Genomic DNA, 144,179 nt, shown 5'->3' with positions numbered 1-144,179 from the left:
GTAATCTAAGAATCTGTTGCTGGATTTCATTATCTATCGATAATTCATTAAGTTTCTGTTGTAATTTGGATTTATAACGATTAGCATAATGACCTATCTGTCCACACTTGTAGCATTTAATTGTGGATTTAGATTTCTTTTGGGAATACTTTGGTTTACCTTTAGAATGTATTTGTGGCTGATTTGGATTTTTAACATATTTATGTTTCCTGGATTTTTTGAAATAATACTTTGAAGATTTTCCAATTTTATGTCTTTTCTGCTTATGAGGATACTGTAATTTTGTGTCATATGCGAATTGTTCACAAAACTCATCTAATTCTTTCTTTCCTGTAAGATGTTGGTATTTCATCTGTTGCTATAATTTAAGATCATTGCATAAAGCAAGACCTTCATCAGTAATTAGTCCTAAGAGTTGACCATAGGTATATCTACTGTATGGGATAGCCAATTGGTTATGACGATCTCTTAACTTCTTTCTAACTCTTTCTGCAAAAAGAGTAGGAAGACCATCAATAAATTTGGCTTTCCAATGATCTGAATTGGCATCTGCTCTACGATGTACTTTCATCAGGAATACATCCTTATACCATCTAAAATGGGATAAAGATAGACATCGTAACTTCTGTAATAGTTCTCTACTTCGATCTTCAATGCCTGTGACAGCACCAATAAAATGGAGAACTATAGTGTTTACTAAAGTGTAAACAGCATCTTGTTCAGTAGATTCAGCTCGAGTGTCGGGATCAGTTTTTATACGAGTAGAATTTAAAATTTCATTATTTTGTGCGGTAGTGAGAACATTATCCCACCATCCTTTAAGTAACCCGGTAAAGCCACTGACTATAAATCGGGCAACTTGATGGTCGGTATTTTCATTTTGTTTGCACACAGTAGCAAACATAAGCATATGCTGAAGAACTTCGAATATTTGATATTCTGTAAGGCCATCAATATTCCATTCATAAATGGTTTGATTGTGGTAAGATTTTTGACTATGGAGGAAATCTTCTTCATAAAGAAGATCCATGGGGCTAGGTCTGGAATAATAATATCTGCTTGGTGCAGTATAAGCAGTTCTGTCAATATTTGTCCCATAATGGACTTTATTTATTGAAGAAGGTTCATTTTGAAAATTAACCTGGATTTCAGATATTTGATGAGGATCCAAATTCTGATAATTTTCATCTATCTCCTGAAAATGATTTCTAGATAACATATTAACTTGTGAGGATTCTCCTATATGAAGATCTTTAATCTTGTTTAAAGAGTATCCATAAATTCTGTATTATCTTTTTTGGGTTTTAAATTAAAATTGGTTACTGTAGGAGTAGGCTTAAAAGCTACAAGTTGAATGTCTGGAATCTTAGGTTGGAGATGACAGGTGTCCTTAATATGAACAACTGTTTCTTCAATTCTAGTTAACTGTTTTCCCATAGTTTGACAGAAAAGATTAGTATAATTATTCTGTTTTAAAATAGGAATAATTTCCTTAACTGTCACAACATTAGTGCTTTTTGTAGGAGGTTCTACAAAAGCAGTAATAACTAAGGGTTAGTAATTCTAAAGATTTAGCAGGAGGATGTACTGATGTAATAATATTACCATCAGTAGTTACCCAATCTTTTTGGATATTTTCTAAGACATTTATTTGTGAATTGGATATGTTACCACTTTCCATGAACCATAATGGAAAAGATTGAAGGTTCTGGTAATCTTCCAAATATTTATAATACTGGGTTTTAATTTCTGTTAATTGTTCTGGAGTGTGATTTGCAAAATACTATTCTCTGAATTTTGCATATTTTTTCTGGTAGAAATCCTGATTTAGGATTTTCCTGGTTTCACTTCCTAGACTAAAATCCATTAAACTTCAAAATTCATATCGCTGGAAGTAGGACTATAAGGTCCTTTGCTATCATAAATACCATGAGGGATTCTGTTGGTTGAAAACTGTAATCCTTGTACAACTGGATCCATAGGGTCAATGTGGTCCGGATTACTTGGTGGTCTGGATGGCATACCTTGTATGACAGATTCTACTGGTTCAGCACTAGAGTGTCTGGATAACTCAGGAAAGTCTACCTTATATGCTTCTCTAAAAGAAGGAGTAGATCTGATGCTAGCAGTTGACATACTTCTGGATAATTGCCTTTGAGGTCTTTGGAAACGAAGATAAACATTACCTCCTTCTGTCTGTATAACATCATCCAAATTGTGTCAAACAATTGGTCGAGGAGGAACAACATTAGTTATTTGCCATTTTTCTGGAAAAGTAATTTTTTCCCATTCAATCATTTTAGGCACAGCAACTTGACTACTGTAAAGATTGGTGTCAATAAGCACTGTGTGACCTTGATCACTCTGCTTTCTAATATAAGAATTTAAAGTTGATAAAACCTTTAAATAAATTCTAGATATAACTGTAAAAGGTGGTGATCTTGGAAGATACTCATAACCATGAGATAAGATTCTCAGTTCTAAAACCTTAGATTGGTTTTGATCTGATAGGGCTACACGCAGGTTGGGATATATGTCGAAATATACTGGACCATGAGCTACGCTGGTTTCTATGGCTCCCATGAGCGAAGCTCTCCAATTGGTACACCTACCATCTCGTAGTGTACACTAGATACTAGTATTTTGACCTAAAAGAGTCAGAGGCTTAAAGGCGACCTGGATAAGTCCTATGTGAACATATTTGTATTTTTCGAAGAAAGGATAAAGATCCTGAAGTTGTATTAAATACATAAGTTCATCATTATTCTGGACTGAAGTTGTATGTTCAAAAGTTTTAATGATTCTTCGACTGGAGAAATCATGCTTACCTATCTTGTAGATGGTGTCTAGTTTTACTTTCGGTATGGTCCACTTATCAAGTGCCTCCTTGACATCTTGATAAGCAACTAGTTCTCTGGCTTCTGATGTAGAAGCTACCGTATTGGCCACTGTGTTGGCTACTGTAGATGTAACATCTTCTGTAGGAGCGGTAGACATTATGTCGTATGATGACCATAAAGGTATAATTAAAATAATATAAAATTAACTATAATCAACATTGAACGTGGCTTTGATACCAATAAAGCACGTCTGTCAAAGGGTTACGAGAAGGACCTAACCGCAATTCCTGCTAACGGTCTGACTCTACGCGACTTGGGTGATGTCCCACTAACCCTAGCACTGTACTACCCATCATTAAGCACTAACCTAAGAATAACATTACTTATAGTTTTATTTTATTTTATCCTAATTATGACATCTATGGTCTCATAGTCTACTGTGCTGGAGGGGGAGGCCTAACGGCTGTAGCCAAGAGGTAGATTTGTTCCTGGATTTGCAACTGGACTTGGTCAATCTGGCGATTAGTTTCTTCTAATTGCTGGAGACCCCAAGGGTCATTAGGCCAAATAGATAAAAAATTGTTTAAAAAATTATTTCTTCTTTCAATATGAAAAGCTAATATATCATTTAATATAACAAGAGTATAAACAGACATACATTAAAAGAAGGGTAAGGAATACTTACAACCAGTACTGCAACTATGCTTTTATTATACTTCAAACGGTTGAAAGAAAATTACACAATGAGAGAGAGGAAGAAAATACAGACTTGTAAACTGAAAAACTTAAAAATTCAAAAGCGTGCCATCAACAAGGGTGAGGCATCCCTTATATAATAAAAGAAAAGATAATGGATAAAGATGAGCAAGACAAGTGGCGTGTCCTGGCTGGCTTTGGAGTCGATCATCTTATCTTCTCGGGATTCCCTTATCTCGTGGTGTCGGTAGATAGACAGCAGGAGGATAAGGCAGATGAAGGAATTTGCTTTTAGCCAAAAGTTATTTTGGCATGTTGTTTAAGCTGTAAAGTTGCTAAAGTTGCTACCGAAAGTAATTTTGTCGTAGCATGAGGCTGGATCAGTGGAGGATAAAGAGGCAAATTATTGCTCTTTTCCTTTTCCTTTCTTGTCTTTTTCTTGACTCATCTTGTCGGTAATCAATCCTGTGAGTGAGTCCCAAAAATCTCCAAAATTTGGATCTGCATCTGCTGGCTCTTGTGAGTCACCTGCCAGTACTGTAAACTCATTTTCACCCTCATAGGGATCAGTATGACCTTCATCTGGATCGCCGTGGTTGGTACCAGATTTCATGCTAGTATCATCACGGTTAAATGACTGGAGAAATTGTTCTTTCATGTAGTCCATGCTTTTGATGACTAATTCCTGTTCTGAAAGTGCGGGATATTTCTGTCGCAATTCATTTTGAATTTTGACAAATGGATTCTGGATTGTAGATGCAGCTGGGATAAGCTTAGGAGTAGCATCCCAACAGGCCTAAGTATGACCTTTAATTTTCTGGAGCAATGCTTGATGGGGTTTTGGATCATCTATCTTATTCCACCATTTATAAAAGAAAACTCTTTTTAAACGGGGAATTTTATTCTGAAAATCACATTGAAAATCCCACTTCCAAATCCAAGGGATTCCGAAGCGGATTACAAAATGAACTGTAGATTTGGACATAGATATGTCCTTGTGTCCTGGAAGGTGACTGTATGCAATTTGCCATTCTTTGAAGGCATTGCGAACATCTTCTGGAAAAGCATCAATTTGAATGCCAAACGTATCCCACCAAACGAGAAACCAGTTAGGGAGATCATTTTGTAAAAGTTCTGGAAGGACACGGATGAACCAAGAATGGTTTCGTGGGGGATTCATATAATAAAATGCTTGAGAAAAAGCATTAATATAATCCCAATAGCTATAACAAGATTCCTTATTACGGATCTCAAGGGTACGAGTAACATGAGGATGCATGCCCCAAGCCGGCATGGGCAAGATCTGCTGGATAGTAGCTTTGCTGTAATTAATAGGACTAGCTGTGCGATTTGGCAAATGAGCATGTGCGATAGATATACAAAGTGAAGAGAGTGTGATAGATACACAAAGGTGAACGAAGTGTGATAGATACACTAAGTGAACACAGTGTGTCTATCACACTCTGTTCATATTGTGTATCTATCACACATGTTCATTTTGTGTATCTATCGCACATGCTCACTTTGTGTATCTATCACACGTTCGCTTTGTGTATCTATCACACATGCTTACTTTGTGTATCTATCACATGTTCGCTTTGTGTATCTATCACACATGTTCACTTAGTGTATCTATCATACTTCGTTCACTTAGTGTATCTATCACACATGCTCACTTAGTGTATCTATCACACTTTGCTCACTTAGTGTATCTATCACATTTCGTTCATTTTGTGTATCTATCATACATATTCACTTAGTGTATCTACCACACTTCGTTCACCTTTTGTGTATCTATCACACATGCTCACTTTGGGTATCCATCACACGTTCGCTTTGTGTATCTATCACACATGCTCACTTTGTGTATCTATCACACGTTCGCTTTGCGTATCTATCACACATGCTCACTTTGTGATCTATCGCACGTTCGCTTTGTGTATCTATCACACATACTCACTGTGTTCGCTAAGATTGCATAATTTTCTTACATCCTTTCTGTATGAGAGGTAGTTCGGTTTGTAGTTCTCACGCATAGTGTGTTTGCTTACTTGCTTATGTACGAGTTTGCTGTAGCATTTCTTTGCATAACATTTGTATTTAGATGTTTCATTACAGCTTTCTTTGCATGATCATAAGTTATGTTCTGCATTGTGCATATCATTTACATCTTGCCTCTTCCTGCTGACGCATCTCTTTGTTATCTTGCTTGTTCGTCTAATTCTTTAGCCTTGTCAAAAATGGGTCGTCTCTGGGCTTTGACATTCACTCCTGTCATTTTGGGACTTCCGAGTTCTGTCAAAGACGTACTTTATTCAAGTAGTCGCATAATGTGGCGCGTTCTAGTGGTTCACGTAGACAGAAGAAACCAAGGCTTAATTTTGGTTCGAACATTGCAGGCCTAGTGACAATGGTGTATGTGATTAAGTTAAAGAATGAACACTTGGTGCATATACGGAAAACTCCATTTTGGCTGCTATTCGAAGCGATACTGATAAATTAACTGGACCACACCGAGTTCCGGAAAGGAGACGATTTGGTGGTGAGCATTATACGGTCTTACAGTGTACAAGAGGAAATGTTTGTTATCGGTGGTTGCAGTGTTGATGTTACAAATGAGGATATCAAACTGTTATTTAGGCTGCGATGTGGGAATGTGTTTCTTGATTTGACGCCACGGCCGAAACATGCGTCCAAATTTGTACAACGTAGGTGTAGTGGCGCGACGCGTAGCACTGCAAAACTTATCAGAGATATGTTGGCTGAGGTAACAGTTGCGGATTCACCCCGTGACCACAAGGATATAACGAGGCTCTTATGTCTATATACGTGTGTGAAGTTATTTTTTTCAACTTCCGAGGAGACAATTAGCTGGGCGTTGATACGATACGTTGACAAGCTCAATGCAATGAGTTTATATGATTGGACGGGTGCGATACATAGCACACTAATGTGTTTTGTTAGGGACTTTTATCAGACACCGAAGAAAGTGACTGGGTGTGTAATCGCTTTATTGGTAAGTGTTCTAACCCTATTTTACACATTTTCATTCATTTCTTATAGTCATTGTGTTATTTGCATTTATGTGTAGCACTATTTTGTAATGGTATTGATCGTTTTGTCTGTCTACTTTATCAAATAGTATTGGTTATGCGAGCACACAACAATAGTGAAAATCAAATCTCCACACATGTTCCCTGTGATTTCTGAAATGGAACATTGGTGAGTTGCTCAAATGTTCGCGTGGTGTGAAGTTGTCCGGAACAGTCAGCTTTGAGGTAACTTTCATGATTTACTCCGTGTTTTTTTTTGCCGGCTAGCATTTTTAAATTTTTTCCTACTTAAACATTATGCTTTTGCGGAATATGTTTGTTATATGTAAGTGAGTTCGGGAGAGTTGGTTATTGATGAACACGAATTTGCTATTTAGTGTTGGTAATGTGGACATGGTGGGGGGGCAGTGTTAATGGGAATTGTGACAGTGATGGAGAATTTGACATCAATAGGGATGTAAATAAAATGAATGACTGTAGTGATAGAATTGGTGATGTGCACACCACCCCAAACAAAGGTGATCCAACAAAATAGGTTTTGGGTGAAGAGGATGGTGCTGTAACCTCATTCGACGGGCATGATCGCTTTATGGAACACGATTTAAGGAATCGAATAGGATCGGTCGGATGTGGACAAGGCACGAACACCATTGATGAATCTCGGGGTTAGAACAACGAAAAAGATAAACTTATTTTGAAATTGGAGAAAGAAATTGCTAGTTTGAAGAGGAAAAACGAAGCACAAGCAGTACATTTGGTCGGAGGGTTTGAGAGTGTTGTTAGGGTGAAAGATGAGGAGATCAAGAAGCTTGCGACAGAAAATACTAAATTGAGGAAGACTGTAAGGGTACTTGAAAAGCAATTGGTTGATCAGACGGTGCATAACGTCACGCAACGATTCGTGGGCATTAACGTGATCGATGATAAAATGGGTTTAAAGAACGTCGAAATTGAAAGCGGCAAGGATGTAGGGGGAAGTGGCAGGCTACCAGACAACGGTGAACATGTGGTGGTTGCATCTCCTATGTCATATGTACTAACGGTGACCAACCGTATTGGTGAGGTGGTTGGTGTGAATATTGCCGATGCTGTAGACTAAGTAATAGAGTGTGTTAGTCCGTTAAGGGAAATAGGCGGCCAATCATGCGAACGTGTTAACTCTTTTGTTAGCAACATGAAAGGTAACATGAGGAAAAATACGAAATTACCGAACTTTGAGTATCCTACACTACGTAGAATGACTCGGAACATCAGCATTAACGTGGGCAGTTTGCATTGTGAAAAAGTTAGGGGATATGCTACATAGATTGGGTGTAATGATGTAATTGATGTTGATGCTATGGTGCTGGTGTGAAAACATTTTATGGGTTTGGTGTTAACAACCGTAATGCAGTATGGAAGATGTTGACTGAACGTGAGAAAGACGTAATCACTACGACGTATGACAGCTACAGTGATAGGTAAGTACAATTTTTTCATATTTCTGAATTAAAAAGTTTGTAAATATTTCGCTGGGTTGATGGTTGGGGGTATGTTAATAAGTTATGTAATGCCATACGTACAGTGCTGTTATGTGGGTTGGCCATGTTGACTGTAATTCGATGTACTTCTTGGATGTTAGAGCGCTGGTGCGTCAGACAAGTGTTCGTGGGAATGTAAGTGATAGTGTATGTTGTTAATGTTAGGTTTTTTTTTTTTTTTTTGGTCATTGCATGAATTCAGTTGTGGTTGGAAGTGTGTGGAATTGTGGGATTTTATGTTTGTTATCGTGTGTTATGGCAGGTTATTGATGCATACGTGGAACTGCTGGCTGATGAGCAGACCAGGTTGAATGTGGGCAAGGATTTTCCGGAGAGCTCATACTTTTTCAGCAGTATATGCCTGGTAAGGGTGGACAATTGTTGTTGTATTGTGTTGCGTGAATGTGTTGGAATGTTGGTAAAGTTGTTTTAATGATGTGGTGTTTGCAAGATATGATGAGAAGTGTCAATGTGTCAGCAATGGGTTAATACGTGATGAGCAACTTATCTGCGGCTAGTGATGTGCGATACATACATTTCCCAATTTGCCATCTCTCTCATTGGACTCTCGTGGTGTACGACACAGAGGTAGGGTATTGGAAACATTTCAATTCAATGCGGAATAAGAGCGGTTTGGGGGGTGCACATTTCAATGAGACATCATACCTGGTAAGTTATGTGTCGTTTAGTTAGTTTGTTGACGTGACGACACGTATGTTCGTATGGTGTGTGGTGTTTGTTCAAATAGAAGAACATAGTGATGGAGATACAGCAAGAGTCGTTGGCTTCACGTGGTTTGGAAGACATGGTTGTCACACAAGATTTTGAAATGCTCCTGGAATCTGTTGGCGATTGTCCGCAGCAATGTTCAGAATCGTAAGTCCCATGCACTTGCCAACTATATATGTTCATCAGGAAGAGTAGTTATTATATTAAGTAATGTATCAATACATCATAAAGTAATGCAATTTGACACTGCATTACGGTTATAAAAAATGCAACTGTTGTAATGATGTTCGTGCTGTGGTTTTCTGGTTGGACAGGCTGGACTATGCAATCATTGTGTGCGCTATAATAAAGCAGTATGTACATCATGTTGAGGTAGGGCGGTCTCTACAAGGAGGAAACTGTAGTGTTCTGCAGGCAAATATAGTGAAGATGTTCATTTGTGATATGGTACAAGGGTTAATGGGAAATGCAGGGCAAGCAGTGTAATGGTTTTTTGGCTATGTTTCTAACATTTTTGGGTTACATTCAACTTTCACGAAACGTAATTACGATATATCTAAGTAATTTATGTGGTTAGTTTTTTGGATGGAAATTTGTGTTTGTTGATGTTCTGATATATACGTACATATGAAATGATGTGTGAAATTTTTGTTTCACATTTGAATTATCCGACATATGATATGTGCAATATTTGTAACGACACTAGGTGTTTGTGTGTTACTGTAATATGTACTTTGCTGGTGTGTTACGTGTTTTTTTTTTTTTTTTAACGGAGTGTGATGGTTACAGACATGTTCATGGCAATGTTTAAGTTATCCTAGGTTGGACTGTGTTCCGTGAACGGGTCACGTAGTGTTTGATCCATGCCCCAAGTTGTTCTTTAGTGATAATGCCAGTGTGAATTGTTTCTAAATTGTTGTCATTATTTTTTGGCAGTGGTTACGTTGTACATGTTTTGCGATACGTATAGGTTTGTGAACCCCGAGTTGTTCTTTGGGAATAATGTTAGTGTGAATTGTTTCTAAGTTGTTATCATTTTTTGGTAATGCGTACCCCAAGTGAACCTGAAGTTGTCAATGTTTAAGTTATCCTAGGTTGGATTGTTTTCTGTGAACGCGTCACGTAGTGTTTGCTCCACACCCGTACCGCGTGGTTCAGCATATTCAGTAGCGCTTACGTGTGCAAAAAAAGATGGCGCGGTGAATCAAGCGATCTGTGTTCCAGCCGTTAGTATGTACTTGAGTACTCGTGTTGGTTTGTTTGTTGTGCATATAAACCATGCAGGTGTTAATTGGTACATAATTGTGGCCTATTCACACGTCGATGATGACAGTTGTTGTTTTATGACATGCTGATGCCTTGGAACAGTACGAGGTGGGGATGTTACGTTACACGATGATCTCACACCATGACGTTGAGAAGCTGCATGGGTGTACATTGTGGGTTGTGTGTGTTATTAGTGAAAAAGCAAATGAATTGAAATTAGTAATGGCCTGATGCATGGACTAGCTTGTGAACAGTCGCAAAATTGAAGTGTTATGAACATTTCGGCTTGTTCGTGTTATGACTAAATTTTTTGTTATTTTACACCGACATTTGACGTATGATGCATTTTATGGTGCATGGCATGGATAATTTGTGAATGTCGAATTTTAGGAGAAAATGTAGTGTCAAGAAACGTGTTTCGTCAGATTGTGTGTGGGGATGTGGGATGATATTGAAAAGCAATGCATGGTGGCAGGGAAATTGTGAAATGCCAAACGGTAACACGTGTTGAAGGGTTACAAAAAGTAAGAGTATTCGTAATGGTGGTAAGTGAAATGAAAAACAATCCATGTGATGACATTCAAATGGAACAAACAAGGGTGTGCACCTCTGTGAATTGTGTGTATAGGATACAACGTAATCACTGGTGTATGAAATTATGAATGGTGTAACCTCATATTGTATGTGATGGCATACATTATTAGTATTATAGGAAATGGAAACAGTAGTTTGCATAAACATCGCATATATGTAGTAGCAATGATTTCACGTCTTATATGCGTATAGTAAGTGTAGTCAATATTAGGGATATTATACTAAATTGGTTCCTTGCATGTTTTCCTGCTATGGTTTCTCATGCAGCCACATCTGCCGCAGCGATTTGTTGCACGTGTTTTCCTCTGGAAAGTATTCTCTTCTTCTTAGGCCTGCTAGGTGGACGTTTCATGGCGGAGGGGTTGATGACATACTCATTTGGATTGATGACATACTCGACAGTAGGGATTGGGTATATAGAAAGGGCGTATGCATTACGGTATTCAGACACATGAAAGTAAGGATCGACTAGATCGTTCAAATCCCTACCACTCTTCCAAACTATAACCATAGCATGTGCGCAAGGGAAACCATTAAGTTGCCATTGGAAACAAGAACATATGTGTCGTCTGATGTCAACTGATACAGACAAAAATGAGTGCACCTCATACAATCAACATTAGATTTGCTAACTTTCCACTATCTGCCCTTGTTGAAAGCTTTCTCTAATCGAGACTCCATTTTAGGACAGATTACACCTGTCCAAGTTTGGGATGCCACTCTATGTTTTGACATTTGTCGCATTAACTTGGCTCTAATGATGTCAACCATCCGTGTGATTGGGAGATTGCGTGTCTCACGTATCCATGAGTTAAAAGATTCAGCCGTGTTAGAACACATCTCCCCGTAACGTCTGCCTCTGCAATGATGCACATGTGCATATTAGGTGTGAACATGTTGCAAACAATGTGTTGGTGGTGTGATATATGCAATGGGCATGTGACAAGATTGTTGGTATTCAATGTGCGTACCTAAAAAATGCATTTGCCTAGTGTTGTGGATGTGCAGTCTGTAGGAATTCAGTTACGACTGCCCAGCCCGATTCCTGGAATCTTTGGACTTTTTGGTTGAACGCAATAACTGTTGGTGCGTACGCGCAGTGACGTAACTTGTTTACAAGGATAGCCCGATGCAGATTGTTTGAATATCACATCTTGTCCTTCAAGTTTCTTTGCAAATGCTAAAGGCAAAATGCATGTTCCGCGATAGGGAAAATAACAGGTATTGCTTCAAGTAACCCCGCATTTCGGTCTAAAATAAATGTGAGTGGTTTGTCCTCGTTCACCACTTGTGCGAAGTGTTGCAAGAACCAAGACCAGTTTGTGGTGTTTTCGGAGTCGACAATCGCGTATGCTAAGGAAAATAAACCTATCACGACAATGTGAAAATGGAAATGAGAAACATTAAAGCATAGCATACATTGCATAATGGAAGTTATGTTACTGTTAGAGTGTGACATAAATGATTTGTGACACTAACCTTTGTTCCCGTCCTTTGCAATGGCTGCAAGTAGGAACCCTTTGAACCTTCCTTTTAGAAAAGTGCCATCAAGGAAAAGTAATGGATGACACTAGTTGAATCCATCAATACATGCTTTGAATGATATGAAGTACCTTGTGAATCAGTGGCTATGGTTATCATACTCAAGGTTAATGTAGCTTCTGGGATTATGCTCCATTACAGCATCGTTGTACCAACGCAACTGATCGAATGAAATGGAATGAGCACCAAAAAGTTCTCCTCTTGCTTTTTCAACACCTAGCCACATAACACGGTAAGTAAAGTCCAAATCGTAATCTTCTTTCAAATCCAATATTACTTCGGTAGGTCATGTTAATGGCCTACTACACACGCTTTTCGCGATAACATTAGACACTAGTTCAAACCCTACCAGGGGGTTGCTTGATGTTAGTACAGCTACCCCACATATGTGCTAACTATTCCACCTACGAAGGTAAAAAAAACCCATTTGCCTCCAACTTCCGTGCATGCACAAACCATGTGCAACTTTTTGCTTCTTTCATGGCACATATAGCAGTTATACGAATTGAGTTGTTTTTAATGAGTTTGAACTGGAACCCACACTCGACAGAGTATTTGCGTAGCACAATACGGAACTTAGAAGCTCCGCCTTCAAAATGTTGGCCTATATGAGATAAACCATTGGCCCATGGAGCTGAGAGGAACACCTTTTTCAGTGTGGGCAGAATGTTGGCAATAGATCTAGCTCGTCATCCATATCCAGGCCATTTAGTGAGTTTATCCCATCATGCACTCTGGGATTTGAGGTAATCTGTTCGTTGACAATAGGACTGGACAATTCGGTCCACCGTTGTTCGAGGACGACATCAATCAGCTGTAAACAGAACAGATGAGCAAGACATACCAGATTCTGCATATCGATATCATTCTGCAATGCAAATTTACTGTGCCTTGGGATCTTGTAGAAAAATAGTATTTCCCCCGGAAGTAGCCCATTGAATTTTGAATAGACAAAATCGACAAGTGTGGCAAAATGGTAAGGCGATTGCAGACCGTAAGCTACATTGGTGGATCGGTAACAGCATAGAAGCATGTAACGGCGTCCATTTGTGCACAAACTGAGATTGTTAAACAATAACACACATGTGGTCATTTAAAAACAACTGAGCAGGTAATTAATTAGTAAGTGATAGTGGTCAGAAATGAAACTGGGAAAACACAAAGCAAGACATAGTTCTCAACAATTCGAATCAATAAAATGTTGTGAAAACGATGTAATGTGCACACAAGAATGAACAAACTGAAATTAAATTACTCGCATGTGTTCATATCCTATGTCGGAAAAAGAACTCAACGATTTCAAATATGCCATTAACAATGATTAATGAATGATCGCGAAAGCATTACGAACATAACTAACCCCCCTTTCACATGAGACAGTTTGTGTCAACTGACAAAAATAGCAGAACGAATTGGTACAGTACAAACATGTAACATAACGTAACCCATATGTATGGCGTTTCTCCTATACATGGTTGTAGACGCGCCTGCGTGAGGCCTTCGTGCTACAGTTCGGACTCAATTTGTGTCACGGTTCTTAATCTGAACTAAAGAGTCCAAATCCGGCAAATCGTTTTGAGAAAAAACAGATTTTTAGAAAAGAAGTGCCAAACATGGACTGCTTTGCCAGATACAGAGTCGCCACCTAAATATTTTTTAAGGGGGAATTTAGGAAACCCTGATTCGGTGCCAAAGGCCACATGTCCGTCATCACCAAAGTTACCTTGGCTCGGGAGCTAGGGTACGATTGGGGAAGGTCAGCTATGAGCACCCCCTCTCGCCCGATCCGAAGATCGGCCTCTACTAACCGTGATATCCGTTTTTGAAAACGTTATGTGTTCTTATTCCATTTATTAGCCTAGAATTACTATGTTATGCGCACAGCAAACAAGTATAGGCCAAATCGCCTAAATTGGAGCAAAACATTTCATGCTTGTTTTGAAGATGGTTTGCTACTCGCAAGTAGGCTGAAATGTAGGTTTTGCCACCCTCAAGTGGGCTTTAGAAAAGATGGTTTTGCCACTATCTAGTGGGCTTAAAACTCACAGTTTTAATGCATTATTCCAATTTAGGCAATTCAACCTCCATCCACAGGCATTCAAGCAGTTATATCACATAAGTAGCTAGCCTCATGGTAATCATGCTATCGTGGCAACACTCGCACGCATGCGGTATGCTAAAGCATAAATACTTACAATGTACTCTGTGCCAAAATAATAAACTAGTTAGCAAACATGCGTGATCCTAGTTCATGTTAAAATGGCTAATGCAACGCATACAGAATGCAATTAGGATAGGCTCGGCTAATCCTAAAATGGCATGTAAAGTGCGGCAAGTAGCATGTATTCAAGTCAAATTTGAAATACGATACAGTTAGCATGATGCGCCGAGCCCTGGTGCATGCAATACTGATGAATGATGCACGTATGCATAGCATAAGGTATGCTAAAGTAAACATGTCCTAATATTAGCCATCAAAGCAGGTAAGTAAAAGGGAGAAAGAAGCAGGGGTTAGAAGACATACACACACGCACCCACACTTATTACATAATTGCCCTCGTTCGGAGGGTCTGAAAGAATAATACAGTCCGAATAACAAACCAACTATCCTAGCTAATTAATTATTACAGACTAACTAAATTAGTTAAGCAAATCAACTAATCTAAGAAAGCGATAAACGGCCTCGGGAAAAGAGCCCAATGTAATGCATGCTCGGTCTTGCTCGGAAGTCCACTGCCATGCACAAGCTACCTCTGTTTTCCCTGCCATACTCCTCTGAAAACTGCCAAAGTCTCAGGATATCCTCACTGGATGTTGGGGAATGCCACCGGCTGGAGGGAATCATCATCGGCTGTGATTTGGTGTCGATCGGCCAAAAATGAATCCATCGGCCACCGATGGATTGCCGGTCGGCACTCTGTGCAGTCGATCGGCAAAAAGTTCCTGCAGAATCCGTTTGACAGCAGCAGAGGACAGAGCTTTGCATGGCAATGCAATTCAAGCAATGTATGCACCAACCATATCCCTTATCATGTTTATGACTCAAAGGGACATGATCCTCGATTCTCGAGCCACCAATCACCCATTTCGATGCATGATGGCCCAAAGAATCGAGTGTGCAACTTCAATTTCAAATGTAATGCAATGCAATGCAAATAAACAAGCAAAGGGGCTCAACTCAAGAGGTATAGCATGCATGTTAATGCAATGCAATCCTAAGCATGTGAGCTAGCATGCAACATAGACAATACAATGTGTACATGCAAGTATGCAAGCAAACATACAAGAGGAGGATGCAAACAAGTAAGGAGACGGACTTAAACTAAATTAGGCCACTCTCAAACAAGCCTAAATCAGCGGCCAAAGTGCTCAAACATGAGGGCCAACACACATACACGCATGCACATGTTAAGACCTAAACACTTAAGCATCGAAGGATATCCTTTAAGCACACTTCAAGGGGAATAATCACGGACATATGGCATGCATTGGAAGCTTTAAAATCATGCTAAATATGATACCAAATCAATTAAACATGACAAGCCAAGGAATGCAACCAAGGTCCCAAAACTCAAAGTAATCTAAGGGGCATTAAACTACCCTTGACAAAACCAAACATGGCATGCATTAAACAACTAAAATCAGATTTCTAGCATGTTAAAACAAAGCCAAATGACTACTTAGATGATATCTAAGAGGCCTAAACATGCAAGCGCACCAAAGAGGCTAAACATGAAGCATGGAATGTCGACCTTTCAACACACTTAAGGGACATCAAATGCAACCACACGAGCATGCTAAGTGGGCTGAAATAACATGGCAAACCACTGAAATGAGGCAAGGATGCATGCTACACACTCACACCCTTGAAGCCTACAAGCTAAAATGCAAAAAGGCTATGCAATGCATGCTAAAGTCGACCCAAACAACTAAGGACAGACCTTAAATATGGCAAAATAAACATGAAAGCTTCACAAAGCTAAGCCTAAAGCATGCTAGAACAATGGTTTACAACCTAAGGCATGTTAAGGCAACAAAATGGCATTACAAGGCATGTATGCTAAGCAAGCATGATGTACCAAAACCAACTTAAAACAATGCTATATCATGGCATAATAAGCATAAAAAAACAGCCAAGGCATGGTCAACATGAGCCTAAGCTAGGTGCTCCCTCAAGAGGCAGAAAAATGATCATTTTCAAGGATAAGGAGAAGGGGTGGCCCTCTCCTTCTTGGGACCTCAAGGCACCATCCTCACCTCTGAAATCCCTCAAGATTTCAGTGGTGAGGAGGCCCAAACACCAAGGTCTCGGAGCTCACCCAAAATGGCACAAAATGCAGCCTTACAAGGCTTAAGAGGGGTCAAACAACCCCAAAGCTTGAAGCAACCTTAAACAACTATTTAGAGGGCCTAAAAACAGAACTTTTTTATGTTATACACTAAGCTCAAAAACAAATGCAAGATAGGCTAAAAAGCTATGCAAAAATGGGGTAAAAAGGGACAAAAGTCTTACCCTTGTAGACCCTCTTCACAAATGATGGACCAGCAGTCTCCTTAGGTCCAAACCAGCTTCAAAATTCTGAAAACAATCCCTTAGAACCTCAATAGCCAAGGGAAGGTGTAATGGTAGGTGTTTGTGTGTAATACTATGAACAAACACACCTAGAACACTCAAGAGAGAGAGAGATATAGAGATGGAATATATATATAAGCCTTAACCTAAAAACCAGAGCTTTCTAACCATGTTTCTCTAACCTTAGAAGAGGGAGGAGAGCCCTCATCTTATAGAAGCTCCCTCTTGCAAAGCTTACAAAACAAGCTTGCTAAGAGGGAAATCCCTCCATACACGTGTATGAAGGGGAGCAAAGGTGGGTGCCAGCTATCACAGCTGGCACAAAATATCTACTAAAAGTAGATGAATGGTGATCGACCATCCAAAATTGCCATTTTGACAAAATAAATGGCCGATCGGCAACAAAGAATACCGACCAGCAATATATTGCCGATGGCATAAAATCACTGGCCGGTGGCCTCGAGCCATGGCCGGTGATGTGTGGAGATGCCTCACAAGGCATTCCTTGCCCCTCCAAGGCAAAACACAAGTGTTTGGTGCAAAAACCAGACACAAAACAGTCGAGTCGAAAGATCCTGAGGCAAGGCGCGCAACCGAGACCTCCAGGAACTCAAGACGAACACAATCATGGATGATCACCGAGTGTTCCAACGGTGACGTCCAAGTCTTGAGACCGGTCAAAACCACTAATTATATTTGTTAAAATCATTAAAATTAAAACAGCTACCTTAATAACTAGTTTGATCGAGGTGAATGACTTATTCACTATTTTAGTTAAAAGATGCAAATAATTAGTTTGACAGAGATACTCTAATATCATTTTGATTTATTATTTTCAATTATAAAAATATTTCACTTTTATCCTTTTAGACTACCTCAAAAAAAAATGTATCGATATATTTGTATAATTAAAGAGTCAAAATATATGAATTCATAAATAAAAAGAAAAAAAAAATAACAAAATGTACGAATTCATAAAATAAAAAAAAAAAGAATAAAATAATATTAATTAATAGTTAATGGACTCTTGGTATAATTAAGGGTTAATTACATCAAGATCTTTTCAACTATTAACAAATATCGCTTTAACTCGTCATTTTTAAACTTATATATATTGAACTCCTCAACTATAAAAATGTATCACTTTTTCCTCATACAAGCCACATCCAAAAAAGTATCAATGTGAATTCGTATATTAATCTTTAGCTATGAAAATCATACAAATAATTTTTTTTTTTTTTTTGACATTATATAAGGATCCTATAGGAAATAAATATAATATATTTTTATAATTCATGAAATCAAAATATATAGCATCATAAATGCTAGAAATAAAGTGTAAATAACTACTATTTTTTATTTCTAAAAGAATCATCCGTCCCTACTGTTGAAAAGGAAAAAATGAACTATTCAGATTCGATGTGAATAAAACTATGTTTGATTTTAATTTTAGAATAAATTATAAATATACATCTTGAGATTTCTTTAAAATATAAATTATTCCCTATAATTTGAAAAATTACAAATATCCCTTGTCATAATTTTTTTATTTAGCAGAATTAACAAAACATTTCTAACTGTTCTAACTCATTAGCAAGACTATTTATTAATAAAATAAGGCATTGATTATGAAATTATAAATTTCAAATGATAGAATGTAATTTTCAAAATTATAAGAAGTTATATTTTAAGTAAATCTCAATAGATAAGTTTATAGTTTACCTTTAATTTTATATAAAAAAAATTATATCCACAATTTATAAGTTACGAATAATAAAATATCTCACCATTTTAATTCATAAAAATGTTACTAAAAAGTGTCAAGAAGTTCAAAATTTTACAAAAACAAAAACAAAAAACGAAGTTCAAAGTTTTACAAAAACAAAAACAAAAACAAAAACAACGAAATAAAATAGTTGGATCATTATAGTAAATTGTAACTCGAGCTGTTTTAACTCACCAACTCAGTCACTTAAGGCCTAATAAGCAGATTTCTCAATCGGTGCTGTAAAATCTACTGCATTACGAAAACGCTCTGAAGAAGAAAAATAAGAAAGAAAAGCTCAATCTAAAAAGAAAATAATACTAATAATAACAAATAATAGGGACTTGTTAAAGAGTATTCGGGATACAAGTAAAAGATAAAAAAAAAAAATTAAAAAAATATAAGATATTTTTTACTAAATTCAGGCCAAGTTTGGCAAGTTGCCAAAAAGTCAAAAAGTCAAAAAGCTACTCAAAAAGTTAAAAAGTAATCACTATTTACCAAAAATCAAAAATTACGGCTGCACAATCCTAATTTTTCCCTACACACTAATTTATATAATTTTTTAATACACATTTTTCCATAAAAAGTTAAAAAGTTAACTCAAGCATCCATATTTTTTTCCTTAATTTTTTAGTCCAAAAAGACAAAAAGTGTACTTATTTAGTACACCACAAACAACCCCTCAATACACTTCTATTAAAATCAATACACTTTTTAATATTTTTACATATTCTCAAGACAACTTTTACACACTTCTTAATATTAAATAATGTATAAGGGGCACTCTCTCTATTTTGTTATAACGTGCGTGGAGTCGCGCTATTGTTGATTTAGAATACAATACACTCCAATATATAGTATTATTAAAGTATTTTTAGATAATGTTAGGGTCGTAATATTAATTTAGATCTATTATTATGATTTATAATTGCAAGTACCGTCAAATTTTGTTGAGAACCAACTGTAATTGAAAGCTCACTAACATAATCACACACACACACATATATATATATATATATATATATAAGAAATTGCTAATCTATTCTCGAATTTCGATAAACAAGAGAGTAAGATGCTTTGGTAGTGTTTGGTAGGGTTTACGTTTTTTGTTTATGTTTATAAAATTTTATAAACTAGTTTTTGTTTATTTTTAAAAAAACATAAATTACAAACGCATTTGGTTTGAACAAAATGTTTAAAAAAATTTAAAAACATAAACTAAAAAATATGTTTGTTCAGGCCTAAACTATTTATATTTATTTTTATTATTTATGACAATGGGATCACACACATTATAATTGAAAAAAAAAATTAATTAAAAAAAATAATTGAAAAAAAATTTAATGGGGAAAAAAATAATTGAAAAAAAAATTATTTGAAAAAAAATTAATTTAAAAAATAATTGAGAAAAAAAATTAATTGGGAAAAAAAAAGATTTGAAAAAAAAGATTAATTGAAAAAAAAATTATTTGAAAAAAATTAATTAAAAAAAATTAATTGAAAAAAATAATTGAAGAAAAAATTATTTGAAAAAAAAAATGAAAATAAATTATTTGAAAAAAAATATATTTGAAAAAAAAAATTGAAAACTGAAAATGTAAACTCAAAAAATGAGTTTACGTTTTTTCCTCAAATTTATAAACTGAGACAACCATTATAAACCAAAAAAATTATCAAATAAGTTTTTATGACAATTTTTAAAATTTTTGTAAATATAAACTGAAAATGGAATGGTTTCCAAACAGCCCCTTTGGGTATTTGAGGTACTTGAAAAGATGTTTTAATGCTTCTTGCTCTATTATTAAATACTGAATTGGGTTCTTGTAGCGTGTGTCTCAAAATCATTTACACAAATGTTAAATTTGTGAGTCTCTTTTCATATTAAATATTGAATTGTATTCTTTCGGTTCTTATGTGTTTTGATGTCCCTTTTGACCCGTGAAATTGGGTTCTTCAGTTTCTAGTGCTTAAGCAAGACTAGTTTAGTTGTTTTTTATTGTGAGTTACATTTGATAATTGACATTTCCACTGGTCAATTAGTGTTGATGCTGTGGAATTAGGAAATATTTTTTGTGAAGCTATTAGAAGTAGTGCTTAAAGAATGTGATTTTGGTAGTTATTAGAAGTGATGCCTAAAGAATGTGATTTTGGTATTTTCAAAGTACTATGAAAGGATGGCATGGCAACAAATGACTAGTCTTTAATACGAGGGAAACTAATTGAAGACTATTAAATGAAATTTTTGTGTGGTTTGGTATAATAATTTGATTCATATTGATAGCCCTATGTTATCTTGATTAGATTAACTTGTAGTGGGCTTTTGTTTTCTGCGAAGGATATATTATCTTCATTTAAATTTTTGGTTGTTAGAGTAACAGCCGGGGGGGGGGGGGGGAAATTGAATTGTTGAATTGATGCATATTCAACACTATTATGGGTTATAACCAAATCTTACTATATTTATAGTAAAAAAAATAGCTATTATGAGTCATAATTAAACATTACTATAGATTAATTCATTTTTGATTGATTTTATTAAAAAAAAAATTCCCATGAAAAGCCTCTAGTTAGTGGTGACTTCAAAAATTTTGTTAGTGGTGTCATTCAAAAAAATAAAATTCTTATGATTAATTAGTGTTTTGCTTGTCATTCCTCTTGAGGTATATGTGGAATAGAAAAATTACATGTACTAAAAAAATCAAGAATCTCATGATAACTCTATTAGTGTACCACATTTATATTTCACATATATCATGTTTAGCCCAAGAAAAATTTATCAAAAAAATATGTTTTCTATATCACTTCATACAGTAGTTTTTTTTTTTTTTTTTTTTATAACATTGTACATTATAGTAGGTGTGTGGGTGATTTTCCGATCACACTGCCCAACTCAGTATTCAGCTGGAGAGCACTGGCAGAATAGATGACACCTGGCTGACCTGCAACAGAAAGAGAAGATTTCGGCAGTAGTTCGTCCACTCGGGGCACTCCGACGATCAAGTCAGTATATCTCTCAAAGATAATCAATAGTGCTAAATTCACTGTTCAAAATATAAATTGCGTACCTTAGGCCCATCGGGGGTGCCTCTCTTTTATAGTTAACTCAATCCTTATCCCACTAGAAGCTTAGTTTCAATGGACTCTTGCTCAGTGCTTATCCTAGACTCTCCAAGAGATAAAGATAAACTCCCTAAGAGCTTTATCCTTATCCATGCTAAAGTCCCCTTATCATTCTAGGATTCTTGTCCCCCATCCGCTTATTTCGGATTCCGACATCTTCAAAGATAACCTCGACCTTGCCGAGATCACCTCGGCGTCATAACCTGGACACGTCGGCTGACACGTCGGCGTCACCTTGGCCACGTGTTGGTACTCAAAAAATAATCCCCACAACTGCCCCCTAGGTTCTATTACCTCGGCATTCTGAGGTGATGGAACCTATATCGGTACTTCCTGCCAGTACATCGGCTTCAGCCGAGATCATCATTATAGGCCGACATGTCTCCTTAAGGTTTAAAAGTTTCACAGATCTCCTTCACGCGTATGAGTTGACATGCATCACAATTCAACCGTTTCAGCCACGTGTCCTTCTCTTACTGGATCGTACTTGGTACGTGCTTCTAAATCGTCTTGCGTATGCATGCGCCATCTGATGCACACGTTGTTTTAGGCACATTAATTCTGTTTTGTCGCCATTTCAAGTTTTAACAAAACTTTCTCCCTCTCTTCATCGCTTCACTTTTTGTTCAATCCTTTAGCTTTTTCTCTCTCCAGCTCTTAGCTTTCTTAAACCCTTCATTGTTTAAGCTTTCTTAGTTCTGCAACTCACTCCGTTTACCACTTCCGATGAGTTTTTTACCGATCCTCTGCCTTTACAACCGTTGTCAGACTTCGGCAATCCCCATTCCGACTTCCACTTTCCTGGTAAGCAGCTGTGCCTTCTGGTTTCAGTTTCTTGTTACCTTACTGTACTTTTACTGTTTTACCTGCTGTTTTTGCAATCTTGTTCATATTTTTGATATTTCACCTTGCATTTTGTATCCCACCATATATTTGAACTCGTTCGCTTCATGATTCTGTTTTTACCCAAATCATCTTCTTGAATATACACTCTTCATACTCCTGTTAATTTATGCCACTATTCTTGGCCTGTTACCCTTCGTATTTACAATATTCTTGATAGTCCATCTTTGTTCTTGATTCTGAAGCACGTTCTTGCTTTTTTGTTTTCCAGATTCGTGCCTTCAATTTTCGTTTCCATAGATCTAGGCTTGGGATTTGTTTGTAGAACTCAAAGCAATTGTTAGGGAAAATTGAAACGATTCCCCACAGATTTTGTGTATCTTCTAGCTGTAGCCAAGGTCTATAAAACCTTTTAGAAACACCCTGCCTGGAGTCCAACCTCTTCAGTTTAAGCCGATATCATGGGTATGTGGAAGCATAGGGTAGACACCCTGGCCAAATTAGAGTACTTTAGGTAGGAGTTCGAAATCCCGACCGATGTTCACCTGAGGTTAGCTGGGGTGGATGACTCTATCATGCCCGATGTAAACCTCATGCCTTTCCCAGTAGTAGCGTTTATTGAGTGTGGACTTAGGTTTCCACTTAACCCTTTTTTCCGTGAAATCCTTCATTTCTATAAGTTGAACCCAATGCAGCTTGCCATTAATTCTTATCGAATTATTAATGGTACCATAGCCTTAGCCAAACAAGAGGATGCTAGGATTACTCTTGCCGATTTCCAGTACCGTTATACCATGTGTCGCCTGAAATCGGCAAAAGGCCACATCTATTACCTCAAGCCGAGGTCCACGGAATATAAAATCATTGCCGACCTCCCTGACCCCAACAAGGGAGCGGGGGATAATTACTTCATCGTTTCGGGTAACTGGGAGTTTTAGCCAAACGATGACCTCCATCTTTATCCCCTAAGTCCCTAAGTCGAACAGTTTTCGGGGAAGGAGCTGGTAAGGGCCACCTTTCACAAATCTTCTTGCTTTCTTGCACAAAATTTTCAACATTCTGCTCCAATGTCTACATTTTTTTTCTTTTTTTTTGCAGTTCTTCCTCAGCCACAACAGGGCTTCCGTCAGTCTTTCTTTCCCAGCAAAGACTTGAAGAGGCTACTGAATTTGCCAGTCCACAAGCAGAAGGCCCCTTTGCTTCTCAACTTCATCCCCACTTACAAGTCGGCTCTTCCCAACGTCCCAAAAAAGAAGAAGAAAAGCCTTTCTCCTCCTTCTGCCACAACTCCACAAGTTGCGTCCACATCTCGGATAGACCAAGGATTAACCTTTGATCCAGCTGAGCAGCCATCAACCTCAGCTCCATACCTGATCCCACCATCTCAGCGACAACGTCGGCGACGAACTGTGTTTTCTTCCGAGATGGGCCGCCAGAAAGCTGTTGCAAAAGACCTCTTAGCTAGCATCCCTTCTGACGTTGACACTCAGCCAACGCAAACCCAGCCTCCACCAAAGCAAAAAAGAATAAAAAAGGCTCAACCAAATGCAAAGGTAACTCAGGTTGATACTGAGGACACCCTGCCAATTTCCAAATTCGCTGAGAGCGAGAAGACTGCCTCTGTTCCCGAGAAAAGGTCTGCTGAAACACACCCATCTGAATCCATCAGATCAAAAAGATCGAGGTCATCTTCTGCAACGACCTCGGCGTCTTCAAAGCGCGATGCCCCCTAGGCCTTCCAAATTACTTTGGAAGATAAGTCAGTTATGGCTAGCGACAGTGCCGATGACATTAATGTCGACGTCGCCCTTAGTACCGCTCTGCCCCTTCCCGACGATCTAGACCGAAATACCGAGATGAGAGAGTATGAGAACTATGTTCTGATGCTCCAGCACTCTGTTCAGGTAGGTGTCTTTTTATTGGGAAATTTTCCTTTCTCTTCATTACATACTTACAATATTTTCTAATAACTTCTGTTTACTTTTAAGCCATCTAGCATGCTCATTCTTTCTAAGTATAATCTTTCCAGAACCGGGAGAAGCTTGCCAAGAAAAAGAGGGAGGTCTCCAGTCTGCAAAAGACTAACAAAAACTTGCAGTCGAAGATAAAGACCCTGGAGGATCAGGCTGAGGTTACTATCAAAGAAAAGGACGATATCGAAGAAAAGGTTGGTGTTACTGAGGCGATAAACAGAGTCCTTCAAGCACAGCTGAAAGAGGCCGAGGACAAGATGGCCAAGGCCCAAAAGGAGCTTCAAGATGCCCTGGCCACCAAAGAGGCCGAAGTTAAAGCCGCCGATGAGAAGACATATGCTGAGGGGATGGCCGACGTTATGGCAGACTACGAAAAGCAGGTGAAGCAGGCATACAACAGGGGCATCACCCTTGGCTGGATGACCTTGCTAAAAAGACTTGATGTCCCCGAGGACTCCCCCCTCAAGAATGCCAATGTCCTTCCTCTACTATTCCCCCCAACTCCAAGCCAACCCGCCGACGACTACTCTGAGTCCGAGGAGGAGGTTTTGGTGAGGAAGTCAAAAGACGTTGTTGGGGCTAAGTCTCTTCCTCAACATGAACAAGTTCTAGACTTGACTCAAGATGAGGAGGGTGAGGAGGTCTCCAAGGATATTGTTCCTGAGAAAGCATCATCCGACGTGCCTCTCGCCGACAAGAGCCTTGATCAGACCTTTCAAGAGATCGATGCTGAGCTTGCGGCCGAGAAGGTGGCCGAGATGTCCTCCCAGCAGTCTTCTGAGATCCAGACTCAGCTTGCTAATGATGCTGAGGAATCTTAGTTTTGTTGTCTTTTTCTTTTATCTTTTATACTTTTGTTTTTCTTCTTTTTAGAACAGTTGTAAGCAGTGGCCGACGTGCCTTCTTTTGAATGTTAATACAACTTTCCTTCTCTGAATGCTTGTATCTCTGTCTTCTCTATGCTGCTTTTGCATGATTCTATACTTGGAATATTTTGCATATGTTCTAGTATATACTTCATTTTTTGTGCAACCTTCTCGGGGTGATAAACCTCGGTTATACAAACTAATAATTTACCTCGGCAAGTACAAAAGTACTCTTCTTGGCATCACCTTGTAAATTCTTCATAAAATTTTAACAAGTGTTTAATCTTCATCTTCAACTTGTAAACTTTTCTTAAGTTTCAAAAAATGTTAACGTAATTTTCGGTTTAACTTCAACTTGTAAACTTTCCTCAAGTTTCAACAAGTGTTAAACATCATCTCGGTTTAACTTAAACTTGTAAACTTTTCTCAAGTTTCAACAAGTGTTAAACATACTGTCGGTTTAACTTTAATTTGTAAACTTTTCTTAAGCTTCAACAAGTGTTAAACATCATCTCGGTTTAACTTCAACTTGTAAACTTTTCTCAAGTTTTAACAAGTGTTAAACATCATCTCGGTTTAATTTCAACTTGTAAACTTTTCTCAAGTTTCAACAAGTGTTAAACAGCATCTCGGTTTAGCTTTAACTTGTAAACTTTTCTCAAGTTTCAACAAGTGTTAAATATCATCTCGGTTTAACTTCAACTTGTAAACTTTTCTCAAGTTTCAACAAGTGTTAAACATCATCTCGGTTTAACTTCAACTTATAAACTTTTCTCAAGTTTCAACAAATGTTAAACATCATCTCTTTTTCTCTCTGCCCCCTAATGTGAACCTAAGTTCCACTTGGGTTCTCATTATACATGTATTCCAGAAACAACGTTATGCAAGTATTGAAGAATTCTAAAATTTTATTCATTACGTCGGCAAAAAACAAGGAAAATCTAATGATAGAAAAATTTCAGATTACAAGTATTCCAGGGTCTTGGCAACGTTTTGCCCTCATTGTCTTCAAGCCGATATGCCCCATTGCCTAATGCCGAAGTGATTCTATAGGGTCCTTCCCAGTTTGGGCCAAGCTTGCCCTCCCTGGGATCTTTCTTGTTGCCGACGACTTTCCTCAGGACGAGGTCACCGATTTGAAACTCCCTTGGGTTAACCTTTTTATTATAAGCTCTGGCAAGCTGCTGCTAGTATGCTGCGAGCTGTATTGCAGCTCTCTCCTTTCTTTCTTCTAGTAGATCCAGATCTCGGGCTAATAATATGTCATTGGTCCCATTCTCCACTCCCTGGGTTCTGAACCTTGGGATGCCAACTTCCAAGGGAATGACTGCTTCTGTGCCATAAGCCATGGCAAATGGGGATTCTCCCGTTGATCTTCTCAGCGTAGTTCGCTATGCCCAGAGCACACTTGGTAGTTCATCTACCCACTTTCCCTTTGCTGCCTACAGCCTCTTCTTTATCCCATCTAAGATGACTTTGTTGGATGCTTCTGCTTGCCCATTGCTTTGAGAAAAGCTTGGGGTTGAAAAGTAGTTCTTGATCTTGAACTTTGCGCAGAAGCTCTTGATTAGCTTACTGTCAAATTGTGTTCCATTATTGGCAACTATTGCTCTCGGAATCCCAAATCTGGTGATGATATTCCTCCATATGAAGTTCTTTACGTCCACATCGTGAATCTTGCTAGGGGCTCAGCTTCTATCCACTTGGTGAAGTAATCCGTTGCTACCAGCAGGAACTTCCTTTGTCCAATTGCTTGGGGGAGTTGTCCAACAAGATCCATGCCCCATTGGGCAAACGGCTAAGGGCTGGATACTAGGTATAGGTTTGCTGCTGGTTGGTGTATCAAAGGTGCAAACCTTTGGCATTTTTCACACTTCTTTACGTAGGCTTCTGCATCTTTCTGCATGTAGGGCCACCAATACCCCTGGGTAATGGCCCTATGTGCAAGTGATCTGCCCCTAGTGTGGCTTCCACAAATTCCTTCATGAATTTCATATAAAAAATCTTCAACTTGTGAAGGATGTACACACCTCAAAAGGGGTCTAGTGAAGGATCTTCTGTAGAGATGTCCCTCTGCTGTCAGACTGAATCTTGCTAACTTCAGCCTGATCTTGTGTGCCTATTTGTGGTCATCTGGCAACTTTCCTTCTTTCAGGAATGCAACAATTCCATCCATCCAGCTTGGTCCCATGTTCACCCACATTGCTTCTCGCATTGTGATCAGTGGTTCGATGCTTGGGCCCGACAAATAGTCAACCATTGTTGTCCTTGTTTTTCCAGGTTGTACTGCACTAGCTAGGTTGGCCAATTCGTCGGCGTGACTGTTATCATCTCGGCTAACCTGAATTAGTCGGCAGTTCTGAAATAAGACTGTCAACCTGATGACCTCCTTTGCGTAGGCCAACATCCTTTCATCTCGGGCTGCAAACTCGCATTTTGTCTGGTTAACAAAAGACTATTACCTCATCTGCTTGTACTGTTGCTACCAGCTTTAGTCCTGCAATGAGTGTTTCATATTCTGCTTCATTGTTTGAGGCCTTAAACCCCAAGCGAATCAACTATTATAGTATCTGCCCATCTAACGACACCAGTACTACTCTTGCCCCCGCTCCCTGTCGGTTGGAAGTCTCATAAACAAACAGTCGAAAGGAGTCGCCGATGTAAATGTTGCAGGGTCTGAGTTTTTCTTCTTTGCTTTGTTCTTTTGCCTTTGGCTGGGCTCCTCCTTGCTTGTTCGGACATCGTTCACCTTGGCTCAACGAAGCCCAATGTTCGATGGATTCTGGCATGAACTCCGCCACGAAGTCGGCCAAAACTTGGCCTTTGATTGCTGTCCTGGGTCTATACTCCAGGTCATACTGGCCCAAGGCGACTGCCCATCTAGCTATTCTTCCTGTCAAGTCTCCTTGTTGCAGCAAGGACTTCAAGGGATGTTCAGTTAGCACCACAATTTTATGGGCCTGGAAGTAATGGTTCAGCTTCTTTGAAGCCATTACTAAAGCCAGTGCCAATTTCTCTAAGGGTAGGTACCTTGTTTCTGCATCGGCCAGGGTTTTGCTTACATAGTAGACAGCCTTTTGCTCCCATTTTTCTTCTCAGATTACCACAGCGCTTACTGCGTGTTCTAAAACGGCTAAGTACAGGAACAGTTCCTCTCCAGGTTCTGGATTTGAAAGGACTGGAGCCGTGGTCAGATATTTCTTCAGGTCGACCAAAGCGGCTTCGTACTCCTCGGTCCACAGGAAGTCCGTGGCTTTCTTCACTAAGTTGAAGAAAGGTTTGCACTTGTCTGAGCTTCTACTGATGAACCTGTTCAGGGCTGCGGCCCTTCCAGTTAGCATCTGCACCTGTTTTGCCGACGTTGGGCTCTTCAACTCGAGGATGGCTTTAATCTGATCTGGGCTGGCCTCGATTCCCCTTCTGGTCACCAAATATCCCAAAAACTTACCAGATCTAACTCCAAATGCATATTTCGATGCATTGAGTCGGAGCCAATATGTTTTAAGGATGTCAAAGACCGCTTTCAGGTCAGCCAGATGGCCTTCTGGTTCTTTGGTCTTCACGACCATGTCGTCGATGTAAACTTCCACCGTTCGGCCAATCAAGTGTTTGAACATCTTGGTTACCAACGTTTGGTATGTTGCTCCTGCGTTTTTCAACTCGAAAGGCATCACTCTGTAATAGTACAGCCCCTTGGGAGTGATAAACGCAGTCTTCTTTTCATCTGGGGGGTACATGGCAATCTGATGGTACCCCCTATAAGCATCTAGGAAGCTCATCCTTCCATGCCCTGAAATGGCGTCTACCAGTTGGTCAATCTTGGGTAGAGGGAAGCTGTCTTTGGGACAGGCCTTATTCAGGCTGGTGAAGTCTACGCAGACTCTCCATTTGCCATTCTTCTTCTTCACTACTACTGTGTTTGATAGCCATGTCGGGTAGTTTACTTCACGAATGGCCCTGGCTTCCAGTAGTCTGTCTACTTCCTCCTCCACTGCTTCGACGTGAATCAACGTCGGTCTTCTCGCTCGTTGGATTACAGGTTTGGCCAACCTGTCAATGTTTAGTTTATGGCAAGTGACCTCGGGGTCAATGCTTGGCATTTCGTAAGGCATCCAAGCGAACACCTCAATATTTTCTCTTAGGAAAGCTTCCAGCTCTTTTTCCTCTTCTTTGGCTAAGCCCGAGCCGAGAAGAAAGAAGCATTCTTCATCCCCCTCCTAGACGAGGATTTTCTTCAGTGCTTCTTCACTTTTCTCGGCTGGCTCATTGCCGACATCCTCTAGGACCTCCATGTCCTCGTTTTCGATCTCTGCCTTCTCTGGTTCTCGAATGTTGCAGGTGGATTTCATTGCTGTCACGGAGCAATTCTTTGCCTGCAATTGATCTCCTCTGACCTCTTCAATCCCATGCTCTATTGGGAACTGCAATAGTTGATGCAATATTGAGGGAACTACCCCCATTGCATGTAACCATGGCCTTTCCAAGATGATGTTGTAAGGGGAGGGTGCATCAATTACGGTGAACTCTGTTGTTATCTTCCTAGTGCCTGCTTGCACCTCCAAGCTGGTAGTCCCCAGTGGCCATGTCGGTGTTCCATTGAACCCGACCATTGGGCTATTGGATTGCTCCATATCATCTGGGTGGAGGCCGAGCTCTTTGTAACATCGGATGTAAATGATGTCACAAGAGCTGTCTTGGTCAATCAGGATGCGCTTTACTTGGCATTCCCCGACCTAGAGGGACACTACCAAGGCATCATTATGCGGATGCTGCACCATCTCAAGGTCGGCTTCAGAAAAGGACACTACCGGTCCTTGGCACTCCTCTGCCCGATGTCTCTTCTCCCCGACTTGGTAGACGTGTTGTAAATGCTTCACCTTCTGGGTCTCCCCCCTGATTTCGTTCTCGCTGACTTTCGAGTGAATTACATTAATTACCCGAGGTCCTCCTGCCTGAGGTTGCTGTGCTGGGGGAGACGGAGTAGCTAGTGCCTGAGGCAGTCTTGCCTGTTCTTTTCTTGTTCTAGCCTCATCGACAAGGTCTCTCAGATGGCCTTGCCTCACCAGATCTTTCAAGTGTGCTTTCAGGGCTCTGCAGCCCTAAGTCATATGCCCGTTTTCACTGTGGTAGGCACAATGCCTGCCAAGGTTCCTTCTCATAAATTCTCCTGGTGCCCTTGCTGGTGTTCTGAAATAGGGTTGATTCTGAATTTGTTCTAGGACTTTGTGAATTGGGATTCGGAACACAGTTGTCACTGCCTGTGCAACCTTTAGTTCTGTCTCTTGCTTGCTCGATCCATTGTTACCTACGGGCTCGCTTTGATGAGCCGTTTACTTTCTCTTGCTTTATCTCCTTAGCTCCTGACGTGTCTTCCTCGGCTCTGGCATACTTCTCAATTCTCGCCATGAGCTCTTCCATGTTTTTTGGCAGTGTCTTTGCTAAAGACTTTCGTAGCGGACAGTCGTCTTTTAGGCCATTTTTGAAAGATACGACCGCCACCTCTTGATCACACTCTGGTATTCGGTTGAACACCTCATAGTATCTTTTTGCATAGGCCCTAAGGCCTTCATCCTTACTGATCTTTAGAGCCAATAGTGCGTCCACCCTCAATGGCTACAGTTTGTTTGTCATGAACCTGGCCACCAACATCTCGACCAGGCCTTCCCAAGTCTTCACGCTTCCCTTTTGGTAGTTTGTGAAACTAATCTGATGCAATCTCCCCGAAGGAAGACCGGAATACTTTGCAGAGCAACGACTCATTCAAACGATATAATGCCATTGAGTTCAAGTGTAATCCAACGTGGAAGTTGGGGTCTGACTTACCATCGTATATTTGAAACCTCAGCATACTGAATCTCTTCGGCGCCTCAAACTTGTCCAACTCCACCGAGAATGGTGTCCTCGACTTATCTGGGAGTTTACCTCGGCGTAGGCATTCTGTTGCTTCCTCTTGAGGTAATCTCTTAAGTCCTCCTTCATCCGCCCAGGAGCTCGACTATCTCCTGCTTTAAATCTTTTTGGTGCACTACTTTCAGCTTCGTGGTGAGTCCTTTTCGACTTTTCTCCATTAGTTGAGTCGAAGCACAACGCCTGCCCCTGAACATGCCGATGTTCTTTGGGGTCTGCCTCCTTTGCGCGATGCGTCTTCCGTGATTCTTCCCTTCTTGACTCTCCTCGTTTGACCTCCCCGGAAGGTCGGTGAGAGTGTCTTTCGCTCCTGGTGTGCTGAGGGGCTACAAGGATTGTTTTCTGCCCTCCCTTCTGGGCATTGGCCGCTGGGATCGGCGTGTCCTGCAATGGGAATGGTGGCTGCATGACATTATTTTGCATCATAAAATTAACGACCGATTGCAGGTCTGCCAATTTGTTTGCCATCTCTTTCACTTCTTCATCCCTCCGTAGGCACCTATCCTTCCATACCTGGAGGTCGTCCTCGTTGTAGTACCCACTTCAATCTAGTTTCTTTGGTACGTCGCCAGTCTGGCCGACGTCTTTTACTCCGTGATTCTGGTCATGAGTTTTCGTGTTGCACTTGTCTCCTTCGACGTCAAGGTCAATATGTTTCCTACTCTCAGTAGGGGTGTCGTCCCCAACCTTCTCTTTCTGTCCATCATTGGCTATCTATTCTCCTTTCATTCCCGCAGACGGCGCCAAATTGTGGGTATTGATTTCCAATCACACTACCAAACTAGTACTCAGCTGGAAAACACCAGTAGAATAGATTAAGCCCGAACAACCTACAACAAAAAGATAAGAATCCCGCGGTGGTTCTTCCACCCAGGGACACCCCGACGATCAATTCAGTACTCAATATCTCTCAAAGATAGCAAAAGTGCTTAACTCACTAGACAGAATATCAAAAGCATACCTTAGACCCATGGGGGTGCCTCCCTTTTATAGCCAACACAATCTTAGTCCCAATAGGAGCCTAACTCTAATGGATTTAGGATTACTGCTAATCTTGGACTCCCAGTAGGATTAGAATAAACACTCTAAGAGTCTCATCTTTTCCCAAACTGAAGTCTTCTCCCATTCTAGGACTCTTGTCCCTTATCCGCTTATCTCGGATTCCGATATTCTTGCAGATAACCTCGACCTAGCCGAGATTACCTCGATGTCATGACCAGGACACGTGGCACCTCGGCTGGCACTTCGGTGACACCTCGACCACATGTTGTCATTCAAAAATTATGTCCCCACAACTGCCTCCTAGGTTCTATTACCTCGGCATCCTGAGGTGATGGAACCTATACATGTACTCCTCCGGCCGAGTTCATGGCTTGTCGGTGCCAAGAATTTAGGACTCATATGTCCACTCATCAAGAATTAAGAATCAAGAATCATCATGTTCTTTCTCATCCAGGTTCAGCATCTCAACAGAGATCACACTATCATCAGAGATCATCATCAGATTTGAAACATACCAATCACGCCCCCATTGTGTCGCATCAATTCTGCCCCCCGCTGTCTGACGTCAGCATGGGCACGTCAGGATTTCTAATTCCAACGAAGCCATTTCATTTCTATCTGTGTCCTTAGACTCTCTTTCTTCTTATTCTCCTAAATCTGTCATGTTTCAAGCTCTCAAGCTCTACAACCACTTCCATTCTTCTCCTCCGGTGAAGCTTTTGATGATCCTTTCCAATTGCTGCCATCATCTGACTCTGGTATACTAAATACCGGCTTCATTTTCTTCGGTGAGTTATTCATTTTTTCCTTTCTTTAGTTTCATATCTTGTTGTCTCTGCCTGTTTGCCATGTTTGAACATATCCGTCTGCTCCTGTCTCTAAGGATTCTCCTCTCAAGAATGCTAGCAACCTTGTCCTGTCATTCCCTCCATCTCCAAGCCAGTCCGAAGATGAAGCTGAGTCCGAGGATCAGACTGAAGCCGAGAAGAAATGAAGAAGCTGCTGGGGCCAAGTCTTCAACTCTGAATGAGCAAGTCTTCGACTTGACTCAGGATGAAGGGGATAAGGTCTCAAAGACGCTATCCCTGAGAAGACCACATCTGACACGTCTATCGCCAAGAAGAGCATCGACCAAACTCTACAAGAGACTGACGCCGAGCTCGAGGCCGAGAAGGTTGCCGGGAAGTCTTCCCAACTGTCTTTTTGGGGGTGAGACATAGTCCGTTGCCAACGCCGAGTAGTTGCATTTATGAACTCTTTTTTTTTTTTTTCTTTACACTTGGTACTCTTTTCTTACTTTTGAAACAATGTAAGCTTTAATTTGGCCGACGTGCCACTTTTGTAATCTGAATAATTACTCTTCAATGTCAGGAAGAAGTGTCTTCTCTCCTTATCTGAATGCACCCTCAAATTTCTTCTTTCAATGTGTTTGCATGATTCTATACTTAGAATATTTTGTATATCTTTAATATACACTTCAATCCTTGTACAACTTTCTCGGGGTGACACACCTCAGTTATACAAACTGATGATTTACCTCGGCAAGTACAAAAGTACCTTTCTTGACATAACCTTGGTTTCACCTTGTAAATTTTTTCATAAAAATTTCAACAAGTGTTTAACCTTAGTCGTTAACTTGTAAACTTTTCTCAAGTTTCAACAAGTGCTAAACATTATCTCGGTTTAACTTCAATTTATAAACTTTTCTTAAGTTTCAACAAGTGTTAAACATTATCTTAGTTTTAACTTCAACTTGTACACTTTTCTCAAGTTTCAACAAGTGGTAAACATCATCTCGGTTTAACTTCAACTTGTAAACTTTTCTCAAGTTTCAACAAGTGGTAAACATCATCTCAGTTTAACTTCAACTTGTAAACTTTTCTCAAGTTTCAACAAGTGGTAAACATCATCTCCGTTTAACTTCAACTTGTAAACTTTTCTCAAGTTTCAACAAGTGTTTGTAACAAGCCCGCGGGGGGACCTCGCTACAGCTCGGACTCGACTTTTGTTAGTCACGGTTCTTAGTCTGAACCAAAGAGTCCAAATCCGGCAAATCGTTTTAAGAAAAAACAGATTTTTGAAAGAAGTGCCAAACATGGACTGCTTTGCCAGATACAGAGTCGCCACCTAAATATTTTATTTTGGGAAATTTAAGAAACCCTGACTCGGTGCCAAAAGGCCACGTGTCCGTCATCACCAAAGTTGCCTCGGCTCGGGAACTTGGGTACGATTGGGGAAGGTCACTTCGTGAGCACCCCCGCTCGCCCGGTCATAGACCGGCCTCTACTAACCATGATATCAATGTGAGTTCTTATTCCGGTTTATTAGCCTAGGTTACTATGTGATGCTCATAGCATACAAGTATAGACTGGATCGCCTGAATTGGAACAAAACATTTCATGTTTGTTTTTTAAAATGGTTTGCTACCCGCAGGTAGGCTTTAAAACATTTGATGATTTATTCCAATTTAAGTAACCCAACCTTCACCCACAGGCATTCAGGCAGTTATATCAGATAAGCACATAGCCTCATGGTAAGCATGCTATTCATGGCAGTCACTCACACGCATGCAAGGATGCTAAAGCATAAAGCTTACCGAGTACTCCAAGCCAAAATAGGAATTCATTAGAAATCATGCATGATCCTAACTATACAGAAATGCCTAATGCAACACATGCAAAATGCAATTATAGCAGGCTCGGCTATTCTAAGATGACATATGAAATACTACAACTATCATGTATTGAACTTTGAAATTGAAAGTACAATGCAGTTAGTATGATGCGCCGAGCCCGGTGCATGCAATACAGATGAATGAATGCAAACATGCTGTCATACTGTATGCTAATTTAAATATGCCCTAATCTAACCATCATAAGCGGATAAATAAAATGGAGAAAGACGTGGGGTTGGAAGACATACATCACACTCACGCACACTTATTACAGTTGTGCCCTCGCGCAGAGGGTCCGAATAAATAATACAGTCCCCAATGAAAGAATATTACAGTCCAAATATTACAGCCCAAATAATGTACAAATTCCTAATTAATTAATGAATTAACTAAGAAAGCGGGTAAAACTGGCGTGCAAGCCAGGGACTGCCTTGCTTCTAATGGATGATGCATGTCCGGGTTGTCTTGTGCGGAAATCCACCGGAATGCCCCAATTAGCCTCTGTTTAGCAGTTAACCTTGGAAAGCGCGCCAAGTCCCGAAAAGTTGCTGATTCTTGATTTTGCTGCAACAGAGAGCAGGAAATGGGGCATAGCAATGTATTTTCACAAATATATGCATGCCTCGATCCTCGTGCCACCAATCACGCATACCGAGGCATGATGGCCGAGGAGTCGAAATGCACAACTCAATATAGGATGAATGCACATGAAACTACAGCCAAGACCTAACTCCATCATGGATAATCCGGAGTGTCGGTGACTGGGAATTGAGACACATTCCGTCACTCGGAGTACGAAATGTACCTCGTTTCCCGTGCCCGGGCTAACTCCTATCCCGAACACGATGCAATATGCATGATATGCATGAAATGCGACTAAGATACAATCCTAACATACACCATGCTATGAAAGTGAGATGCCTCGAAGTGCGTGCACACGGGCACGCAAACTGAGAAAATGACAGAATGTGATCTAAGATACAATCTAGTATGCACAATGTTGTGAAAATGAGATGCCTCGAAGTGCGTGCACACGGGCACGCAAATTGAGAAAATGACAGAATGCAATGAAAATGAGATGCCTCGAAGTGCGTGCACACGGGCACGCAAACTGAGAAAATGACAGAATGTAATAAAAATGAGATGCCTCGAAGTGCGTGCACACGGGCACGCAAACTGAGAAAATGACTGAATGCAATGAAAATGAGATGCCTCGAAGTGCGTGCACACGGGCACGCAAACCGAGAAAATGACATACACAATGCGAATGACATGAAAATGTGATATGGGCTTATACCAACATGAGTGAGCCTCAGCCACACTCACATAGGATGCCGGCGGATAAAAATGAAGTGCCTTGAAATTCATGCACACGGGCACGCAAACCGAGGCGATGACAAAATGCGATGCAATGGCATGGGAACGTGATATGGGCTTATACCAACATGAGTGAGCCTCAGCCACACTCACATAGGATGCCGGCGGATAAAAATGAAGTTCCTCAAAATGCGTGCACACGGGCACGCAAACCGAGGTGATGGCGGAATGCGATGCAATGACATGAAAACATGATGTGGGCTTATACCAACATGAGTGAGCCTCAGCCACACTCACATAGGATGTCGGCGGATAAAAATGAAGTGTCTCGAAATGCGTGCACACGGGCACGCAAACCGAGGCGATGACAAAATGCGATGCAATGACATGAAAACATGATATGGACTTATACCAACATGAGCGAGCCTCAGCCACACTCACATAGGATGCCGGCGGATAAAAATGAAGTGCCTCGAAATGCGTGCACACGGGTACGCAAACCGAGGCGATGACAAAATGCGATGCAATGGCATGGAAACGTGATATGGGCTTATACCAACATGAGTGAGCCTCAGCCACACTCACATAGGATGCCGGCGGATAAAAATGAAGTGCCTCGAAATGCGTGCACATGGGCACGCAAACCGAGGAGATGGCGGAATGCGATGCAATGACATGAAAACATGATGTGGGCTTATACCAACATGAGTGAGCCTCAGCCACACTCACATAGGATGCCGGCGGATAAAAATGAAGTGCCTCGAAATGCGTGCACACGGGCACGCAAACCGAGGCGATGACAAAATGCGATGCAATGACATGAAAACATGATATGGACTTATACCAACATGAGCGAGCCTCAGCCACACTCACATAGGATGCCGGCGGATAAAAATGAAGTGCCTCGAAATGCGTGCACACGGGTACGCAAACCGAGGCGATGACAAAATGCGATGCAATGGCATGGAAACGTGATATGGGCTTATACCAACATGAGTGAGCCTCAGCCACACTCACATAGGATGCCGGCAGATAAAAATGAAGTGCCTCGAAATGCGTGCACACGGGCACGCAAACTGAGGCGATGGCGGAATGCGATGTAATGACATGAAAACATGATGTGGGCTTATACCAACATGAGTGAGCCTCAGCCACACTCACATAGGATGCCGGCAGATAAAAATGAAGTGCCTCGAAATGCGTGCACACGGGCACGCAAACTGAGGCGATGACAAAATGCGATGCAATGACATGAAAACATGATATGGACTTATACCAACATGAGCGAGCCTCAGCCACACTCACATAGGATGCCGGCGGATAAAAATGAAGTGTCTCGAAATGCGTGCACACGGGCACGCAAACCGAGGCGATGACAAAATGCGATGCAATGGCATGGAAATGGCATGCAATCATTCTAATGGAATTTCAGCACTAAAATATGGGGGAAAACAGTCCCGAAATGAGGCGAAATGACACCAAATGCATGGAATTGTCCCGAAATGCGAATTTAGGCACCCGAAATGGCCTATAGCTATGCCAAACATGCACAATATGGACATGCAATGCAAAGAAAGAAGCTAGAAAGTCCCAAAAAAGGCACTTTCACAGTTATAAACATGGCCAAACAGCAAGCATAGGTATGGCAAAAATAGCATGCAAGAATAGGGGCCAAGAGAGGGGTAATGAAGCAAGTGATATAAGAAAAATCCAAACTGAAAAATTCCCTTCTACAACATTGAAGAGGGACCAAAAATATGAATATTTACAGTTTATGGCAGCCCCAAAATCAGTATACAAACATGATAGAAATGTGATGCAAAATGAGGCTCAAAAGTGGCTATAACATGAGGTATGCAAAATATTCACCAAACAGCCAAAGACCCTTAATAAAACATGTATAATGGGCCAAAATAGGACTATTTCCAGAACTATAAAATGGCCAAAAACAAAAGCATGATAGGCTAACTAAACATGCAAGAATGGGGAATAAAAGAGAGATATAACATGAAGTGGCATATGGAGGTCCCAAACCATGAAAGGACCTAAATGAAACATGAAGAATGGACCAAAATAAGCACTTTTTCAGAACTGTAAAATGGCCAAAAACAAAAGCATGGTAGGCTGCCATTGCATGCAAGAATGGGGAATAAAAGAGGAGTATAAAGGTAAGTACAACATGGAAGTCACAAATGGTGTTGAGCCCTTCTTCAATGTTGAAGAGGGGCTCAAAATAAGCCTAATATCAGTTTACAACATGCTCAAAAACAGATTACTCATGGGCCAAAAATAGCATGCAAGATTATGACATATAAGAGGATCAATGAAGTAAGTGCATCATGGATGGCTCAAACAGGGTTGAGCCCTTAATGAAAAGTGAAAATGAGCTCAAAAGAAGGCTCCTTTCAGTTAGGGCTGGAGCTTGAAACAAAAAGCATGTGGGGCTTACAAATGGATCAAGAAAAAGGGTCAAAAGAGGAGAAGTGTTACTTACCCTTGAAGACTAAAGCTTTTGTTGCTTCTTGGACCAATTTGCAGCTCCTTTAGCCTTTGAGAAGCCTTCCTTGTTGCTTGAAATGAGGTGGTGATGGTAGAGCTTGGTGGTGTAGAAGAAATGGTGCTTAGGGACTTAGGAATTTTCAAGGAAATGAGAGGTATAGAGATGGCTTTGTGTATGGAAGCTTGAAGACCAAATTTTCTAACCCCAAAAAATGATATAGCTTGCTTGTTATAAGGGCCAAAAAGGGGGTGTAAAGGTGGGGGAAAAGGAGAGCAACTTTCCCCCACAAAATATCCCCCGGATATTGATATTTTCTGGGTGATAAAGCTCCACAGCTGTAAAGTGCACAGTGCAAGGAGCTCGGCTGGCCTATTACTTTTGCTGCAGGTGGCCGGCCGGCCACACCCCCTAGCCGGCCGGCTAGGGGTCAAAAGGGTCAATCAGATTTAGTGGCCGGCCACTAACTGATGGTGTCCTCCTATCTGTATACAACACAACCCTGTGGTTAAAAGTCCAAGAAAATGGGTCCAAGAGGTTCAACATTAGCTCGGAAAGAGGGGTTCAAAAGGGTCAGGTGGAATTACTGGCCGGCCACCAACTTTTAGGGTCCTCTCATGTGTGTACATCACAAATATGTGGTTCAAAGTTCGAGAAAAAGGGTCCAAGGGGTTCAACATTAGCCCGGAATGAGGGGGTCAAAAGGGTCAAGTAACATTAATGGCCGGCCACCTTTTTTTAGGGTCCTCCCATGTGTGTATATCACAAATATGTGGTTCAAAGTTCAAGAAAATGGGCCCAAGGTGTTCAACATTAGCCCGGAAGTGCGAAAAACGGGCGCCGGAGGGCGTCGGAGGATGTATAACTGGTTGCTGCAACAATTGCTGGCCTCCCACCCTTCAGTGACCTCCCTAGTGATAAAACAGAGGTACCTGCCAAAAATGAACGAAAACCGTTGCAAAACGAATGCTCGGGGACCAAAACGCGCAGTTCGAGGTCCCGAAAATGGGCTGTTAAGCACCGAAAGTGGCGTTCAACCACGAAGTCGGTTTCTCAGACCCCAGTGTCCCTCAAAAGGGATTAAATAAGATGTATGTCAAAAATTAGAACAAACGGAGGTGGTTAGGCGGTCCCGAACCGAGGCACACGGCCAACGGTCCCGAAAAATCAGAAACCGGACTCCGAAATGGGCAAAATGGCCTACGGCCACAAAATGCAGCCCACGGCCACTGAGAGATGGTCTACTGGACCTCTCCCTCCCCTCAGGAAAAGAAATAGAGAAAACCGAGTCTGGTTCGCAAACCGAGACAAGGCACAGAAGAGGGTTCGGAAGTCCGGAGGCAGGGCTCACGGCCGCAACTCTGAAACTTCTGAACGAGCACATTATGCAGTATCACCAAGCGCTCAATCAGTGACATCTGAGTCTTAAGGTCGGTCAAAAATGGGGTGTCTACAGTGTTAAATATTATCTCAGTTTAACTTCAACTTGTAAACTTTTCTCAAGTTTCAAAAAGTGTTAAACATCATCTCAGTTTAACTTCAACTTGTAAACTTTTCTCAAGTTTCAACAAGTGGTAAACATCATCTCGGTTTAACTTCAACTTGTAAACTTTTCTCAAGTTTCAACAAGTGTTAAATATCATCTCAGTTTAACTTCAACTTGTAAACTTTTCTCAAGTTTCAACAAGTGTTAAACATCATCTCAGTTTAACTTCAACTTGTAAACTTTTCTTAAGTTTCAACAAGTGGTAAACATCATCTCAGTTTAACTTCAACTTGTAAACTTTTCTCAAGTTTCAACAAGTGTTAAACATCATCTCGGTTTAACTTCAACTTGTAAACTTTTCTCATGTTTCAACAAGTGTTAAATCAATCTGGACTTGAAAATTTCAACTCTCAAGCATCATTCTCCAACCCTCTGCATGGCTTTCACCTACTCCTTTGTGGACCTTATATAAAAAGTCTTTAACTTAGGCTGTGTTTTTCTCTTCTCAGACTTAATCAGCTGGGCTGAGATCTTGCCTTCTGGAATCTCAGATCTGCTCACTTTAGACTGAGCTCTTCTTTTCTTGGACCTAATCATCTAGGCCGAGATCGTGTCTTCTGGGATTTTTCATGGCTGACCTCCCGCGAAGGCTGGTGAGAATGTCCCTTGGTCTCGCCATGCTCAGGGACTGCAGGAACTGTTTTCTGCCCCTTTTTCTGGGCGTCTTTCTTGGCCGCTAGAATCGGCATATCTTGTAGCGAGAACAATGGCTGGAGGTCTCCCTCGTTGTAATACTCGCCTCGGTCGGCCTTCTTTGGGGCGTCTCCCTCTCAGCCGACGTTCTTTTCTCCGTGTTATCACGAGTCTCTTCATTGCAGTTGTCTCCTTCGACATCAAGGTCAATATGTTTTCCACTCTTAGTAGGGGTGTCGTCCCTAACCTTCTCTTTCTGTCCGTCGTTGGCCATCTATTCTCCTTTCGTTCCCACAGACAGCGTCAAAATTGTGGGTATTGATTTCCGACCACACTGCCAAACTAGTACTCAGCTGGAAAACACCGGCAGAATAGATTAAGCCCGAACGACCTGCAACAAAAAGATAAGAATCCCGCGGTGGTTCATCTACCCGGGGGCACTCCGACGATCAAGTCAGTACTCAATATCTCTCAAAGATAGCAAAAGTGCTTAACTCACTAGACAGAATATTAAAAGCATACCTTAGACCCATGGAGGTGTCTCCCATTTATAGCCAACACAATCCTAATCATCTAGGCTGAGATCGTGTCTTCTGGGATTCTCCATGGCCGACCTCCCGCGAAGGCCGGTGAGAATGTCCCTTGGTCTCACCATGATGAGGGTCTACAGGAACTGTTTTCTGCCTTCTTTTCTGGGCGTCTTTCTTGGCCGCTAGAATCGGCATATATTGTAGCAAGAACAGTGACTGGAGGTCTCCCCCGTTGTAATACTCGCCTCGGTCGGCCTTCTTTGGGGCGTCTCCCTCTCGGCCGACGTTCTTTCCTCCGTGATTCTTATCACGAGTCTCTTCATTACAGTTGTCTTCTTCGATGTCAAGGTTAATATGTTTCCCACTCTCAGTAGGGGTGTCGTCCTCAACCTTCTCTTTCTGTCCGTCGTTGGCCATCTATTCTCCTTTCGTTCCTACAGACGGTGCCAAATTGTGTGGGTGATTTTCCGATCACACTGCCCAACTCAGTATTCAGCTGGAGAGCAGTAGCAGAATAGATGACACCTGGCTGACCTGCAATAGAAAGAAAAGATTCTGGCGGTGGTTCATCCATCCGGGGGCACTCCGACGATCAAGTCAGTATATCTCTCAAAGATAATCAATAGTGCTAAATTCACTGTTCAGAATATAAATTGCGTACCTTAGACCCATCGGGGGTGCCTCTCTTTTATAGTTAACTCAATCCTTGTCCCACTAAAAGCCTAACTTCAATGGACTCTTGCTCAGTGCTTATCATGGACTCTCCAAGAGATAAAGATAAACTCCCTAAGAGGTTTATCCTTATCCATGCTAAAGTCCCTTTATCATTCTAGGACTCTTGTCCCCCATCCGCTTATCTCGGATTCCGACATCTTCGGAGAAAACCTCGGCCTTGCCCAGATCACCTCGGCGTCATAACCTGGACATGTGGCACGTCGGCTGACACATCGGTGTCACCTTGGCCACGTGTTGGTACTCAGAAAATATATCCCCACAGTAGGTATATAATGGGGATTTGTTTACAAAAGATAAGAAGAAGAAGAAGAAGAAGTACTTTGTGTTAGTGTGATTATGTATAATGTGTATAGATACATCTTTGTTTTTCTTGATGTATAATATTTTTAATTTTGCGTGGTAAAGTGTTGTCATCGTATTTGAAATTCTCATATTTTCTTTTGATGTGGTTGCATAATGCATCTGCTACAGAGTTGTCTTCTCTACGAATGAAGGTGATTTTACAATCTTTGAAATTCTGTCTTCTTCTTCGGATGTTGCCTGTGAGTTTCCATACGATGCTGCAATAATCTCTTTGTGTATTGTGTAGAATTATTTCAATTAAGAATTTTGCATCACCTTCTGCCCATATCTTTGGCCATTCATTTTCAGCTGCAATTTGTAATCCACGACATAAAGTTAATGCTTCAGCATATTCTGCAGATTTCATTGGTATTGTGTCTCCGAAAGCATAAACGCAAATTCCTTTGTGGTTTCGAAATATTCCTGTGCGAATGGCATCTACTTGTTCTGGAACTTCTTTGCTTGGATAGATTCCATCATCAAAATTTAATTTGAGCCATCCTTCTTTTGGTGGTTGCCAATATACAAGTTGTTGTTGCTCAATGAAGTCGGTTGATGATATGGTGGATTTTTGGTGCGATGAGTAAGTTTGTGGTAATAGTTGGTCATTAGTATTTTGCAATGTAGAGATAGTGATGTTGGGGGAGGTGTAGTAGGCCTCGGGATTGTAATAATAGCGTGGGTTTGAGTATGATGTTGTAGGTATGTTTGAGTAATAGTTATAATTGGTTGGAGATATATAAGTGGTTAGTTGGGTATGTAGGAGATGTGTGTTGGAGAAGTATGTGTACTGATTTTCAGTTTGTAAGATGTAGTAATGATTGTCATATTAGGTAATGTTGAAGGGTGTGTAGTTGGTGTTATCTATGTTGCCTATTTTGTGACGAACTGTGATATGCAGAATTAGGTGAACTATGAAAGAATGACAAAAGTGTTAGTTAAACTATAGAGGAAATAACAGAAGACAATTTGTTAAAAGGTAAGAGTGTTACTAACCTGTTTGCATGTAGGGATTGTAGATGGTGTCACAAGTTTGTTCAGCAATAAAAGTGTGACCTTTTAGTCTCTATACAAAGGGGGGGGAAATCTTTATTAAGGAACTTAACAAAAGAAATAGATGACGGGTAATTTATGGTTAAGCAATTCGATCTTTATTGTTTTGTTATGAGATGATTGGTCCACCATGTGTTTGCAAATATGTTTGACTAAGAGATTGAGATGTTTTGGCTTCCATACATTGTTCACCATGTGTTTGATCAAATCCTAAAAAAAAATTAAGAAAGCTACTGAAAGTGAAAGTTGTATATGACAAGTGTTCTTTTGTGAGCCATAAATTAATTGGTGATTGAAATTTTTAGGGATTAGGACTCATGGTTTGAAGTATATAAACATAGTAATGGCAAGAACAGGCTACCGGCAGTGAAAAATGATTTCTCACATGCACTTTAATTGTCATGAACTTCCTTAATTCATCAATCTAACTTTACAATCAATAATTTCACTGAAGCAAGATTAGTTCAGGTGAACGATTTAAGAACCAAATGTGAACGTGAATGGTTTAAAAAAAAAGAATAGCGTGAAATGCGAATGGTTTAAAAACTAAATATTTGATAGCATAACTGAGAGAAAGATATCCTAAGAACTTCAATTATTCAAACATTTGAAAAGCATCTTCATTCAAGAACAAGTTGAATGAAAAACAAAGGAAAAAAAAAAAAGAGTAGAAAAAAAAAACTTGAAAAACAAGTTATGGACTTACAATCTAAAGCGGCTGAAAAATAAGCCTAAAATCCACCTTAAAAAAAAAACCAGCAAACCAGGAAAAAAGAGCAAGAAAAAAAAAAAAGCAAACAAGGGAAAAAAAAAGGCAGCAAACCATGAAAAAAAAAAAAAAAACCGACAAACCAAGAACAAAATCACATACACTTTCACTTTCATAAACTTCCTTAATTCATCAATCCAACTTTACAATCAAAACAGCTTATCCCAATGTCTAAGTGGCTAATAAATATTTAAGCATAGAAAATTGAGCATAAAACCATATCATGATGTTGGGGCTTAATGAATGTACATGAAATTATCTTACTAATTTGTCAATAACATATTTGTGACAAAATATGTACAAATTTGGAAGCGAAGTGGTTGCACATATTGCCTTCACCTAAATAGCTCTACACTCCATAGTATTTGTAGATATTTGATTCAGACATTGTCTGTTCAACTTCACAGAGTAAATATATTTAAAAAAAATAGAGAGTTAAAATTTAATATAAGAACCTTTTAAAAGCAACCTTAGATTAAGAATGGTTCTTCTCTATTGTAATGATAAAAACCGGAGTTAATGACTTGAAGGTTGGTGAAGACTTGCTTATGGGATTTCATGCTAAACTGTATGAGTCACTGTATGAGTCATGGGATTTCATGCCAATAGATATAAAATCATAGTATGAGTCATGTGAGTTCACATATCAGAGCACCACACACTTGGTTTGGCAAATATAAATCTATAAAATAAATCAATTGCATAACCACACAAGTCTTCAAGTATTCTACATCAGCATAAAAACAGAATTAAACTCTATTGTGTCCCATAGAACGACCATAAATGTTGGGTTAGGTGTGAGACCATGACGGCGTGAAGGCTTGTCGCAGATTTGGAAAATAATTTCACATTCTAAAGGTCTGTCCCTTCATGCTAAATTGTATGACAGATTTGGACCATAAATTTTGACATTCTAATTGTCAATTTATGTGTGTGTTTACTTTTGCCATATGGTTGAACACATGGTGGTCACGCTAGACAAGAGGAAAAGAATGAAAAGCAACAACAACTATAACCATAGATCAAAAAAACAGCAACAGATACACTACCAACAAGAAATATTTTTGAATTGGAAAGGGAAGTAGAGGATACCCCTTCCGTTTCTTTAATAAAACTGATGATGATTTCCAGTAATCAAATTAAACAATTTATATCTCTTAATAGCTGAGGACTTTAGGAACAAACGTGGGTGCGAAGCCATTACCTCAGCAGCCGCGGTACAGGTGACACGAATTGATGAAGAGGTCAGTATAAAGGTTCAGCAAAGCACCGATATGAAGCACCGATGTTGGAAATTTCTAGGAAACCAAATCATAGCTTTTGCGAGATTATACCTGAATATGCTACAAACATTGTACACTGCCTTCACCACTTCACCCATTGAATCCTTGGAACTCTCAAGTATAGCAGCAATATATCTAAAAAGCTTCTGGTGGTACGTTGCAGGTTGTTGTCGATCTGTTTGTAATTGAAGCTTGAAATTCATTATTAAGCCAATCTATCAAATATGGCAATAACTTTGGTATCATTATTAAACCAATCCATTAAATTAAAAAATCTAAAACTAAAAACATTTTATATATTAAATATATTTTATTTATTTTTGTTACTATATTATGTGTTTGGATGATGATCGTGCAATGAGTGGTTGTTTTGATTTTCATTAAATTAGTTTTTATTTTTCCAAAAGTTAAATATGGCAACAATTTTAATATCATTATTAAACCAATCCATTAAATTAAAAAATTCAAAACTAAAAATATCTCATATATTAGAATATCAATTACACATTAAAAGTCTAATAACCACTCATTACATGATTATCATCTAAACACATAATAAAAATTAATTTGGTAAAAAAATAAAATAAATGTCTAAAAGATTTATAAATTTTACATAATTTTATCTTTAATGGGTAGAATTAATTTTTAAAAATTTTAAATTATTTTTTTGACATTTATTTTTATCAAATTAGTTTATATTTTATCAAATTGACGACTTTGCACTTGAAATTGAGCAATGGTATCTTCAATTGTCCTTATTTGAAACAAGATTTAAAATTCAAAATTAAATGTGTCACAATTAAAAAGTTATGGACAAAAGTGACACAATGACCAAATTATAGAAATCATTAGTGTAATTTATTCGTAAATAAATAATAATATTTTATTATAATGTTTCATTATATTTGGATATAGGTGGATTTATTGGGATTTTTTTCCCCTTTTTTTTATAAGTGTTAATATTTTCAGTCTTTGATTTTTGAGAATTTAATCTTTATATTTAAGTTATTTTTTTATTATTTTTTTATTTTTACAAAAATAAAAAAGGAATGTGAATTTTAACGTGTGCTTTACTTTATTATTATTAAATATATTTTGGTAACTATATTATCTAAAAAACAATATTGAACCATAAGAAAACAAAGTTGACTAAATAGAATATAGGTAATTAAAGAAGAGTTTATATAAAAATGGTAGTTTGATGTATATCTTACGTTAATTTGATTGAAATATTTTAGAGAATTACTTTATTATTTCAATTTTTTTTTTTGTTTGGAATTCTTGTTGCAAATTTGGTGTTTAACTCTTTATGAAATTTTACATCACATTTAATTTTTTATTAAATTTATGTTTAATGAATGATTTTATGCATTTTTCAGAAATTATTTGATGGATGAATGACACTTGAAAAATTTACAGTTTGTTCCAATATGAAAGTTTCAATCATATATTATGTTCTGTGATTTTAGAATATTGTTTTGCTGAATTGTGTAAAAATTCTGCTATAAAATTTTATATTATACAAGAGAAAAGGAAATTTTAAAATATTTATATTGTTATAACTATTAATATTTAGAAGTTATAATTTTATAAATTTTTTTTGGGAACAACATTATTGTCAATGATTTGAAAACTGCTAGTTTAAGAAAATTAATGAACAATAGTTGAGAATTACATCAGGAGGATTTTGCCATTTGATTACAAAAAAGATTAAATGAAAATTTTTATTAGAAAACAATGAACTTAAGTATTGAACAGGCATCAGAAATTTAAACCCAATTTGCAAAATGGTAAGTGTTGCTAGCTAATAGCTTTGGATTTACTCCCCAAATCCAGCTCAATAGTTTAATTGTTGTGGAGTTAAATGTTGTGCAGAAGAATAACGATTGATAAAAGCCAAATGGATATTTATATGGTGAACCAAAGTACTTGACTATGGAAAAAAAAATTATTGTACAAAGTTGACCTCAAGAAGAGAAAAAGGAAAAAGCTACAAGTGTAGAATGAATGATCTTTTATATTTCATAGGAGATCTTGGTCCTTTATTTATAGTTCTTGCATTAACCGGTCCGGAATTAGGTGTAGCTATATTAGAAGCTCATGTTTCTACGATCTCAATTTTTAAAAACATGCCATAAAAATTGTTGGAAATGGTTATAAAATTCTGGATAAAACCAGAATTTTTTCCTAAGTTCGGTCTATTTTTTAGGTGGGCCCCGAGTGTCGATTTACTCGGGTCAAAGTGGTAACGCGTTCTATGCCGCGTTGTGATTCACGTGGTATATTTGGTTGCTCAAAACCATTACCGAGTGAATGGGAAATTGAAGCCAAAGTGTGCTCCATGGAAATGGAGTTTTGGTGGAAATTCCTTAAGGTTGTAAATTGGCTTGTCCCACATTGATTTGGTGGGAAGTTTTGAAAGGGTTTATAAGGCTTAGGGTGAGATACTTGGGGTGTGCCCCAAGGGGTACCCAAGTGTTTTAGAGGGAGAGGTTATGGGCAAAATGGGCTAGACCCATTGGACCCAAAAATCACCACACGCGCGCGCCGCCGCCGCCGTCCGTCCGGTCGCCCGGGCGGGCTGGGCCTGGGCGCGGGTGCGTGGTGTGTGGTTGGGCTTCTAATCTTTTTGGGCAAAAAACATTTGAATTTAATTTTATTTTTTATTAAAATAAAATCCAGAATTCAAATTAAATTGGTTTGAATTTTTTGTTCATCCAAACAGGGCCCTTCCCGTTTTCAAAACAGAAATAAATTGTTTTGAAATTAGTGCACACCCAAACAGGGCCCTTCCCGTCTTACTATCTGTTTGAATTAATTCAAATCTGTTTGAATTCAAAATCCAACAGGTATGATACCTGTTCAATTCAAAACCAAGAGCCACATACCTGTTTAATTCAAAACGAAGAGCCACCTTCACATCTATAAATAGGACATCCCTCATTTGGATTTTGTAACTCTAATTTTCGTCCTTCATAATTCTGCAAACTTCCTCTTCATTTTGCTGCATTATTTTCTTGTCAGAGAGAGTATAAACACTTAGTGTGTTCGTAAGGCAAACAATTTGTAGTGCTGCTATTGTTTGTGGTAGATCATTTCATCCTGGGAGATAGACGTCCAAATTCTGAAAGCACCGTGGAGAGGACGAATCTGTCTTAAGGACACAGTGTTAAACACTGGACTTGATCAGAAAAATTATTCATATAAATTAACCAAGTAAGTTGTTTATTTTAATTCTGTTTTTATTTGTTTATTTAATCAGATTTTAATTTTGTTTTTGTAACAAAATAAAATCTGTGGTTTTATTTATTTATTATTATTTCGAATTTGATTTTTGTAATCAAACAAATTCTCTCCTTTTTCTCTATTTCTTTTATTCTTGTTGTTATTTTGTACACAACAGAATTTAATCTTTTGAATACAGTGAAGATTGTCCAACAAAAATTATATTCATAAATTACTAAGATAGTATTGCCATGGGGAACACTGCAATTCTCCAAACAACTAAAAATCAAATTCACACGAAAAAACATCTCAACAAACTGTTTAGTTGGCTGCTACAAGCACTTAATCTTCTGATGCTTGTGGAAAATCATTGTTCAGTCGGCTGCAAGGTTTGTTGTAATACGTTTGCCAGATCAGTAGAATGTCATATATATGTTGCCATTGCATGTTAGAAAATTACAAGCTTCCTGATAATGTATCTCCAATGAAAGAACAAATCAATCAAAGCAAAGAATACAAAAAATGAACCAGTAGCAAAGAACAAATAATAAAAATGAAGGAATACAAAAATAAATTATGGAAAATAAATTATAAAAGATTTCATTTCTGGTTTACTGGTTATGTTAATAACAATAAGAAAAATAAATTATACGGAGAACCAGGAGTAAATTTTTAAATGAAAATATAAAAAATAAAAACTATCAACAAACAATCATTTTAAAACTTGTAGTTTGTAGTAGATTCGCTGCATGTGGGCGCCATTCCATTTGACACTTTAATGGTTTGTAATAGGATCACCATTGCAATGTCACTACAGGTCCAACAAGATAAATGACAACAGAAATAAAAGAATGGAACACTTCCAAACTCCCAGCAGCCACAAATTGTCCCTTCAAGAAAGCATTTTGCATGAGTGTTCTGCTATATTTGCAGCAGCATAAGCATGTTCAAAGCAAAATCGACAATAGCCAAATAGCTCCTATTTCTATTAGCACCCCAAAACAAAACACCAAAATGACAAGGAAATGAGCAACAAGCATATGAATATATAATAACAGCAGTTACTTCTCTCATTCATTAAAGAGAACATGAAGCACACACATATTAGGAGTAGAGTGCTAGTATAGATATACACAAATATGCCTAGTTGTAATATATAATATATATATATATATATATATTATGAGAAGACTCTTAACATATATATGTAGATATGTCTGTATATAAGATATAGTGACAAAATTAGATATCTTCTACTTGTCTGAAAGTCCACTTGTTTGTCCTAGATAAGCTGCTACCTGTGGTTGCTGGAGTAAGCTTAATGTAACATTCTTTTTCTTTGCAGTTGATATTCATTGCAGCTAGTATTTCGATGCGGGCCTGCATATAAAATGTAATTTTATTGTGTTAGTTTACAGTTTACAATATGTTAAAGTATGTGGATAATATTTTCATTCTATTCATATTTGTGGGCCCTCTCATTTTGATGATAAGGATAGTAGAACACTTGCCGTTGTGCTAAATTGGCTTAAATTTTCTACGGAATGGCCTGTTAGTTTTTCTGCGTAAGCACCAAATATAGGGACTTGTAGAGTGCCACTATTGTCTGTTATTTATGTTCTTAATACGCATCTATATCAAATCAAGATATTCGAATGAAATAAGGTGAATAAGAAAATTGGAGCTCAATTTTTAAGAAATTTGAAATCTACAATAGGAATGAAATAAAGTGAACCAAGAAATCAAACCGTTCAAGATTAATCATTCATTGCAAAACCAGTTGGTTGACAAGGTAAGCATGGTTCAAGTAAATTTGATAATGCAATCTAATTAATCAAACCCACATGGGGTCGTGCTATTGTGGGCAAAATGTATATAATGTTTAAAAAATTTAAATCAATTCGGAAATAGATATTTCATTTTTCTATGATAAATTTGATCAATTGAATAGATTACAATTGTCGAATTAACTTAATAATTTTTTTTAATGATATATGCAAAATGCTCTACAAAATAAGAATAAAAAATTTATTATTAATGTGGATGAAATAGTTAGGAAAAATTTGTAGTAAAAGTTATGCTAATGTTAAACTCTATTGAACATGAAGAACGCCTAGTAACATAGGAACAACTAATATTATACATTGGAGGAGCAACATTATATATATATATATATATATATCTTTTTTTTTTTTTTGAGAAGCTAAATATATCATAATAATTATATAGAATGTAAGTAATTATCTCATTGTCTTTCTTGATAAACAATATTTTTTATTTGGTGCAACAAAACTTCGTCATCATATTTGCAGTTGCTATATATTTCTTCTCAAGTTGAATATGTAGTTACTACTGATGAAAGTTTAAGGGATGGCTCATGCGCAAGGGGCTTGGACACCACCTAGTATATATACTCACATTCTTAAATAAATATGCACTTATTGCTTATAAATAACTATAGCATGCCATCATCAGATTGGTTATTAATTGAGCTACATAAGATTTAATGTTTTGGCTTCCATACATTGGGCTTATTTTATTGATGCTGTGTTTGTTTTGTTGTGAGATGATTGGTCCACCATGTGTTTACAAATATGTTTGACTAATAGATTGAGATGTTTTGGCTTCCATACATTGTTCACCATGTGTTTGATCAAATCCTAAGAAAAAATTAACAAAACTACTGGCAGTGAAAGTTGTATATGACAAGTGTTCTTTTGTGACCCACCAAGATTAGTTCAAGAGGAGGTGGAAAAAAATAAGGCATTGAATTTAATGAAATGTGAATGATTAAAAAAAAAATTCAAACACAATTGATTGGAATGTGTAAAAATAAAGGGAATAGAATAATGTGAAATGTGAATGGTTTAAAAAAAAAGAATAACATGAAATGCGAATGGTTTAAAAACTAAATATTTGATAGCATAACTGAGAGAAAGATATCCTAAGAACTACAAGTATTCAAACATTTGAAAAACATCTTCGTTCAAGAACACATAATGTTGAATAGAGCCCAAAAAAAAAAAAAGGTCTGCAAACTCTCTTTAAAAAGAGTCTTGTAAATAAACTAAGAAATAAGCAAAGGATGAAAACCAACTTGAAAAACAAGTTCTGGACTTACAATCTAAAGCGGCTAAAAAATCCACTTAAAATCCACTGTGATGTTGAGAGAGAGAAAAAAAAAAGCAGGAAAAAAAAAACCAACAAACCAGGAAAAAAGAGCAGGAAAAAACAAAAGGCAAACCAGGAGAAAGAAAACAAAAAAACGCAGCAAACAGAGTTCAAACTTGAGAAGCTTTACTTATCTTGTTATGGAATACCATAAAGTTGCACACAAATTTTCATGTAAATATAAATTCTGAGTTGGCATGTTTACATGGCTGTTTAGTTTTGTAGAGCTTATTAATACAGTGACAATTTGATGTCTACACTATAATGTAATGGTTGAGCGAGCCTATATTTGAACTTGTCATTTGAGCCAGTCTTTTTTAATTAATTTTCAGACTACTATATATTAATTTTTTTTGTTCTTCATTGCTCTTAAACGATGTGTCATATGCACGTTATGATAAAAAATCTTAACTATTTGTTTTTTCAAAATCAGTAAAAAAATTCATTACAAATAAGACAAACTATATCAAATTAGACAACTATAATTCGAAACTCATATAATAACAAATTTCAACAATTTTTTTCAAAATCATTTAGAAATTAATCATAAATAAAAGAAATTATATAAAATTAGACAATTGTAAGTCAACAATACATAACAAATTGATTTATATCTTGGTGTTACTATACATGCATCTCCATTGCATTTTTAAGCAGTTGAGTGTTGTTCCTATGTCGTCAATGTTGCTTTGATTGCATTTGTTGCAAGCAATATACCATGGCCGTTGTGTCAACAGATCTACACTGATTTTGCCTTTGATCCAAACATTGCCCTAATTGTCATAAAAATAGTTGTGCATTTAATGTGTATGTGTATGTATATATGTATGTGTATGTGTATATGTATATATATATATATATATTTTTTTTTTGGCAACACATAGACTTGTTTTCAATATTCGATAATGTGAAATGCATTCTGAATATACCTGTATATGTATATGTGTATGTGTATGTGTATATGTATATATATATATATATATATTTTTGGGAGACACAGAGATTTGTTTTCAATATTTGATAATGTGAAATGCATTCTGAATATACCTGTTGTGATGGCAAACTATTGAATCAACTACTTCAAAATTTTCAAAAGATGGTGTTGTGGAGGAAGGAAGTACTTCTTTGTGAGTACAAATTTCTTCAATCTTCAGTTGGCTAGTTTCTTTCCTATATGTATCAAATGGTGTAGGTATCAGTTTATATAGTTTGAAATTGGAAACTTAGAAATATTGTTTTGAATATACCAAATTTGTAGAGCATAGAGTTCTGGAATACTGGTGTCGAAAATGAATTTAGTTGCAGGAGTAGTTGACAGGGAGCAGCCTATAAGTAAGACAATTGTATTTGAAAAAGTAAGTTTTATATAATGTTATGCTATTTAAATAGTAAATAACATAACATTTTTATATTTGTCTAGTTGGGAATAATATAAATATATATTTTTTTAAAAAAAAAAGTAAAAAAGGTTACAAAAGACAAAAATAAACCAAAAAAAATCACTGAAAAACCTGTATCCAAACAATGCCTACAAATTTAGAGGGAAAGTTGGTTGAGATTTGCTAAAATAACAAATAAACCATTAGAGCACCATTGCTATAATTTCAAATTATAGCAATTGTAATAGTATTTTAGCAAACACTATTGAAGATGCTCTTCTAGGTAAGTTTATGGGTGAATAGTAATAATGGCATCTTTTTCCTTTTTTGTTTGAAAAAAGAACTTGGCTATGCATATAGAGAAAAAAAACACAAAATGGAGTGAATAGTAGTGCAAAAGACCAAGAAGATAAAGAAATCAAGGAAAGAGGTTCCAAACCTGCCCACCTAACCTATTTTAATTTAGACAACCGCTCTGACCAGATCACACCAATAATATTAATAAGAGCAGTTATACATTTTTAGGGGAAAATAAAAAGAAGGAAAATTGTAGTTTATGCAAAGTGTTATACTTTATTTTTGTAATTTTAATTATAATGAGAAATTGAAATGTAAATAGAAATGAGAAAACTCCATCACATTTTGTATTTGAACTAATTTTGTCTTATCTTAGTGTGACAATTGGTGGAACATATTATTAATCACAAACTAAGCAAACAATAATGTATACAAAGTTGTTGGGCAGAGAAGAAATGTTAAGTTACCGTTAAACTTTGTTGCTCTTAGCTTGGTTATGATAACAATTGGCTGCTACGTATGCGATTTGCTCACATTCATTGCTAGTAAATTCATCCCATGTTGATAGTTTGATAGGATACAAGCTGAAAAGAAGGAAAAGAAATAGCATAATACAAATATGTTATGCAATGCTTTTGTTTTTTTGTTTTTCCTTTTTATATATTTAGTGGTGTAACAGTATTCATTAAGATTTGGTTAAATTCATTTGAATTTCTATTCACTAACTTGCAATGAGCTTACGAGTCATCAAGGAGTAGCAGATCTCGAACTTGAGCTGAAGTACCATCTATGCACTTTGTCATAGTTCGACCTGGTAGAACATGTATGACAATTGCAACTATATCTATCAAAGTTGAGCATGAGGGATTAGTTTGTTTGCTTTTTTGAATATATAATGAGATGATACCATCTTGCGTAAATCATTTATGCGGACATGTTATCTTTTTCCTACCGAAATGTATGTTTGTCTCCAAAAATCTTGATGTGCTTGATATTTTGGTGAAATTGTATGGTTTCTCAGTTGGTGTTTTGATTGGCTCACTGATCTCCTCAATTGATAATCTCAAATTTAACAAGATCTGGATGTTGTTATCAATAATTCTATGTCGAGGTTCAATATGTTTGATGGTGCCATTTGAAAAGTAATATGATTTATGCACTTGTAATAGTGCACCAAATGTCACAATGTCATCTCCAAAACAAGTTGCTTGGATTCTAAAGCCCTGAGATTGAATAGTTACATAATGAGTAAGGAAATATTTGTATGTAAAATTGTATCTTAAGTAATCCGATTTCATTATAGTATAAAAAATGTACCTTAGTGTCGGCCAGAATGAATCGCTGAATTGTTGTGCCAGATTTGGGAGTATGTGGTTCTTGCTTTTCTACCACATGAAGTTGAGTTTTCCAAGTTCTTGTACGATCTGTTAACTGGTCTATTGTCATCATGTTGTTTGCCATTTCTGTTGGAGAAAGATAATGATTTAGTAATTTCTTTTAAGCTATATTTGTGTGCAATGCAATGTATATACCTGTAATGTTTTTTTAAGAAAATCTTTGTATACAATATTTCTTGTTTGGTTATGTGAATGAATTCTTTGGTTGAAAGATTTGATTAGAACAGTTACGTTGGTACTACGTTGTGCTCGAGAAAGTGAGACATATAATTGGCCACGAGAAAAAACACGTTGAGGAAGATATATGCCTACATTGCCTCATACTTGTTCTTGAGATTTGTTAATTGTCATTATAAAGCAAGATCGCACTGGAAATTATTTGCATTCGAATGGGAATGGAAAGTTGTTTGTTTTTGCTGGTTGTAGTGGGATTTTAAGAATGAAAACAAGGCGGCCTTTGTAATGGCCTATTGCAATTTTTGCATGGATGACATTAGATTTTGGGGCTTTGCATATGAGCCGGATACCATTGCACATTCCAGCAAATGGATCTATGTTTCGAATGAGCATGATTGGGCAATGTTCTTTTAAATGTAACTCATGAGGCAGTATCCTATTTGGGATTAAGGTATGGAGGAATTCTGGTTGACAATTATTTTGGTTGTCTTGTGTTGGCTTGTAGAAGCTAATATATATGCATAACTCGCCTAGAATCTTACCTCCTTGAAACTCACAGGTGAAGCATAACAATCATCAGAAGAAACTTCCACCCCTTCCATGCGCAGGTGTTTTGTTTTTTTGTTGGGTTAGATGCAAAGGACCTGCTTGCTTTCACTCTTTTATATATAGGTTATCGATATCTAAGAGAGAGAGAAAGATAATAGGCGTAAGGTTAGAGACACCAAATTTTCTACCAAATAAATGACCAAATGTCTCACATGGGTGTGTGGTCTACTGCGAGACATTTGATAATTCATTTGGTAGAAAATTTAGAGCCTATAGCATTTTTCATATTATTTTATTTGTATATTTAATATTGTATGTTGAATAATTTATGTAACAATGTATACAAGACTTCTTTATATAGGAGGAAAAAAACCTAAGTATGATAATCTTAAATATAGTAATAAATATAATAGGATATGTATAATAAACAGAATATATAGTTATTATATATTTAACATTATGCATATATTTTCGTAAAAAGTTAAAAGTTACTAAAAATAACATGTTTTGAAATGATGCAATAATAATAATGTATGGTCAAATTCATAAAAATATGAATAATATTATATGTATCAATTAATAGATAATTTACGAATAATGTTATTTACACTAATTAGTGTATCAATTGATAATGTGGCATAATTTAAGAGATTTTTAGTATTTATAATTTGTATAATGAATGAAATCAATAATAATATCATTACTAGTATTAGTACATTAACTAATGCACGTAACACCACCGATAATTTACCGCCCTGCATAAGAATCGTATAATTTACCGCCCTGTAGCACCACCGATAATTCATTGCTCCTTGTTTATTGTTCTAGATATGATTGTTCGTTCATTTACACTTGCAAATAGCTTGCCAGGTGGTCCTCACAATTTGGTTAATACACTGACATAGGCCAAGTTTGGGAAGATTAAAAAAGTGCACTTTTTGTCTTTTTGGACTAAAAAATTGAGGTTTAAAATATGGATGTTTGGGTTAACTTTTTGACTTTTTATTGAAAAATGTGTAATAAAAAATTGTAAAAATTGATTTGTAGGGAAAAATTTGAATTGGAAGTTGTGCAGCCATAATTGTTGACTTTTGGTGAATAGTGTTAACTTTTTAACTTTTTGAGTAACTTTTTGGCTTTTTGACTTTTTTGAATCTTCCCAAACTTGGCCATAATATTCATAAATTTCAAGTGCACAAATATTGATAGGAAAAGAAATATATATATATATATATATATATATATTTTTGTGTATATGTATTCAGATGTTGAGAAAAATATATAAGTTTTATCATAACTATTTTCATGAAGGTAGTGTTTTTTTTTTCCTCAAATAATTTATTGTAAAAAAATATAGGATTGTACATTGCGAATAAGTTTAATTTATTTTTGTGTCTTGTAAATTAAATAATTAATAAGAATTATATTATTTTTATTTTATTTTTGTTAATCCATCTTTTTCATGAAATATTTTTCTGCAGTGCCATATTCTTAACAACTTAAAAGAAATAAATTATGTATATATTTTACTTTTTATGAGTGACTGAATATTTTATTTTATTTTTATTAAAAACATATGCATTCTTTTCTCATTTCCTTTGCTTCTCTTTGTAAATTAAAATAATCTAAATATAACTTGAAAATGGTTAGATAAAAAAAATATATTACAGAATGATGAAAAATCATTAAAATATATATATATATATTCATTTAAAAATAAAATTTCTTACATACTTTTATTCCTTTTTTGTCAATAAGTATTTTTTTGTTTTTGTTTACAATAGTTAAATAAAAAAATAAAATAAAATTTCTCACACACTCTTTATTCTTTTCTCATTTAGAGGTTGTTTGAACAGAAAATAAAATAATCAAAAAGTTTTTTTATAAAAAAAAAAATAGTACGAAAAGTCAATCCATTATTATTATTTTTTTGGCTAATTAAAGAGCCTATAGTTTGGAGTTTTTCTGATTTTTCAATTGTGACACATTTAATCCTGAATTTAGAATCTTATTTTAAATAAGGACAAATGAGTTTACTATTGCTCAATTTCAAGGGTCATGTCATCAATTTGATAAAATATAAATTAATTTGATAAAAATAAATGTCAAAAAATATTTTTAAATTTTTAAAAATTATTTCTACCAACCAATGATAATATTGTGTAAAATTAATAAATCTTTCATACATTTATTTATTTTACCAAATTAAGTTTTGTGTGTTCGTTTGGCATTGGCCTTTTTAGTCAACTTTTTTGTATTGGGACTTTTTTAATTTTTGTGAAAGAAAAAATTAAATTATTATGGGTACAAAGTAATATTTTGTCTTATTGGCTTATATAGACTATTTTTTCTTTTTGTAATTATTTAGCTCCAAAATGCTATGTGCTTAGATGATGATCATGTAATGGGTGATTATTTTTATTTTCTTTAAATTAATTTCTATTTTTCTAAAAGTTAAATATGACTACAACTTTAATATCATTATTAAACCAATCCATTAAATCAAAAAATTCAAAACTAAAAACATTTCATATATTAAATATATCGATTAGACATTAAAAGTCTAACAATCATCCATTATATGATCATTATCCAAACACATAATAAAAATTAATTTGGTAAAAAATAAATAAATGTCTAAAAGATTTATCAATTTTACGTATTTTTTTTTTTGGGTATAAATAATTCTTAAAAATTCAAAAATATTTTTTTGACATTTGTTTTTGTTAAATTAGTTTATATTTGACCAAATTGATGACTTTACCTTTGAAATTGAGTAATGATATCTTCAATTGTCCTTATTTATAACAAAATTTAAAATTCAAAATCAAATGTGTTACAATTAAAACATCATGGACTAAAGTGACACAAATCTCAAACTATAAAGACTGTTAATATAATTTGTATTTTTTTTTAACAAGTGTTTTTCATGAAAAAATCAAAAAAATTATTTTAAAAATCAATTCTCCAAATGATCCTTATTATTTCCCCTCTCTCCTCTTCTTCTTCTTCTTCTTCTTCTTCTTTTTTTTTTTTTTTTCCATCAAAATGGTACTTTGTCTTTGTGAGAGCATCTCCAATCTAGTATAAGATGCTTCATCATTTGATGAAAAGCACTAAATGTTAGGGCTGAGCAAGTAATCCGTGAAATCCGTAATCCGATCCAGTCCAGTCCAATCCGATAGGTTTGGATTGATTTTTTGAATCCGCGGTTCGGTTCCGGATTGAAGAATTAAAAATCCGTAGTCCACGGATTGGTTTCGGATTAAACCCCACGGTTCCGGATTGGAACCGATCCGGACCGTATACAAATAGTCTATATTTTTATTATACATCCTCCCCCATAGTATCTTCTCTTATTCTATATAAAATCTAAACTCAAACCTAAAACCGTATAATATCTTATTTTATTACTTTTGTTTGTATTTTCTTATGATTGTTTAAATTTAAGAACAGTATGTCACTATTATAGAAAAACATGTTGCTATTATGAAACTGATATAGCGCTATGTTTATATTTTTATGAAATTAAAGTGTTATATATATATATATATATATATATTTGTTATTTAATTATGTGAATCCGTGATCCTAAACCGATCCAATCCGTATTTAAATGGATTGGTTCAGATTGGTTCCATGATTTAAACGGATTGGATTGGTTCCAATTTTTCAGGAACCGTAGATAACGGATTGGTCTTGGTTTTACCCCAATCCGGTCCAATCCGGACCATGCTCACCCCTACTAAATGTGGCGCTCCAATCCTTTATCAAAGTCATATCAAATAAAGGCAAATGAAAGAAGTCTTTCATCTTTTATCAAACAACCTTTAAGAAATTCACTCAAACAATTGGAAACCTGAAAAAATCTAACGAAAATTTTAACTTTGACATTAAAATAAATAGTATCAAATCAAATTTTTTATCAAAATTTTATTCAAATTTAATAAAATTTTTAGTTCACCGACGTAGTTTACTTGTAATCATTGGTGAGTCTTCTTTCTAGTTATTAACCATAAAGCCAAACTGATCTGAATTCAAAAGAACTCGGACTATCCATGAACCCGTTTTCAAAACTCCAAAGACTCAAACCTGCTTTCTAGTTATTAACGTAGTTCGTTCGTTACAATGCGAGGACATTTTCAATAACAATACTAAAAGCAAAAACAACACACAAAAAAACAAAATAAAAAATCTCTTTCCTTTCTCTCTCTCTCTCTCTCTCTCTCTAGGAACCGTTTATTTCTCTCTCTTTATCGATCCATCTCTGTTCTATTTGCAGTGATTGATCGAAGATATTGCTTCGTCACATTTTCATAAACAAAATCACAAAAATCAAAATCAAGTTCGTTCACTCTCTCTATCTCTCTCTCTGTGGATCCATTTCTGTTCTGTTGTATATACTGACTCCTATATGTATTGATTGATTGAAGATACAGCTTCGTGATCGGAATCAATGGCTTCCGAGCAGTTGATATCTTTCTCTCTCTCGAAACCGTTTATTTTCTCTCTCTATATGGATCGATTTGTGTTGTGTTGTGTATACTGACACTGCTAGCATCGTGATCGGAATCAATGGCGTCCGAGCAGTTGATGTCCGGTGGTGGACCTCGCTACGTTCAAATGCAGTCGGAGCCATTGCCGTTGCAGTCGTCGACGTCGTCGTTCTTCTTCTCCTCCTTCTCGCATCAATGTCTGGAATCAACTCGAGTTTTCGATGAGTTGCCCAAGGCCACAATCGTGTCTGTTTCTAGACCTGACCCTGCCGATATCAGCCCCATGCTTCTCACCTACACCATTGAATTCCAGTACAAACAGGCATGATCTCTGAATCACTCGCCCTTTCAAATTCATGTAATTGTTTAGGGAATCATATTATATTCTGCATGCTGAAAGCTTATGCAGAGTTTGAATTTTAGGATAAAAGATCATAGCTTTTTGGCAAATTCAATCAGTGATGAGCATAGGAGTTAAAATTTTCAATTCTGATCTCTCTACAATTGTCAGCTGATTACTTTGAATTTTTTTAATGGTTAACTAGAAAGAAGTGAATTCTTTCAGAATCTAGAAAAAAAAACGTTTTTTTTATTTTTATTTGTAGAAAACCAAACCAAACCAAACCAAATCAAGTCACATCAAACAGGATCGGTTACATAAATCCTGATTCTTCACTTGACTTTATCCAGGCTACTTGTTAATCAAATTAAGGAGATTCATTGCTACACTAGTCTACGTCAATCCAGGGCTATCCCTTCCCCTATCCCTTCCATCTACCATCATTGTATTGTATATCTTCACTACTTTCTCTATTAGTCTCCGTTGTATATAATTAAACCATCTTCATCTATTCTCTTGTCACTATATTGTATCTTTTACCACTGTCTTTGTTGGTTTTCATTGTATATAATCAAACCATCTCAATCTATTCTCTCTCAACTTATCTTTTATCCCACCCATTCTCGAATATACTAATTCTTAATTATGTCTTTTCTAGTCTTGCCACACATCCAACTTAGTATCCTCATCTTAGAAATACTCTTCTTATCTATATATTATTTCTTAGTTGCCCAATATTCCGTCGCATACAACATCACTGGTCTAATAGTCGTTCCATAGAACTTTCCTTTTAGTCTACTGAGCACTCATTTATCGCACAGGACCCATACACACTCCTCCAAAAGATGAAAATATTCCTTTTCCTGTTGGCTGGATTTATTTATCAGAGATTAGAGATGAGCTATAGATTTTGAATGAGTGAAGATCATCTGAATTACGAAACTGGAAAGTCAACATCAATTAAGCCAAAATGTATTTTACCTTTCTATACTGGTAACTGGTATATAATTGTTTAGGGAATTACATGCCCACATAAGTAGCTGCTTGTGGGTTGTATATTGACATGTGAATTAATCAATGGAAGTTCTTATGATGCAAGCTGAAATCTTATGTAGAATTTGAATTTCAGGATAAAAGATCATAGGTTTTTGGAAATTTTAATTAGTGACGATGATCAAAAGATTTAATTAGGGATGAGCGAAAGCATTGAGTTTATCTACTTTGAACCCTCTAGAATTGTCAGCTGATTACTTTGAAATTTATTTATATTTCTAGAAACTAGGAAAAATGAATAACTAAGAAATGAAAAAAGAATAAATAAGAAAATTGGCAGAATTTTGATATATTTTCCTCAATTTTAGTGGATACAAAAAAGAGTCACTGGAAAAATTTGACATTTTCATTTTCATACGGGTTGAATTTATTAATTAGAGATTATGAGCTCTAGATATGAGTAGTTTAGCATCAATTAAGCCAGAATGTCCTTTACCTTTCTAGATAGTACTACTACTAAGTACATGGTAGTGCCATCATGTTAGTTATTCTTCTCAGGGATGGATGGTTATACTTTCTTTGCCTCCATAGTTTGGTGACAGTGACTAACATTTCTCTTTAAAATTATTTCACTAGTTCAAATGGCAGTTGGAAATTAATGCCTACATAGTCTGGTGACAGTGGACTATCATTTCTCTTTAAAATTAATTTACTAGTTCAAGTGGCCTTTGGAAATTAAGGCCTACATAGGCTGTGGACAGTGGACTAACATTCCCCTTTCAAATGAATTCACTAGTTCAAGTGGCAGTTGGTGAAGAAAGCTTCACAAGTATTTTATTTGCACTTCGCATTGAAGAGGCGTGCATTTATTGAGGAAATTCATGAAAAGCAAGAACAGGTGTGTTTAATTTGGTTTTTGTCCCCGCATTTTTTACCTTGTAATCTCATGTAATTTGTGTCAATTTTCTAATCTTTGATGTTGTTTTGTTGTGAAAATGCATTTTTTTGGGTCTTCATGTTATCATGTTACATGGTTTTACATTCTTCTTATTGACGGCAAAATCTTTAAGGTTAGAGAATGGCTGCAAAACCTAGGAATAGGTGATCACACAACAGTTGTGCAAGATGATGATGAACATGATGATGAGACTGTTCCTTCACATCACGATGAAAGCACTAGAAGCAGGTGACCATTGATCACATTAGTTGTTTAGATGATTGAGAAAGCACAAAATATATCATTTCCACTATAATTGTAATAGTTCTTACAGGTGGTTTTTTGTTCAGAGATGTTCCATCTAGTGCTGCTCTTCCAATTATTCGACCAGCTCTTGGAAGGCAGCACTCCATATCAGACAGAGCAAAGGTTGCAATGCAAGGATACTTGAATCACTTCCTCAGCAACATCGATATTGTGAACTCTCGAGAGGTATGCTAGGGGTCTTCTATTTCAGAGATGGTTGATGCTTCTTTACAGTAGGTATAGCTTCTAGTAGAAATTCAGATATATGTGAATGATTCTTGGTGTTTTCTTTTTCTATGAAGTTGCAACTGTGTATTTGTTGGTGCTTGTATTAGAGCTGAAGTTTATTTTGCACTGCTGGATGTTGCTTTGTAATGTGTTTTTCAATGTGGGAAGCCTTGTTAACAACTAATGCTATTGTTAGCCAAAGACCATGTTGCTTTAGCTTAATTTAGTCCAGTATGATCCCCCTTGCATTTACTTTATGTTAGTGGGCTGAAGGGTTTTTCCTTGTGAAACTTCCACTTATCAGGCTAAGACACTGACTGCAGATGTTATGCTGCAATTTACATTCGTATGCAATAATTAACATGAATGCAGCTGGAAGACAAACTAAACAAGGCAAGATGTATCGTGGTTGATGGCCTTCTTTCCATCCCAGCACATCTGAGGGTGGATTTTTTCTCACTGATTTTACAGTTCCAATTTCACTGGTTTCTCTCCTTTTGAGCACGTTTTAGCCCGAAAGGAGAGACGATGCAGTGATTGTATGGGTTTTATTTTGGAAACCTTTCAATTGGAGTGTGTTCTGAATAAACCAAACTTAATTTGCCAGTCTTAGTTTAGTTTGCATTGGTTAGTGTCCTCAGTGTTGTGGTGGTTTATCAATGTTATCATGTACTTCCTGTGGCAGCTATTGGTGGGAGTTTTGTGATGATAAATGAGTGATGAGAGAGTGGTTCTGCAACTAGGGTGGATGGCCGTAGAGCTTTTTGATGAGACAATGGATAGTGATGAGGGTTTCACCCCCCTCCATAGAGAAGTAAGAGTTTAAGTTGTTGGATTTGGTTGCATCATGAGGAGTCCGGGGTAGTTGTGTGCGGCCTTCAAGGAGACTTCTTGCTTTAGGGGTGTGCTGTCTCTGCAAAATAGAGGGTTGTGTATTGTTGTGGGTGTAGGCAAGTGGTGCTCAGTTTGTGTTCCAGAGTGGAGAGATCTGCTATGTGTTCCCAGTCAGAAGCCAGGGATTGGGGTTCGGTTTTTGTTTTTTGTTTTTTTTCCCAGGTGGGGGAGATGCATATATATATGATTGGAGGGACCTCTGCAATTGGCATGTGAAAAGAGTAGGGATGATTGTGATGTGGAGGTGGATGTGGAGTTGATGAGGAAGACAATGAAGTATCTGGAGAGATGTTTGGTGGGTCGGGTTGGGAGCTGGTTGAGGAAGATCGCTAGTGTGACAGAGATCCAATTATGGGTAAATCAGAGGTGGGGTTTTCAGCTGAGGTCCAATTTTTTTTTTTAAAAAAATTCAGTGGGGCATTCTGCCTCTTCATATTTCCTTCAAAGAGGAGGCTTCAAGGATTCTCAATTAGTGATAATGGGTCTTTGAATGGAAGCCAGTTTTCCTCGACTGGTGGTCCCATTGTCATTAGAATTGATGTTTCCAGTGGTGTGCTTTCATCTATTTTACTCATCTTTTACTACTATTATTCAATCACTTTGTGATCAATAATACTGTGCTTCTTTCATGCGTATCTTTGTCAGTTTCCTCATTTTGTTGCTTCAGCTAACTGTTGAACAGTAACCCTATCTCCAAGCTCTTTTGTTACATCCTTTTAATAATTGAAGATTTGCAGTCAATTGATTTTTTTATGTTTGATAGGTCATTTTCTTTGTTTTTATATGTAACCCATGAATTATGTGAAATGTATTTCTGTAGCTCATATCTGCATATACATGTCTTCAATTTTGGCAGTAATCCCCAAAGATCACTTGGTCAATTCTCACAACTTCATCGTTTGGACCTTCATTTATGAAATTTGATTCTCCTGGGATTTTTGCTGTATAATTGAACCTCTTGTATTTGTTTTCGTTACTATTCCATTTTTTTATATTAGTCTTTCATGGCGAGCATTTTAATACTGTAGGTTTGCAAGTTTTTGGAGGTATCTAAGTTATCGTTTTCACCGGAGTATGGCCCTAAGCTAAAAGAAGACTATGTAATGGTGAAGCATTTACCAAAAATTCCAAACAATGATGATTATAGAAGATGTTGTGCATGTCCTTGGTTCAGTTGTTGTAATGACAACTGGCAAAAGGTAACACGATCCTTATCTCTGAAAATTACCATGCATATATATATGTCTGTTTCATTAAACTTGTATGTTTTTATGGACGTTGATTCTGGTGCTGCCTAAGTGCTTTTCTTTCCCTTTATATACATTGATAACTGGTTTGAATAATTGGAGAGGACAATTATTATTTCTTCTTAGTGGTATATGTTTCTATGATCAATTTTTTTTCCCCCCAAATCAATTGGGTCAAACTAATGTGAATGTTGCAGGTGGTAATTACTTTGTTGGCCTGGGATGTCTATCTAATTTATATTTAGAAGAAGAATCTCAGTTTTCTGCTGGTGTACCAGACTTTTTTACTGGATGATACTGACATGTGCGTTAATCTTATAGATATCATAAATTCATAGGATACCACTTGGCAAATATTTCAAGGCAGAAGTTGTGTTCTCGGTGATAATAATAACTACTTGTTTTACATTGTTTCTTTTTTTTTTTACCAAAAGCACATGGGTAGTAACTTTCTTGAGATAAGTGGCTTGATTGTAGAATCAGAATGGCACATAGAAATTGTTTGGTGCACAATGTAGAAAAGTCTTCCAGTCATCCATTTGGGCAGCTTGTGAAATTGACAGCTTCCTTAGTTGGGAGCATCAAATTCGCACGCAAGAATAATATGATGGTAGACCATAATTGGGTCTGGCGGACTGTTCTTATACGGTCCATCTGCTAAGTTGGTTCAGATTAAGTAGTTTTGAATTTCAAACATAAACTGACTGATTTTTGTACACACATCACATTTGTGAATAATATCAATTGCAAATGATGGTTTTGCATTCTTTGTCCCAAGTGTGGTTGTATATGTGCATGTTATTTGACTTGAGATCAAAAGAAAAAAAAAAATCTGGGACGTCCCAAATTGGATACTTGTTCCACCCTAGTGAGCCTTTTAAGTCCCCATCATTTCTTCAAGACTTATGACCTTTTGGTGGTGGTGTGTGGGTTCGGACTTCTTTGACCAAAATGTTCTTGTGAGTGTCTTTGATATTTACCTTCAAGATTAAAAGAAAGAATTGTGTCCCTTGTCATGTCGGGTGGTTGTCCTGCCACAGTTAGCATGTGTTTTATTAACTCTCTTTATCACTCCAACAACTAGACCCTTTTGGAGGTAGTGAGTGGGTTTGGAATTCCTTAACCCAGGTATGGTGCTGATTCTGTGTGATGTAACTTTGATCTTTGATGCTTGAAAGAATTTATTTAATTGCTTAATATTTGATGGTGGATAACGCAGATTGCAGACAATTCCGGTTCTTTTAAAATTCACATTATTCATAGTTACATCCCTAGGGATGTGACAAGAGGACTACGTATCAATTTATTGGGTTGGGCAAGTCAAGGGTCCTTATGTAAGTCCTCCAAGAGCACTTCAATTTATCCTGGCCAGATCTCATACTAAGTAATATCTACCTTAAATCCTAGAAGACATGATGAAATTATATTCTCTTTCAATATTTGTGATCTTTTTTATTTTCCAGTTCTTAGAACCTACTTGGCCATTTAAATAGGGGACTCAATTTTATGCAGGCTCTTAGGATGGTAGTTATAAACTAAGTAAACTTTTTGTTTGGGTGAGTACTTTTGGACATTTTAGTATTTGTAACTCAAATTGATTAAAGAGGAATGACACATTGATTAAAGGCCAAGTTGTCAGCTGGATGACTCTTATTCACATTCCACTTGATCAAGGAAGAGAATGGCTGGATTTGAAATTTAAATAATTGTTATTTTTGTTTCCTTTTCTGATCTCTATTGAACAATAGTTTCCAACTTAGTATTTATCTACATGTATCATTGTTAGAATTTACCATCACCTACCACCACTACCACCTCACCTACTCCACTAAACCTAACCCACTCTACCACTACCACCTACCACACTTCTCCTACTCTCCACCTACTCCCAAACACACTCCTATATAATAGGAATCTTTGTAATTGTAATTGACACAATATCAATAAATAATATACATCAATTATTTTTCTACATGGTATCAGAGCTATAAGATTTAGGCCTATCCTCCTTTCGTTCCGGCGGGCAGCCGGCCGGCAACCTTGCCTTCGCTGCCCGCGGGAGTTTTTCAACACATATCACAAACACATACCTTAATCATTTGTGGTGGGAGGTTTAGCTCTCTCAACCTGCTCTCTCTCCATGTTGATGGAAGCTCTCCAAATCCGGCGACAACCACTACCCACAGACCTCCATTTGATGAACTACATTTCCGGCAAATTCAGATCCGGAGCCCCGGAGACTCCTTCACCTTCCCGCGGTCCAATGGGTTTTCCTGGGCTGCCCTGGAACCCCGGCGACTCCTTCGCCGCCGCTTGAATCCCACGCCGCCGCTGCTGAAGACGGTGTCGGAGACCGACGACCTCGTACAGCCGAGGGAGCTCACTCCCCTCTTCCACAGAAACCCTCTTCGACCCAAACGACCTCCTCAGCCTCTTCAAATCCCAGCAACAGTACCTCAATGTCTTCTTCCAAAACCTTTTTCTCTCTCTCGGGTTGGTTCTCCACACACACACCCCATTGCCATACTCACACACAGTTTCACAGACTCACACACAGTTTCTCCATCCAACTCCGTGGTCTATCCCCTAGACCCCTTTTCATTATCTCCCTAATTCTTTTACTTTCCCACTGACCCTCTCTCTCCACAGACACTAGTCATCACCCACATGCTCTCCTTTCTTTTCTTTTCTTTATTTTCCACTTTCTTTTATTTTACTATATTTCTTTCTTTTCATATTACATCTCTACCCGTATCCATCATCACCCACATGATCTCCTTTTTTTGTAACAACACACCAAAACCCCACACCAAGCAAGCCACGTGAATTATTCTTTTTATTCTTATTATTATTATTATTATTATTATTATTATTATTATTATTATTATTATTATTATATATATATTTTTTTTTTTCTTTTTCATCCCCCTGATTCAGAACCCATTCACAGTCTGTTCCCACTCTCACATTTTTTTTATTTTATTCATCATTATATATTCATCATCCCCTTATTTATTTATTTATTTTTTTTTCTCGATTCCCTTCTTTTCACAAAAAAAAAAAAAAAAAAAAACAAACAAACAAACAAACAAACAAACAAACAATTTACCACTTTGCACAACCACCCATTTTTATTCATCTCAGGGATCCACCCCGATCACAATTTTACACCAAAAAAAAAAAAAAAAAAAAAACCCAAACAAATAAAAATAAAAATACACATCAACGGCTTTGTTTTCTTTTCTGCAGACGGCCACACACCGACATCCCTTCTCTACTCTGCCGCCGGTCTTTTCTTCTTGCCTCCGTCTTGCGCGGCCCTTGACGGTGCTGCCTCCGTGTTTTCCACACCGCCGAGCACATTCACTCCCCCATACTCCTCCACTGCAGCATATGGTGGCCCTCCAAATCGGAACATCACGGTGGCCTTCCGCTTCAACTCCTTGTTTTCTGCCTTTAGCACACTTATCTCTGCTCGCGCATCCTTATACATGCGTTGGAGCAGAGCCAGCTGGGAGTTTAACTGTTGCACCTCATTTGTCCTGCTCTGCAGCCGGTTCGACAGGTTTGTGACCGCCGTCATGCTTTCCACACATGCCTTCAAAGTATACTGATTGGCCTCCACATCCGACTGCACTGCCATTCTTTGCTCCACCGACCGCATCGGAAAGTTCAACGGAGCAAACTCCGGGGCGCTTGGTTGAGTTTCCAGTGCCACCGCACCAGTTCTCTCTCTCGTTGACTCGTTGAGGTCGGGAAAGAGGGTGAGCAGCCCGCGGGACGACGATGAAGCCATTTTCTAGGCAACAGAGTGTTATACAGAATCTCTCTCAGAAATCTCTCTCAGAATATCTCTCGCAGGTTTTTTTGCCTCAGCCTCAGCCTCTGTCTTATAGCCGAGGCAGCCACGCGCATCGCGCGCCTCTTGACGCCCGACAAACTGGCACGCCTTTTCATGGCACATCTTTTGATAAAGTGGGCACGCCTTTTGATGGCACGCTTTTTGAAAAATTGGGCACACCTTTTGAGGGTGCGACTTTTTAAGGGTCCGACAAGACTCTGTAAACTGTCCCGACATTGATTCCGGTTAGCTCCATCAAGGGTCCGACAAGACTCTGTAAACTGTCCCGACATTGATTCCGGTTAGCTCCTTTATGGGTCCGACAAGACTCTGTAAACTGTCCCGACATTGATTCCGGTTAGCTCCTTTATGGGTCCGCCAAGACTCCGTAAACTGTCTTCTACAACGGTCCGACATGACCCCGTAAACTGTCTTCTACAACAGTCCGACATGACCCCATAAACTGTCTTCTACAACGGTCCGACATGACCCCATAAACTGTCTTCTACAACGGTCCGACATGACCCCATAAACTGTCTTCTACATCGGTTTGACACCACCATACAGTGTCCTCTACAAAGTTATGACACCCCCATACAGTGTCCTCTACAACGTTATGACACCACCTTTCAGTGTCTTCACCAACGGTCTGACACGACCATACAGTGTCTCCTATCCTTTTTTATTTTTATGTATTTTCTTGTTTTGTTACTCTCTTCAAACTCAAGTTGATTAGTTTCTATCCTCCTTGAGTTTGCGGGGGCTGTTAGAATTTACCATCACCTACCACCACTACCACCTCACCTACTCCACTAAACCTAACCCACTCTACCACTACCACCTACCACACTTCTCCTACTCTCCACCTACTCCCAAACACACTCCTATATAATAGGAATCTTTGTAATTGTAATTGACACAATATCAATAAATAATATACATCAATTATTTTTCTACAATCATTGAAGTTTACCTTAAAGATAATTAAAGGAAGAGAATGGCACAAATAAAATTCATATGCTAAAAATGTCGATAGACCACACCATTGTTCCGACTCTTCAATTTTTATACCCTTCCTTTTTTATCCTGCTCCCCCCCCCCCCGGCGCTTTGATCGGTTAGGTTTTTTCAAAAATGGATTAGAAGCAAGGTTTCGAAAAATGATTGCGGTCACCGTAACGGTTGTGGTGGCGCGATCATGGTTACGGAGTGTAAAGGCCGTAGCGTAACGGTTGCGATAACCGGAATTGTGAATTTTTTTATTTTTTGCAAAATTTGAAAAAACTTACTGATACGCTTTTTTTTTCCAAAATCACATTTATTAGGGTTTAAAATAGATTTTGATCAATTTTTATTAGTTTTTAAGTAAGATCCAATATATTTCATATTTTTAAATCACTATAAAAGGAGTTTTTTACATTTTATTTTAATAGTTAATGACTTTAAAAATAATTGATTTTAAATGTTTACAAATTATTTTTTACCAATACCTGAACTAACTAAATAAAAAATATTTACAATTATTAAATGAAATGATTATAAAAATAAAAATTGTGCCATAAACAAAAATTATTTTTGAGCTACTGATTTTATTTATTTTTTTAAAAGACATTTTTTTGGCAACACATTACCGTAACAAAATAAAAAATATTTACAATTCAATATTAAATGAAATAATTATAAAAATAAATACAACTACTATTTATATTACATGCTAATGTAATGAAATAAAAAAATTTTAAAAATTATAAAGAAAAAAAATATTCATAGAAGATTTTTTCTTTGGGCTTGGATAGTTTAGTACTCGTTCTTCTTTTTTTTTTGTAAATTTTTGTTTTTTGTTTTTTTTTTTTTTGAAAAGGAAGCTATTTAGAATATTGTAAAAGTATGTAACGGTATGTAACGGGCCATTATGGTACCGCTACGGCCATTACGTATCACCGAAACGGCCGTTACACATGCGAATTTCCGTCACACCGCAAAAGCGAATGTAACGTGTAGCGCCTACCACCGCAACCGTTACGTAACACTGCTTTTTGAAACCTTGACTAGAAAGTTGTTCAGAAGAGTACTGTCTTCCTTACAGATATATGGGACAACCAATTATAATGAAGGTTGGACCTGGATGTTAGGGGTGTTCGTGGATCGGTTTGGTTCAGTTTGGCACTAATTTTGGAACAACCCAATCATAATCGGTTCCAAGTTTTTAGATCTAGAACCAAACCAATCATGCACTAGAACCAACCCAAGCCAACCCAATGTAGCTCAGGGTGGTTCGATTTGAAACCACGGTTCCATTATATTAGAAATAATTGAATCAACATTGTCTTATGATTTGTCTACCTTTGATTTTGCATCAACATTTTCTTGTTCTTCCAAGTGCTTTAAAAATTCAGATTGAAGAGATTTCACATGTTCACCACAACTACTATCAATGGGCTTATTAACTTCCGTTTCATTTGAACTTCAACACATCCTATTTAAAGAATAACTTGAAGCAAAGTCTAGAATTTCATAATGCACATACATACGGTTCATGAGTTCTCTTATTCTCCATACTAAACCCTTTACCTTGTTAGTAGGCTAAATCATTTAGCTTGAAAAGCAGAGTCTATTAATCTTAGACTAATGATCCAAAATTTGTTCAATTGCACAAACTTCATGAAAATAGGAATATGAAGTAAAATACAAGACCATGGTAATATAAAGACATATCAATATAAAAAATAACTAAAAATTTTAAAATTATATATACATATATAGGTTCAGTTCTAGGATTGGTTTAGTTTAGACAAAGTCTAAACCAAGAACCAACCCAATCCTATCGGTTTGACAATTTGAAGACTCGGAACCAAACCAATGCACTAAAAAACCAAACCAAACCAAACCAACCCAAAGTGGTCCGTTTGGATCGATTCTTCAGTTCTCTGGGTATTTCAAACTCCCCTACTGGATGTAATTTAACTACTAACATATTCCATTATATTCCCTTATATTCTACGGGATCACAGGCATTTGCCCTAGTGGTCATGGAGAGGGCACTTAGGCTTTAGGTTCGAGTCCATGGAAAGATGTTGGTCTGCATTGTAATTTAACTATTAACATATTAACGTCTATCTTATGCCAAGAAAAAAAGAAAAGAAAAACAAGAAATAATTACCATGATCCTGATCTCTCTCTCTCTCTCCCTCTCAATCTCTTTGATTAAGTCCATAATATTGTTGAACAATCTCCGTTTACATTTTCTGCTTTATTGCTTCATGACTGACAAACCTTGAAATATTTTTAATTTTTCTTTCTTTTCTTTAGTTCCTTTAAATCCATCATATTACAGTGTTTGGATAACAGAAAATTGTGCCCACAAGAATAAGAACTTTTGCATCTGGGTGATATTATATGGCATGGGGCACAAGTGGTCCTATTTTGGCATCCTGTTATTGTTAGTCTTCTAATCCAACTTTTTGCAACTCAGTTTTCAAATTGTAGTTGATGTTTTACTTAGAAAATATGAAGAAGAAGAACTCCGAAAATATGAGGAAGAAGGAATATATTTCTGTTATATTCAAAACTTCTTATCTTACAAGACCAAATGACACTCCTTATATAGGAGATATTACAAACATCATCATAACCCATTATATGCCACTTACATATTATATATTACCACTATCTACCACTATCATATTATATACATGCCACTATCTACCACCAACACCACTATCATATTCTATGCATGCCACTATCTACAACCAACACCACTATCATATTCTATACATACCACTATCTACCACCAATACCACTATCATATTATATGCATGAACACAATTTCCAGCACTCCCCCTCAAGCTGGTTTGAAGATATCTTCCATAGCCAGCTTGCTAGTCAGCTTATCAAATTGCTTCTTGTGTAGTCCCTTCGTTAGCACATCAGCTAATTGTTCACCTGTTGGAAGGTAGGTCATACAGATTATGCCAGCATTGATTTTCTCCTTGATGAAATGTTTATCCACTTCTATATGTTTTGTGCGATCATGTAGAACTGGATTATGAGCTATAGATATAGCTGCTTTGTTGTCACAATAGACCTTCATAGGTGTCGGGTGAGAAAGCTTTAATTCTTCAAGAATTCTTTTAATCCACATTACTTCACAGATTCCATGGGCAACAGCTCTGAACTCTGCTTCTGCACTACTTCTAGCTACCACATTCTGTTTTTTACTCCGCCATGTAACTAGGTTCCCACCTACAAAGGAGCAGTATCCGGATGTTGATCTCCTGTCTGTAACACTTCCTGCCCAGTCTGCATCTGTGTATACTTCAACTTGAAGATGTCCATGTTTCTTGAATAGTAAGCCTCTCCCTGGAGTTCCTTTCAAATATCTTAAGATCTTATAAACGGCCTCAAAGTGCTCTGCCCCTGGTGAGTGCATGAACTGACTTACCATGCTGACTGCAAAGGCAATATCAGGCCGCGTATGAGACAAGTAAATCAATTTCCCTACAAGTCGCTGATATTGTTCTCTCTCTTTGACTTCTTCAGCCTTAGCAGCTTGTAACTTCAAGTTAGGCTCGATCGGAGTCTCCGCCATCTTACAACCAAGCATACCTGTTTCTCCAAGGAGATCAAGAACATATTTTCTCTGATTAACGAATATACCTTCCTTGGATCTTGCAAATTCCATTCCGAGGAAATACTTGAGGGCTCCCAGATCCTTAATGTGAAATTCTTTTGCGAGTTTCTCTTTGAGGGCTGCTAACTCTGCTTCATCATTACCAGTTAAAATGATGTCATCAACATAAACAATCAAAATTGCAATTTTACTGTTTTTTGAATGTTTATAAAATATTGTGTGATCTGCTTGACTCTGCGAGAAGCCACAACTGATAACTGCCTTCCCAAAGCGTTCAAACCACGCTCTTGGTGATTGTTTGAGTCCGTATAATGACTTGTTCAATCTGCATACTCTGTCACTTCCAAGTCTCTGCTCAAATCCCGGCGGTAGGCTCATGAACACCTCCTCTTCAAGATCACCATTGAGAAATGCATTTTTAATGTCAAGTTGATGTAGAGGCCAATCTGAATTTACTGCAAGAGATAACAGTACTCTGATGGAATTTATTTTAGCAACAGGAGCAAACGTCTCCTGATAGTCGATCCCATAAGTTTGAGTGAAGCCTTTAGCTACCAGTCTCGCCTTGTATCTCTCAACGCTTCCATCTGCGTTACATTTTATCGTAAACACCCATTTACACCCAACTGTTTTCTTGTCTTTGGGTAGATCAACTATCTCCCAAGTACCACTTCTCCTTAAAGCATTCATCTCCTCCATGACTGCTAATTTCCAATTCGGATCATCCAATGCTTCCTGTATATTCCTTGGAACAAACAAGTGTGAAATCCTAGATGTGAAAGCTCTATGGTTTTTAGACAGTCTTTGATAGGAGAGGTAATTTGCAATAGGATGTTTAATGCAATTTCGGACACCTTTCCTAATTGCTATAGGTACATCAAGGTCGGAAATAGAAGGAATAGGATTACCTAAAATTTCGATGCCAGAACTCGGGTGGACATTCGGGTCATTAGGATGGACGTTCGGGTCATTATTCCTCAGATGAAATCGCTTCCTAGTATAAACCTGAAGCTCAGGATTTAGATCATTTTGTAGTACTTCTCCCCCTAAACAAGAATCTTCTTGACTAGGCACCATAGAACTTGGTTCTCCTAAGTGATCATTATCAGACAGATGTGGTTTTTGTGTAGGATAAATGACATTGGGGAGCGGGATAGAAATATCCCAAAAACGGTCTTCTACTCCACTTGTCTCCCCCTGAAGAGAAGTGTTGGGGAAATAGGATTTTGTTTCCACAAATGACACATCCATACTCACATGAAATTTCTTGTTTTGAGGATCGAAGCACTTATACCCCTTTTTGTTTGAGGAATAACCCAAAAAAACACATGTTATAGCACGGGGGTCAAGTTTTGAACGAAATTGACTAGGAACATGAACATAGGCAGTACATCCAAAAACTTTGGCGGGTAAATCAGAAAACAACCTCGTGTCAGGAAAAAAAGTTTTGAGACAATCAAAAGGTGTTTTGTATGTTAACACCTTTGTAGGCATCCTGTTTATCAAATAAGAGGCTGTTAAAATTGCTTCACCCCATAAATATTTAGGAACATGCATGTAAAACATTATAGCACGTGCTACTTCAAGTAGATGTTTATTTTTGCGTTCTGCAATGCCATTTTGTTGAGGGGTATCCCGACATGTAGATTGATGAAAAATCCCATTTTTTTCCAAAAACTCACCCAACTGCTCATTGAAAGATTCTGTTCCATTATCAGAATGTAAAATACCAATTTTGGTTTGAAATTGGTTTTCAATCATATTGTAAAAATTTGTGAATAAATTTTTCACGTCAGAGTTCATCAAAGTAGTAAAGACCTTCAAGCATCCTAGCACGCCCAATCATCATCCCCGAGTTCTGGTCCTGAAATTCACAATGGGATTCAAAAAATGTAACACGACAATTAGAATCCTTAGATAGTTTACTGACAGACAAAAGGTTACAGGCTAAGTTGGGGACGTGAAGAACAGCATTGAGATTAATTTTCTCAGTTAGTTTAATAAATCCTTTTCCTGCAATAGGTGAAAAACTACCATCGGCTATTCTGATTTTGTCATGACCAGAACAAGGGAAATAGGTACTAAATAAATGGGAAAAACTAGTCATGTGATCGGAGGCACCGGAATCTATGATCCACGGAGAGAAGTTTAGGCAAGAGAAGGCTTTAGGATTTCTACCTGTTTGTGCCAACAAAACACTAGGAGTACCGGTTGAGGAATTGGATTTTATCAGCTTTAAGAGTTGATCAATCTGCTCTTTGTTGAAGGGACCTGAATCGGCTCCATTAGCGGTAGGAAAGCCACGATTCTTCTCTCCTTGTTTGCTGCTTTTCCAGTTGACAGGTTTGCCATGAATCTTCCAACACGTTTCGCGTGTATGGCGAGGCTTGTTGCAAAAATCACACCAGACCCGTGGCTTATCATCAAACCTGCGCTGGTAATTTGCAGCCTTGTTGGCCGCAGCATCGCTAATGAATGCAGAAATTTCAATTGATTCACCATTACCTTTTTTCTTAAGCATGACGCTCCTTCGGCTCTCTTCCCTTCTGACTTCGGCAAATACTTCGCCAATGGATGGGAGAGGAGGTCTGCCAATAATTCTTCCTCGCACTTCATCGAACTCAATGTTGAGGCCGGCAAGAAACTTGTAAATACGGCTGTCTTCCACAGTTTTCTTGTGGTGGTTGCAGTCGTCAACCGATTTCCAGTCGTATGTGTTGAAGATGTCAAGATCCTGCCACAACCTTTTCAACGAATTGAAATATTTGGTGACGGAATCATCTCCTTGACGAATCTCTCCCAACTTCAAAGTTAATTCGAAAACTTGAGATTGATTTCCTAGGTCAGAATACATCTGACTAACATTATCCCACAATTCTTGTGCAGTAGTATAGCACATGTAATTAGAGCTTATATCCTCCTCCATGGAATTGACCAACCATGTCATAACCATGGAGTTTTCAGCGTCCCAATTGTCGAACAGCGGATCATTAACAGCAGGAGCCTTCTTGTCACCAGTGATGTAACCGATCTTTCCTTGCCCACGGATATACATCCGGACAGATTGTGACCAGCGGAGAAAATTATCACCATTTAGGCGGATGGTGGTGATTTGGACAGAGTGAGAGTTGGACGTTTTCACCGGAATGGCAGCGGCAGGGGTTGAAGTGGTTCCGGACGTGACTTCCGACATGTCTATGACGGTTTTAGGGCTGCTGTGTTTTTTGTTGCTCTGATACCAACTTAGAAAATATGAAGAAGAAGAACTCCGAAAATATGAGGAAGAAGGAATATATTTCTGTTATATTCAAAACTTCTTATCTTACAAGACCAAATGACACTCCTTATATAGGAGATATTACAAACATCATCATAACCCATTATATGCCACTTACATATTATATATTACCACTATCTACCACTATCATATTATATACATGCCACTATCTACCACCAACACCACTATCATATTCTATGCATGCCACTATCTACAACCAACACCACTATCATATTCTATACATACCACTATCTACCACCAATACCACTATCATATTATATGCATGAACACAATTTCCAGCAGTTTTTTTTTTTTGTGTGTGTGTGGCAGGTGTGGGCTGTACTGAAACCTGGATTCTTCTCCCTTCTAAAAGATCCTTTCGATACAAAGCCGTTAGATATAATAGTTTTTGATGTCCTACCAGCCTCAGATGGGAATGGAGAGGGCCGAGTGTCATTAGCAAAAGAAATGAAGGAACCTAACCCTTTACGCCATTCATTTAAAGTAAGTGGCGTCCTTCTTCTTCTTCTTTATGTGGAGAACTCAAAATGCAGATTCTTTGTTATTTTGTTCTTTACTCTTTTTTTTTTTGGTTGATTAATCATTGTTGTTTGCTCTAATTAAAGGGATAGGTATTTCTGGCATATAGATGTTGAAAACTTATGCACATCCTAGTGACACAGGTAGTCCTGGTAAATCAGTTTAAACATATGTAACTTTTCATACAGAACTAGAGTCCAATAACCATCCGAGTGAGATTTAAATAGATTTGAACTGCTATACAAAATGTGTTTGATATATCACCACAGAGCACTGGGTTGACAGCATAGATTACTTAGATTGCAGAATCCTTTGCTGAGGAATACAGCTGGGCTCTAAACTTGAAAATTGTCAAGTTACAGCAACTTCTGCTCCCAAATTATGTAAAGTACATCTAGTGGTTTGTTTTTTTGTTTTGGTTTAAATATTTCTGAAACAAAATCAGCTAATCCTGATCTTCTTGTATGCTATCTGGGACCTACAACAGCTTTTGAAAAAAATAAAGAACTTTTGCTGGAGTTTTTATTGCCCTACCTGAGATCTTTTTCTGATTGACCGATGTAGAAAGAAGTGACCAGTACTGGTGGCTGAAATTTTGTAAACTATTAGGCAATTTTTGGTCTTGACTTTACCTTTACCTTTTTATTTGTGATGTTATAGTTGATGTGAAATTATATATCTGGTTAAATTTACTTCAAGTCTGCAAAAGGTCACATTCTGACAATAATGGGAAAATACAATAGGTGTCTTGTGGGAACCGGAACATACAGTTGAGAACTAAAAGCAATGCTAAAGTTAATGACTGGGTTGCTGCAATTAATGATGCTGGTCTTCGGCCTCCTGAGGGCTGGTGTCATCCTCACCGTTTTGGTTCTTTTGCTCCTCCACGGGGTTTGACTGAAGATGGTAGTCAAGCTCAGTGGTTTGTAGATGGCCTAGCAGCATTTGAAGCTATTGCTTTGGCAATTGAGGAAGCAAAGTCAGAGGTATATTTCTTGCAGCCATAGTGTTGCCAAATTATAATCAAGTACACTTTAATTTTCCAATGTTGACTACAGAACACTTGTTGGATGATTAAAAGTTGAATGCCAGATATTTATCTGTGGCTGGTGGCTGTGCCCAGAACTGTACCTCCGACGTCCTTTTCAGGCTCATGCATCCTCTCGGCTTGATGCCTTACTGGAAGAAAAAGCCAAGAAAGGTGTTCAGGTACACTAGTTCCTGCAAATGATTTTTTGGTTTAATACTGCATTTTTTCATCTGGATTGATCTTATGTTTTTTGGGATACCTTTTTTTTATTGGATTTCTTACAAAATAAGTTGTAAAGTTTCCATTGTGATGATCGGTTCTGAGTTTTTTCTACTAATTTGATATCTTTATAATTTGATAGTTGAACGGATCCTTTGCTTCTGCCGTCAAATTACTCTATTGATTATTGGCATCTACATGATAGAAAACATTGTTGAAGATCTTTGTGCTATCATATCATGTCTTGTTCATGTAGTGTCAATGAGTCATTAAAATTTACATGGGAAAAGCAGTACATGTAGTTGAATACTGCTCTGTGTTTCCTTATTTTGAAAGAAAAATATTGGAATTCAATGCACTTTTTATTGAAATCAATACACTTTTTAATTGTTTTCAGCTATTTTCAAGACACTTTTACCTCAATCCCAATATTCAACAAGGGACAAGTTCCCGGGGGCACTCTTTAGCATTTGACTTCAAATTTTGGAGGCATCCAAGAAACTGTAGGAATGTGTTTATGAATGTCCAAGAAGTGTATCAGTGCCTAGCATAGACATGGCTCCTCTATAGAAGGGTCCATTCTACTTAGGCCTCCATCCAGATAAGTGACTGAAGAAGGAACTGATGCGTGCTGTGCCTCATCATGTATTTAATATTATTTTAAGATGGTCGATTGATCTATTGTTTGTGACGAAACTACATCAATCTCTAGCATGCTTGAAGCTCAAAGATTTAGGTTAAATAGTTTGTTATTAAGCCCAACAAATATATTATCTTCTACCAAATTGGAGAAGATCTTTTACTTTGATTTTAAATAAATTGTCAAGCCCTCAAGTCAACCCGCTATAAATTTGTATGTTCTTTGCAACATTGGAGAAGATTTCCCTTTTTGTTTTAGGGAGAAGCTGTCATGGCCTCGGGTCCTTTCTAGAAGAATATTTTGGAATTTGCACTTAGTTTTCTTCTTCTTTAATTTGCATACACAAAATTTGTGTGCAACCATCTTAATTCATTGTTACAATCTATTTACATGTTAGTGCATGATTTGTTTTCATCAAGCTTCACTATTTCCACCGTATTTTTAACTCATGAAAATAATTTCTTCCAAAGCGAATCTATGTTATTGGCATTGATGTTACCATTTGCTACTAAAATCTACATTGGTCCACTTGGATGTATGTTGATTTTGATCAATTTATGGTTGCAGATTTATGTACTTCTATACAAAGAGGTTGCTCTTGCTTTGAAAATCAACAGTGTCTATAGTAAGAAAAAGCTTCTCGGCATTCATGAGAATGTCAGAGTACTACGTTATCCCGACCATTTCTCTAGTGGTGTCTATCTATGGTATGCAGTTTATAAGGAACCCTCCGAAAGTTCTTCCTGATTTTGTGATTTGGAATTTTTTATTTCTTTCAATTGAAACAGATTTTGCAGCTGCTGATAATCATTTTTGGCTACCTATAGGTCCCACCATGAAAAACTTGTCATTGTTGATTACCAGATTTGTTTTATTGGGGGACTAGATCTTTGCTTTGGACGATATGACTCATTTGAACACCAAGTGGGTGATTACCCTCCCACGGTTTGGCCGGGGAAGGACTACTATAATCCAAGGTATGCTCCTCCATCTCCACATTAGGATCCTGATTCAGAAAGTCCAATGGAGAATTCTCAGAAGATCAAATAGGATATGTTATGCCTGCTCAGCTGTATCTTAATTTGTTTAGTTGACAGACTAAGGTTCTGTATTCTTGAAGTTCCTCTGAAAATTTATTTAAGACCAAAATAATGAAATTTCAGGAGAGCAGATTACTATTGTTATATACTTGCATCAGAGTGACATAAGTATGATTTTTTTGTCGATATAAAAGTATTTGCCTATGCTCTCCATGTCTCCCGATCAGATGGGTTAAATCAATCTTTTATGTACTGCAGTGATGGTAAATGAAGTCTCTTCTCTTGAAAACAGCCACTAGCTAGCATTTGTAGTTTGCATATGGCAATTACTTGTGACATTTTTTTTTTTTCTTTTACATAGTTGCAAGTTGTTTAATGTCTTCTAATTTCAATTTCCAAGGGAATCTGAACCTAATTCTTGGGAAGATACGATGAAAGATGAATTGGATCGTCAAAAATATCCACGTATGCCATGGCATGACGTTCATTGTGCCCTGTGGGGACCACCCTGTCGTGATGTTGCCAGGCACTTTGTTCAGCGTTGGAACTATGCTAAGGTTGATCTTTGGTGATTACTGTTATGGTTCTCCTGTTACATGTTTGATATTCTTGTAGTCTTAATCATCACCTATTATTTCAGAGAAATAAAGCTCCAAATGAGCAAGCAATTCCACTGCTCATGCCTCAACACCACATGGTTATTCCACATTACATGGGTGGAAGTGAAGAGATGGAGGTCCAAACCCATGTTGGAAATGATCATAAAGACATCAGAATGCAGGATTCTTTTTCCTCTCGGTCATCTTTCCAAGATGTCCCTCTGCTATTGCCTCAAGAGGCTGATGGGCTGGATACTCCTACTGGAGACCCAAAATTAAATGGCTTGGCTAGGACTTGGGATTTCCGTGATCAGCCAAGTAGGGGTAACAGAAGTCCTTTCTCTTTCCGTAAGCCCAAAATTGATCCTTCAACATCAAATCTGCCAATGAAAGGCTTTGTGGATGACCTTGGTACTTCAGATTATCAGCATGAGTTGCCTTCAGATGCCATGATGCTGCGTGGCATTAGATCTTCAGAGAAAGAATGGTGGGAGACACAGGAACAAAGTGATCAAGTTGTTTCAGCTGATGAAACTGGGCAAGTTGGTCCTCGTATTTCATGTCATTGTCAGGTGGGTTGTAAGTCTTGAAGTTGCCAGACATTTCTTAAGTTCAGTAATGTTGATCTTATTAGAGTTTCTGATAGACTGTGCAGTTATCCCGTGGGATTGATGTTATCAGTTATCTCCTCTCCATTATAATTTCTTCATTCAACAAGTTGAAGAAATTGTTCTACTTTGTTGATCAATTCAACCAAGCATTCATTTGATTCTATTTCATATTTTAATCAGATAATAGTGTAAATTGTCTAATTAGGAGCTTCAAAATGAATGATCTTGGGGAGAGATGTCTACATTAAAATCTTTAGGTAGGTTTGTGATATATAAAAAGAGAAATTCACATTTCAGAGGTTTCTTTTGCTTATTCGAATCTCAGTTTTGAATTTTTGTGAATTGTAGTTACCCACACAAAAGAAGAAAAATAAGAAGAGAAACACTACCCAAGTGTTTCTGGAATTAAATCAGATCTATGCAATGACAATATTCCACTTGTATATTCTTCTTCTTCTTCATTTTTTGTTTGGTATCTACTTCACATATGTTGTGTACAATAGTTATTTAGCATTTCATATGCATTTACAGGAACCGACATATCCTTGGATCCTATAGTTTGTCTATTTTATAATGATTCACATTATCTAAAAAAGGAACAAATCTATCTTCAATATTTATGTCTTTGAGTACCTTTATTGATGTTGCCATTGGATTTGCTAGTGACAAAAGCTCCGGAGACAACTTGGAAAGCTATTTCAAGTTGATACAGATGGGCTGAGGCTTAAAGTTGGGTAGAAAAATAGAATTTATGTTAGAATTTCCCATCTTTACCTTCACCTACTCCACTACACACTCCACTTCACCTACCTCCACTTCACCACACACTCCACTTCACCTAACCCACTATCACCTCCACTACACCTACTACCACATTTTCTTCTATATGTAGATTGTATAGGAATTGTAATTCATCAATCTTGTAATCAATCAATATATCAATCAATAATAATACATACAATTTATTCTCTCTCTTTCTCTATACATTATTTCTTACATGGTATCAGAGCTGGTTTAAAACCTAGTATTTTCGCTTCCCCGGCGGGCGGCAACCTCACCTTAGCCGCCCGCCGGACCTCAACCTATTCCGCTGATAAAATCAACAAAGATTTGTGCAACTGTAGTCATGTGTGAGGCTGATGGAGAAGAATTCTTCACCTCATATGACGAGACAGTCTGGAATTGGAAACACTGCAACATTCTGCTCTGGAATTCTGCAGCAGCTAGATTATAGCTTGGTTGAGTGCCAAGCTTTGGTTCTTCCACCCACTCTTGAACTTGCCCAGCAAAGTGTGAAGGTTCATGCTTGTGTTGGAGGGACTAGTGTGCGCGAAGATCAGCGCATTCTCTCCAGTGGGGTTCATGTTGTTGTTGGTACTCCTGGTCGTGTGTTTGACATGTTGCGGAGACAATCACTTCGCCCTGTTTACATCAAAATGTTTGTCTTGGATGAAGCTGATGAAATGCTGTCACGAGGTTTTTAAAAATCAGATCTATGATATTTTCCAGTTGCTGCCACCCAAAATCCAGGTTGGGGTGTTCTCAGTTGCTGCCACCCAAAATCCAGGTTGGGGTGTTCTCTGCCACAATGCCACCAGAGGCTCTTGAAATCACCAGGAAATTCATGAATAAGCCTGGAAAGAGAAAAAGCTCATGCTAGGATTTGCGAAGTGATTCGCTGCAGGAATTTTGGCTTTGGATGAAACCCTTACCATACTCCACTCATTCTCTCCAACTGTTCTAACTTTTTATTTTTATTATTATTATTATTATATCAAATAATCAATGCACTCATGTTCCCCACTAACAGTGTCCACTTTTGACCCAAACCATTTTCAATCCATCATTTCTCCTTCACCTTTTGCACCCCACTCACCGACTCTCTCTCCACTTTATCACATGGGTTTGTCCCTCTCTCTCCTCCATTTGATTTCAAAAATCACTTATTTTTATTTATTTTTTCCAAGTCACTTTTCCTCTTTTTTAAATACCCCACTTTATTTTGAAACAATCGCACTGATGTTTTTCATATAATCCATCTATAAATATTTTTTATCTATTTGCTTTCTCCCTTGTTTTCTTTCATTTTATTTTTATTTTTTCAACAAAACACTAAAAAAAAAAAAAAAAAAAAAAAAAAAAAAAAAACAACAACAACAACAACAACATTTTACAAACTTGTCATTTCTTCATGCCGGGGATCAACCCCGATCAGCATTTTACACCATAAAAATAAAAAAAAATAAAAATAAAAAAAACACAAAACAAAACAAAACACAACCAACACAAATCGGAACAGTGGGATTTTTCTTCTCGCCTATTCTGCCGGTCTTTTCTTCTTGCCACCGTCTTGGGCGGCCCTTGCCGGTGTTGCCTCCGTGTTTCCCACTCCACTGGGCATGATCACTACTCCCTGCTCCTCCACTGCAGCATATGGCGGCCCTCCAAATCGGAACATAAAACTGGCCTTCCGCTTCAGCTCCTTGTTTTCCGCCTTTAGCACACTTATCTCTGCTCGCGCATCCTTATACATGCGTTGGAGCAGAGCCAGTTGGGCGTTTAACTGCTGCACCTCATTTGTCCTACTCTGCAGCCGGTTCGACAAATTTGTAACCGCAGTCATGGTTTCCACACATGACTTCAAGGTATACTGATTGGCCTCCACATCCGACTGCACCGCCATTTTTTGCTCCACCGACCGCATCGGAAAGTTCAACGGAGCAAAACCAGAGATGTTTGGTTGAGGTTCACGGGCCACCGCACCTGTTATCTCTCCTGTTGACTCGTTGAGGTCGGGAAAGAGAGTGAGCAGACCACGGGAAGATGAGGCCATGTTCTGGGTAGCTGAACGGGAAGAAGAGGCCATGTTTTTTGGGTTGCTGAGTGTTTCCGAGAAGGGTTGGATACAGAGTATTTACAGATTGTTTCAGAATGACAAGTTCAGAGGTTTCAGTCTAGTTTGGTTTCCTCCGCCTCCGCATTGGTTTATATTGACACTGACAACGCGGCCGACACGCCGCTCTGTCGCTCACGTGCCTCGCCGCGTCTCCGGCTCACCTTTTGATGGCTCGACGCTTTCTGTCGGGCACGACTTTTGATGAAGTGGGCGCGCCTTTTGAGGGCGCAACTTTTGATAGCACGTCTTTTCATGGATTGGGCACGCCTTTTGATGGCACGCCTTTTTTGAAAAATTGGGCACACCTTTTGAGGGTGCGACTTTTTAAGGGTCCGACAAGACTCTGTAAACTGTCCCGACATTGATTCCGGTTAGCTCCTTCATGGGTCCGACAAGACTCTGTAAACTGTCCCGACATTGATTCCGGTTAGCTCCTTCATGGGTCCGACAAGACTCTGTAAACTGTCCCTACATTGATTCCGGTTAGTTCCTTTATGGGTCCGACAAGACTCTGTAAACTGTCCCGACATTGATTCCGGTTAGCTCCTTTATGGGTCCGACAAGACTCTGTAAACTATCACAACATTGTCTTCTACAACGGTCCGACATGACCCCATAAACTGTCTTCTACAACGGTCCGACATGACCCCATAAACTGTCTTCTACAACGGTCCGACATGACCCCATAAACTGTCTTCTACATCGGTCTGACACCACCATACAGTGTCCTCTACAACATTATGACACCCCATACAGTGTCTTCACCAACGGTCTGACACGACCATACAGTGTCTCCTATCCTTTTTTATTTTTATGTATTTTCTTGTTTTGTTACTCTCTCCAAACTCAAGTTGGTTAGTTTCTCTCCTCCTTGAGTTTGCGGGGGGCTGTTAGAATTTCCCATCTTTACCTTCACCTACTCCACTACACACTCCACTTCACCTACCTCCACTTCACCACACACTCCACTTCACCTAACCCACTATCACCTCCACTACACCTACTACCACATTTTCTTCTATATATAGATTGTATAGGAATTGTAATTCATCAATCTTGTAATCAATCAATATATCAATCAATAATAATACATACAATTTATTCTCTCTCTTTCTCTATACATTATTTCTTACAATTTAACATGCTATTAGTTTCATGCTTTTACAAGATATCGAGGAAGTTTACTTGTCTGTGTGTTGGATGAGCATAGTAATGTAATTGATTTATACAATGAGATGGGAATATTCTGATCTGATGGAAGTCCTTGGACAAGCATAGTTATATAATTGCCTACATCCAATCCCAGACTATATAATAAATACATATATGTTGCTTAGCAACTCACATGTCCATTTTATTTTGTTTGTTATATTTGTCTTTGTATCATTTTTAATCATCACCTCTCATTTTCAGATTATACGGAGTGTCAGCCAATGGTCCGCTGGAACAAGCCAAATTGAAGAGAGTATTCATAATGCTTATTGCTCTCTAATTGAAAAGGCAGAACACTTCATCTATATTGAGGTATATAATAAGATTTTTCATCGTTCATACTGTAATAATTTTTGTGAATTTATTATGTTCAAAATCAATGGTTTAGCAATATAAATAGAAGGACTCAAAGAACTCCATAAAAGAGATTTTAGTTATTGAAGAAAAAATTGGAGAAAAGAACAGGAAAAGATTATGTAGTGCACTATTCTTGAGAAGCATAGCCACAGAGATAATTTTGCTAGTATCTGAAACTGTCTTCTTCTTAGTACTAAAGTGTTAAATTCATTTAGGTAAAAAATGTAATGGAGAACTTTTTATTAGAAACTTGAGATTTTTTTTAGTATGTAACATGTCAAGTTGAAATTCATAATAATGCTTATCCACAACTTGAATCCATTTCTTTCCTTCAAGTAGTACAAACGTAATTATCTGAAGAAAGTTTTATTACATGAGAAACAAAGTGGCCTATATGCTTTAACTTTCCACGAGACAATTTATAGTTGATTCCATATACCTGACCTTATGCTACATATTATTACCTCAAAATTAGGAATGTTAATGATTAATCTTGGTTCTAACTTCTAATCATGAGCAATTTCTTAAATTGAGTTTTTGCTAGAGCAAACACGTTCCGTTATCAAATTTTCCATCTTAGGTTTGGTTTCTGATCTTTGTGTGAAAGGTCTGTTCTGCAGCATGCCATCAATGAATTGGAAATGAAGAAAAAAACGTTATGTGATCATCATTACTATCATCATCATAGTAATCTTGTAGTCTGCCTATTACTCAGTCCATCCAAGTCTATTATAATTGCTGTATTTTGTTGTTTATATTGGCTTCATCGTGGGGTTTTGCATCAAGGAGACTTCCAGAAGTTTCAATTCACTTTTCTTGTTTCTGACAATTTCCTTTTATGCACGGGCCACATATCTCCAGAACCAATTCTTCATCTCAGGTCTTTCGGGAGATGAGGTTATACGGAACCGCATACTAGAATCATTATATAGGCGTATTATGCGAGCATACAATGAGAAGAAGTGTTTCAGGGCTTTTATTGTCATACCACTTCTACCTGGCTTCCAGGTAATAACACTTGGTGATTTGCTTTCAATGTCAAATTTTAGGTAGTTACTCCGTTTTCATAATAAGTTTTTAACAGGGGGGCGTGGATGATGGTGGTGCAGCAGCTGTGAGAACCATTATGCATTGGCAATATCGAACAATTTGCAGAGGACACAATTCAATATTGCATAATCTTTATGATCTTCTTGGTTCTAGGATGCTTGATTACATATCGTTCTATGGCTTAAGAGCTTATGGCAGACTTTTTGACGGTGGTCCTGTGGCAACCAGTCAGGTGTTGATAGCTTTTTATTTTGAAAATCTATGCCAGAGTGTTTGATGTAGCCTTTTTTTACAGTTTATGAAGCAAAAATAACTTAAATAAGCTGAAAAAAGCTGATTATTGGAAAGCAGTGGAGAAGTGCTTTCTGATTATTAGCTTTTAGCTTACTAAGAGATGCACCAAACAGGCCTATTGTCTGCATTTACGCACCTTACTGCTTATATTTTCCTTGTCCTTGATCAATCACAAAAGGTATATATAGGCATCACTTTCCAGCAACCTTTGGCCCTGCACCTAGAAGTGTAGTGCAGAAAAAGCTTTAGCGTGTATCACATAAATAAATAATCTCATTTTGCATTCTTATGTTTCTGCAGATATATGTGCATAGCAAAATCATGATAATTGATGACTGTATATCCTTGATAGGATCAGCTAATATAAATGACAGGAGTTTACTTGGATCAAGAGATTCTGAGGTATCAACTTAAACTTTTGGATCCTTTTGCATTAATGTTTTCTATTCTTTGCCCAGCTATTTTAAGTTGCAGAACCGGATTATATCATAGTTGATTTCATAATGGAGCTCATTTATTTTTCATTACCCTTTCTTTCAGAAACTATATACATGAGCCCTGAATTTGAAGGTGAGGCAAAGAATTTCTGTTTGGGAATTTGTAGTTTTTTTGGGGAAAAAAATAATGCTCGGTTCTTAATATAAGCATGCAAGTTTGAAAGTTTTGCATCCATGGATTCTCTTTGTTCCTCTTTTTTTTCTTTTTCCTTTTTCTTTTTCTTTTTTCTTTTGAAATATTTGTGAAGTGAGCCATTGATGCAAGCTGCTGAACAGTTTACGCTTTAAAATTTACAAATTAATAACTAAAGTAGTAGATACAATTATTTACTTTCAGATTGCTATTCTTAACACAGAATTTTGTTGTTATTTTTCCTCCATTTGGTCACAACCAATCACATTACCAGCAACTCTAAACTTCTTGACAAACTACAAATCTATCATGATATGCTCCTCATTTTAATGTACAAATCTCCATCACTTTTTTGTAGTAGTTTTTCCTAGTTGTTAACAAAAATGCTGTCGATTCAGATTGGTGTACTTATTGAAGACAAAGAATTTGTTGATTCATGTATGGGAGGAAAGCCTTGGAAGGCAGGAAAATTTTCTTCAAGTCTTCGCCTTACGCTATGGTCTGAACACCTTGGTCTTCCAGCTGGGGAGGTATGTACATCTAACAAAACAAATTTTTTTTTTTTTCATAAGACTACAGCCAAGACAGGTTAGTGAACGAGAGACTAATGAATGCTTGTGTTAATCTTATACCTTGCTGACTGCGTATTATTCTTTTTTATTCAGATTAGTCAAATAAATGACCCGGTGGTTGATTCAACTTACAAAGACATATGGATGGCAACGGCAAAGGTGAGGATGATAAAATGTTTTAAAACTATTTTTTCTTCAGGCTTGAGACTTGGATGAAGAAGAAAAAAAAGAAAAGAAATCTTTTGTGTGTGTGTGTGTGTGTTTTAGGTAGGGGAAGATTGAACCCCATATCCAGTATGGCTTTTAGAAATATTATGGTTATGTTTGGATATTGGATTTGTGGAGGGAAAAAAGAAATGAAGTAGAAACTATTTCCCTACACCACACCACACACATACACCAATCAAAGATTAAACAATCTAAGCCTTCTAAACGGCAAAGGTGAGGATGATAAAATGTTAGCTTTGAGTCAAAAACTTGCTCAAATTGCCATTCTCATTATTTTCATGGACATGACGACCAAGGATTTAAATTCAGAGAGATAGAGAGAGAGAGGGAGGTTTAGGTAAGGGAAGATTGGGACCCAGATGTAGTCGGGCTTTTAAAAAAATATTAAGGTTGTGTTTAGATCTTGAATTTGTGGAGGAAAAAATAAATCAAGTAGAAGCTCTTATTTTCTTTTTTCTTTTTTTAAAAAAAATAATTTTCTCTGTTTTTTTTTTTCCTCCCACAAATTTAAGATTGAAACACAACATGCAAGTCTTCTAAATGGAGAACATAAATGTTTTAATAGTTTGAGTTTGCTCGTGAGTAAAAAAGCAAGGGCTTTGCGAAGAAGGTTTTCTATATTTATCTTTTGCATCTATATTCCTATGATATGATAACTAAATACGGATGTTGTATTGACAGACGAATACCATGATCTACCAAGACGTCTTTTCTTGCATCCCAAATGATCTAATACATTCCAGGTACGATCTTGCTGCCAACTTCCTCTCCTATTTCCCTTTTTTCTCGGTTTCTAATGCATACGCATCCTACCATCACATGCAGAGTTGCACTGAAACAATGCACAACATGCTGGAAGGAAAAACTCGGCCACACTACAATTGACTTAGGAATAGCCCCAGAGAAACTAGAATCATATCAAGATGGTAATATCAAAGGCACTGATCCCTTGGAGAGATTAGAGTCGGTAAAGGGACATCTCGTTTCTTTTCCTTTGGATTTTATGTCCCGGGAAGATTTAAGACCTGGGTTCAGCGAGAGCGAGTATTATGCTTCTCAAGTATTTCATTAGGTATGATATACGATCGAATGAAACCAAAGCCCCATTGTTGTGTCTAAATTTGCTGAAACGGAAAGAGAGTAAAAGAGAATAATTTTTTTTTATAATCATCATAGAAATGGTAAATATCACGGAAGGCCATTAAAAAAATTATTTTTCGCTGCAAGCTTGGAGGTGCATAGAAGGAAAACAACTGGGTAGTGGTTCGAGTGTCAGACATTCGAGCTGAAAATGTGGCATCGGAGATAAGGTTTCGGTGACAAATTTGGATATTTAAGTGTCCAATTTACTTCTATTTGTTTTTTCCTTCTTATATATGTTCATGTAATTTAATTAATCACTATTGTATAAAACTCATTAATTCAGTATTTTTATTATATGTTATATTTTTTATATATGCTTTACATTTATAAGCTTTGATGTATGTTGATAGGTAGTGATTTAAAAAAACTTCAAAGAGAATAATGAGGTATTTTGGGAATTAAGGTATAAACCTCAAAAATTTTATTCAAAATCCTTCCTCTCACCTAATTTCTCAATAAGCTGAACAATTTTTTGATAGTGTCACATATTCAAAAATTGAATTTGTTTACTCTCTTAAAACTAGAATAATTCACCTTCAATTCGTCTTTTGCATAATTTTTGAATTTATATTTTGGGTTTACTAGATGACAAATTCCAAAAGTTTTTTGTTTTTTTTTTTACAAAGAAAAAAGAAATAAAAGTCCAACACAAAGGTTGTAATATATGTTAAGCGTTGCAGTGGGTTTAGATTGAGAAACTTGATGAGGAAAAAAAAAGAAAAAAAAGAAAAAGAAGAACAAGAAATTAAGAGAGAAATCTCATTATTTGTTTGAATAATTAAGGAGATGAAAAATAGTAAAAAATTAAGAGAAATGTCGAAAAAATAATTTTTTAAAATTCATTTTTTGTTTCTTAGTAAGAAATTAAAATTAATCTTTATAAAAAAAATTCTAATAATTAAATTACCCATTTAAATATAAAATAAAATGCATATATTCTCTTTTATTTATTATTCATCTAGATAAAATAATAAAAAAGTAATTTTTCTCATTTATATAGTAAATTATACACTATTAATTTTGGAGAGAATAACATATCAGTAAATATCTTGAAGAAAAAAAATTCAAATTAATAATAAATTGTACAAACTTTAATTATTGAGGGCAGAAACTTTTCTATGCATTAGTAATTATTTTTTGAAAGTACAAATGATTTGTAATTTTTTCATACAATTATTTCAAGAAAAAAATAAAACAATAAAGAAAACAAAACAAAACTAGAACTATGAATTGAACAGAAAGTGAGAGAGAAAAATGGAAGTGAGCAAAGGGAAGGCCTCTCTGGAACTCGCCGAAACAAGCCTTCATCGTAAGCTCTCTCTCTCTCTCTCTCTCTCTCTCTGTGATCAGTGAGCTCTAAATTCCAAGCATGTATGTAGTAATCTCTGTGTGTTTGTGAAAAGATTTGTGTTTGAATGTGATTTGTAAGTAGTTTAACATGCTTAGATTGGGATAGTTTCTTCAATTATTCAGTTTTTGAAGTAAACCCTAATTACTTTGAAATGCCATGTAGAATGCAATGAATGGGTTCCATATCTGAGTTGATAGAGACTGCATCGTCCAATTCTATTGCAATTTGAAAATGTTTACTCATCTTATGTTCCCATTAGGCTGCAAGATTATTCTGTAGAGACTGCACTTGCTGTAATCATTGATGGAAATGCCTCCCTCAAAATTGACACCCAGCATTTAAATGTCAATCTTCGAGTTGGATCTATCTACCAGTTCATCGGAGAACTCATCATTCAACCCAATAATGAGGTAAGAGATGTCCAAAGTACAATCTACAAGAGTGCTAGCCTGCATTAGAGGAAATGTTAGCAGCTAATATGCACAATTTGTCCCTTACATTCCTCAACTGCACTATCGATCTGAAAATTTGATTATGACTTGAGGGTGTGCTTTTGTTTGTGTTTCGCAACATAGTTATGGTTACTCTCAACTGTGCTGTTTCAGGCAATTTTGAAGGCACGAGTGGGTAGGAATGTAGATGGTATTGACCTCAACCTCCATCACCAGTCTCTGAAGCTCTTGAAAGAGTTTGTATCTGATCAAATGAGTAATCATACACCATAGAGTTGTGTGTGTGTGTGAATGTTTTGGTTAAGGCGGAAATGATAATTCAGAAACAGATTTTACTTCCTATGCAAAAGATTTGCGATATTGTGGTGAACTGACCTTTTTGTGAGATTGGAGTACGTGGCACCCTAATCTTACTGCTACAATCATGATGGTTCTTCAAGATGCGGAAATATGGTGTTCAGCAAGAGTTGATTGAGTTACCAAGTTGTTTGTGAATGAGAATTTGGTACCATCCTCCTTTTTTTCCCCTTTTTATTTTAGAGCATCTCCAACGGTGCACCAAATATTTCACCAAATCTGAGTTAAAAAGGGGTCATTTCCTTAATTTGATACTTCGCGCTCCAACGGTTCAACATCAAATCCGTTTCATCAAATTTGCGCTGGGCAACCGATTGGTTGACCGGCCGATCGACCGGCCGGTCAACCGGTAACGGCAAAAAAAATTTTTTTTTTTTTTTTTTTACCTGTTTGAACCTTTTTTTTTGAATTTTTTGAACTTTTGGTGGTCGACCGGGTGGTCAACCGGCCGGTCGACCAGGTGGTCGACCACCTAGGCAAATTTTTTTTTTTTTTTTTTAACTGGTTTGAACCTTTTTGTGAACGGTCTGAACTTTCTCCGGGGCGACCGGTTGGTTAACTGGTTGGTCAACCGGATGGTCGACCCGTTCGTCTCATCCCAACGGTTAGGAACAGTGCTTTGGTGAAATGCTTCGCCTGCACTCAGTTTGGTACCATTTTTGCTGAATTCTGGATTTGATATCGATTTGGTGAAACCGTTGGAGCTTAAAAAAATGACTTTTTCACCAAATTTTAAATTTGATGCCAGGTTTGGTTCACCGTTGGAGATGGTCTTATTTTCTTTTTTTTGCTATCGGTTGTATTCATGTCTTCTACTTTAATTTTACCAGAATGGATTAAGCTTGTCTGTAGTGAGATTATTCTAATGATGTTCAGTGACAATTAGATGCTGCTGGTGTTGGAAAATTTGGCTTTACAAGGCTTATTTTAGACCAATTTTGAGTCCAAAATTGAGTGGGCCCCAAACGTCTTTTGGGGTGGGTCCGAAGAGGTGGCGTGTTTTTGTCGTATGGTAAGTCACACGGTGAAGATGGTTCGTCAAAACTATTTATGATTGAATGGGAAGTTTACGTCGTTTTCGGGTTCGTGAAATGAATAATTAAAGAAATAAATGTGGGTTTTCTTGAAATGGGTTGTCCCATATTGAAACTTTAAGAGAGTTTTTGTGGGTATATAAGTTCTTGGTGTACTAACTTGAATTGGGCCTCAAGGGGCACCCCAAATTTATAGAAGGAAAGAGTTATGGACAAAGTGAACCTTAACCCAAACCACCACATGCGCGCGCCGCCGCCATCTGATCGAGCCCTGCCAGACGCAGGTGTAGGTTGGGTCGGTTCTTATATTAATTTTTTGGAAAAAATTCATTCCAAAATTCTTATCGAAATTAATTTATTTTTTAATTTAATTTTTTTTGTCCATTTGTTACTTCTTCAGTCCAATTTTTCAAACAGATTAACTGTCCAAAAAGTATCTGTTGCACCCGGACAAATCTGTTTTTCCCAAACAGATTTAAACATGCCCAGGCAGATTTGAACAGATTTAAATTGGGTTTCAACAGATCTGAGTTTGAATTGCACCTGTTCATTTGATTCCACAACAGATTTATTTTTGAATAGATTTAAATTGTTTTTGACAGTTATTAAACTGCCAGAAACTGCTACAGTTACACAGATACAAATTGCACAGTTCAAACAGATGAATCTGTCCAGCAGATCTATTGAATTTTGGACTGCATCTGTTCATTCAAAATTTGCACCTGTTCGGTTCAAAATTGAACCTATTCGAGTAGGTCATCTTGCCTATAAATACCAGCATTGTTCCAGCAGTCTAGACATCCAAAAACAGTCTGAAAAAATTCTTTTTGCTATCCAATCTTTGCTCTGTTACATATATTCTTCATATCTTTTTAGAAAAAATTTAGAGAGTATAGAACACAGGTTCTAGTTCGTCGTACAAATTGTTTGGAGTACTACTACAATTTGTGAAGATCATTGTATCCTAGGAGATAGACGCCATCAGTCCGTAAGCACCGTAGCAGGGCGAATCTGTCTTGAGGACAGAATATCATACACTCGACTTGATCTTTTTATTATTCTTCGGTTAAGTAAAATAATTACGGTACTTTATTTATTTTATTTGTCTGATTTAGTTTCAATTTTATTTATTGTACACAGAAGGTTGTTCTAACAATCTTAAGATAGATTCGAATTATTCTATTTATACAGAATTTTTTGTTTGTTTCCTTTTCTCCTTCTTCTTCTTACAGAAATTATTTTTTGTGGTTTTACAAAATAATATTCTGGTTGGAAAAATAAATAGTGGTAGTATACTGTTTGACAGATAGTAGTAATATACTATCTATTTTCTTAGACAACTAGTAGTAATATACTGGAGTCATTAACAATTCAGAATATTTATTTGTGAAGTTGGTCAGAAATTAATTTTGGTTTTCTAAAATTATTTCTGAGTGTTCATTAATTAAAATTCTGTTTCAGTATTTTAATTTTTGAAGTGTTACAGAAATTTAATTTTCTATGTAGAATTAATTTGGTTAAATAAATTTTATTTTATTTTCAAATTAATTGGAAATAAAAGTTACATTTCTTGTTTTTTTTATTTTTATAGAATTTAATTTTATGTGTGGAATTAATTTGTTTTAAATAAAATTTTATTTTATTTTCAAATTAATTGGAAATAAAAGGTACAATTCTTATTTCTTTTATTTTTACAGAATTTAATTTTGTAAGTTTGGTTTAATTTTCTGTATAATATAAAAATTTTAATTATAATTTTGTTTTATAATTTAAAATTTATGGCTATAGAAACTGGTCAAACTAATGTTCGAACCAATATTGGTATGGTGGCTACAATTGTGCTAACCCCTCCTCGTGTTGTGACTGTACCAGTGAATCATGGTAAAAAGTCTGAGAAGTTCTTAAGAACTGATTTTTGCAAAGGCAAAGGAAGAACAAGCAAGAAGCCTGCTCAAGCCAATATGACCGAAATGAAAAAAATTTCCAATGGTGTAGATATTATAAATCTTTCTGCAGTTGTTTCCAAGGTAAATTTTGTCGAAAATCCTAAAGAATGGTGGGTGGACACTGGTGCTACTCTATAGCGATCCCGGTTGTCCCTTTACTGTTCTGTTGTATTCCGGGCTCGGTTCCGTGATGTTGGTAATGGTACAACTTGTTGTCATCCTTTAATTCCACTTGATTGAGTTTTAGGATGTATTGGGCAGAGTTGTTACAGGTTGGTTAGGCTTTGGTTTTAATTCTTTGTTACCCAGATTTTAGGAGGTCCGCTCGAGCGGGTCTTCTTGCGCTCGAGCGGAGATTGCACGTTCCCAGTTTTTCGTGTCCCTGCAAAACTTCTGCAGGTGTGATTTTTACGCACGAGCGGGTTTCTTTACGCTCGAGCGGTGGCGCTCGAGCGGGTACTTTGACGCTCGAGCGGGTAGTACCTTTGGGTGTAAGTTCTAGGAGGGAGAAATCTACGCTCGAGCGGGCTGGTTTTCGCGCTCGAGCGAATTTACTTTATTCTTGTGTCTTGGCGCTCGAGCGGGTCTTTTTGCGTTCGAGCGGACCTAGTTTTTGTTCTTAACGCTCGAGCGTTGTGTTTTCCGCTCGAGCGGGAATGTCGTATATCAGTTGACTATAGGGCAGTTTTAAATCACTTTTTCTCACCCTTTCTCTCTCTTACTTTTCCGAAAAGGCCATTTGAGAGCCTCTCTCTCTAAAACCTTACATTCTCTCTAGATATTGATCTAGCTAGGATGTTTTCCTCACCTTTGGCCTTTGCAAAAAGGTTGTTGATCGTCGAGGGCTATCTTTTGATCCGAGAAACTTGTGGTTTTGAGCAACTTTGTTTTCATCATCTTCCTCGTTGGGTCTCATCTTTTGAGGTAGGGATTCCTACTCACTCTTATGGGTTTTAACCTAGATTTTGAGCCTATTGTTTAAATGGTTGATTTTGGGACTTAGGGTTTCAAAATGTGTTAAAGAGGGTTTTGTGATTTTGGGCTCATAATTTGTAATTTGGGTTTCAAAATGATGATATAGTTGTTGGTTGGTGAAATTGGAACCTTTGGGCTAACATCGAGAGTTGGGGGTGAAAGCCCTAATTTGTTGTTTAAAATTAATTGGTATAATTAATTTGGAAAAAATTGTGAACTTATGGAATTGAGTTGGAAATAATGAAATTGGCTCATTATGTTGTGAAATGATGGAGTTGGATTTATAAATCGCTCGCTTTTGAAAACATTGATATTTTATCTGTTAAAGCTTTTATTATCTGTTTAGAAATAATTGCTTGGGCTACCGGTGGAGGGTAGTTTTGATTGTTGTAGACAATGCATGACGATTAGGCAAACTAAAACTAATCAATTGGTTATGTCATAGAGTATGATGGTTGATAGAATACATTAACGTTATGTATTGATTAATTGTGTATATGACCTTTGTGTATATACATTGTGTGTGTGGGAGGAGATGGGGGATGTACTCCACGGTTTAGGGGAAGATAGGGGATGGACCTCTAAACCGAATGTTGTTTGGGAGGAGATAGGGGATGGACTCCACTGATATAGCTCATATGCTTGTCAGATAATGTGTTGATACAACTCATATGCTTATCTCTGGAAGTGTTGATACAGCTCATATGCTTGTCATTGAAAGTGTTGATATAGCTAATATGCATATCTGTTAAAATGTGGATACAGCTTGTATGCTTATCTGTTGAGATGTTGATACAACTAATATGTTTATCTATTGAAAAATAGGAAATGTTTAATATGAGTCATTGTCTCATATAAAGGATTGGCCAGGTTCTGAGCCGTTGATGTGAATTGTGAAATTGATAAGAAATGGAAACTGAAATGAAATGAAACTGAGTTATGAATTGGTTTATAGAAACTGAACATTTATCAATTGCTAATGTCTTAGTTATTGCTCATACTGTGTTTAGCATATCTCTACTGAGCGTTGGCTCACCCTTTGTAGGACATTATTTTTCAGGTACAGGTAGTATGCCACCTCTAAGGACATAGCTTGGATGATGATGAAAGTTGAAGACTCTTTTTGTTTATTTTGATGTATTACATGTAAATTCAAGCCAAGGGCTTAATATGTATTGAGTTAGTACTCTTCTTTTTGTAACCAAGTGTTAACTTGGAAAGCTGTAAGCCCTTAGGGCATTTGCTTTTGTTGTTAACATGTAATATAGTTGTAAGAATTACTCTAAAATGAAATTGAATGGTTGATTTCTCTGTATCAATGTATGTCTAAAATGTTGGGTATTATGTATTATTCTGAGGGCGTTACAACTTGGTATCAGAGCGTACCGGGTTCGAATACTTTGGGTACGTGGGAAGTGATTAGGATCGCAATGGGTTTGTCTCGCTTGATAGAGACTTAGATGTAGTGTCATAAGCTATGTGCTTAATTGATAACATGCTTATGTGACTATGTGGGTATGGAATGTAGTTTCTAGGATGCTAATTGGATCCTTGGGTTTCTGGGAGTCTTGTTGGAAAAGCACTTGATCAATGCTGTTTCTAACCGAAACTCTAGTAACGCCTCGGGACTATCATTATCCGGAAATAAAATTCGTAAGTGCTTATGTGTTTATGTGCTTACGTGGAATGAATTATAATTGTCCATACATTAGGACATGAGTGTTATAACTTCGGCACATTTGTGAATGTGCTAATAGTCTTGGTTACCTTTATTAGGATGTCAGGACGAGGGCGTGGCAGGCATGGTAGGCAGGAGGTACCTCTACCGGGTGACGTTCCGACAGTGCAAGAGGGAGTTGGTCAAGCCAACGTGGCCGAGCCAGCGGGTCAGCAGGCTATGGGCGCCTTGGCCCGAGAGATAGCGGGAGCTTTGGGTATTCTCAGAGCTGAGAATCAGGTTACCGACGCAGGGCCTTCTTTCTTGAAGAGGAAATTCTTCCGATCTAACCTGGACGAGTTTGTTGGGGATCCGAAGGAGCCACTTATGGCTGACGAGTGGTTGGAACAAATGGAGAAGACGTTCGAGATGCTTGGCATCGAGGACGGGGCTTTAAAGGTGACCTTGGCATCCTTCCAGCTGAAGGGAGATGCGGGTCAATGATGGAAGTACGAGAAGGGCAGTGTTGGTGGTGCATGGGAGGCGTTTGTGAATGTGTCAATGGCCGAGTTTGAGGCTACTTTTACTAGTCTATCCAGGTTTGCACCTGAACTGGTGGCGTCCGAGGAACGCCATTGCTTTGAGTTTGAGCGGAAGTTGAGGCGCGGACTCAAGCTGAGGGTTGGAGGGTCGTTTATCCGGGAGTATAGACGTTTGGTGGATGCTGCTGCTCATATGGAGATTATGATGCAGGAGGAAGACGAGGAGCAGAGAGGCTCCAAGAGGAGCCAAGATGGTCAGGGTGACGGCAGGAGACAGAGGGGTTCTAACCCTCAGCAGTCTCAGGGTGGTGTGGCTAGATCGACCTTTCCAGTGCCGAGTACGGGCTCTGGGAGAGGTAGTCAGGGAGGCTTGACTTGTTTTGCGTGTGGCCAGCTGGGTCACAAGTCTTCGGTTTGCCCGCAGAAGGGAGGGGGTCAGCGAGCTGCTTCTTCTTCAGCTAGACCTCAGGGCCAAAGTCAGGGCAGGGGCCAGCCTTTGTCTTGCTATCAGTGTGGTCAGCCTGGGCACCTGAAGAGGTATTGCCCACAGTTGAGTGCCACTTCGGGCGCGTCTGGTTCTAGGCAGACGCAGAGTTATCAGCTAGCTCAGTCTGTACAGGCCTCGAGGGCCAATCCGGGAGCTTCGTCATTCCAGTCAGTGCAGCAGTCTTTTGCTCCTAGAGGTGAGCAGGTAGATCAGGGGCCTACAGGGCGCGTGTATGCTGTTACTGCGCAGGATCTAGTACCGGCTCCATCAGTTGTGAGAGGTACCTTCTTGTTTTGCAACTCGGTTGCTAGTGTATTGATTGATACGGGTGCATCTCATTCTTTTATGTCTGCTGCATTTGCATCTGTTTTGGAATTGGAGTTGGCACAGTTAGCATCTCTTATATGTGTGGTATTGCCTATTGGTGGTGAGTTGATCTTGAAACAAGGTGTTAGAGGTTGTGATATAGAGGTCGCCGACCATATGCTTCCTTTTCCTTTTGTTGTCATGCCCATGAAGGGTTTTGATGTTATTTTGGGTATGAACTGGCTATCGTCATACCGGGCTGTTATTGATTGCTATCGCCAGAGGGTCACGATTTGCACCTTGAGCGGAGAGTGTTTCCATTTCTTGGGGGATCGGGTTGGTAGTGTGCTGCCACCGATGTATGACCCACGAGGGCGGAGTGAGCTTAGTGGTCTACTTGCTAGCTTTCTGAGTGGTGAGTGTGATGAGACCCAGATTGTATTGCCGAGGGTGGTTTGTGAGTATTCGGATGTTTTTCCCGAGGATCTCGTTAGTTTGCCACCTCACCGAGGATAGAGTTCTCTATTGATTTAGTGCCCGGCACAGCGCCGATTTCTATGGCACCTTATCGTTTTGCCCCAGCCGAGTTGAGTGAGTTGAAGATTCAGCTCCAGGAATTGCTAGATAAGGGTTTTGTTCGCCCTAGTGTTTCGCCGTGGGGAGCACCGGCCCTCTTTGCTAAAAAGAAAGATGGTGCCTTGAGATTGTGTATAGACTACCAGAAGTTAAATCGGGCTACGGTCAATAATAAGTACCCTATGCCCCGTATAGATGATCTGTTTGACTAGTTGAAGGGTTCCCGTTGTTTCTCTAAGATAGACTTGAGATCGGGTTACCACTAGTTGACGGTCAGGGAGGAGGATATTCCTAAGACGGCATTCCGTACGCGGTATGGCCATTATGAGTTTCTGGTGATGCCATTCGGGCTTACCAATGCACCGACAGTCTTTATGGATTTGATGAACCGGATCTTCCGGGAATTCTTAGACCGTTTTGTAGTCGTTTTCGTGGACGACATTCTTATCTATTCGCCTTCTGAGGAAGAGCACGAGGAACACTTGAGAGTAGTACTTGAGTTGCTTAGAGCCCATAGGCTATATGCCAAGTTTGGGAAGTGTAAGTTCTGGCTAGGAGAGGTGAAATTCTTAGGCCATGTGGTATCTAAGAAAGGGGTGTCTGTTGATACATCCAAGGTTGAGGCAGTGCAAGATTGGGCACAGCCTAAGAGTGTGTTTGAGATCCGCAGTTTTCTGGGATTAGCTGGATATTACCGTCGGTTTGTGAAAGATTTCTCCAGGCTAGCTTCGCCGTTGACTAGATTGACGCGGAAAGGGGTCAAGTTTGTATGGAGTGAGACTTGTGAAAAGTCGTTCCAAGAGTTGAAGGTTAGATTGACCACCGCTCCGGTTTTGATTATTCCGGAGAGAGGGTTGGGTTACGCAGTTTATTGTGATGCCTCACGAGAGGGTTTGGGTTGTGTGTTGATGCAAGAGGGGAAAGTGGTAGCTTATGGCTCACGTCAGTTGAAAATACACGAGAAGAACTACCCTACACACGACCTAGAGTTAGCAGCAGTGATCTTTGCCTTGAAGATTTGGAGGCACTACCTTTATGGTGAGAGGTTCGAGGTGTTCTCGGACCACAAGAGTTTGAAGTACCTGTTTACCCAAAGGGACTTGAATTTAAGGCAAAGGAGATGGATGAAGTTCATTGAGGACTATGATTTTGAGTTGCACTATCACCCGGGAAAGGCCAATGTTGTGGCCGATACTCTTAGTAGGAAATCCATTAGTGATGTAGCTTGTATAGCCATCCGGGAATGGGAGATGTTGGGTGCACTTGGCGAGTTTGATTTGCATCTAGGCAAATCTGTTGAGGTTGAGGCCTTGTTTTCTGTTGTTGCGCAGCCTACACTTGTGACTCGAGTGTTAGAGGCACAGAGAGGTGACCTTGAGGTAGAGTCCTTCCGAGAGAAGATCTCCAGTGGGAAGGTTGAGAAGGGTTTGACGGTGTATCCCGACCAGAGTGTGAGATACCGAGACCGTTTGTTTGTACCGGAGTCTTGCCGAGAGGAAGTACTCTGAGAGTTCCATCATTCACGTCTTGCGGTGCATCTGGGAGGCACTAAGATGTATCAGGATTTGGGTCGCCAGTTTTGGTGGCGGGGTATGAAGAGAGATGTGACTGTTTTCGTGTCTAAGTGCCTTATTTGCCAGCAAGTGAAGGCCGAGCATCAGAGGCCAGTGGGTTTGTTGCAACCCTTACCTATTGCCGAGTGGAAGTGGGAGCATGTTACTATGGATTTCGTTGTAGGTCTTCTGATGACTCAGCGGGGTAGTGATGCCATTTGGGTGGTTGTAGACCGGTTAACTAAGTCGGCGCACTTCATTCCTATGCGCGTGAGAGATACGGTGGATCATCTCGCCGACTTGTATATTCGGGACATAGTGAGATTGCACGGGGTCCTAGTGACGATCATCTCAGATAGAGACCCTCGTTTTACTGCTAGGTTGTGGCAGAGTTTGCAGAGTGCCTTGGGCACTAGGTTGACCTTTAGTACGGCTTATCACCCTCAGACTGACGGGCAGTCCGGGCGTACTATTCAGATCCTTGAGGATATGCTTCGAGGTTGTGTCCTTGACTTTAGTGGGACGTGGGAGAGGCACTTGCCCTTGGTGGAGTTTGCCTACAACAACAGTTTTCAGTCTAGCATCGGTATGGCACCGTTTGAGGTCTTGTATGGCCGACCGTGTAGGTCTCCAGTGTATTGGGCCGAGGTGGGTGATGCACCTTTGTTGGGTCCGGAGTTGGTTAGGGAGACGACGAAGAAAGTTGAGCTTATCCGTAGGAGGCTTGTTACAGCCCAGAGTCGCCAAAAGAGTTATGCCGACCGTAGGAAGAGGCCTTTGACGTTTGACGTAGGTGATCATGTCTTCTTGAAAATATCACCTAGGCGAGGTTTGATGAGGTTTGGGAAGAGTGGGAAGTTATCCCCTCGGTTATTGGTCCCTTTGAGATCCTCGAGAGGATTAGAGAAGTTGCTTATCGTTTGGCTTTGCCACCGCAGTTGTCCGGGGTTCATGACGTCTTTCATGTTAGTGTGCTTCGGAAGTATGAGCCGGATCCATCCCATGTGTTAGATTGGACCGACTTGGAGGTAGATGAGGATGCCTCGTATGAGGAGAGACCGGTGCGGGTCTTGGATAGGCGGGATCAAGTCTTGCGAGGCAAGACCATTCCCTTGGTAAAGGTTTTGTGGAAACATCACGGAGTGGAGGAAGTCACTTGGGAACGTGAGTTGGAAGTTCGTGAGAAGTATCCAGACATGTTTATCGATGTGTAATTTTGTAATGAAATTCTATAATATTGTTGAACTTTAAGAACATTGTATGTGTCTTAAGTTGTAAAGCATTGTGAATGTTTTCGCTAATGGAAGTTTGTATAACATTGCATATGTTCAATGTATCGTGGAAATGCAGGCATGATGATAATGTTGCATGTATGATTAAATTGTGGAGAATGAGTTGAAATTGGTAAATTTCAAAGGAATGCATGTTGATAATGCAAGTTGTTTTGAATAATGTGTTATGCCTCTTGAAAAGAGATGGGATTGATCAGTAATGGGTCGGGTTGTCTAATATTATGTCGTAATATTGTTGAGAATTGAGAAAATCTTGTTTTTGAAAAACTTGTATTTAATTTCGAGGACGAAATTCTTTAAGGGGGGGAGATTATAGCGATTCCGGTTGTCCCTGTACTGTTCTGTTGTATTCCGGGCTCGGTTCCGTGATGTTGGTAGTGGTACACCTTGTTGTCATCCTTTAATTCCACTTGATTGAGTTTTAAGATGTATTGGGCAGAGTTGTTACAGGTTGGTTAGGCTTTGGTTTTAATTCTTTGTTACCCAGATTTTAGGAGGTCCGCTCGAGCGGGTCTTCTTGCGCTCGAGCGGAGATTGCACGCTCCCAGTTTTTCGTGTCCCTGCAAAACTTCTGCAGGTGTGATTTTTACGCTCGAGCGGGTTTCTTTACGCTCGAGCGGTGGCGCTCGAGCGGGTACTTTGGCGCTCAAGCGGGTAGTACCTTTGGGTATAAGTTCTGGGAGGGGGAAATCTACGCTCGAGCGGACTGATTTTCGCGCTCGAGCGAATTTACTTTATTCTTATGTCTTGGCGCTTGAGCGGGTCTTTTTGCGCTCGAGCGGACCTAGTTTTTGTTCTTAACGCTCGAGCGTTGTGTTTTCCGCTCAAGCGGGAATGTCGTATATCAGTTGACTGTAGGGCAGTTTTAAATCACTTTTTCTCACCCTTTCTCTCTCTTACTTTTCCGAAAAGGCCATTTGAGAGCCTCTCTCTCTAAAATCTTGCCTTCTCTCTAGATATTGATCTAGCTAGGATGTTTTCCTCACCTTTAGCCTTTGTAAAAAGGTTGTTGATCGTCGAGGGCTATCTTTTGATCCGAGAAACTTGTGGTTTTGAGCAACTTTGTTTTCACCATCTTCCTCGTTGGGCCTCATCTTTTGAGGTAGGGATTCCTACTCACTCTTATGGGTTTCAACCTAGATTTTGAGCCTATTGTTTAAATGGTTGATTTTGGGACTTAGGGTTTCAAAATGTGTTAAAGAGGGTTTTGTGATTTTGGGCTCATAATTTGTAATTTGGGTTTCAAAATGATGATATAGTTGTTGGTTGGTGAAATTAGAACCTTTGGGCTAACATCGAGAGTTGGGGGTGAAAGCCCTAATTTGTTGTTTAAAATTAATTGGTATAATTAATTTGGAAAAAATTGTGAACTTATGGAATTGAGTTGGAAATAATGAAATTGGCTCATTATGTTGTGAAATGATGGAGTTGGATTTATAAATCGCTCGCTTTTGAAAACATTGATATTTTATCTGTTGAAGCTTTTATTATCTGTTTAGAAATAATTGCTTGGGCTACCGGTGGAGGGTAGTTTTGATTGTTGTAGACAATGCATGACGATTAGGCAAACTAAAACTAATCAATTGGTTATGTCATAGAGTATGATGGTTGATAGAATACATTAACGTTATGTATTGATTAATTGTGTATATGACCTTTGTGTATATACATTGTGTGTGTGGGAGGAGATGGGGGATGTACTCCACGGTTTAGGGGAAGATAGGGGATGGACTTCTAAACCGAATGTTGTTTGGGAGGAGATAGGGGATGGACTCCACTGATACAGCTCATATGCTTGTCAGATAATGTGTTGATACAACTCATATGCTTATCTCTGGAAGTGTTAATACAGCTCATATGCTTGTCATTGGAAGTGTTGATATAGCTAATATGCATATCTGTTAAAATGTGGATACAGCTTGTATGCTTATCTGTTGAGATGTTGATACAACTAATATGTTTATCTATTGAAAAATAGGAAATGTTTAATATGAGTCATTGTCTCATATAAAGGATTGGCCAGGTTCTGAGCCGTTGATGTGAATTGTGAAATTGATAAGAAATGGAAACTGAAATGAAATGAAACTGAGTTATGAATTGGTTTATAGAAACTGAACATTTATCAATTGCTAATGTCTTAGTTATTGCTCATACTGTGTTTAGCATATCTCTACTGGGCGTTGGCTCACCCTTTATAAGACATTATTTTTCAGGTACAAGTAGTATGCCACCTCCAAGGACATAGCTTGGATGATGATGAGAGTTGAAGACTCTTTTTGTTTATTTTGATGTATTACATGTAAATTCAAGCCAAGGGCTTAATATGTATTGAGTTAGTACTCTTCTTTTTGTAACCAAGTGTTAACTTGGAAAGCTGTAAGCCCTTAGGGCATTTGCTTTTGTTGTTAACATGTAATACAGTTATAAGAATTACTCTGAAATGAAATTAAATGGTTGATTTCTCTATATCAATGTATGTCTAAAATGTTGGGTATTATGTATTATTCTGAGGGCGTTACATACTCGCCATATGTGTGTCGACAAAAAGATGTTTACATCTTATTCTACAGTGAAAAACGGGGAACAACTTTTTATGGGTAACTCCTCGACTTTCTAAAGTTGAAGGATAAGGAAATATTATTCTGAATATGACATCTGGAAATGAACTCACTCTCAACAATGTGCTTCATGTATATCGGACATTGGCAAGAACCTTGTTTCCGGATCTTTGTTGAGTAAAAATAAGTTTAGGCTAGTTTTGAAAGTGACAAATTTGTACTTACCCAAAACGGGATGTATATAGGAAAATGTTACATGTTTGATGGCCTTTTCAAAATGAATGTAATGACTGTTGTACCTTCAGTTATTAATAAAAATACATCTTCTTCTTACTTGCTTAAGTCTTTAAATTTATGGCATGGTACAGTTGGACATTTTAATTATGGATTTTGCATAGATTAATTAATATAGAACGTTTACCTAAATTTGACATTAATTCAAGTCATAAATGTGAAATTTTCGTTGAGACAAAACTATCCAAAATTCTTTTTCATTCAATTGAAAGAAGTACGGAACCACTTGAATTAATTCATAATGACATTTGTGATTTTAAATCAATTCAAACTAGAGGTGGAAAAAAGTATTTTATCACTTTTATAGATAACTATACTAGATATAGTTATGTTTATTTAATTTGAACCAATGATGAAACTTTGGAAACTTTCATTCAATATAAGAATGAAGTTGAAAATCAACTTGGTAAGAAAATTAAGAAACTTAGAAGTGATAGAGGTGGTGAATATGAATCACCTTTTGATGAATATTGTAAATAATATGGAATAATTCATCAAACCACCGTTCTTTACTCACCTTAGCAAAATGGAATTGCTTAAAGGAAAAATAGGATTTTAAAAGAAATGATGAATGTCATGTTAATAAGTTCTGAATTACCTCAGAACGTGTGGGGGGAAACAATACTTTCTACTAATTACATTTTAAATAAAGTACCCCGAAAGAAAGTAAATCAAACACCTTATAAATTGTGGCATAAAAGAGAACCATCCTATAAATACTTAAAAGTGTAGGGGTGTTTGGCTAAAGTGGCTATTCCTAGTCCTAAAAAGACTAAGATAGGTCCTAAAACCATTGATTGCATTTTCATTGGTTATGCCAAGAATAGTAGTGCATATCGGTTTTTGATTCATAAATCAGAACATTTCGAAATGCATGTAAATACTATTATTGAATTTCGGAATACATCTTTCTTTGAACATGAGTTTTTGAATAAAACTGGACAAGAGACTTAGTACTAACAAAAGATTTTTTTATGCTATTACTAGTAACGATCAAGAGCAAAAGATAGATCAAAATGAGGAAGAGGAACTTAGGCGTAATAAACGTGTTAGAACCTCAAAATCTTTTGGTTCAAATTTTCTAACATATTTGTTAGAAAATGAGCCGTTAACTTTTGAAGAAGCTATGTCCAATCCTGAAACTCCTTTATGGAAAGAAGCTGTCAATAGTGAAGTTGAATCCATTTTACAAAATCACACTTGAGAATTAGTGGATTTGCCACCAGGTTGTAAACTTCTTAGATATAAGTGGATTTTCAAATTCAAAAGGAAAATGAAAGTAGATGGATCAATTGACAAATACAAAGTAAGACTTGTGGTCAAAAGTTTTAGACAAAAAGAAAGTCTTGATTACTTTGACACATACTCATCGGTTACTAGAATAACATTTATTAGAATGTTAATTGTTGTTGCATCGTTGTATAATTTAGAAATTCATCAAATGGAGGAAGAGATTTACTAATGTTAAATTAGTAAATTAACATTCTAATGTTAAATTACTAACGATTTACTAATGCTGCTCATTGAGGGAGGGATTTAAAAGAAAAAGGTGTGAAATGATGTAAAAGAATGGTATATTTTATTTATTTATTTATTTGAAAATTTTTCAATTAAACATGCCCATAAAATTTTTAGTGAAATCAAATGAATTAAAATATTGATATATTTTATTTATTTATTTATTTAAAAATTTCTCAATCAAACATGTCTACAAAATTTTTAGTGAAGTTAAAAATTGAATAAAATTAATATAAGAAGTTAAAAATTAATATAAGAAGTTAAAAATTGAATAAAATTAATATAAATGGCATGAAAGGATGATATTATTTTTACTTATATAATTAATATATGTTTTTATAAAAAGATGTAATTTAGTATAATTATGTGTTTAATGTATTATTTTTTATTTATATAATTAATATATTTTTTATAAAGAGTAATGATATACCCCTCTAATTTTAGAACTTTAATTGAACTCGAATGAGGTGGTAAGAATAAAATAAATAAAACTAAGGTCAAAACATCATATTTCAATGAGGTTCACTCTTATTAAAGCTCATTAGAGCTCCTAATCATTTTTCTTTTATAAAAAAGTGTAATTTAGCATAATTATGTCATAAGGTTTAATGGAATTTTTTTATTCAAGTAATTTATAAGGTTGTTGGAAAGATACATTTTAGATCATAATTTGAAAAGGAAAATACAATAGGGTAATGATTTGAAAAAGAAAAGGGAAAATATATGATTTGAAAAAAGAAATAGAATGGGCAATGATTTGAAAAGGGAATATGGATAAAATATAATTATATTTTATTTATAGTTACTATGCACTTTTTTCTACCCAAAATCATAATTTAAATACTAGTTCCCAAAATCATAGCCTAATGCCTGATTTGGTATACTCTAAAAAATATAAAAAGTCAAAAAATTACTGTCCTATTTAAATCACATCATTTTATTTAAATCACATCACCTCTCTACTACGTCACTTCAAACTCAACTTATATTTCATAAAAAGTCAAAAAATACACTTATTTAAAACATTCCAAACAACCCTTAAATACCAATTAACTAAGGATAAGTCAAGTCGGGTCATTTTGGATTTGTATTATAATTAACAATAATAAATAAACTTTTATTATTGTGTTATTTTGTGTTATTTTGTGTCCATCACTGTTGCATCTATAAACATAATAGAAAAATATTTGTTCATAAATAATAATAATAAATTTTTTTTTTTCGTTTTTTGGTGTGTTTTCCGCTAAAACAAATGTAACTTTTTGACTTCTACCTCTCCCTGCCAATTATTTACAACTGGTGTTTTAGCAACGGTTGATGGCATTCAGAAAAGAAATTAGCTAAATGACAACAACAGAAAACATCATGGTATTTTCATAAAGAAAGCATAGTTTAACTTAGGAGAGAATTGTTTGAAGGCTATCACAGCATCAGCAAAAGAAACCCTACTTTTCAATCCAACAAATGACCAACCAATCTTCAAATCCATCTCTTTACCTGTTCTAAGGCTACCCTATCCAGAAGACAGATTCACAACAAAACATTCCTCCCCAATCTTTGAATTTAGATCTCAAAGGGGAGTGACTAAATTCAAGTACGAATTTCATTGTAATAAACATGCAATTGCAGCTTAAAAAGTGAAATTCGTTGACTGTAATTTACTCGAAATATGCTTACAAAACTTCCACTTCCTTTCCCAACCAAAATGCAATCAGATACACTTTTGGTCATTCAAGAACACTAAGAGAAAATGACTTTTTTAAGTAAAAATGATACAAAGGTGACTCGGCCATAGACCCAAACAGAGCTTGCCGTGCTTGTTCAATTGAGGTGCAGTTTTCGTCTTACTGCATTTACTGACTTCAATCTTCCTTCGCTGACAGCTTTTTCTCGGGTAATTTAAGCATACCACTGTCTATTAGGGGCTGCAGTTCTTTTTTAGCCAGCTCACGTGCTACAGAATCTGAAGATTCCAAGAATGCACAAACTACCCTAGAACTATGTACACAACAAGAGCACCGTCAGAAATTGCCCATTCATATTTATGCTATGATTGTTTCAGAGGAAAACATTTCCTGACAAAAAACATTTTTCAATGTTTTCCTATGTTTGGTTGCGACTTGGAAACTACTATACCAGTGGTTAGAGGTGGTGGTGGTGGTGGGGTCGTGGAGATGGAGGTTGAGGTGGAGGTGGCATTGGTGGCAGTGGCCGTGGTAGTGATGGGGGTGTTAGAGGTGGTGACAGTGATGGTGGTGGTGGTGGTGGTGGTGGTGAGGTGGTAGCAGTGGTGACATTGTAAAACTTTAGTCCGAAAAACGTTTTTCAACTTTCAAAAGTAAAAAACATTTTCTGCCCAAATAACCTTGTTTTCTGTTGAATTTCGTTTCCTATCCTACCAAATGTCAGAAATATAGAGAGAATGTTTTTTGCCAAAACAATTAAATTCACCATATTCAGAAAGCAGCAAACAACAGTATCTAACCTGTGACGTTGGGCCCACATTTCAGATTTCCCTTTTACCGCTTTCTTCCATAGGGTGGAAGCAAAGGCAGGGCAATCTAAAACCAGTCTTCTAATTGTCCTGCTAGAATGGAAATTTTCAAGGAGATTCTCTTCTTCTGAGTCCTCTAATTTAGGCTCTGCAACAAGTGATGCTATAGCTCGATGCAAGGCATCCAAATTTGTATCCAATGTTGAGAGGAGAATGCCACCGGCACCCCCAGTTGCAACCAACATGAATTAACAAGGTAAAAGTTAAGCAAGGATCTGCCAATAAAGAATAATTCTAGAGACCAAGAAATAAAGTAATAAGGGAAAAAAATGTATGATACGAATTTATTTTAAGTGTTGGCCCCGCCATATAAAAGTTGAATCTAACCATAAACTATTTTTCTTGGTACTTTTGTGTCTGAATTCTTGGTCTCTAGCATTGCTAACCAAAAAATGAATCAAATCCTAACATAAAGAATACTGATGAGCTGACATGGATTTTACACTACAATTATTACTTCTTGGGGATTACATCACAACCAGAGAGATAAACTTGGACTTAATCGACAAATCAACCATAACTTTAGGCAATCAAGAACAAGGAAGGCAGTGAGTGAGGGAGAAGTGAGAAACGTTGTGTATGAAAAGTGAAAGACCAAGGTAACCCTTTTTTTGGTTTTCCGCATAAAAACCTCGATATCTGAATTATGTAACAAGGTAACTGTTTTTTGTTGGTCTATCGAAGCCTGGACCACTTTTTGAACTCTATTTTGGACTCGTTACATAATTTAGATATCAAGGTTTTATTGGTGGAAACATTGCATACTTCATATGTACTTGGTTGCACAGCCTTTTGCACCTTTTATTGAATTTCTACTTTAAAAAATGAATAAAAACACAATTTCTGTTGCAGCTAATACACTGAACAAATCCATGGAAGATGATTAAACTTCACATCAAGATAAAATTATTGGTAATAAAAGAGATTAGTACCTCATAAATGATCTCTTTCCCAAAATTGGAACCAAGTAATTCTCCTGCACTCTCAACGCACGCATCAATGAGACTCTACAAGACATGCAAGCAACCAAGTTAACATCTCAAACCAGTTTTAAGTATAAAGTCATAGTTAATGTGAAGAACATATAACCAATATGTTATGGCTGATGACTGCAACTAAGTGAAAGTGAGAAATTCTTCTTAAAGATGTGCAAAAGGAACAGTGAAATTACCAACCTCAGCAAGACCACTGTTGACCCACAACTCTTGTCTTCGAACCAGATGATCCTTTTTCCCACCATCAATTAAGTCAGTGCTCTCACCAGGGGTTGTACTTTTGTTAGACTCAACTATAACATCCTCTGTGCCACTGTTCTCTTCACCATCTTTACCAACCTCTAAAGTTTTCTTCTTCTTATTTGAGTCAGAATTTAAGTCTGATTCACCCTGATAAAGAGGGAAAACTTCAATCAAGTTTCAATGCAGCTGCATAACTTGTCTGAGATAGTTCTAATGTTCAACAAAAAGCTAAAGCGATTTGGATTTTGCCTTGGTGCAGAGAGAAGGAATAGTAAGATTCAAAGAAACCAGACCATCAGGACTGAAATAGCGGGGATAATTGGGATGAAGTAGTTGCAATAATGCACGCCTTCCATTCTGAAATCAACAAAGAAACCAACTTAGAAGAATATCTATTTGATAAAAGAAATTGAAAAATACAAAGATAGTTTACCCAGAGCATAGCTTTAGTAAAGAAATCATTCCAAAGAGGGGACATCAGAGATGCCCTCTAGAAGCATTTTAATAACCATATTAATGTAATTATAGCTAACCAATCTTCCAAAGAAAAAAAGATCAGTCACTTAGAAGTAAAAGAATCAGAATGATAGGCATACTTCTTTGGTAAGCATGCCATGCATGAAAAATATTTGTTAGACCACCCTTCCTATTCAATGTTACATTGTAATTCCTTTCAAATGTTAATGAGATAAAAAGGCACAAGAACAGTATAAACCTTATCCAGAACGAGCTCCTTCAACATCGTTTGAAGCTCACAAATGACAACCTGTAAACAGGAGTAATCTTAAAGAGAAAAACCCAAATAAAAAACGATACACCGTCAATTAAGAAGATAAAACAATGATAACAATGCTGAAGAAACCAACCTTCGTTACAAGTTTAGTGTCATCAACAATTGAAAGGATGCAGGCAAGCATCTGTAAAGAACTTAATGTAAATGGTAGGCCAAGAATTTTACATAAATTTTTTAAAAAAAAAAAAAATTATAAAATTAGGCTAGAATAGGAAAAGAGCAACAGAAGAATAAAGAGTGCATCATTGAATCAGGACAGAAGTGGAACAGATGAACCCCACTAATTGTTAGAGGGTGCAAATCCACAAATAAGATAATAACTGGCTGAAACTATTCTTAAGTGTAATTACAGTTAAGATAGACTGTGATCCACAATTGAAATGTAAACTAAAATTGTCACTTCTTCACCAATTAAAGTAAACAATATAATGTGTAGATGGACAGGAGAAACAATGGACTTGAAGGATTCATTACAGGAAGAAAAAAAGAAAAAGAAAAAAAAGAAAGAGTAAAGTCTAAGAAATTTAAAAAGAGATCCTCACCATACTCCCATATTGATCGTGAGCTATCTTGCCCACGTGACCTTTCATTCCTTTGATGATTTTCCTCCTTTCCTAAAACAAGAGAAATATCAAAGGGCAATTCAGGAGTCCACAAACATCACAATCAAACCCAAAAAGGACAAGGTCACATTGACCGGAAAAAAAAATTCAAGAATAAGATACAACCAAGATCAATCTCAACAAACCTTTGCACTCCCATGCTTGATACAAAGCATCGCAATCCTAGATCCCTCCCTGGTATGGATCATTCGAACAAGTAGTGGACCTGACAACTGTTGGACGACATCTGCAGCTGAGGCCTTTAAACAAACTTGGTTTAGAAACAAGAGGACCAATCGGGAGAGAAAGCCTCCCACATACCAAGTAGGCAAGAATGCTTTGTCAGAGGGTGTTAAAACCTATCACCTACTTCACCCACTTAAACCTACTCCACTAAACCTAACCCACTACACCACTACCACCTCACCTACTCCACTAAACCTAACCCACTACACCACTACCACCTCCACTTCACCTACTCCTTACCTACTACACACTCACCCTCTTCTATATATAGGAATCATGAATCATTGTAATAATACACAATATACATCAATCAATAATACAATCATTTCTCTTTATACATTAAATTTCTACATGGTATCAGAGCAAGGTTAAGAACTTAGTATTTTTTCGCTTCACCGGAGGGCGGCAACCTCGCCTTGGCCGCCCGCCGGACCTCAACCTAATCCGCTAGAATTTTCTACACATACCTTCACTCTGCTTCACCACCTCGCCGAAACAAACCCAAAATCCCTCTGGGATATTTCGTCAAACACCATGTCTGCAACAATGATGGGCAAAACACACACCATGCAGGCGGGACACCCAGCATAGCCAGACAGACAGACCAACCTCTTCTCTCTCGGGCTGGTTCTCTCCTTCCATACACCTCACCACCACATTCTGTTGCATGGAAGATGAATGCACAAGGCTGCTCATAATGGACCATTCATAACAAATACAGCAGCAACAGCAGCAAGAGATATACTCAACACCAGATTTGCATTCGCTTCAAGGCCTTGTAGAATGTAGTCCCAAGTAAATTCTAATCCTCTAGCACCCACCCAAAGGGGTGCCAACCGATGCAGAACCGAGTCGGCAAAAGCCCACCCAAGTCCTACCGCTTGGAACTTATGATTTTGAGAGATGTTCCTGTGAGTCAACTGGGTCAATGCAAAGTAAAGCCCAGCAACGTCTATAAAGCCAATCAGAGCTTTCAATAGTTCCTGATATGGATCAAAGCTGTCATTTTCAGACACCTTAAGAAAGGTTGCCAGGCAAACAAGCTTCACTAATGCTGTTCCAAGATAAACAACAGCAGCTTTAACAGAAGTACCAAGAGTACCATAACTCCAATGGTGAAATTTTTGAGGGAACATGTGGAGAAAGCTGGATGCAGTTTTGGGGACAAGTTCATCGCGGCCATTCACTGCGATAAGGAGATAATGTGAGATTCAGGCTGGTCATTTCAGTGGTGATTGCCACTACAAGCGAGAATTACTGCGTGGTTTTATGAAGATTCGAGGACATGAGCAAGACTGTGTGAGAAGAAGAGTTATGAAATCACTGATTGGTAACCCTTACTGCTGGCTGAAATGAGTTCGGCGGGTCACCTCACCACGGGAGATTACACAGCTGCCGCTGTGAAAATTGCCGAGGAACATTCGGATTTTGTGATTGGATTCTCTCTCTCTCTCTCTCTCTCTCTCTACTCAAGGACCTCCACCAGGGTGACCACTTTCCAACCCATCATCCACCACCTTTTGCACATACCCATACCCCTTTTTATTTTTTAACCCAATCTTCACCACAGCTGTCCACTTCCGTTGCTCCACTTTCTTTATTTTCTTTTATCTTTCTTTTTTTAATTTTTAAAATAAAATAACAAAATCAAAAAAAAAAAAAAAAAAAAAAAAAAAAAACCATTGCAGGTTTTAACAAAACCGTGGGCCAAGAAACCCACGTGCACCAATCTTCTTTTTCCCTCACTCTCTCGTTTTGATTTTACTTATATATTATTATTTCTTTCTTTTTTTTTATGTTTCTTTCACTTTATTTTTCTTTTTATTTTTTTTTCATTATTATTTCTGCTCCGTCTTATGTCATTCCAAAAAAAAAAAAAAAAAAAAAAAAAAAACCTCATTTTATTCATGCCGAGGATCAACCCCGATCAGAATTTTACACCCAAAACACAAAAAAAAAAAAAAAAAAAAACAAACAAACAAACAAACAAACAAACCAACAAACAAACAAACAAAACAACCACATCCACAGGCGGGATTTTTTTCTTCTCTACTCTACCGCCGGTCTCTTCTTCTTGCCTATGTCCTGAGCAGCCCTTGACGGTGTTGCCTCCATATTTCCCACTCCACTGGGCACGATCACTACTCCCTGCTCCTCCACTGCAGCATATGGTGTCCCTCCAAATCGGAACATCACGGTGGCCTTCCGCTTCAGCTCCTTGTTTTCTGTCTTTAGCACACTTATTTCTGCTCGCGCATCCTTATACATGCGTTGGAGCAGAGCCAGCTGAGAGTTTAACTGTTGCACCTCATTTGTCCTGCTCTGCAGCCGGTGCGACAAGTTTGTGACCGCAGTCATGGTTTCCACACATGACTTCAATGTATACTGATTGGCCTCCACATCCGACTGCACTGCCATTCTTTGCTCCACAGACCGCATAGAAAAGTTCAACGGAGCAAACTCCGGGGCGCTTGGTTGAGGTTCCAGTGCCTCCGCACCAGTTCTCTCTCTTGTTGACTCATTGAGGTCGGGAAAGAGAATAAGCAGCCCACGGGAAGACGAAGCCATTTTCTGGGCAACAGAGTGTTACAGCGTATTACAGCGTTTCTCTCTCAGCAAAGGAAGAATTTTTCAGAGGTTTCTCTCAGTTTTTCTGTCTCAGCTTCTGCCTCAGCCTCAGCCTCCGTCTTGGTTAAATAGCCGAGGCAGCCACGCGTATCGCGCGCCACTTGACGCCAGACGACAAACGGGCGCGCCAGCCAAGGCCCTCACGTGCCTCGCCATCATATCTGGCACGCCTTTTTATGGCTTGGGCACGCCTTTTGATGGCACGCCTTTTTTGACAGATTGGGCACACCTTTTGAGGGTACGACTTTTTTAGGGGTCCGACAAGACTCTGTAAACTGTCCCGACATTGATTCCGGTTAGTTTCTACAAGGGTCCGACAAGACTCTGTAAACTGTCCCGACATTGATTCCGGTTAGCTCCTTCATGGGTCCGACAAAACTCTGTAAACTGTCCCGACATTGATTCCGGTTAGTTTCTACAAGGGTCCAGCAAGACTCCGTAAACTGTCACAACATTGTCTGCTACAACGGTCCGACATGACCCCGTAAACTGTCTTCTACAACGGTCCGACATGACCCCATAAACTGTCTTCTACATCGGTCTACCATAACCATACAGTCTTCTACAACGGTCTGACACGACCATACAGTGTCTCCTATCCTTTTTTATTTTATGTATTCGTCTATTTTCTTGTTTTGCTAGTCTCTCCAAACTCAAGTTGGCTCGTTCCTATCCCCCTTGAGTTTGCGGGGGGCTGTTAAAACCTATCACCTACTTCACCCACTTAAACCTACTCCACTAAACCTAACCCACTACACCACTACCACCTCACCTACTCCACTAAACCTAACCCACTACACCACTACCACCTCCACTTCACCTACTCCTTACCTACTACACACTCACCCTCTTCTATATATAGGAATCATGAATCATTGTAATAATACACAATATACATCAATCAATAATACAATCATTTCTCTTTATACATTAAATTTCTACAGAGGGATATATTATTATACATTATTAGGGTGCATGTAAAAAGGTATGCAATACCTTGTCAGCAATGCTGAAGTATTCCATCAATGCCTTGTGTATGATAGAGTGGTCCACTATTCCTTTCTCCAAAATTGGTTGGAACAAAGAACTCATGTATCGTAAGACAGAAGCCTTTTGCAGACCCAGTTTAGAAATTACATCTACTAACCTGAAGACACCATTAATAACCATGAAAATATAAGAAAACCAACACATTCTAAAACTCTTGCATATATCACATTGACTATAATTTCCATAGTTCATGTAAAGATAGCGTAGAAAGAAGACCAAAGGAATGTTACCACTCCAAATTCCAACATCTGCATCACATCATTGATAAGTTGTCAATTCTCATAAAATATTGAGGCAATGACACCACATTCCCAGCCAAAAACTCAAAAATGTAAATTGGACAATCTTTACATCAACTACAGACAAATTATCTTCTTGTCTCATTATGAAAAGCAAGTGTCATGTAGGAAAAGCTTTTTGGCCCTTAAGTAGTTACACTTATTGTTAAAACCTATCACCTACTTCACCCACTTAAACCTACTCCACTAAACCTAACCCACTACACCACTACCACCTCACCTACTCCACTAAACCTAACCCACTACACCACTACCACCTCCACTTCACCTACTCCTTACCTACTACACACTCACCCTCTTCTATATATAGGAATCATGAATCATTGTAATAGATAGAACATTATATCAATCAATAATATACATCAATTTATTTTACATGGTATCAGAGCAAGGTTAAGAAACTAATAATTCTGCTTCACCGGCGGGCGGCAGCCTCGCCTTGGCCGCCCGCCGGACCTCTACACACCCACCAAGTTTGTTCCACTCTTTCCAATCACAAGAACAACCCTTCTTCTTCAAGCTTCAATTCACACTTTCCCGATGCACACTGAACTCTCTCAGTCACTCTCTTCTTCTTCTCTCTCTAAAATCCATTGCTGAGAGAGAGAGAAACCCAGAAAAATGTGTTTCCTCCAGTTCCATCTCCACAGCTCCGCCGCCGCTAAACCAGGTCGCTTTCGCAACAGCAGCAGCCGTACTGCCCCAGCGGTCACGGGCATTAATATTGACCCTCCGATTGACCAAGAGCTTCACAACCTCGAGGTGGCCTTCGCAGGCTGCAATGTGCAAAGCAGTCCTCCCATCCAAGTCAATGCTATTTACATCAATGCCATCGTCCAGCAAATCCTAGACTCCCTTCACGTCACCTCTACAGGCCATGCATTGAGAATTTGTGTCACTGACGCAGATCATGGTCCAGACAGCCCGAATCTGTGTGTGAGTTAGAGAGAGAGCAGTCTGTTTGTCGCCTCCTCCTCTGTGTGTGTCTATGTGTTTTTGGTGTGCACTGCCCGAATTCAACACAGAGAGAGAGATGTTGTGTCTTCACATCCCACTTCTCTCTCTCTTTTTTAAAAATCATTTTCTCTCTAAAACCTCTTTTGGACAAACCCACACAGCACACCATTTACTTTTCTTCAGCTTTTACTTTTCTTTTCTTCTCCCACCATTTCACGGTTCCCATTGCTGAATTACTGCCATAATAACCCACACAGCACATCATGAGTTGGAGCCATAATCCAGAGCACTTTCTTTTATTTTAATATGTTTATTATAATATTTTTTTTTTTATTCTCTTTGTTCCCACCATGTCTCACCCACCACTCTTCTTTTATTTACACATCACACCCTCTCTCCCCTCATTCATTTTATTATTATTATACACCCATATATATTTCTTTTGATTACTTTTCATTAGTATATTTATTTTACTTACTTTTCTATTAGTGGTAGGATCCGCCCAACTTTGCATCTCACCTTTCCTTTTTTTCTTTTTTTATTACTTTACCATTCCCATACTTCTCTTCAAATTTATTTTCTTTTATCCTTTATTTTCTCCCACTACCTCTCTGTTTATGTCAGTGCGATACATCGGAAAAAAAAAAAAAAAAAAAAAAAACAGAAGAAGCCGAACTGCACACCAAACTCATTTTATTCATGTCGGGGCTCACCCCGATCACCATTTTACACCAAAAAAAAAAAAAAAAACCAACAGCAACAAAAGATTTGTTTTCTGCAGCGGCCACACATCGACCTCACTTCTTCTCTACTCTGCCGCCGGTCTTTTCTTTTTGCCTCCGTCCTGGGCGGCCTTTGATGGTGCTGCCTCCGTGTTTTCCATGCCGCCGAGCACGTTCACTCCCCCATACTCCTCCACTGCAGCATATGGTGGACCTCCAAATCGGAACATCACGGTGGCCTTCCGCTTCAGCTCCTTGTTTTCCGCCTTTAGCACACTTATCTCTGCTCGCGCATCCTTATACATGCGCTGGAGCAGAGCCAGTTGGGCGTTTAACTGCTGCACTTCATTTGTCCTACTCTGAAGCCGGTACGACAAGTTTGTTACCGCAGTCATGGTTTCCATACATGACTTCAAAGTATACTGATTGGCTTCAATATCCGTTTGCACTGCCATTTTTTGCTCCACCGACCGCATCGGAAAGTTCAACGGAGCAAAACCCGGGGTGTTTGGTTGAGGTTCACGGGCCTCCGCACCAGTTATCTCTCTTGTTGACTCGTTGAGGTCGGGAAAGAGAGTGAGTAGACCACGGGATGAAGAGGCCATATTCTGGGTAGCTGAACGGGAAGAAGAGGCCATGTTTTTTGGGTTGCTGAGTGTTTCAGCGAAATAGCAATTTCAGACTGATAATGTTCGGAAGGGGAGTGTTTCAAGATTTGCAGCTCTTAGAGGCAATCTCTCAGAAAATGAAGAGTTTTTCAGAAGTTTTTTCCCAGGTTTTTTTTTGTCTTCGCTTCTGCCTCAAGCACAGCCTCCGCATTGGTTTATATCGACACTGACGACGCGGCCGACACGCCACTCTGTCGCTCACGTGCCTCGCCGCGTCTCCGGCTCACCTTTTGATGGCTCGACGCTTTCTGTCGGGCACGCCTTTTGATGAAGTGGGCGCGCCTTTTGAGGGCGCGACTTTTGAGGGCTCACTATATATATCCATATATATATGTATTTGGGCAGCCTATATACACCATCATACAGTGTATTTTTTAAGGGTCCGACAAGACTCTGTAAACTGTCCCGACATTGATTCCGGTTAGCTCCTTTATGGGTCCGACAAGACTCTGTAAACTGTCCCGACATTGATTCCGGTTAGCTCCTTCATGGGTCCGACAAGACTCTGTAAACTGTCCCGACATTGATTTCGGTTCGTTTCTACAAGGGTCCAGCAAGACTTCGTAAACTGTCACAACCACTCTTATAACATTGTCTGCTACAACGGTCCGACATGACCCCATTCTTCTACATCGGTCTGACACAACCATCCAGTGTCCTCTACAACGTTATGACACCACCATACAGTGTCTTCACCATCGGTCTGACACGACCATACAGTGTCTCCTATCCTCTTTTCTTTTATGTATTCGTCTATTTTCTTGTTTTGTTACTCTCTCCAAACTCAAGTTAGCTAGTTCCTATCCCCCTTGAGTTTGCGGGGGGCTGTTAAAACCTATCACCTACTTCACCCACTTAAACCTACTCCACTAAACCTAACCCACTACACCACTACCACCTCACCTACTCCACTAAACCTAACCCACTACACCACTACCACCTCCACTTCACCTACTCCTTACCTACTACACACTCACCATCTTCTATATATAGGAATCATGAATCATTGTAATAGATAGAACATTATATCAATCAATAATATACATCAATTTATTTTACACTTATGTCCACACATAAATGCTCTTTGAAAGAAACATCCAGCTTTGAGGATAAAGAATAATGCAGAAAATTTTCAAGAGAACAATCTCCTGAAGTTTTGTGCAAATATCAAGAGAATACATGAAACCAATATGCAGGAAAGAAAACCCACATACGCTGAATACTAGTAAAACTTCTATTTTTCTTTCTTTCATAAATCTTCAGAGGAAAAGAATTTTATACAGCTGATAATTTACCTGCTTTCTTTCATTGACACCAAATCCTTAAACAATTGAAGCTCGGTAGAATACAATTCCATCAGAAGAGCTTGTTTTTGAGTTGCATTTCCCGACTGATATGCATGCTCAACAACTGCAACAAACTAAATAGTATTAATCCTGGAAATTTAATAGATGAGCTAAAAGATCAGTTATACTGGATTCAACACTGTGCTGGTGCCTGTGCTGTGTTATAATTCTAGCCCTCTCAAATGCCCTCACCCAAATGGCCTAGGCATATCAAAAAGTAACATCAAATAGGAGGTTAAGCAAAATTGTTTCTTAAATAAATAGGAAAAATTTATTATTAAAAAGAAAAAAGAGCTCATAATTAGGGACAAAAATAGTTTTAGCATACCAACAGAGCCAACCATATGTCGAAGAAGAGAAGCAACATGCCCATGCAGGAAGGAAATAAACTCTGCTAACTGATTCTTTGAAGCTGCAAACAATAGAAAAAAGTCATTTAGCAACTAATTAAGCATTTGTATGTACTAGAAAAACATATATGAACCACCTCTCAAGTAATGCACTTCAGTGGTTCTATTAGTAATTAAAATGAACCATACCATTATCTAACATCTTCTTTACCAGATGGACTGCATAAGTATTGCATGCAAGAGTGAGAAAATGTGGCCGAAGCTCCGCAAATACAACATCCCTTTCAGCTTGTGAACAGTACTTAACGCAAGTCTAAGGTTGAAAAAATAAAGTTACCACAGGTTAATACAATCAATAAAAGCTTCATATACCAATGTCATCAGAAAGAATAAGTAGAAACCTGCAGAACGCGAGAAGAAACATGAGAGCTTGCAATTTCAGGAATCTTCCTTTCATCTTCTGTATAGCTTCACTCACCAACCTTCAGACAAATTTAAAAAATATTGTATTATAGCATTTGATTTTAAAAACATGATGAAGGGAAAATGTATCATTCATATCAAAATACACACTTCGATCTATCTTCTTTGGCAATGTTACGCCTCCTCATCTTTTCCCACAGTGATGCAAGCTCCTATTGAAAACCAGAAATTGACTTAGACAACAGGCATCACACAAACTCACTGAGCATGTGTAAATAGCTCAATCAAGTATTGTGGCTTCCAAACATGCTGTAAAACAAAACACAATCTTCAAATGTTTTGAAAGATGATGGCATGCATATGAACTTCGATCTCCAGAAGTATCAAGCATTGAGTTCACCTCATGTTCCTCATATGAAAAATAACACCTAAAGTCAAATAACAAACAACATATGTATGATGCACCATTTCCATATGCACAGCCATAGAACAAACATTGCCAAAGAGGGAGAGAGAAATAAAAAACCAAGCAGGGGGAGCCATACTATATAGCAGTGGCCACAAACAATTGCTACATAAAAATTTAGGAATCATTTGCTTAAACTACAAACAAAATCAAAGGTAGTAAAGACTACATGTTTTAACAGTTGCATAGAGCATAATCACTGCGATTGTGATTACAGTAACCTCTTCTGTTTCATCGAGACATGTGTATGACGAGATGAACGAGGCCGATATATTCATGTATATCAATGAATATTCCATCCAAGAGGTGAGAGAAGACACAACTATTCATTATTTGAAAACAAATTTTATGTAAGCAAAACTGCCAAAATATTACGTTGCAAATACAACAGCCATGGTTTCTTTCAACAAACATTTACAAAATTTACTAGTACTCAGTACACACTAACACGCATCATTTGACCCCATAAGTTACAAAAAAATTAAATTGAATAGAGATACAATGCTAATGAAGTACATGCTACATACTTGTTCAAGAGTGTAATGTGGCTTCCTCTTCTTCTTCCTAGCCTCTGCTAGTTCCTGCAATAAATCAAAATGCCAAACACAAAGAAAATTCACATACCATTCATCATTCATTGTCTATCAAAACCACTTCTCAAAGTTGACATAAGCAACTAAATATTGAGAAGATAAATTAACTATATATACAGCAAACAATTTAGCAACTACGAAATGTTGGGTCAGAAATAAAGATATAAGATAAGAGCATCTCCAATCCTTCATCAAATGTTCATCAAATTTGAATTTGATGAAAATTTAAAAAGATGAAGCATTATTGGAGATGATTATTTTTCATCAGATTTAATGAAAATGAAATTTTGGAATAAAAGGGGAATTTTTAAAAACATTTTGATAAAAATTTGATGAAAGGATTGGAGTAGTAGTTCATATCAAATCAAACTTTTTACTCAAATTTGGAATCGAATTTGTTGACAAAAATGGTGAAGGGTTGAATCAAAGAACCGTACTAAACACTATTCATGAACAAAAATTACACAGCTCTTCCAAATTCACATACAAAAAAAAAAAAAAAAAAAAAAAAAAACCATCTTCACAAATAATTAAAAAAAGAAAAAGATTGAACCTTTGCTTCTAAACGAAGTTCGCGCTTCGTTTTCGAAACATTTTTCTCTCCACCGGCCTCTGATTTCGCGAACTGCGGCTTCAATTTGAAAGGCTGTTGTTTGGATGATTTGAAAGGTTTCTTCGGATGAGTCGAAGACAATTTCACCTTCTTTGGATTCGATTTCTCTCCCTCATGTTTGGATGATTTGAGAGGTTCCTTCGGACCTTTGTTTGATGATTCAAGGGTAATTTAGATTTCCCTCCCTCATGTTTGGATGATTTGAAAGGTTTCTTTGGACCTTTGTTCGGATGGTTGGAGGAAAATTTCACTCTCTTCGGATTCGATTTCTCACCATCCTCGGGTTCTATAGCTGAAAACTTCTTTCTCTTCTTCGATTCGGTGCTTCTTTGTCGTTTCGCCGCCATTGATGAGTCTGTGGAGCTCAACCAAAGTCTCTCTCTGTGCTGTGTTGTTCTCTTCTCTTCTTCTCTAGGGGTTTGCGAGGGTTTTGTGGGGATTGGCACAATATGGAGGCTGGAAAGTTTGAAATCCTATTTAAAATAAGCTAAAACTGTTTAGTCTCACCACCTTTGGATACTTTCAAAAGGCCTTTACATATTTTTCTTCTTTATTTTTCTTTTTCTATGTGCATTCATTTTTCACTATCTCTTTCTCTTTCTGAGTTTCGGTGATCATGTATTGCTTCTTATTTTTTTCTTTTTAATATATAGTCACCGACGATCCCTGATCACTATTAATTGGGGTTCATCGACAACCATCGACCAACGATTCTTGACTTCACCCTCACCAACGGCGAAAAAGATAAGCAGATCTACATGAGATCCAACAAGATCTAAACAAAAACTAGTTGCTGGAGTACAATATTCTCTCTATATTTGTTTCTCTCCTTCGATCTCTTAATTTTTTTACCTTTTCTCTGCTGCACACTTCTATTTCCTTATTTTAATGAAGAAAATTTTCAAATTCTGAAGAAATTGTTTTCAAGTTTTAGTTACAGGTGATGAAAACTGTAAAATTTTATAGTTTTAATTTTGTTGGTGTTGAAATGAATCATACTTTAAAATTGTAAAATTTTACAATTTCATAACATTCTTTAGAATTGTAAAATTTTACAGTTTCATAACATGTTTTTCAGTTTTATTAATAAAGATAAATGCTTAATAGAATAATGTTTTGAAGTTGTAATATTTTACAGTTTCAAAACTTATTTTTTAGTTTGATTAATATTGGAAATTATTTGCTTAAACCCTATAAAAATTGAAAAATAATATATTTTTTCTATTGTTGTTGTTTATTGTTGTTATTTATTTATTTATTTCAGTTTATCAATATTTACCATATTTTGCTACTTTTTTCACTATAATTTTTCAATTTATTCTTTTTTTTGGCAATATTCTGGATATTCTGGTGAGCCTCCAACGATATTCTTAACGTCCAACGAACATTTTGAACATTCTGGCGACTTCCAATAACGTTCAGAACACTTCAATGATACTCCGGCGACTTCCTAGTAAATTTGAACATTTCGGTGAGTCTCCGGTAACCGTTTGATAGAAATCCGGCGATAGTGGGATATAACAACATTTTTAAATTTATATATATATAAAAAAAAAGAATTTTTTTGTAACAATTAAAAATATGTAAGACTAATTGGTACCAGTATTTTGTTTTGGGATTAGATAAGTTTTAAATTTTGTGTGTGGGACTTACTGGTAAGTGCCCCTTCTTTTCTTTTCTTTTTTTTTTGAGCAATTTAAATCATAAAAAATATATATATATTATTTGGGAAATTACAACCCAAAAAAAAAAAACTTAGGATTTGGATCTTGTAACAGAATAAATTTTGATTTTTCAATTTTGTCAATTTAAATTCTAATATTTTATTTGTTTTGAATTTAAATCATTTGTCTATTTTTATTAAGTGAAACTAACTAAAAAATATATATTTTGGTTATTAAACTCAATAGAATAGAATATTTTAATTTTTTTTATATGCATTTATCTTGTATATAATGGCTAAAATATCATTTTTTTAAAAAAAAAATAATTTTACTTCACAAAAATAATTTCATTAGTGAACATGATTTGAGAATTGATCTCTTGAGAAAGTAGCCCAACTAAGACTTCAAGATTTAATTAAACCTTTTAGGCTGTGGGGACTCGAGTGATCTCCAATCACCATTGGATTTTTATGTTGCTTCGTAAAGCTGTAATAGGAGCAGACAATTGAAGAGCTGAGAATTTCACTCTAATGGGTCAACATTTCCCATATTGCGATGGGTTTTAGCACCTTTGCTATAGAAGCACCTCTTTCCAACGCTGAGCAAATGATTTAAATTGAAAAAATAAAGGAAAATGTTTGAGGGCCACAATTTTTGTGGCCACAATGGCTCAAAACTGTTAAAACGACGTCGTTTTGGCATGTTTTGCACCTAAAACGACGTCGTTTTGGCAGTTTTGAGCCATTGTGGCTACAAAAATTGTGGCCCTCTAGCATTGTTGAAAAATAAATACAAAAGTTATGACTTAAATTGATAAAATTAATTTTTTTTTTTTGGGTAATTTCTTCCAAATTTTTTTAATTACATATCAACATGATGTTTTTATTCACTGAAATTCTCTTTATTTTTATTATAAATGGGCCCTATTATACTAAAATACATATTTTATATATTTTTTATAATTTAATTTTGTGTATATATATTTTTTCAAAGTTGTTTTAGGCTGAAAAAATAAAATGAAAATGTTAAATCTTGGAGCACTGTAATCAGTGTCAACTCCAAAAAAATTTTGTACAAAATAATTTAGAAGTTATTTCTCCCCGAGTTGAATTATGTCAGTACAATTTCAATTGAATGAAGTTATTCATACACATATTTAATTATAACTCGATTTAATTTCTCTCATTTTCAAATAAAAAATAAAAAGAAATTACTAGATTGACTCCATAATAGTGTTTAAAAAAACTAGGGTGACCTTAAATAATAAACAAAAAGACTAAATTAGCTGCTATGAGATTGAAATAACAACCATTGCTTAAGATTGTGTTTGAATCTTAAATTTATGGAAGATGTACGAGCGCGAAATAATCTTCTTGTATTATCCTGTTGATCAAGTTTGCAATCCTCTAAACGTTGTCGCTTTACTCCCTGAAAACACAAACGTGAGCTAGCCGGCGGGTGTGTGCCGGATACCTCTCCGATACCTAAGTCAGCAAAATAGACAAATAGACAAATAAACAAAAGTTCTGTGTATTCGAGAATCAAAATTGTGTTACCTCTACATGAGTTCTGTTGTAAGCTTTTATAGTTTTTGCCTGGCACAATCATAGTGGGACTCTTACTCCTCAAAGTAGAGTCCGCCTAGGAATCACACTCCTGAAAGATAATGTTTATCCTTTAACACCCTCCTCACTGCTTAAACCAAGTGAGATGATTTTACCACGGTTAAATGACAAAGCAACCGGGCTAACATATGTTGACGTAACAAGTTTCACCGAACTCTCCTTAGTTTGGTTCTACCTCGCTTCAACTAGCTCGGTATCAACTTGTTTGCATAACGCAACTCCTTGTACCCCAGCTCAGAATACCCGAATCTGGTGCCTTCATATGCAACACCTAGCTCGGCCCTTATTCTTTTGTACCTCGGTTTTGTTTGTTTAAACCGAACTAACTGCAGCCGTCTCTGACCAAGCTAACAAGGACAAAGTCCAACTTGCGAAGCACAAACACCCCGTCTCACAGCTTGGTCCGAACTTCATCTGGCCCAACTTCGTTAGTTTTTATGCCGAGCTACAGCAGCTCTTACCTCGGTCCAACGTGCAGCCTAACTTCCATAAAAGCCTTTAGCTCAGCCCAATTTACTTATAAATTACTCTCTCAATTACCCCTTAATTCCATCTGTACAATATGATTTGGGATTACTCTTCTCTAACCGAGCTAAAGAACATTCAAGTTAACCGAGGTCACCTCTTACCGGGCTACCGATTAGTCCGGTTCATAAACATCCTTTCACTTCTGTATATCTGAATCGTTTCCTATTCACATAGACACGTGGCTGGCTCCTACTGGTCAAGTACAACTGTCGCCGCCGCCTTGTACTTCGAAAATTTTGAATAGTCTCGCCTTTTCTTTGCCTTATACGAAAACCCTAGTTTTCGAACTAGTCACTCTACTATTCATCTTCTCTCTCTTGCCCTCTGAGCCTCCAGTTTCACCACCATGGTTTGTGCAAAGCTTGTGCTCTTCCTACTATTCTTGCGGCTTTGATCTGGGTCCTCCTACCTTCAAACTGTAAGTAACTCAATTCCATTTTCTTTTTCGTTTCTCTTGCATAGTGTAGCAATACATAACACAATATATATATGTTTTTCAAAACACATATTAGTATAGTTTTCATAACAATGGGAAAGAACCTCTTGGTCCCAGAAACCGTGTGATATATCTTTCACCAATTTCACAATCTGTTACAAAAATCTTTTTGATCCAAAATAATGCTTCAACCAAACTAGGAACTTGTTTGTAGTTAGGTGTGCACTCAGCCAAACCAGATAACTCCCCTAATAACCGAACTAAAACTTCACGTCGCACCTTCAGTTTTAGCCGGACTAAAAACCTTTCGTTTCATTTAGCCGAGCTAAAATCCTTTGCTCCAATCGAACTAAGAACGGATAGTATCCCACGTAGCCGAGCTAGGCTTACATTTATTTTTGCCTTTATACTTAGCACGGTCCAATGATTCGGGCTTAACACTTTTCATCTCCACTTTGCAGACTCTAACTAGGTTGGCTAGGCACTCTTTTGCACGCTCAACCGAGATACTCAACGTCATCTCAACACCGAGCTAGTACTCCGAGCTAATTTATAAATAACTTAAGTCTACATGGGAAAATATCGATTCTTAGTAAACTCACCAAGGGCCATAGCTGAGTTCCGAAAGGATTACCAAATTCCAGACAACTCTCATCTTTCCCTAGCTGAACTAGATATCACACCCTGGGGAAAACAAGGTTTTGTTCCATTTACCGTGCTATCCATTGTTAAAGTCGGCCTCCGATTCCCAGTTCAACCACTCTTATGCGAATTCTTTAGGCAAGCTAGAATATGTCCAACCCAACTTAGCATCAATTCATATAGAATAATAAATGGCATTGTCGAGCTAAATCGCCGGCTTGGCCTCAACCTCGGTTTAGCCGAGCTATTTCACCAATATTCACTTGGCCAGAATGAAGATGACTGGGTATACTATTTAAGAATAAGAAGACACCGGAAGAAAATAATCAAAAACACACCGGACAAAGACGTAAATGACGATGACTTTTCTGGGTCTCGGGCAACTTCGAAGACCAGGAAACCCAGATACCGAGCGACTGAATTAACTGGAATAAAGGAGTAGTCGGTATAAATACCTCAGTTTAGGTTGTGTTTTCTTTACTGTTTATAAGTTTTACACCGTGCTAACCGTTGCCTTTTTCTTTATGCAGACTTGAACCAACTAAAGTCGCAGTACCAATACCCCAATCTATATGCACTCTGCGCAGCGCTTCGGTACCGTGATCGAGTTTCGGCCGAGCTACTAAATTTTGAACCGACATACAAATACAACAGTAGGAGGAAGACCAGGGTGACAGATTTCTTTCTGAAATCTGCACCAGAACCAGATCCAACACTATCTCAAATCAATCTGATCCCATTAATAGAGGAGCAATAAATGGCTAAGAAGAGAGCAGTCAGAGCACTCATCACCGAAACAACGACTTCAGCCGTCGAAGACCAGACCGAGATACCACAAGCCGGTCAAACACATAAGGCCGTGGTAGCCCTTTCAACAGCTCGGCCCTCATCATCTCGGTCCAATAAGCATGCTCGCACTTCCTCAACAGAGCCACGCCTTATTGATGAAGAAGACACCATACTTCCCCAAACCACGCCACCGAGCCCAGAACCTGAGCGTTCTGACCGGGCTAGCTCTTCTGAGTATGCCTCCAAACTAACATACAGGAACCGAGCCATAAGAAACACAGATTCAGTAGTGGCAGACAAAGACCATACGCTCGCTTTTAACTTGGCTAGGAGCGTGTGCTTGCCCTCTAACATAGAACACCATGACCATTTGATCGAGCTAAAGGCCATCCGGTCGGCGACGAAGTCAATAGTGCTGGTAAGTTTCTCTGCTTGTCTTTCCAGTTTGTACATCTGTCTGCACGGTTTTAACTATAATTGTTATCTCTCATTTTGCAAGCCATGCAGAAGAATCATGTTACTCACAAGCGTGTGTTGGAGCTACGTAAGACCACACGGCAGGCTGTGGCAGAGGCCAATGCTAAGTCGGCCGAGCTAGAAGAGTCCAAGCAGAAAATGACCGAGCTACACACCAAAATAGCCCGACTCACCGGACTAGTCATCTCGGCTGAAGCAGATAAGCAGAAGACTTTGGCCGAGCTGAAAGATAACTATTTGCGCGAGCTGACCAAGCTCGAGAAGAAGAAGGATACAGAGATCGCGCGGGCTGAAGAAGAGTGTGGAAGATGCTAAAGACCGGGGTAATAAGGAAGGGAAGACCACTTACATCCGGCAATGTGAAGATGCAAAAGATATATTCTTCAAATGTGGATAGAAGGCGGCTATGGCAAAGCTTGGTCATAGCCAAGAGACCGAGGTCTTTCAAAACCCTCCTCCTCATTTTATACCGAGTTACATGGCGGACTATGCCAATGCCATTCAGTAAAAATTTCTTCAAGTTGGGGAGGAAAATGAGGCATCCCCAGAGCCCAACGACACCCCGGCTGTTATTAATGATCGCGGTCTCCATACTGCTCCATCAGCTCAGGTTGAGCCACCGGTGGAAGACTTGGTTGAAAATGTGACTAAGCTACCTGCTGAAAGTGGGCTCCCGAGTGGTGCAGCCCGAGTTGGCCTGGATGCGAATCTCGACAACCTTTTTGTTTGATCCTACAATTTCTTCTTTTTACTCTTGGAAATAATTTGTAACCGGGCTAAAGTCCCAAAGTCCTACTTCTTGTAACTTTGATTTGAATTTTGAATGAAATCTTCTTCTTTTTGCTCGGTTATTTCATACCTGTATTTATTTTTCAACTACAATTTGCATAAAGTTTTGCCTTTTTCTGTTTTCGCTGAGATACTTATCTCGGTCTTGGAACCTTATAATCTGTTTGGTCATACCTGTCAAGTCTCTTCAGCTTAGATTCTTATTTCGGTTGAAGAGTACTCAAAGTTAGTTATTCCAACCAACCTCTCCTCAGCCTAGATCCTTATCTCAGCTGAAGAGTACTCAAAGTTGTATATTCCTGCAAACCACTCTTCAACCTAGATCCTTATCCTGGCTGAAGAGTACTCAAAGTTGGTTATTCCTGCAAACCATTCTTCAGCCTAGATCCTTATCCTGGCTGAAGAGTACTCAAAATTGGTTATTCCTACAAACCACTCTTCAGCCTAGATCCTTATCCTGGCTGAAGAGTACTCAAAGTTGGTTATTCCTGCAAACCACTCTTCAGCTTAGATCCTTATCCTGGCTTAAGAGTACTCAAAGTTGGTTATTCCTGCAAACCACTCTTCAGTCTAGATCCTTATCCTGGCTGAAGAGTACTGAAAGTTGGTTATTCTTGCAAACCACTCTTCAGCCTAGATCCTTATCCTGGCTGAAGAGTACTCAAAGTTGGTTATTCTTGCAAACCACTCTTCAGCTTAGATCCTTATCCTGGCTTAAGAGTACTCAAAGTTGGTTTTTCCTGCCAACCACTCTTCAGCCTAGATCCTTATCCTGGCTGAAGAGTACTCAAAGTTGATTATTCCTGCCAACCACTCTTCAGCCTAGATCCTTATCCTGGCTGAAGAGTACTCAAAGTTAGTTATTCCTGCCAACCTCTCTTCAGCCTAGATTCTTATCCTGGCTGAAGAGTACACAAAGTTGGTTATTCCAGCCAACCACTCTTCTGTTGCCCCTAGCTAATGCTGTCTAAGAACAACTTTATAATGGAAAGAGAAACTACTTGTTTTACAGTGGGAAGATTTATGCTGAAAGGGAAACTACTTGTTTTATTAGAGAAAGAAGAAAAAATTATAAGTATTTAAAGGAAAGCTAAAAATAAAATAGCTTGAGATTGGCAGTGTTCCATGGCCTAGGCACGGCCTTACTGTCCCTATCTTCCAAGTGATATGCCCCTCTTCCTGCTAAACCAATAACTTTGTATGGTCCTTCAAAATTAGGCCCTAACTTGCCATCTCCGGGTACCAGAGTGTTTCCCATTACTTTGCGCAGCACCCAGTCTCCAATCTTGAATTGTCTCGGATGTACCGTATTGTTATATTTTCTAGATAACTTTTACTGGTATGAGGCAATGTGAACCAGTGCTCTTTCTCTTCTCTCTTCTGCTAGGTCAAGTTCCAAGGCTATGGCTTCTCCATTTAGGTCTGGGTCACTCATGAAAGACCAAGCTGTTCAGGGCCAAAATGAACACAATAGTGAGAACTAAACTGTGTTTGGAGATATACTATGTGAGTTCTATTGTCTTGGTTTACACAAACGGCTGAACAGTTCAAGACATCATGTTCACTAGTTAGCTAGTAAATCCGATAGTGTCTCACAAGGGAAGGTTCAAAGCCAAAATCTACCTATCCTTTGCAAAATATTTCCAATTTCTGTGCTCTCTGTATTTAGATCATGTTGTTGCATTTTCTCTCCGTCAAATTCCATTCATGTGGGGGATTGTTGGAAAATTGGTTTATATAAGGCATATTTTGGGCCGACTTTGAGCCCAAAATTGAGTGGACCCCAAACGTCTTTTGGGGTGGGTCCGAAGAGGTGAAGTGTTTCTTGCTGCATGGCAAGTCACACGGGGAAGACAGAACATCAAAACCATTTATGAGTGAATGGGAAGTTGACGTCGTTTTCGAGTCTAAACATTAATTTTTTTTTTAGATAAAATTCATTTGAATTTTTTCAATAAAAATTATTGTGGGAATTTAATTTAATTCTAAATTCAGATTTTGGGTTCTTAAGTGGTTTCCTAAAGTTTGTAATTGTGGAAATTTAATTTAATTCTAAATTCAAATTTTGGGTTCCTAAGTGGTTTCCTAAAATTTGTACATTTTTCTTTATTTATTAAACTATTCAATTTGTTTAATATATATATTCAAATAGTTATATATATATATATATATATTCCAAATAGTTTAATTTATAAAGTTCCTATAGGTTTGAAATCGGCACCAACCAACCACCAACGGATCTTTTTGTTTGAAAGTATGTTCTATACAACGGACAGATTCAAAATTTCAAACAAAACTTGTTCAAACAGTGTCATATCTGTTCGGCAATTTTTTGCACCTGTTGGGACAGATTTTTGGTCACTTTTTGTGCCTATTTATAAATCCACTTCCCGCAGTCCAAGCAGATTTGAAAATCAGTCTAAATTTGGTCTCATTGCTGTCCAGATTTTTCTACTTTTGCATTATTCTTCATTCTAGTTTTAGAATAAATATTCAGAGAGTTAGAGCACAGGTTTGGTTCGCCGAACAAATTGTTTGGAGTACTACTACAATTTGTGAAGATCATTGTATCCTGGGAGATAGACGCCACTCAACCGTAAGTACCGTAGCGGGCCGAATCTGTATTAAGGACAGAGTGTCACACACTCGACTTGGTCTTTATTTTTAATTCGGTTCAATAATTAAATTCGGCATGTTATTTATTTATTTTGTCTGAATTATTTCAAGTTATTTTATTTACACAGAAGATTGTTCCAACAAACAATTGGTTGCTATGTATGCGATTTGCTCACATTCATTGCTAGTAAATTCATCCCATGTTGATAGTTTGATAGGATACAAGCTGAAAAGAAGAAAAAAAAATAGCATAATACAAATATGTTATGCAATGCTTTTGTTTTTTTGTTTTTCCTTTTTATATATTTAGTGGTGTAACAGTATTCATTAAGATTTGGTTAAATTCATTTGAATTTCTATTCACTAACTTGCAATGAGCTTACGAGTCATCAAGGAGTAGCAGATCTCAAACTTGAGCTGAAGTACCATCTATGCGCTTTGTCATAGTTCGACCTGGTAGAACATGTATGACAATTGCAACTATATCTATCAAAGTTGAGCATGAGGGATTAGTTTGTTTGCTTTTTTGAATATATAATGAGATGATACCATCTTGCGTAAATCATTTATGCGGACATGTTAACTTTTTCCTACCGAAATGTATGTTTGTCTCCAAAAATCTTGATGTGCTTGATATTTTGGTGAAATTGTATGGTTCCTCAGTTGGTGTTTCGATTGGCTCACTGATCTCTTCAATTGATAATCTCGAATTTAACAAGATCTGGATGTTGTTATCGACAATTCTATGTCGAGGTTCAATATGTTTGATGGTGCCATTTGAAAAGTAATATGATTTATGCACTTGTAATAGCGCACCAAATGTCGCAATGTCATCTCCAAAACAAGTTGCTTGGATTCTAAAGCCTTGAGATTGAATAGTTACATAATGAGTAAGGAAATATTTGTATGTAAAATTGTATCTTAAGTAATCCGATTTCATTATAGTATAAAAAATGTACCTTAGTGTCGGCCAGAATGAATCGCTGAATTGTTGTGCCAGATTTGGGAGTATGTGGTTCTTGCTTTTCTACCACATGAAGTTGAGTTTTCCAAGTTCTTGTACAATTTGTTAACTGGTCTATTGTCATCATGTTGTTTGCCATTTCTGTTGGAGAAAGATAATGATTTAGTAATTTCTTTTAAGCTATATTTGTGTGCAATGCAGTGTGTATACCTGTAACGTTTTTTTAAGAAAATCTTTGTACACAATATTTATTGTTTGGTTATGTGAATGAATTCTTTGGTTGAAAGATTTGATTAGAACAGTTACGTTGGTACTACGTTGTGCTCGATAAAGTGCGACATATAATTGGCCATGAGAAAAAATACATTGAGGAAGATATATGCCTACATTGCCTAATGCTTGTTCTTGAGATTTGTTAATTGTCATTGTAAAACAAGATCGCACTGGAAATTATTTGCATTCAAATGGGAATGGAAAGTTGTTTGTTTTTGCTGGTTGTAGTGGGATTTTAGGAATGAAAACAGGGCGGCCTTTGTAATGGCCTGTTGCAATTTTTGCGTGGATGACATTAGATTTTAGGGCTTTGCCTATGAGCCGGATACCATTGCACATTCCAGCAGATGGATCTATGTTTCGAATGAGCATGATTGGGCAATGTTCTTTTAAACGTAACTCATGAGGCGGTATCCCATTTGGGATTAAGGTATGGAGGAATTCTGGTTGACAATTGTTTTGGTTGTCTTGTGTTGGCTTGTCGAAACTAGTATATATTCGTAACTCGCCTAGAATCTTACCTACTTGGAACTCACAGGTGAAGCATAACAATCATCAGAAGAAACTTCCACCCCTTCCACGTGCAGGTGTTTTGTTTTTTTATTGCGTTAGATGCAAATGACCTGCTTGTTTTCACTCTTTTATATATAGGTTATAGATATCTAAGAGAGAGAGAGATAATAAGGGTAAGGTTAGAGACACCAAATTTTTTATCAAATAAATGACCAAATGTCTCACATGGGTGTGTGGTCTATTGCGACATATTTGATCATTCATTTGGTAGAAAATTTGGAGCTTATAGCATTTTTCATATTATTTTGTGTTTATTTAATGTTGTATGTTGAATAATTTATGTAACAATGTATATAAGACTTCTTTATATAGGAGGAGAGAAATCTAAGTATGATAATCTTAAATATAGTAATAAATATAATAGGATATGTATAATAAACTGAATATAAAGTTATTATATATTTAACATTATGTATATTTTTTCGTAAAAAGTTAAAAATTACTAAAATAACATGTTTTGAAATGATGTAATAATAATAATGTATGGTCAAATTCATAAAAATATGAATAATATTATATGTATCAATTAATATATTAATATATAATTTACGAATAATGTTATTTGCACTAATTAGTGTACCAACTAATAATGTGACATAATTTAAATTTTTTTTTGTATTTGTAATTTGTATAATGAATGAAGTCAATACTAATATCATTACTAATATTTGTTGGAAAATGGTTTATTATAGGCATATGTTTTAGCCCAATTTGTGTGGGCCCCAAACGTCTTTTTGGGGTGAGTCCGAAGAGGTGACGTGTTCCTTGCTGCGTGGCAAGTCACACGGTGAAGACGGAACGTTAAAACCATTTATGAGTGAATGGGAAGTTGACGTCGTTTTCGGGTTTAACATTAATTTTTATTTAGATAAAATTCATTTGAATTTTTTCAATAAAAATTATTGTGGGAATTTAATTTAATTCTAAATTCAAATTTTAGGTTCCTAAGTAGTTTCCTAAAATTTGTCATTGCAAGAATTTAATTTAATTCTATATTCAAATTTTGGATTCCTAAGTGGTTTCATAAAGTTTATACCTCTTCTTTTATTTATTAAACTATTTAAATAGTTTAATATATATATATATATATATATATATATTCAAATAGTTTAATATATATATATATATATATTTTTTAAATAGTTTAATTAATAGTTTTTAGTTCCAACAGTTACAAACGGAATTTTTTTTTTTTCAAAAGTTTGAATAATGCATTCAAATGGCAAACGGTCAAATTTGTTTGACTTTCGTGCACCTGTTCATTTGAATCATATCTATTCAAAACAGTGGTGCACCGGTTCTTTTTCAGATTGCGCTTATTCGGGTCTATTAATTTTGCCTATATATACTACTTGAATCCAGCAGTTTTTGGGATGAAATTTTTTATCCGAAAATCAGCACTTTTGCATTATTATTCATATTATTTGTTCCTTTGTGCTGTCCAGATTTTATTTTGCATTTTAATCTTCATTCTAGTTTAAGGAAAAAATAAAAGAGAGCTTAGAACACAAGGTTTGGTTCGCCGAACAAATTGTTTAGAGTACTACTACAATTTGTGAAGATCATTGTATCCTGGGAGATAGACGCCACTCAACCGTAAGTACCATAGCGGGGCGAATCTGTCTTAAGGACAGAGTGTCACACACTCAACTTGGTCTTAATTTTATTTGGGTTTGATAAATAAATCTGGTATGTTATTTATTTATTTTGTTTGAATTTATTTTCAAGTTATTTTATTTTACACAGAAGATTGTTCCAACAACCTTAAGACAGATTCGAATTATTCTATTTACAGAATTTTTCGTTTGTTTTCCTTTTTCATTCTTCATAAATAATTTCGGAATAAAATTATTTTCTGTGGATTTACAAAATAATATTCTGGTTGGAAAAACAAATAGTGATTATATGCTATTTGACAGATAGTAGTAATATACTGTCTCTTTTCTTTGACAACAACTAGTAGTACGATACTGGTGTCATTAACAATTCAGAATATATTTTTGTGGAATTTTTTCAGAAATAAATTTTGGGTTTTAGAAATTATTTTCTGAGTTTTCATTAATTAAAATTCTGTTTCAGTATTTTAATTATTGAAGTGTTACTGGAATTAATTTTCTTGTGTGGAATTAATTTTGTTAAATAAAATTTTATTTTATTTCCAAATTAATTGAAAAATAAAAATTATAAATTTTATTTCTTTTATTTTTACAGAATTTAATTTCTTGTGTGGAATTATTTTGGTTAAATAAAATTTTATTTTATTTCCAAATTAATTGAAAAATAAAAGTTATAGTTTTATTTCTTTTATTTTACAGAATTTAATTTTTTGTGTGGAATTAATTTGTTTAAATAAAATTTTATTTTATTTTCAAATTAATTGGAAAATAAAAGTTACATTCTTGTTTCTTTTATTTTTTTACAGAATTTGATTCTGTAAATTTGGTTTAATTTTCTGTGTAGTGTAAATTCTAATTATGATTTTGTTTTATATATTAGAATTGATGGCTACTGAAACTAATGCCCAAACAAGTACTACTGTGGTGGCTGCAATGACGCCAACCCCCTCTCCTATTGTAACAGTACCGGTAAATCACGGTGAAAAGCCAGAGAAGTTCTTAGGAACTGACTTTAAAAGATGGCAACAGAAAATGTTGTTTTATCTTACAACTCTGAACCTGACTCGTTTGCTCCGTAAAAATGCTCCTATCCTGAAAGAGGATGAAACCGACCGACAAGTGGTTGCTGCGGTTGATGCATGGAAACATGCCGATTTCTTTTGTCGGAATTATGTCTTGAGCGGACTTGACAACACATTATACAACGTCTACAGTCCAATCAAGACAGCAAAGGAACTTGGGGAATCGTTGAAGAAAAAGTACAAAACAGAAGATGCCGGCTCAAAGAAATTTGTGGTTGGCAGATTTTTAGATTTTGCAATGGTTGATTCAAAAACTGTGATCAACCAAGCTCAAGATTTCCAACTCATCTTGCATGATATTCACGCAGAAGGTATGTCTCTCAGTGAATCCTTTCAAGTTGCAGCCTTAATTGAAAAATTACCAAAAGACTGGAAGGAATTCAAGAACTACCTCAAACACAAGCGCAAAGAAATTTCTATGGACGAGTTAATTGTGCGTTTGAGGATTGAGGAGGACAACCGCAATTCTGAAAAGCGGGCTGGTAAGCTTCCTATGGAGTCTAAGGCAAATGTGGTGGAACATGCTTCAAAAACCAAGAAACGAAAGTCTTTTGGAGAAAGTTCATCACAAGGCTCTAAAGGGGGGGAAAATAAAAAGTACAAGTTTAATGGCAAATGTTACATCTGTGACAAAGAGGGACATCGTGCCAAAGATTGCCGTAGCAAAGGCAAAAGCAAAAGAAGAACAAGCAAGAAGCCTGCTCAAGCCCACATGACCGAAGTGGATAATATTTCCAATGGTGTCGATGACATCAATCTTTCTGCAGTTGTTTTTGAGGCAAATCTTGTCGGAAATCCTAAAGAATGGTGGATGGACACTGGTGCTACTCGCCATATCTGTGCCGACAAAAAGATGTTCACATCTTATTCTTCAGTGGATAATGGTGAACAACTCTTTATGGGCAACTCCTCAACTTCCAAAGTTGAAGGACAAGGAAAGATTGTACTCAAGATGACATCTGGAAAGGAACTCACTCTCAACAATGTGCTGCATGTATCGGACATTCGCCAGAATCTTGTTTCCGGATCTTTGTTGAGTAAGAATGGGTTTAGGCTAGTATTGGAAAGTGATAAATTTGTACTTACTAAGAATGGGATGTATGTAGGAAAAGGTTACATGTCTGATGGCCTTTTCAAGTTAAATGTAATGACCGTTGTACCCTCAGTTATTAATAATACTACATCTTCTTCTTACTTGCTTGAGTCTTCAAATTTATAGCATGGTAGACTAGGACATGTTAATTATGGATCTTTTCGTAAATTAATTAATATAGAATGTTTACCTAAATTTAACATTGATTCAAATCATAAATGTGAAATTTGCGTTGAGGCAAAATTATCTAAAACTCCTTTTCATTCAATTGAAAGAAGTACGGAACCACTTGAATTAATTCATAGTGACATTTGTGATTTTAAATCAATTCAAACTAGAGGTGGGAAAAAGTATTTTATCACTTTTATAGATGACTATACTAGATATAGTTATGTCTATTTAATTCGAACCAAGGATGAAGTTTTGGAGACTTTCATTCAATATAAGAATGAAGTTGAAAATCAACTTGGTAAGAAAATCAAGAAACTTAGAAGTGATAGAGGTGGTGAATATGAATCACCTTTTGGTGAGTTTTGTAAAGAACATGGAATAATTCATCAAACCACCGCTCCTTACTCACCTCAACAAAATGGAATTGCTGAAAGGAAAAATAGGACTTTAAAAGAAATGATGAATGCCATGTTAATTAGTTCTGGATTACCTCAGAACTTGTGGGGGGAAGCAATACTTTCTGCTAATTATATTTTAAATAAAGTACCCCGAAAGAAAATAAATCAAACACCTTATGAATTGTGGCATGGAAGAGTACCATCCTACAAATACTTAAAAGTGTGGGGGTGTTTGGCTAAAATGGCTATTCCTAGTCCTAAAAGACTAAGATAGGTCCTAAGACCATTGATTGCATTTTCATTGGTTATGCCAAGAATAGTAGTGCATATCGGTTTTTGATTCATAAATCAGAACATTCCGAAATGCATGTAAATACTACTATTGAATCTCGGAATGCATCTTTCTTTGAACATGTCTTTCCAAAGAAGTCTGGACAAGAAACTAGTACTAATAAAAGATTTTTTGATGCTATTACTAGTCAGGATCAAGAACATGATCAAGAACAAGAGTTAGATCAAAATGAGGAAGAGGAACTTAGGCGTAGTAAACGTGCTAGAACCTTAAAATCTTTTAGTCCAGATTTTCTAACATATTTGTTAGAAAATGAGCCTTTAACTTTTAAAGAGGCTATGTCCAGTCCTGAAGCTCCTTTATGGAAAGAAGCTGTCAACAGTGAAGTTGAATCCATCTTGTAAAATCACACTTGGGAATTAGTGGACTTACCACCAGGTTATAAACCTCTTGGATATAAGTGGATTTTCAAAAGGAAAATGAAAGCGGATGGATCAATTGACAAATACAAGGCAAGATTTGTAGTCAAAGGATTTAGACAAAAAGAAGGTCTTGATTACTTTGACACGTACTCACCGGTTATTAGAATAACATCCATTAGAATGCTAATTGCCATTGCATCTCTATACAATCTAGAAATTCATCAAATGGATGTTAAAACCGCTTTCTTAAATGGTGAGTTAAATGAAGAAATTTACATGGAACAATCAGAAGGGTTTTCTGTTCCAGGGAAATAAAAGAAAGTGTGTAAATTGGTTAAATCATTATATGGTTTAAAACAAGCGTCAAAGCAATGGCATGAGAAATTTGACAAGGCAATGATGTCAAATGGATTTAAAATTAATGAGTGTGACAAATGTGTTTATATTAAAAACACAGATAAAGGTTATGTCATTGTATGTCTTTATGTAGATGATATGCTCATCATAGGTAGTAATAATGATATGATTAAAACTACCAAGAAAATGTTGAATAAACATTTTGACATGAAGGACATGGGCATTGCTGATGTAATTCTTGGTATGAAAATTACCAAAATATCAGAAGGATATGCTTTGTCACAATCTCATTACATTGAGAAAATACTTGACAAATTCAGCAAAGATGATGATCATCTAGCTAGAACACCTGTAGATGTTAATTTGTATCTTTCTAAAAATGTACAGGAAAGTATTTCTCAATTAGAGTATGCCCAAATTATTGGAAGCTTAATGTACTTGATGAACTGTACCCGCCCAGATATAGCTTATGCAGTAAGTAAATTAAGTAGATATACGAGTAATCCGGGAGTAGAACACTGGAAAGCAATGATAAGGGTTCTAAGATATCTCCGATTTACTCATAACATTAGGCTGAATTATACTAGATATCCAGCAGTACTTGAAGGATACTGTGATGCAAATTGGATATCGGATACAAGAGACTCGAAGTCCACCAGTGGGTATGTCTTTACTCTTGGTGGGGCGGCTGTATCTTGGAAATCTTCCAAACAGACTTGTATTGCTAGGTCTACTATGGAATGAATTCATAGCTTTAGACAAAGCCGGGGAAGAGGCAGAATGGCTTCGCCACTTCCTTTAAGATATTCTAATTTGGGCAAAACCGGTGCCTGCTATATGCATACATTACGATAGTCAATCAACAATAGGTAGAGCACAGAGTCATATGTATAACGGTAAGTCTCGACACATTCGTCGTCGACATAATACCGTAAGACAATTACTCTCTAATGGAATAATTTTCATAGAATATGTTAAGTCTAAAGACAACATAGCGGATCCACTAAACAAAGGATTAGCAAGAGAGTTAGTTGAGAATTCATCCAGGGGAATGGGACTTAAGCCTATGAAATAAGAGTTACCACAACGGTAACCCAACCTAGTTGACTGGAGATCCCAAGATCTAGGTTCAAAGGGACAACCGAGTTGTGATTGACTCAAAAGGATCATTGTGGAGTCCAACTCCTACCCATTTCTATGATGAAATAAGTGATGTCTGCAGCGATTTAGGTTAAGTAATACTTTTAATGATTCTTATATCTAGGTAAACCTAGTGGAGTATGGCAAGATACTGTTCATAAGAATCACCTATGTGAGTGTGAACTGGGCCGGTTCTATAAGATTTGTGAAGGGCTACAAGTCTTTAGAGCACTCACGAAGACCAGGTTGTTCAGGGCCAAAATGAACACAATAGTGAGAACTAAACTGTGTTTGGGGATAATCTGTGTGAGTTCTATTGTCTTGATTTACACAAACGGCTGAACAGTTCAAGACATCATGTTCATTGGTTAGCTAGTAAATCCGATAGTGTCTCACAAGGGAAGGTTCAAAGCCAAAAACTACCTATCCTTTGCAGAATATTTCCAATTTCTGTACTCTCTGTTATTAGATCATGTTGTTGCATTTTCTCTCCGTCAAATTTCATTCATGTGGGGGATTGTTGGAAAATGGTTTATTATAGGCATATGTTTTAGCCCAATTTGTGTGGGCCCCAAACGTCTTTTTGGGGTGGGTCCGAAGAGGTGACGTGTTCCTTGCTGCGTGGCAAGTCACACGGTGAAGACGGAACGTTAAAACCATTTATGAGTGAATGGGAAGTTGACGTCGTTTTCGGGTTTAACATTAATTTTTATTTAGATAAAACTCATTTGAATTTTTTCAATAAAAATTATTGTGGGAATTTAATTTAATTCTAAATTCAAATTTTAGGTTCCTAAGTAGTTTCCTAAAATTTGTCATTGTAAGAATTTAATTTAATTCTATATTCAAATTTTGGATTCCTAAGTGGTTTCATAAAGTTTATACCTCTTCTTTTATTTATTAAACTATTTAAATAGTTTAATATATATATATATATATATATTTTAAATAGTTTAATTAATAGTTTTTAGTTCCAACAGTTACAAACGGAACTTTTTTTTTTCTCAAAAGTTTGAATAATGCATTCAAATGGCAAACGGTCAAATTTGTTTGACTTTCGTGCACCTGTTCATTTGAATCATATCTATTCAAAACAGTGGTGCACTGGTTCTTTTTCAGATTGCACCTATTCGGGTCTATTAATTTTGCCTATAAATACTACTTGAATCCAGCAGTTTTTGGGATGAAATTTTTTATCCGAAAATCAGCACTTTTGTATTATTATTCATATTATTTGTTCCTTTGTGCTGTTCAGATTTTATTTTGCATTTTAATCTTCATTCTAGTTTAAGGAAAAAATAAAAGAGAGCTTAGAACACAAGGTTTGATTCGCTGAACAAATTGTTTGGAGTACTACTACAATTTGTGAAGATCATTGTATCCTGGGAGATAGACGCCACTCAACCGTAAGTACCGTAGCGGGCCGAATCTGTCTTAAGGACAGAGTGTCACACACTCAACTTGGTCTTAATTTTATTTGGGTTCGATAAATAAATCTGCTATGTTATTTATTTATTTTGTTTGAATTTATTTTCAAGTTATTTTATTTTACACAAAAGATTATTCCAATAATATTAATACACTAATTAGTACATGTAATACCACCAATAATTTACCGCCATGCGTAAGAATAGTATAATTTACCGTCCGTAGCACTACCGATAATTCATTGCTCCTTGTTTATTGTTCAAGATATGATTGTTCGTTCATTTACACTCACAAATAGCTTGCCAGGTGGTCCTCACAATTTGGTTAATACACTGACATAATATTTAGAAATTTCAAGTGCACAAAAATTGATAGAAAAAGAAAAAAAAAAAAAAATATATATATATATATATATATTTGTGTATATGTATTCAGATGTTGAGAAAAATATATAAGTTTTATCATAACTATTCTCATGAAGGTAGTGTTTTTTTTTTCCTCATATAATTTATTGTAAAAAAATATAGGATTGTACATTGCGAAAAAGTTTAATTTATTTTTGTGTCTTGTAAATTAAATAATTAATAAGAATTATATTATTTTTATTTTATTTTTGTTAATCCATCTTTTTCATGAAATATTTTTCTGCAGTGCCATATTCTTAACAACTTAAAAGAAAGAAATTATTTATATATTTTACTTTTTATGAGTGACTGAATATATATATATATATATATATATATATTAAAAACATATGCATTCTTTTCTCATTTCTTTTGCTTCTCTTTGTAAATTAAAATAATCCAAATATAACTTGAAAATGGTTAGATGAAAAAAATATATTACAGAATGATGAAAAATCATTAAAATATATATATTCATTTAAAAATAAAATTTCTTACATACTTTTATTCCTTTTTTGTCAGTAAGTATTTTTTTTTTGTTTTTGTTTGCAATAGTTAAATAAAAAAATAAAATAAAATTTCTCACACACTCTTTATTCTTTTCTCATTTATAGGTTGTTTGAAAATAAAATAAAATAATCAAAAAGTTTTTTAAAAAAATAAAAATAGTACGAAAAGTCAATACATTATTATTATTTTTTTGTCTAATTACTCTAAACGTCTTACTGATTGAGGTTTGTGTTACTTTGATCTCTGACTTTTTAATTGTGACATATTTCACTCTGAATTTTGAATCTTATTTCAAATAAGGACAATTGAGTATACAATTGCTCAATTTCAAGGGTCATGTCATCAATTTGATAAAATATAAACTAATTTAATAAAAATAAATGTCAAAAAATATTTTTAAATTGTTAAAAATTATTTATACCCACCAATGATAAAATTGTGTAAAATTAGTAAATCTTTCACACATTTATTTATTTTATCAAATTAGGCTTTATTGTGGGTTCGTTTGGCATTGGCTTTTTTAGCTAACTTTTTTGTATTGGGGTTTTTTTAGCCTCATTTGGTTTTTGTTTTGAGATTTTTTACATTTTTGTGAGAGAAAAAATTTAATGATTATGGGTACAAAGTAATATTTTGTCTTATTGGCTTATATTGCCTATTTTTTTTTTTGTGATTATTTAGCTCCAAAATGCTATGTGTTTGGATGATTATCATGTAATGGGTGATTATTTTTATTTTCTTTAAATTAATTTCTATTTTTCTAAAAGTTAAATATGACTACAACTTTGATATCATTATTAAACCAATCCATTAAAACAAAAAATTCAAAACTAAAAACATTTCATATATTAAATATATCAATTAGACATTAAAAGTCTAGCAATCACCCATTATATGATCATTATCCAAACATATAATAAAAATTAATTTGGTAAAAAAATAAATAAATGTGTAAAAAATTTATCAATTTTACGTAATTTTATTTTTTGTGAGTATAAATAATTCTTAAAAATTTTAAAATATTTTTTTGACATTTGTTTTTGTCAAATTAGTTTATATTTGATCAAATTGATGATTTTACCCTTGAAATTAAGCAATGATATCTTCAATTGTCCTTATTTAGAACAAAATATAAAATTCAAAGTCAAATGTATTACAATTAAAAAGTCATGAACTAAAGTGACACAAATCTCAAACTATAAGAACTATTAGTATAATTTGTATTTTTTTTACAAGTGTTTTTCATGAAAAAATCAAAAAAATTATTTTAAAAATCAATTCTCCAAATGATCCTTATTATTTCCCCTCTCTTCTTCTTTTTTTTTTTTT

General features: G+C 37.1%; 4 protein-coding genes across 15 annotated transcripts; 3 read left to right on the top strand and 1 right to left on the bottom strand.

Moving 5' to 3' along the window:
* The first annotated feature begins 59,998 nt into the window (after positions 1–59,998).
* Positions 59,999–90,427, top strand: LOC114306314 (phospholipase D zeta 1). 11 transcript variants are annotated; one of them, XM_082877350.1, is made up of 21 exons: positions 59,999–60,211; positions 60,300–60,684; positions 62,492–62,593; positions 62,766–62,881; positions 62,967–63,124; positions 65,089–65,259; positions 77,385–77,558; positions 78,338–78,580; positions 78,687–78,803; positions 80,051–80,190; positions 80,311–80,460; positions 80,924–81,080; positions 81,164–81,694; positions 86,043–86,153; positions 87,060–87,206; positions 87,283–87,480; positions 87,843–87,944; positions 88,571–88,702; positions 88,838–88,903; positions 89,654–89,715; positions 89,798–90,427. In XM_082877350.1, the coding sequence occupies exons 4-21, from the start codon at positions 62,821–62,823 to the stop codon at positions 90,042–90,044; spliced, it is 2,967 nt and encodes a 988-aa protein (XP_082733476.1). In that variant the 5' UTR covers positions 59,999–60,211; positions 60,300–60,684; positions 62,492–62,593; positions 62,766–62,820; the 3' UTR covers positions 90,045–90,427. The 11 variants fall into 11 exon arrangements, 10 of the variants coding, with proteins under 10 accessions (XP_082733476.1, XP_082733469.1, XP_082733468.1 ...); XR_014334926.1 differs by adding an exon at positions 88,083–88,112 and having other exon boundaries at positions 60,040–60,684; positions 62,983–63,124; XM_082877343.1 differs by having other exon boundaries at positions 60,040–60,211; positions 62,983–63,124.
* Positions 90,428–90,779: 352 nt separating this feature from the next.
* On the top strand, positions 90,780–92,307 carry LOC114306313 (CST complex subunit TEN1-like). Its single transcript, XM_082880398.1, has 4 exons — positions 90,780–90,794; positions 91,354–91,424; positions 91,726–91,876; positions 92,072–92,307. Exons 1-4 carry the CDS (start codon positions 90,780–90,782, stop codon positions 92,189–92,191), a joined length of 357 nt encoding a protein of 118 aa, XP_082736524.1. The 3' UTR covers positions 92,192–92,307.
* Positions 92,290–105,110, top strand: LOC145794942 (uncharacterized). 2 transcript variants are annotated; one of them, XM_082877341.1, is made up of 3 exons: positions 92,290–92,423; positions 93,162–93,287; positions 97,291–105,110. In XM_082877341.1, the coding sequence occupies exon 3, from the start codon at positions 98,449–98,451 to the stop codon at positions 99,736–99,738; it is 1,290 nt and encodes a 429-aa protein (XP_082733467.1). In that variant the 5' UTR covers positions 92,290–92,423; positions 93,162–93,287; positions 97,291–98,448; the 3' UTR covers positions 99,739–105,110. The 2 variants fall into 2 exon arrangements, with proteins under 2 accessions (XP_082733467.1, XP_082733466.1); XM_082877340.1 differs by lacking the exon at positions 93,162–93,287.
* Positions 105,111–108,636: 3,526 nt separating this feature from the next.
* Positions 108,637–123,031, bottom strand: LOC114306375 (pumilio homolog 24). Its single transcript, XM_082877339.1, is given in 19 exon segments — positions 108,637–109,011; positions 109,499–109,747; positions 110,501–110,574; positions 110,743–110,952; positions 111,055–111,162; positions 111,521–111,571; positions 111,672–111,722; positions 112,141–112,212; positions 112,347–112,460; positions 116,071–116,221; positions 120,066–120,180; positions 120,445–120,528; positions 120,656–120,779; positions 120,868–120,914; positions 120,917–120,948; positions 121,040–121,101; positions 121,883–121,936; positions 122,502–122,657; positions 122,660–123,031. Coding segments are annotated over 19 exon segments (2,139 nt in total). The 5' UTR covers positions 122,909–123,031; the 3' UTR covers positions 108,637–108,875.
* Between the last annotated feature and the right edge of the window lie 21,148 nt (positions 123,032–144,179).

Source organism: Camellia sinensis, chromosome 7, assembly GCF_055761805.1.
Source record: "Camellia sinensis isolate YWXY chromosome 7, ASM5576180v1, whole genome shotgun sequence".
Taxonomy (NCBI): Eukaryota; Viridiplantae; Streptophyta; class Magnoliopsida; order Ericales; family Theaceae; genus Camellia; species Camellia sinensis.
The sequence above is the reverse complement of the archived record's forward strand: the minus strand, read 5'-3'. Positions and strand labels throughout refer to the sequence as shown.

Excerpts from the sequence above, each read along its gene's own strand:
- LOC114306314 (XM_082877343.1), top strand. The coding sequence starts at position 60,442 with ATGGCGTCCGAGCAGTTGATGTCCGGTGGTGGACCTCGCTACGTTCAA. Across the intron at positions 86,154-87,059 it reads AACACTTCATCTATATTGAG|AACCAATTCTTCATCTCAGG; the intron begins GTATATAATAAG and ends ACATATCTCCAG. Across the intron at positions 88,904-89,653 it reads TATGGATGGCAACGGCAAAG|ACGAATACCATGATCTACCA; the intron begins GTGAGGATGATA and ends TTGTATTGACAG.
- LOC145794942 (XM_082877340.1), top strand. The coding sequence starts at position 98,449 with ATGGCCGAGTTTGAGGCTACTTTTACTAGTCTATCCAGGTTTGCACCT.
- LOC114306313 (XM_082880398.1), top strand. Across the intron at positions 91,425-91,725 it reads CGCCGAAACAAGCCTTCATC|GCTGCAAGATTATTCTGTAG; the intron begins GTAAGCTCTCTC and ends TGTTCCCATTAG. Across the intron at positions 91,877-92,071 it reads TCATTCAACCCAATAATGAG|GCAATTTTGAAGGCACGAGT; the intron begins GTAAGAGATGTC and ends GTGCTGTTTCAG.